General features: G+C 47.3%; 2 protein-coding genes across 14 annotated transcripts; both read right to left on the minus strand.

Annotated features, from left to right (window-relative positions):
- Positions 1–10,837: 10,837 nt before the first annotated feature.
- CACNG2 (calcium voltage-gated channel auxiliary subunit gamma 2) lies at positions 10,838–70,851 on the minus strand. 3 transcript variants are annotated; one of them, XM_073325175.1, is made up of 5 exons: positions 69,133–70,848; positions 68,462–68,607; positions 17,580–17,663; positions 13,171–13,311; positions 10,838–12,264 (listed from the first exon to the last, which is right to left on the minus strand). In XM_073325175.1, exons 2-5 carry the CDS (start codon positions 68,601–68,603, stop codon positions 11,729–11,731), a joined length of 903 nt encoding a protein of 300 aa, XP_073181276.1. In that variant the 5' UTR covers positions 68,604–68,607; positions 69,133–70,848; the 3' UTR covers positions 10,838–11,728. The 3 variants fall into 3 exon arrangements, with proteins under 3 accessions (XP_073181276.1, XP_073181267.1, XP_073181286.1); XM_073325166.1 differs by having other exon boundaries at positions 68,462–70,850; XM_073325185.1 differs by lacking the exon at positions 13,171–13,311 and having other exon boundaries at positions 68,462–70,851.
- A 48-nt stretch (positions 70,852–70,899) lies between these two features.
- IFT27 (intraflagellar transport 27) lies at positions 70,900–100,983 on the minus strand. 11 transcript variants are annotated; one of them, XM_073325244.1, is made up of 9 exons: positions 100,314–100,657; positions 99,572–99,690; positions 96,605–96,632; positions 94,651–94,730; positions 93,293–93,352; positions 91,893–91,952; positions 91,125–91,242; positions 90,694–90,803; positions 70,900–72,366 (listed from the first exon to the last, which is right to left on the minus strand). In XM_073325244.1, exons 3-9 carry the CDS (start codon positions 96,624–96,626, stop codon positions 72,199–72,201), a joined length of 618 nt encoding a protein of 205 aa, XP_073181345.1. In that variant the 5' UTR covers positions 96,627–96,632; positions 99,572–99,690; positions 100,314–100,657; the 3' UTR covers positions 70,900–72,198. The 11 variants fall into 11 exon arrangements, with proteins under 11 accessions (XP_073181345.1, XP_073181381.1, XP_073181318.1 ...); XM_073325261.1 differs by lacking the exon at positions 96,605–96,632 and adding an exon at positions 89,552–89,664 and having other exon boundaries at positions 72,351–72,366; XM_073325235.1 differs by lacking the exons at positions 70,900–72,366; positions 96,605–96,632 and adding exons at positions 83,153–83,423; positions 89,552–89,664.
- Between the last annotated feature and the right edge of the window lie 4,738 nt (positions 100,984–105,721).

The raw sequence follows: 105,721 nt of genomic DNA on the forward strand, positions 1-105,721 counted from the left end.
ACTCAGGCACCACCCAGGGGCAGGTCTACAGCCGCTCACACTAACTTGCCTTAGTCGTGCATGCTCATATTGAAAGTGACCCTCAATTCTCAGCTGCAGCTGCCTGGCTATTCAGGGAAGGCGATTGCTGCTGCTTCTTCCATTTGCACCCCCGCCCCTACTAGAACTTGCCCTATATAACGTGGAACATTGGAGTGGCTGCCTTTATGTGAGTCCTTCAGCTGGAAGAGCCGTCCTGTTCCATGGCCAGCTAGGAATGGTGCACAGCACTGGGCCAAGGGCACATTCGTATTACATGGATTTTGTTCTCTCATGGTTTTGAGAGGGGCAGTGCCCCAGTGACATAGTTCCAGCTCCTCTTCCCTCCCCCATCCTAATTCAGGAGCCCTTCCCACTTCCTCAAATTCCTCTGCCCACCTGACTGTACTGGGAAAGTGCGGCCTGGAGGCACTCAGGTGGTTCCCAGAGTTCCTCCTGTTAAAGCGCCCTGTATGGCCCATGGCACTTAAACTGAGGAAAAGAAATCCCCCCGTGACAGACCTTTCATAATGCAGTGCTGTGGGCATGGAGCTCCTCATGACTATGTTCGTCCTATTGGGGTCAGAGGTAGCATATCACAGCTCCACTCCTCCTGAGTTATGAATGGTCTGCTAGCTGACCCAGTCCTCTTGACTCCCTGTAGGGGTGGGCCTTGAGACCTGCTGGGCTTGCCAGCTGATACTACAGTACATTGATTGATCTCAGAGTAAGGAGCCAGGCAGATTTATCCCTGCCCTGCCCGGCCAGGCATGTATCCTCAGAAGGGACTGCACCAAGCCTGCAGTTGGAAGCTATCACGGGAAGAGGTGAGGAAAGCAGGGTAGATGAGGCCAATGCTTAGACAGAAAATAAAGAGGAAGAGGAAAGCTGAGGACTCCCAGACCCATGTGAGCAGCCACAAGTCATCTCCCACAGGGCAGTGCTGTCCCCTCAGCCTGGGCACCATTAACCCTCCGGGAGAGGCTGCAGGATTAGGACCCTGCAGTGGCAGGATACCTGACACAGAAGTGAGTCAGTGAGCAGTAGACAGGGTAAAGCACAGCTGATTGCTGCCAGCTGGCCATCTGCTGCCCGCACAAGACCTAGAGAGGACATGCATCCTAAATCCATGGTGCCCTCCTTCACCCCAGTACCCCACAGATCACATCCCAACATGACCTGAGGGACAGTGGGGGCAGGCAGGCAGCATCTGGGAAGTATGACTCTGATTAGGGTGGCAAGGGTAGCACACAGTGCCAGTGACCCAAGGATTTGGTGGTGGTGGTGGTGGTGGGAGCTTGGGGAGGATGGTTTTGAGGGATCAAGCCCAATATAGTCTTAATACACCCCTGGAGACAGGGGAAATGTGATCACACCCACCCAAGAGCCATTTGCTTTCAGCTCTAGTTAGTGATCAATGGCTCCATGTCTAGTTAGTGATCAATGGCTCCATGTCTAGTTGGCAGCCGGTGTCAAGTGGAGTGCCCCAGGAGTCGGTCCTGGGGCCGGTTTTGTTCAATATCTTCATAAATGATCTGGAGGATGGTGTGGATTGCACTCTCAGCAAATTTGCGGATGATACTAAACTGGGAGGAGTGGTAGATACTCTGGAGGGCAGGGATAGGATACAGAGGGACCTAGACAAATTGGAGGATTGGGCCAAAAGAAATCTGATGAGGTTCAATAAGGATAAGTGCAGGGTCCTGCACTTAGGACGGAAGAACCCAATGCACAGCTACAGACTAGGGACCGAATGGCTAGGCAGCAGTTCTGCAGAAAAGGACCTAGGGGTGACAGTGGACGAGAAGCTGGATATGAGTCAGCAGTGTGCCCTTGTTGCCAAGAAGGCCAATGGTATTTTGGGATGTATAAGTAGGGGCATAGCGAGCAGATCGAGGGACGTGATCATCCCCCTCTATTCGACATTGGTGAGGCCTCATCTGGAGTACTGTGTCCAGTTTTGGGCCCCACACTACAAGAAGGATGTGGATAAATTGGAGAGAGTCCAGCGAAGGGCAACAAAAATTATTAGGGGTCTGGAACACATGACTTATGAGGAGAGGCTGAGGGAACTGGGATTGTTTAGTCTGCAGAAGAGAAGAATGAGGGGGGATTTGATAGCTGCTTTCAACTACCTGAGAGGTGGTTCCAGAGAGGATGGTTCTAGACTATTCTCAGTGGTAGAAGAGGACAGGACAAGGAGTAATGGTCTCAAGTTGCAGTGGGGGAGGTTTAGGTTGGATATTAGGAAAAACTTTTTCACTAGGAGGGTGGTGAAACACTGGAATGTGTTGCCTAGGGAGGTGGTGGAATATCCTTCCTTAGAAGTTTTTAAGGTCAGGCTTGACAAAGCCCTGGCTGGGATGATTTAATTGGGGATTGGTCCTGCTTTTGAGCAGGGGGTTGGACTAGATGACCTCCTGAGGTCCCTTCCAACCCTGATATTCTATGATTCTATGATTCTGCCCCTTTAAAACATTCCTTACTACGACAGATTCATTAGTTAATGTTTGTAAAGTGCTTTGAACAAACAGTACAGTGTAAGTGCTTGGTTATTTATTGTTATTTCGCGCCTGCCCCTGTCTGCACCCCTTGAGGCCTGAACTAAATTCACAATGTTTGGCCCTGGAACCTTATCCCTTTCCTGTCTCTCACTCTCAGTCCCCTATACCTTAAAAGCACCTCTGGGTAGAATAAGCACCCCACTCCATAGTCCTAGGAGGGAACCACTGATCCACGGACCCCAGGCAGGGAGATCTCTCCCTGGCAGAGAATCACGTATCCCTGCTGGACAGGCCACATCCCAAGGAGGAATCCACAGCTCAGAAATGATGTGGTCCCCCACCACCATAGCATGAGTGCATCACACTTTGGAATGGATTTTAGCCTCCCAACACCTTGGGAGCTAGGAAAGGATTATCTCCATTTTATAGATGGCGACTTGAGGCAGAGGATAGATTGGCCTGCCCAAGACCACACAAAGAGTCTGTGGCTGAGCCAGGAACTGAACGCAGGTCTCATGGGTCCCCATTCAGAGCCCTATTTGCTGATCCATCCTTTCTTGCCATGATTGTCCCTTCTGGGAGCTGGTCCAGGGCTATTTCACTCCTGACTCTACTTTCATATGACACTATTATTAATACCTAGCTCCAACCTGCTAGTGCTTTGCATAATTGCCTTCTTCTGTTCTCTGGCTCCAGGAGTGTTGCAAGGTGCTATGCTACTCTGGTGAGGGGGACCTTATAAGCCCCTAGCTCAGAGGATGGCTTTTCCAACCAGGGAGAATTCACTCCATCCTTCTCCCAGTCTGTCTCAGGCCTGGCCATGCACAGCCACCAAGGAGAGGCCAGCAACTTCCGAGAGCCACCAAGGGAGTGGGCAACAATTCAGTGGGGATGGAGAAGCCACTGGCTCCTTCGGCACTTCCCAGTCCCATTCTTCAGGACTGGGCAGCTCAGGCCTCTCTGTCCTGGTGAGGCTGGCAGGAACCAGGACGGGGAGGGGGACAATGTCTCACCCTAGAGGAGAAGCAGATGGAGGAAAGAGTAGAATGGGAGGATGATCATGCCCCGGAAGAGCATGCCCATGTGCAGACCTGCCTTGCTCCTGGTACGTGTGTGTGTGTGATGCCCATCAGGGCCCTCAGCTCTGAGACTGTTCTCTGCTGAATGGGCTCCTGGCCTGCTCTGGAGCTCCATCCCTGCCTCGTGCCCTCGTTCTCCATGCAGGCCCCTTTGCTGCTGCTTGTGGAAGGGATCCCTGGAGGATGAGTGGAAATGGAACACCAGGCGTCTGTAATTATCTCTGTGATGAGACATCCCACTGGCTTGTTCTGGCAGCTTGAAACACGCAGATCAAAGGGCCAGTGCAGGCTTCCTCTGAGCTTTGATACCAGCCTGCAGGAGGCAGCAGTGCCTGCTGTGCACCATGCCAGCGTGGAGCAAAAAAGGGAGAAGAGCAGGGGCTGAGAGGGAAAGGAAGAAAAAAGGGAAAGAGGAAGGATGAGGTCCTGGTGCCCTGCAATCAGCTCACTGCGCTGCCAGGCCATTTCGGATCCCTGGCCCCATCGCGCTGCCAGGGTCCAACACGAGCTGAATGAGCTTGAGATGAATGCTCCTACCTTGCCAAGTAGGACTCGGGAGATCTAGGTTTAGATCTCCAGACCCAGCCTCTTGTTCTCTGGGCTGGTGGGGGCCGGGAGTGCTATGAGGACAGCAGAGGGCACAGAAGGAAATGAGCACCTATCTCCCATTGCTGACTCAGGAGTAGACAGCCTTGACTCCCCTAGCCAGCTGCATCTGCTGGCTCTGTCCCCCATACTGAGAACCAATGGGTAATCTCTCTGCTATTCCAGCAGTGTCCTCTGCTCAGGGCATGGGGTGAGGAGCAGCACTCGGTCATACTCCCAGGTTCCAGGAACCTGCTTCTTCATGCCATGGGCTGCCATTTCCACCTGTCGCTAGGTGAATCCCATTCAGACTTGGAAGCGCCTTACACAGAAATGCCTGCTTAAGATGCAGGGCAATGGAGAGGCAGACCCTGGAAATCTGGAGGATAGTTAATTAGCAGAAGGATTCTTGCTGGGATGAAAGGACAGGGCAAGTGGAAGGAGCTAGGTGGGCAGTGTTGGTGGACTGCTGGGTGTCCGCTGAGAAGCAGAAGTGAGGAGGTGGAAAGGTGGGAAGAGGAACAGGACAGGCATGGATTGAGTGAGGTCCAGAGGGGGAGGGAAAGCGAAAAGAGCTACAGGGAAAAGAGTAAGGGAGAGAGGATAGCTCTCACTGCCCTGGGAGTGAATCCAGAGAGGGTAAACTAGAGAAAGGGCAGCAGAAGCTCAGCAACCCTAGGAGCTCCAGCTTGATACAACATCTGTGACTCAGTGTTGAACGAAGGGCCGTATTCTACAGCCTGGTCAGGTTCAGTCTCCCAGCACCCCAATGCGGCACTAGGGGGAAAGAAGGGGGTTGTGGTGCTGTGTCCTTCCTAACACAACCATGCTGCATCACCCCATGGCTTTGTGTGTGCGGTGCTCCCTGGGGACTTACAAGCCATGCCCTTTGTACTTCAGGGGAGTGAGTGATATGCAGCAGGTTGGGGGAGAGCTTGGCCCCAGGAATGGGAAGTAGATGCTAATTCAGAAGACTGTGGAGGAGGGAAGAAAAGGAGTGTAAGAGAATTGGGGGAGGGAGACAGCTAGCTAGCGAAAGGGAGGAGAGAAGAGCACACTGGGGCAGAGAGGGTGTTTACAAGTGACCAGAGGAGATAGCTGTGGAATTTTAATGCCAGGCCCCAGTATTGATCAGTGCAAGATGCAGCAGGCGGGTGCGAGAGTCAGAGGAGAGAACTGCAGTGCTATTAATACAGAGGACATACTGTAATCCATCAGTGTCAGCCCGGGGAGAGCCAACCTGCTGCTTCAACCCCTTCATTCCCAGAGCGCCGTTCTGCCTTTGGCCCAGTCGCACAGCAGAATTAACCCTGCTGCTCCCACACATCAGTTCAAAGCATCTCCGTCGGCAGAGGAGGGGTGGGATTCTAGCCTATCTGGAGTGGCAGGTTCCAAGCCGGCCTTCTGGCGAACACTGCTACACAAGCCAGCCAGGTTTTCCTGTCCAGACTGCTGTCCTGTGGGAGCAGGTGGGTTAGGGGCGCCAGTGGTTAGTGCCCTGCGCTGCCAATGCAGGAGACCCGGGAGGCGTCACAACCTGTCTCCTCCGTGCTGGGTTAGCTGCTGAGGCTGTTCACTCAGGCTGAGGAGGAGCAATGGCTTTTGCCATGACCTTTCCAACAGATTCAGAGACAGCTGGTTACCAGCTCCCCCTTCAATCCAGAATGGGGCAGCTACAAAATAGAAGTACTGCGGCTGCAAGTCTGTCTTTTTTTGGGGCGGGGGGCTGGGACAAGGAAATTGGGCCTGGGGGGAAGTGTAACAGTCCCTGCAGAAGCCAGGAATTAGTCACTCTGGTGGCACCTGCACTGTCAGGCACAGGGCACCGGCGACCCCAGCACGCTAACTCTTGTGTCGCCAGGTTGTGGGCACCGAAGCTCTGCAGTGTCATGGTCATCCAGCCCCAAATCCATGAGCCTCCAGGAACGAGCCATGATAAGTCCCCTCCGCCCCGCCCCAGCATCTAGGCTAGGACTAGGAGCAAATCTAATATCCCCCTCCCCTATGAGATCGTCTCTGGGTTTTTCTTACTGCCACTTTCTCTGCCATTTCCCCTACCTGCCTTGCCCCCTTTTCCTCCACAGCCCACCCATGCCGCTGTCAGGATCTGTGCCTTCCAGAGTACTGTTCCTCACCACTCCCTCCACAGGCATCTGCAGCCCCCTTCCCCCCCCCCCAGCCCCAGCCCTCACTTGCTTTGGCTCCTCCTCACAAGCACATTTCCTCTGACCCTCCCTGTGGGATTCTGAACCCCCTGCAAAGGCTTTGTTCATATGCTGGCCGTCCTGTTTCTGTGAGCCAGGGGTTCAGTTCCACTCCTTCTGGTTTGGCTCTTTCACACAATATAGCCTAGTGGTTAGAACAGGGGACAGGGAGTCAGGAGAGCTGGACTCTATTTCAGGGTCTGCCACTGCCTCACTGTGTGACCTTGAGCAAGTCTCTTTCCTCACGTGCCTCTGGTTCCTTCTCTGGTAAGGAGGCCTACAGAGACTATGGCACAGGGAGACTGGGAGCCCACAGGTATTACTGTTTGCAAAGTGTTTTCATGTCTTCAGATGGGAGGGGCCAGAGAAATGCAAAGTGTTCGTAACCAGCATCATCAGTTTAATATTAGCAGGGCTCTGGACGCACACTTCCTCCCCTCCCCATTGGTGCTATTCACGTACCTGCGGGGTTTTCACTTTTCACCAGCACCATCCTTTCCCCTTGAACAGCAAACAGCAGGGATGCGGGCTTGCCCACGCCTGCATGGCCTCCGAAGCCTGCCCTAACCCAGCATCTCCTTCACACAACAGCCCCTTTTTCTTGCCGATGGACGTGCTGGATCTGCCCTCTGCTGACTTTGCTTTACCCACTCTGCCCTTTGTGTTGGAAGGGACAGGAACCCTGTGTCTCCTCCTCACACTTCTCATCACTGTCTGTTTAATTTCTCTGGCTGGATTCTGCCCTTTACTGGATTTTCTTCCCAGCTCTGGTATAATCAGGAGCTATCTTCCCACTACCTTTTGCTGCCATCCAGCTGCTCTCTATTTGCTTAATGCAGAGATTCTTCCTTCCTGTTTAGCTGTGTGTCACCTTGTTCCCCGGCAGCCCCTACTCAGCATCAGGCAAAGCTCCGGAAGGCTTGGTGGTAGTTAAGTCACTCAAAGCACCTCCTACTTTCCTGGCTGTGTCACGTCCAGAGCCCTCTTGTCAGGCCATTTCCCCTCTCCACTACCTCCTGGTTCCAGCCAGGCCCGCGGTCCATAGACAGCAACCTTTCCTTGCAGGGTTTTAGCACTGTTGCTTTTAGCTGGAACCAGGAAGCAAAGAGCCTGCAAAAGTGAAATTGAAAACAAAATGACAATTAACTAGCCCCATCAAAGTTGTGTGTGTGTGGCAGGGGGAGGGAGATGTTGATGATATTGGGGGTTCCTTTGAGTTTAGGACAAAAGTTTGAGGATCCGGTTTGAGTTCTGGCTGCACATCGGGGAGCGGGGATGGGGTGAGTTTGAGTTTTGGGCACAGACTTGGTAACTCAGTTAAATTTCTGGTGAGCCAGTCCACCCCATCCTTGTTCCTCTGCCTCATTCCCCTCCAGCGTGGAGTTTCTTTTCTTTAGACACTGACTGCCAAGGGCAGCTGATTCCACTCACACAGGCATCCTCCCTCCTCCCAAATTGCCCACAAATATCTATCCCCATCTCTGCCCCAAATTTTCCAGTCATGCTTTGGACATCTGAAGGTGCCAGGATGTAACAGGCCCAGACAATTAATACAAAGGGTGTATATCTGAGGAGGCTCCCCTTGGGGTCTGGTCCCAGCCCCATTTCCTAATTCCTTGAGCCTGCTTGCAGAAGCTTTAACCCTACTGCCTCTCTGCCAGTCTAGTATTGCCAGCTTCAAGCATTCAAAGATTATGAGTCAAGCACCCCAAAAATAATGAATGGTTTAAAATACATGAGATTTTTTTTTAAAGTTTTTTGTTTTTAATTTGCCTTCTGGTTTTGGGGCTGCATTAGCTCCATATTTGCAGACTTTTCTCCATAGCTACAAGGGCTAGAAACTTTTTATTTTGAAATGAAAGCTGAGATCCTCATATAATCCCTGGACTCCAGGAGCTGGGGCTTTAAAATACATTACTAACATTGCAAGAGTTGGCAACACTGCCAGATAACTGGCCTGTCATCAGGATGCTTCAGAAGAAGGCAGGAAAAGTCCACAATTCACCTGGCCTCATGTCTGCTATTCCAGAAAACAAACACACAAACAACTCCAGTTTAATTGCATTTAGTTCAAACATAAGGATGGCAAAACCTATTCCCCCTCAGGCCCCCATGTTGTCCTTTCTTCCTGGGTCACAAACATGTGGGAAGACCAGACAAAGTGGCAACATCAGCCAGAACTCCTAACTGGACCAACGCTTCCCTTCAAACTACTCTGTGTCACTGTTCCCCCGAGGGACTCCTCTGGCAGGCCAAGAATTCTTTTCTTCAAGACTTCGCAATAAAGCCACATAAACAAGGACCAAGTTATAAAAAAAAAAAATCTTTATTTCATGTACCAGGATTTTTTTTTTGTAATTTTCTGTTTTTAAAATTTTTTTCTTTTTAACAGTCTGAAAAAAACCCACAAAATAAAGAAAATGGAGGTTGGTTTCTTGAACTGGTTTGAGCTGGACATGAGCAATATCCTTAGAAAAAGCTTCCCCTCCAATCCTAGTCCTCCCCCTTTTCTCTCCCTCTCTCACACCCAGGTGCTCACTCATCTTCTCATTTCACTCTGCGAATGCTCAAGAACTCTGTGGGCATCAAGTTCTCAAAAGCAGCTTCGGATTTAAACCAAAACACTGTACTCTGTCTATGCCGGAGTTTGGGAAACCAATTTTAACTCAGTGCTTGGAGGTGGAGGGTTTTTTTTTAATTTTTCATCTATTCTTTTACATTTTAAAAGGCCTGGGGACCAGGTGGGGATGGCAGGCTGGGAAGTAACTGGAATTCAGCAGGAATCCCAGACACCCAGTACAGACTGAGGCATGCCACCTAGATGATCAGTTTCATCTAAGCTTTCTCTATGCTTCTCCGTCAGCGTCAGACCTTCCCCTTGAGACCTAGAGAGGATTCGTTTCACCTTGGATTTAAATTTCCCACATGCGGCTCCCCAGCCCTGCCCTGGAAGGACCCCACTTTCCTGTGCTGAGAGGGAAAGTAGGATAAAGCAGCAATATCTGGGGCCAGGAATCCTTTAGGAACAGTGTCTACACTCCAGTGGGAGCTGAACCATTGGACTTAAAGACCTTTAAAACTGGAGCAGCAGGAATTGGAACAGAGTCAAGGGTGGGGCTGAGCAGCTGAAAGGGTCAACTGACCCACTCAATGAACCCGCAGCCCTGGACCTGCCCCTGGATGCAACAGAAGGGATTCTGTTGTCCGAACGTCCATGGAGAATTCTCTCAATCTGTGCTGGTCCTGGGCTGGTCTGCAGCTGACTGAGTGACACACAGAGGCATATTGATAACTCTCTCCTTCTGTTTGCTTTGCCCACTCTCCCTACCATCCCTCTCTGTGTCCTGGTAGCAGCATTATAAAGGGAGCTGAATTACAAGTGGTTTCTAGGACCTCCTGGGCACATTTGATTCTCCTCAGCACAAAGATTTGGTGCTAAATGTCAGGCCAAGTTCCCAGTGCGTGTGTTAATTCCCGGGATGGATGGGTGCTATAGGCGCCGGTGAGGAGGTTTGCAGGATTTACATATTCGAAGGAAGCAGGGAGGGGTGGGCAGATGGCTGCAATGGTGTGGTGGGACGAGTGTGTGTATGAGTGGGAGACTGTAGGCCTGATTCTCCTCTCATGCTCCCAGTGTAAACCAGGAGTAACGGAGTTATCTGGAATCAAACCAGCAGGAGAGGAGAATCAGGCTCAGTGTGTGTATGAGCAGGAAGAGGAGAGCATGTATATAGGAGTTCAAGGGCCTCACTGCCTTGCACCTGTTTTAGTCACTGCCCTGGGGCAGAATGAGTGTAAAACACTACCACAGGGGCAAGCGAATGGGGACCTCTGATCTGGTAACACTTTGCACTCGCCCTGCTGGGTGTAAACGACTACGCAGGGGCAAGGCAGTGGGAAATCAGGCCTTGTACCTGACGAGATCTGTCCAAGACTTGGGGCCCAATCCGATGCCCATTGAGGTCAATGGACAGACTCTTGCTGGTTTCAGCGGGGGTGGGGTCAGGCTCTTGGTGATGAGGCAAAAGTGACATTTGAAGGTATATACAGCAGTAGGCATCCCATGTCTGTCTACCCCAGGGAGCATCCACTGCATGAATGATGGGAGTGTGTGTGTGAGTGCTCGTCTCCTTATTAGCATATAGTCCTTATGCTGTCTGCCACCCATCCCCCCAGTAGCAGCATCTTCCTCTCTTCAGGGAGAGATGTGTGTCTAGCACAAAGCCCTGTGGCCAGCGGGGAGCCTCTCCCCTCCTGCCAGCTGGGTGAGCTCGGCCTCTCAGTGATTTTCATTTTGTTAAAAGGATTCAATTTCCGTTTTCTCTTTACAAGGCCCCCCACCCCGCTAATTTGCATTTCCCTCCCTCCCTCCCCCCAACTCCCACGTTTTCACAGTTTAAAGCTGGAGAAAACAAAAATGAAAAGAAAAATACTATCTGGTTTTCTTCCAAGTAAATCCACTTACTGTATTTACATTTATTTATAGTTGGTTTTGTTTTATTAAAAAATTGCCACTTATTTTTTAGAAACTTTTTTTTTTTTTTTGCAATGTTGCTGTTAACCACAGGATCACCAGGGACTAGTGGGTCCAGGTTGGTCACCATTAACTCCCTGGGAGTCCTGGGGACCAGGGAATCAGCATTAACCCCTGGGATTCCCAAGGACAGGAAAGTCAATGTTAACCCTTCAAGGGCCCACGAGAGACACATGAATCACCTTTGATCCCAAGGGTCTTGGCAAGTCTGAGCAGGTCACAAGTAACCCCAAGATCTCCAGGGTCGTCACGAGCCTCTAGAACTCCCACAGATACACTCATCACTGCTAGTCCACCCCCCTCACCCGCCACCCCCGGAGCCTGTGAGTCCACATCGGGTTAAAACTGAACAGAACACAAACCAAAAAATGAAAGAATGAAACCTGAAAAAATCCAAAGAGCTGCCTCCTCCTCCCACTTAATTTTTTGTTGTTTTTTTTGTTGTTGTTTCTTGGTTCCCTTTTTTAAATTTGTTTTTATTAAATGTTAAAATAATGGTACATGGGAAATCATGCATTTTCTTTTAAATTTATTTTCTATTTTTTTTTAAATCTCTCTTGGTTTTTAAAGTTTTTTCTTTTTTTTCTTTTTTCTTATTTTTTTATACTTTTTTGTCATTGTTGTTTCTTTTCTTTTGTTTCTTTTCTTGTTGATGTTGTTTTGTTTTTTGCTTTTGGAAGGTTTCCCCCATGGTTGCTTTCTCTTCTCCCTCCCCTGCCCTCCCTGTTGCCCCTGCTCCTCCTCTTCCGTTTTCTCCCCACCTCCCGCCTGCTCCTTCCCCATTTTCAGCTCCTGGTTTCGGCTTCATACCGGGGTGGTCCGGCGGTTGGCTGTGTTAGTGTGGATAGAGTCCTTGTTCTCTTTCTGGATACAGTTGTGAACCTGGAGGAAACTGTTATCCCTGTCGGAATTGTAGGTGGCGGTGGGGGTGGTAGCAGCCTTCAGGGGGTCCCTGGTCAGGGTATACATCGAGATCTCCGTTGATGGGAGGGTATTGAACCCTTTGATCCCGACGGGCGAGGCATCCCTGGAGTGTGAAGGCTCAGTGGAACGGGAGCTGGAGCGACTGCGTCTCTGATAGCGGTAGCGGTAGCTGGGGATGCGGGTGATGGCGGAGGACTGGAGGTAGTCCGTGGCACGAGCGTTGGCACGCAGCTGTTTGTGCCGGTCAATAAACATGTGGACGGCCAGCACTCCCACCATCTCAGCTATAATGAAGGACAGGGCCCCAAAGTAGAAGGACCAACCATAGGAGTAACTGTTCTTCTTGGAGTCACTCTTTGAGGGGTCTCCAGCGTTGGCTGATATGTACACAATGATGCCAATTATATTACTCAGACCTGCGGGCGAGAATAAGAGAGAGAGAGGAAAACATTAGAGTATCCTAGAGGGAAAGGACGGTAGGAGGTGCAAGGTTAAAGCCTAGGGTCCCACCTGTCTTCCCAAGAGTAGTCCAGTGCTGGTGAGGGCCCGGTTGCCTGTCTGCTCACAGCTCCCAAAACGAGCCTCCAAACCTGCCCTGCTTGGAGCCCTCTCTAGGGATTCTCAGGTGAGAGAACAATTCATTCCACATGTTCACTGAACCCTAAACTTCACCCCACTACTGGCACCCCAGTCAGTCCTGCCAGTCTCTGTGAGACCCGCTCCCCCAGCAGATGTAGAGAGGAGCTCAGTTTCCATGTACATCCAATTCTGAGATCCTGCCTTCCCAGCCCTGCACCCCAACAGCGCTCTAACCCCAGGCTGGAGAAATTTATTTCCTATATTTCTTTCACCCAAGGTGGTTGCACCCTATTGAGAAGTCATCAGGGACTCCATGGCTCCATCTGTCTGATGTCAGAGTCTGTCCAGTGGTGGAGGTAGCCACGTAACTGAAGGGAGCTGGGGCCAGTGTGTTTTTGTTTACTGCGTTTGTACATGTAGAGGAATCTCTCCGCAGGGAGCAACTGCCATTTTGTGTGTCAGTTCAGATACAGAATGTCAGAGTGAGTCACTGTGTGCTCTCTCTCACACACACAGAGAGACTTTATATTTACTCTTCCTGGTTGAATGTTTTCATTCATCTGAAATAAAGCTCATCTAGACTGAAAAATACATGTTGCCCTTTTTGCTTGTGCAAACATACCACCTCCTTTCCCTTCTGCCCTGGCTGCTCCATCACCTGGACAGCCTGTCACTGAGGTATCTTCCTCGCTATTGCTCTTAGTCTTCCATCCCCCCAGCCCATTTGTCCCTCGTCCCTTTACCTGCAGACACGAAGAAGATGCCAGCACTAAGGATGATGTTGTGTCGGGTTTTGTAGAACTCGCTGGCTGCAATGCAGAGTCCACCCATGAAAAGCAGAATCACACTCAGGATCGGGAAAATACTAGAGGCCCTTACAGCCCCTGTGAAAAAGAGAGGGAGAGGGGGAGAAAGAACAGCACAGGTAGGAGACAGAGAAAAGGGAGAAGAGAAAACAATACAGGAGACAAAGAGATGGGGCAGGGAGGGAACAGATACAGAGGGAAAACAATAGCATGTATTGTGTGGGGGAGAAGGAGAGGAAACAGAGAAGGGAGAGAAACATGGAGAGGGCAGAGTGATTCAGGAAGGAATACAGAGAAAGAAGGGGAGGGCGAGAGGAGACAGAAGGAGAGAGTGGTCACAAATGGATCACCCATGTGTTGGATTGTCATTGAGACGATCAGAAGCCAGTAGCATACTCAGGGGGCCTGGTGGCAGAAGTTTACCTGGGAGTCGGGACTCTTTCATAACCTGAACCCCCTGAAAGCTTCTTACTCCCGCTTTTGTTCACACCGTGTGCCTGAGTAGGGCCCTTCAGCTATTATTCCCACCTATAATGCAATGCAGTGCCAGCGTCCCAAACGTTTCACCCAAAAAGTCAGTCAATTGCACATCATTTGGAAAGTGAACTCGCCTCCTAAGGAGAGGTTTGTAGAGAGGGAAAGCAGCTACCGAGGCAGGGTGACAGTCTGTGGCTATAAGCAGAGGCTGCACAACCTAATCCTCCAGAAGCACAGGACTCCCAATGGCAAGCTAAAGGTGCATCTCCACAACCTCATGCATATTCCATCCAGTAGAGAACAGTGCACACACGTGTGCAAACACTCCCCCTCCCCCCCCGGGAGGAGCTTTCATTTATTTCAGCCAACAGACGGTGGTGGTGTGCGTTTGTGCACCCCTTGCCCCTCCCCACCATATTCTGTCCAGCAGAGAGCAGTGCGGTGGACTGGCACATGCTGCACGATACATCACAGCAGATACAGTCAGTATTTTTATGAGAGGTCGCTCCTCTCTTCCCAGCAGAAAGAAGAGGCTACAGTGTGAAACAAACACATGGCTGAGAAAGAACATGCCTCAATGCAAGAACAGCCCAATGCAAATCTTCTTTCAGCGCAAAGGTGGGAGAATCAACCTGAATAAAGCAAACAAAGACAGCAGGGACAGTCAGTTCACAGGCCCTGGGGGAGAATCTACCCCTCATATCAGGCACAGGCACTGAATTCTTGCTGGTGCCGACTCCAGCACAATCCCTCCATGCTATAAACCCAAAGGGGTGTGAGGAACCTCTTGGCTGTTCTCCAGTCCTACCTAGCTCTACTTCAGGGAATGGGATGGGAATAATCGTGCTAATGGTTTGGGGAAAGTAGGGGAAGATTGAACAGTGGGGAACCAGGCGACAGCAAGCAAATGCCAAGTGGATGCCTGCTGTATGGAGGGGCCTTGTGGAGATTCTTAGCATCACATGCTGGGGAGAACACAAGGTCACAGTGTGAAATTGGGAGCAGAGGACATGGCAAGGGGTGAAACCAGGATTCTCTGTCCTTAATCTCAGCTCAGTTGCCTTATTCATTTCAGAAGTTCCACAGAGTCAAATGACCATGGAAGAGAGGGGCTGTCACTGAACCCACCATACCGACCGTTCCAGAGTCCAGTGCAGATCCCGCTGTCTGAAGGGGAGAAGAGCTGGTAATGTGTTAGGAATGGCTTCTACCCAGTCTCAGAGTCTTGTGGCAAAGAAACACACTGACATTCCCCCCGTTTCTCCTGACATCGGCTGTTTGATTGCAAGGAACCCGAGCCATCTTATCTGAACGGTCAGCAAAACCAAACTGAGTCCTAATCAGGCTCCCTGCCATCCCAATCTCCTGCCCACTCTGACCCAGGCGACAACCTAATCTAAAGATCAGAAACAACATCCTAGACAGTCATGCCAACACTACCAGGCCCAGCTCAGGTGAAGCCTCAACAAGCTCCAATTTGGAAAAAGTCCTGGGAAGAACCTGTCCAAGTCAGGCCATCTCCAGTCAGGCCAAGCTCAGCATGAGGCTCCTTCTACCAGACATGACCCAGCAAGTACCTCATTAAGTCTGACCAAACCCCAATATCCTGCTTCAGGTCATTGAACACTGCTCTTTTCTAAGGGATTCCACCTTGGGGATTTGTTTTGAAGGGGACATTGTCAAGGCTTTGACCTACACTTGTCTCCTCTTGGAGGAGACAGTGATCTGGAGCCCTGTGTGGGCTCTTTCCCCAAAACAAATGCTCCAAAGCTCTGTTTGCTAAAAAGAGACCAATGCCAGCAAACAATTCTTCACTAGCAAACCTGTGCTCAGAGGTAACTCTACAGCAACAAACCAGCGTGCCCATCCCTCTGCTGATGAGCGTCACCTGCATTTGCAGCCCTGGCACTCAAGCTGTCTGGCAAGCAATGCAACAGAAATACATTTTAAGGAAACCTTCTCCATGGGATTATTTAAAACCACAGCAGGTGGGCAAATATTTTAGAATTGATGATTAAGTCCTATCACAGTCTCCCTGTTTCATCCACATAAATGATCTTGAAAGAATCCCAAATCTTCCTAACTCCATTGTGCTACTGGGCCTCTAGCATGCTCCAAACACACATGAGTCATAGCTGGTGACTCCTGGAGATCCCCAGCCCCAGCAGATCCCTGGTGCTTAGCCCACACAATTAAAAGCCGCTTCTTTTGGACTCCTTTAGAGCAAAGATCTCCTCTCTTGATGTCAACAGGAACTGTGCTCAGGGAGGGACAGCAGGACATAGAGGTGGAGCTTAGCTGCGGGGACCTGTGCATCTGTTGTAAAGGAAGACCGAGCCTCTGCTTTGCACTGAACAAAAGTGGTCTCTTTTCATCAGTGAAAGTTTTACGGACCACAGAGAACTGCACAGCTTTCCAGGCCGGCTCCATCTACCCGTACATGGGAGTTGTGAACTCTGCCCTCATGCCCCAAGTTGGGCTCTGATCTCTGCTGTCTCTGCTTTCCACTTGTGTGCTCCTTCCAGAGACACACCATGCTCTAAGTGCAGCAAGTGGCCTTGGTACATGCTCTTCAGTCTTTTCTGTGCTCCAGAGAGAAGTGTTAGCTCCGGCAGGCTCTGTTCTTACCATGCAGCTCCCTGTGCCATCCGCTCTCCAGCTGTTATTCACAGCCCACTGAAGTGAATGTTCTGTCAGCAAAAGGTGTGTCTGATCAACAGCTCTGTTGACAGAAGCAGGAGCTCCTCAGAGCTTGCCCATCTAAGCACTGACCAGCACAAACCTACTCAGGTTTTGAAATTGGATATGATCACAGTATAAGAATTCAATATATGAACCCCTACCAAGGGGGACAGCAGAAGCAGAAGTGGTGTAAGCTTTCGTGCCCCTCTCCCCCAAGCGCACACACACACATACACACATGCGCGTGCGCACTATCCCAGCCTCCCCACTAGTGTGCCTTCCACCCCTCATGGAGGGGCTACTACATCTAAAAGAGGTCAATCTTTATGGCCCATTCAATCCTCTGTTGCTCTGCTGAGACTGCGACCAAGGCTGCTAATTAGTGTCTCTCCTGGTGATGGTTTCTGTGAGGTGACTACTTGCTCCAGAAATAGACTAAGACCACTAACTCATTTTATGTGGATTGACAATTATCAGAGGGTAATGACTCCTGGTCACAAATGACCTGGCATGCATTAGATTCAGTGACTCAGAAGTGAAAGGCTTGCGACCCCATACCCAAACCCTCTAATCTCCTTGCCTAGGGACCAGATGGAACAAGTGACTTGCAGTTTATGTACAAGTCTCTAATACCTACCCTCAATCCACAGGGTTACTCAGTCCCTCCCACCTGAGAGATGGTTGCAACTGGTGACACAGTTAGTGCTTCTGTCGTTTCCCCTTCTCCTTAGAGTCATTTTCATTGGAAGCCTATTCTCTGTTTTGCTTTCCAAGCTAACGGGACGCTCTCTTTGCATCTTGGAAATGCTTCCTTCTCCTTGTCAATATCTTTCTAATGTATTTAGAGTTGGGGGTGAGGCTGAGGGGCTACAGAATTTTATCATAATTAAATACCTTTAATTAAAAAAACCTTTCATTGCCAGTGCAAGTTTGACTCTAGCAGGATCCGGTAGATTTGGTCTTGTGGAGGTGGGAGTGGATTCGTTAGTGGAAGGCAGGGGACCCACTGAGACAGATATTCAGAAGCTCTTAGGGATGCCCCCCAGTCAATTCTTCCAGATTTTGCCTCATCTGGCATGTTAATCCTCAAGGGAACCAGACTTTGAACAGTGTCATCTACAGGAAGCAAAGGGCACCCAGCGCTTGCACCCACAATCAGTTCCAAGGAAAAGAGCCTGCAGACTTACGGAGGAAATATTCTGCTGTGTCAGCTTCATAATCTGTATCCTCAGGGAAGTGATCGATTTGCTTACACAGACCTTTAAAATTCCCTGCAAAACAAGAGAAGAAAGAACAAATGAGAACATCAGAAACCAGCCACGGCAAACAACTCCCCACGGGGTCATTTTTTCTGCCCTCTCTGCCTCCTTCGCAGGCAACACACACACTCACACCTACCCTCATATTAAGCTCTAGAGCACTGTCTCCTATCCTACACAGAACCCTGCCCCCTTCACATCCCCATAGGAATATGGGAACATAGGAATTGCTGTGTCAGACCTAAGAGCCATCTAGCTCAGTAGCCAGTCTCAGGCAGTGGCCAGCACCAGATGCTTCAGAGGAAAGGGTCAGAACTACAAAGTAGGTAAGTGTGGGATAATTCCCCCCATGTTAGGTCTCATCCTGGTCCCTTACAGAGACTGGCTGAAATCTTGAAGCATGCGGTTTTAGACCCCTTCCATTTTTTTTATTAGTAGTAACTTTGCTAACTCTGGATATATTTAGAATCATATAAAATGTCCACACCCTTTCTGAATCTTGCTAAATTCTGGCCTCAATGACTTCCTGTGGCAGTGAGTTCCACAGTCTATGTACACATTGTGTGAAAAAGTATTTCCTGTTATCAGTTTTGAGTTTGCCATTTCATGTCCCCTTGTTCTTGTGTTACAAGACAGGGAGAACAGACGCTCCAGATCCACCTTCTCTAGATCATACATTATTTAATGTATTTCTATCATGTCTGCTCCCATTTGTCCCCTTTCTAAGGTGAACGATTCCAGTCTTTTCAATCTCTTCTTATAGGAGAGTTTTTCCAGGCCTTTAGTCATTCTTGTCAACCTTCTCCGACCCCCCTCTAATTCTTCAATAGCACCTCAATTCCACATAAATGGTAAGGAATCCGGGAGCTACATCCAAATCTAATGGGCACTGGTTAAACTGCACACATGCAGTTTTGGGGTGTACAACATGTGACCTTCAGCTTCAAAAACCTCAGGATTTTAGCATTTGAGCTGAAGGAGAACCACCCTTAACTGTCAATAATAGTAGGGCTCTTACCCTTGCTAGGCCAGCCAGGAAGCAGCCGTGGTACAAGTAAGCCCTGGCCAATACATTACAACATGCACATGCACACACAGCTATCAACATGTCCCCATACTTCCGACCCCACACTCTACATTTCGGTGGGTGGTGGTGGCAATCCAGCTCCCTGATCCCTGCTGACACGTTGGAACAGAGTGGAAGCTGGGACAGACTAGAAGAACCGTGGTTACACAGCACTGGGATCACTCAGCCCCTGCCTCCTGGCATCAAGACATTCACCCTATTGCAAAACAAGACCATGCAGAAGACCATCTCATTAATCCCCAGGGGTTCCCTGCTCTCCCAGTGCAGTGCCCTCTCTTTTCCCGGGATTTACCCGTACAGTGGTGTCATCCATGTAAAACGAATGGCCCTTGACTAGCCGAGAAGGGAAGTTGCTGTGTCTGCACAGTGCCTGAGGCAATTGGGCTTGGGGGACACCTGTCCCTTGGGCTCCAGAGCAGGAGTTCAGCCAGTGCAGAGGCATTTGTGCAGGAGACCTGGGCCCAGATTCTTTGACTTTATGGATTAGCTGCTCTAGGGGGTTACGCTCCTGGCATTGGCACCCCCAAATTGGGATGGGCTGAAGGGAGGAGAGCTTTCACAGCGATTATGGAGAGTGAGGAATCCTGGGAGAAGCTGGGGAACTACATTGCCTTACAAGGAACCATCCTAACAGTGCCCAGAACACTGACTGGAAGCTTCAGGAATGGAGGATGCGGGGCCCCTACAGCCACCGCAGTCCTAGCTGTTGCACAGAGCGAATGGTGTTGGTTGTGAGGCGCACCCAGCATACGCCAGCCCCAGACTTTTCCAGCAGGACGCCATGCAAGGAACAATGCAGGTGTCCTGGTTAGAAGAATGTCCTGGGAAGATTCTCTCATATTCCTGGACAGGACTTTGGGACATTTGAAGAAGAGACCAAGCACAAAGAATCCATCCCAGGTTTTACTCGGAGCCCAGACTCTGCAGGAGCAGAACTTGGGGCCTTTAATGCAAGTCCTTACCATGTAACTGTCCATGCAGTACTGATAGTTATACTCCTCACTATCACATCTCCCTGCTTTGACCCTATCTATCTGATCTGCTGATCTTCGGTATTTTTTAAGGCACCATAGTATCTAACAACCAATAAAAGGAGCTCCCATTAAGGAGCTGGGACACAGCAGCGGTTAGTCTAAGACCTGAGTATATTAGGAGGTAGGAACACAATATCTTTGGGTGCTGCCGAAGTTTTCGATCCTCACTAATTCATACTCAGAGCAGTTGATTCCCTTCTGCCCCACCTCTTCCTGTGGCTGCAGGGGGGAGCCACTAAGCCCCTCTCACCACACTGAGCCCCACATTCAGGAAGTACCTGCTCTGCAGCCATGGTTCTCCTAGAAAGAATGCCTCACAGCCATGCAAATCAGCTGCACCTCCCTCTCCACTGCACACACCTGCATGGAAGGCAGGTAAAGCTTGAGGCACTTGAGATGCCTTTGCCCAGGTGTGTCACAAACCCTTCCCTCTGGTTTTTATGGATGCCTGGACATAGTCCGTGAATGGCCAGGTTCCGCTGACTCACCCTTTACTTCTCTCCATGTGACGTGCTCCCCTTTGCCATGGGAAGGCCGTCCTTTCCTCTCCTTGCTCCTGACTGCTTGTGATGGCCAGCCGTCTGTGAAAGAGGAGCACCTCTGGCCTAGCACCTGTCTGCTGGGTCCCTGGCTGGGGCTGACTGGTCGACAACCCCAATCTCCTCTGTTTTCCCAGACTCCAGAAAAGCAACTCTCACCCACCACAAGTGGCATAATTTTGCCCACAGAATTGCAGGGGACCAAGACTATGTTGTCCCCACTATAGTTATGTCTCTACCCCTTTCCCTTTTCCTTGGTCTTAAATTGCCCACCTTCCACCTCTCGTTAGCTTGCAGCTCTAAACCCTTTAACATGGCCACGCTCAGTGACACCTCAGCTGGCCGTCCCCTTTCACTTGGCGGCACCAGAAAAGCCTCCAGCCGTAGCTTTCACATTTCCCACCTGGGATGGAACCGCCTCCTCGACAGGGAATGCCCCCTCCCACCACATGCAGAGTCAGTGCCCCAGCAAATGAAGAATAACAGATGGCCAGGAATGAGCCCGAGACACTGTGTGTGTGTGTGTGTGTGTGTGTGTGTGTGTGTGTGTGTGTGTGTGTGTGTGTGTGTGTGTGTGTGTGTGTGTGTGTGTGTGTGTGTGTGTGTGTGTGTGTGTGTGTGTGTGTGTGTGTGTGTGTGTGTGTGCGTGCAGAGAGAACCCTGTGCTTCCTGGCACACTTAGGCAGCTATGATTCCCTGCCCCTCCTTCCCACCCAGTAACTCCTTGCTATCTTTCAGCTTGGTTAATCCCTGTGTGAAAATTAGGCTGCTTATGAATGATGCTGCATCTTGTGCATGACAGTTTTCATACGGCTCCTTTGGGTACCCTACAGAGATTCTGGGCACTCAGAGTCTGTCTACACACTACAATTAGACACCTGCGGCTGGCCCACGCCAGCTGGCTCGGGCTTGAGGGGCTCAGGCTAAGGGGCTGTTTAATTGCGGTGTAGATGTTCGGGCTCCAGCTGCAGCCTGAGCTCTGGGACCCTCCCACCCCGCAGGGTCCTAGAGGCTGGGCTCCAGCCCGAGCCCAAACATCTACATCTCAATTAAACAGCCCCTTAGCCTGAGCCCCCGAGCCAGAGTCAGCCATAGGTTTTTAATTGCAGTGTAGACATACCCTCAGACAACAAGGGCAAACTTCAATGTACCGTATGGGGCAGTGCTTATTCTTTGAAAATCCACTTCCAGTAATGGGTGCCCAAGGGGTCTGGGTGCTCAGGGTCAGCAAGTGCCCAGCCACTGGGATGTTCAAACCCTCCCTGCTGGATGACACTCTGCCCCCTCCAGGCATTGCTGTTCCCACTGTGTCTGTACCAAGCTTTAGTCTGAAAAATGCCTACGACTGCTGCCATTGGTTTAGCTCCACCAGCGGCAGGAAAGCTGGGTGTGCTCATGCACACAGGGCTCCAGGTGTCTGCTGTCATTTTAACCACTGTGCTGTCTAAACCTGCTCAGAGCATATCGACATGCTAAGGAGGTAAGGACGCTGCTGGCCGTCAGAGCTTTGTCTCCACCAGCACCCCAGCTGCTAACACATATGGAGCCCAGCCAGATGAGAGGAAGGATATTGCAGCGTTCAGGGCACAAACCTGGAGTCAAAAGACCCAGGTTCTATTTCCTGCTCTGCTACAGACTTCCTGTGTGACCAAGTCACTTAGAGGTTGTCTACACTGCAATAAAGCCCCTGCGGCTGTCCTGGGTCAGCTGGCTTGGGCTGTGGGGCTATAAAATTTAAGTGTAGACATTCAGGCTTGGGCTGGAGCCTGGGCTGTGGGACCCTCACCCCTTGCGGAGGGCCACACCCCTAGGGTATGTCTATAATGCAATGTAAACCCAGGATTTGAACTCAGACTCAAGCCTAATCCCCCTTCTATCTACAAACAAATTGTGCTAACCTAGAGCTTGAACTCAGGGTCTCAGAACTCCACAAGGGTGGAGGGGACACACCTGAGTCGAACTGGAATCCAGGGTTCCTGCCATATTGCTTTGCAGTGTAGATGCAACCTCACTGGACTCATGCTCCAGGAGTCCACCAAAAATATTCCAGCAATCCCACAGGCCAACTTTCTTAGTTCTCTGGACTGTCAAGTTTGGTGGACAGTCAAGTTTTTCTACACTGCACTGCAAAGAGCTAAAGCAGCTACATTTTGGGAGGGTGCTAGGAAGTGTGGGCTATGGGTGGTTGGATTCAGGCCTGCATAATGCAGTGTAGATACTGGAGCCCCAGGTTGGGACCCGGGGTTCAATAATGCCTAACATGAGGTTGCAAATGTGTGTAGATGCTCAAGCCCTAGGTAACAAACCCAGGGTTTGCTAACTCGAGTTCTGCTAACTCTATAAACTGCTTATATTGCAGTTTACACTGCAGTTTACACTGTCCACTAAGCCCAACTCTGACTCAGGTTTGAGTCCAAGCTCCCCTTCTGTCCACACACAAATCAGTCTGACTTGGGTCAGCAAGCGCTCAGGTCCCGAGTCCTAGGACCCTGCTAGGGGGTTGATCAGAGCCCAGTCCTGCTGTGACTCGAGTCCAAGCCCTGTCATTCTGCAGTGTGGATACACACAGCTCAAGCCACAGACCCGAGTCAGAAGGTCTGCGTAGCGCAGTATGGACGTGTTAGCACGGCTGTGAGACTTGGATTCAGCAATTGTAAGCCCAGGTTTACAATCCAGTGTGGATGCTCAAGCATGGGCTTGGAAACAGCCATGACACAAGCCAGGTCCCACAGACATCGCTTTACAACGCAGTACAGACATACCCTTGGGGTGAGATTCACAAAGACACGTAAGTGCCTAACTCCCATTGGTTTCACTAAGAGCGAGGTGCCGACATATCTGCGCAAATCCCACCCTTAGTCCCTCTGTGCCTCAGGTCCCATTGGTAAAATGGGGACCAGAGCTCTGCCCTCTCTGATAGGGGCATTGCAAGGATCAGCACATTACAGACTGTGAGGTGCTCAGGACGATTCGAATGGGGACTGGATCGGTGCCTGAGATGGACTAGCAATGGTGTGAAATCTTTCAGAAAAAGCCTGGTGTCGAGAAGGCCTATATGTCCCCTCCATTGCTCCAAGGTCACTCAGTGATTCTCTACTGGGGCACCTGTAGCCTACTGAGACTGGAGAACGACCTCCCCTGCACCTGCATTGATAGCAAAGCCTCCAGGACACATGGGATGGGGGAGGGAATTGGTCACCTGTCTTCCCGAGTGCTGTTCAAACAGCCTTCCCCAGTCTGCACTCAGGAGCTGCAGGAGTGGGATGCGAAGCAGTGAAGGGGCCATTTCTATACCCTGTGGCCAACACTTTCAGAAGGTGCTAATAGCCATTTGGGTGCCCATCTATGGGCCCACGACCTGGTTAGAAGGACAAGGGCAACTTCTCCTCTGAGCCTGGTATTCCCTTGCCTATCACCTCCCTTCCCTGAGTTGTTTAATGAGAAGCAACCCTAAAGTGGGCCGGTTCTGTGCTGTCTCCCTGTTCCCCAACCTCGCAGTGACCTGCCCCTTCTGAAGCCCTGCTGTGTGAGCCACACTTTCCATGCCTCCCCGACACATTTCCTATTGGTCCTGTCCCAATCCTGCCTCTGCTCTTCCTTTCTAATGTGAATTCTATTCACCATGTATGTTTAAAAGTCCTCCGTGTCTGCGGGAGGAGATCCGTTGAATAACAGTGAGTTCCTGCGAAAGAGACACCCCTTTCCTGCAGGGTAGGAGGAATTTTGAGTGGCCAGGACTGTACATCTGGTGAGAGAGAGCCTGAGGTAGAGGGAAAGACATCCGAGAGCAACAAGCAGACAGAGGTGGAGCCAGGGACGAAAAGCCTCCTTTCCCAGAATGCTTTTGGATATTTCTTTCTTAGCACAGGTTTTGGGGAAGAGGGCTTCTGGGGAGATGTACAAAGGGAGCTGGATGAGATTGCTTTCTTCACCAGAGGGGAAGGATGGATGCAGTAGTTAGAGTGCCAATCATGGTTCACTTCCCTGCTTTGCAACAGATGCTCTGTGTGACGTTGGGCAAGTCATTTACTCTGTGTGTCTCAGTTCCTTATCTGTAAAATGGAGATAATAGTCCTGTCCTACCTCACAGGGGTGTTGTGAAGATAAATACATTGTGAGAATCTCAGATACTATGGTAGCAGAGGACATAGAAGCTAAATAAATAAAACTAACCAGGTTTAGACTTCCTGTTTTATTAGTAATCCCGATCTCTGATGAAACTGGTATTTAATATTTACCCACGAGAAAGCTGCCAGAAACAAAGTGTGAAAGGGGTAGGTAAATCATGTTGTGAAAGAGAGAGACATACACATTTCTGTCTGTTCCAAGTCCCCATTTCAGAGCTGAGTCTGTTTGGGACCAGCTGGCGAAGCAAGGCTCGGAGCCAAAGTCTGTGCACAGATGAAAAATAGCAGAGAGCACCATGGGAAACTAAGTGTGGAGTTCACATTTATACATATCGGTAGAGACCTTCAAAAATTGGAGACGTCCATTACCCATCACTGTCGACAGGGACTCGTGAGTTTGGGTGTCCCCTTTTTGACTGCCTAGCCCGAGACCCCTGATTGTCAGGAAGTCCTGAGCCCCTGCTTTCTGAAAATCCGGCCCCTTTAAGGCATCTCAAATTGGGCAGCCCAGAATGAGGCACTCAAAGCTGCTAGTCACTTTTGAAAATCTTGGCTTCAGTTCCTAAATTAATATTCAGTCACCTAAATGCGTGGCTGGATTTTCAAGTGCTGACTGTCCATTAGCTCTGATTGACCTTTATGGGAGCTGTTGGGTGCTCTGCACTTTTGAAAATTAGGCCACTTATTTAGCTGTTTTGATATGGATTAAAAAGCCGAACTTTAGGGTCCTATTTTGGAAAGTCTTGGCCATGGTGCTAGAGGGGACTGGGCTGCAAGAAGTAACGCTGGGGATTCAGCAGTTGCGGCTTGAACACTGAGTGAGAAACAGTGTCCCAGCACGGTGCAAAGGGTTGGCTGCTATACTAGAGGAGGTACCACCGTGTAGGTGAAAGGTAGGTGAAGTGCTACCCGTGTACTCCACAGCGCTGCTCCTCAGGCACAATGGAACTTTCTATCATAAGGGAAAGCTCGGCTGGACAGGAGACAAAGCTTGGGCGGGGGGCGGGGGGCGGGGGGAGGGAGGGCGCTGAACCAAGACTGAGAAAGAAGCTCTGACAGGAACCAAGGCCTGCGACAAATTTCACCGCCTTCCACTTCCAGTGCAAGGTGCACTTCTTCCAGCTGGCCTTCTCTTACATAAACACATAGCAGTGTGTACATTCAAAACTAAACCCTACCAAACCAGGCAATACAACCAGGCACAAAACAATTCTCCCTCCAGGGATAGGATGAAAGAATGAATGAACCAAACGTGACAGCTGTTAGTCACATCACTAAATGCCATCCTGGAAGGGGCTCACATACAACAGTGGTTAGTGCGATATAAAAGGCTATATAGGATAGAAATAGAACTTGTGATTATTAAGTGCCCCCCATCCCCGATAGGACCATTAGCCTGATTCTCCTTGCCACATTACAGTTGGACTGATAACATTCTGCCAGCCTAAAATTCAGTCATTCATTGGATATGGTATTCTTCTTTACTTCCTATCCTAAACTGTAGAGTAATGTTGCTGTGAGTTGTTAAATAGGTGATGCATTCTACCTCAGAACTGACTACTGTTATTTCTGTATGTACGAGTATAGTATCCCTGGTAGCAAAACCTATCATTAACATATAGATGGAAATTTTCATATAAAAACACCCTCTTTCACAGGGTCATAACTTTCTAAAACAAAAATGCCTTTGCTTGAAATTTCCCATCATTTGTCTCAGCCAACAGATGGATTTGTCTAGAAAAGTTGAACAAAATCTGTACACCCATTTCTGAGATTTTAACTATAAAAATAATTTAACTCAGAAATGTTTGAACTTTACAATTGCTAGTCTTCAGTCTGATTTAAAATGTTAACAAGTAGCACGATCATAGAAGCAAGAGAAAAATCCATGTTACACATGCACAGGACAAACTTTCGGCTCTGTGTAGGGTTGTGACACTTTTCTGAACTACAGCATAATGCATCAAGCCTGGAGATGAATCTCATTTGAAAAAGCAGTGTGGAACCAAAAGGAGGAGTACGTTCACCAAAAGAAATGTGGGACTGTTGCCCTTCATTCTGTACTTGGTGCATTGACACAACGGTGCTGGGCATACTGGAATTAGAGCTAGATTTCAAAGGAGAGAAGAGATATTAGTTAGGTAGGTCTGGTTTTCTGCTGCTATTTCATTATGGAATTCCAAAGTTGTAACTATGCAAATTGTGGAGGTACTCAGAAAAAAAATCAGCAGAGAGCTTAGTTATTATTTCTACAGCATTATAATGTTCTCGGCTTTTTACAGACATAAAAGGGAAGGTCCTGGAGTGGTTTGTGAGAAGGCGAAAGAAACAGACATCAAGGTGTGTTTTGAAAAGATAGGGTACACAGGAGAAAACACAGGCAACTAGAGAGGAGATATAAGCAAGGGCAAAGCTATGCAAGGTGAGACTGGGAACCAGGTCAAGTATTCAAGAAGTGGGATGGCATAGCTAGATGGAGTGTAAGGAGGATAATTTTAGCAGCAGCATGTTGAATAGACTCCAGGGAAACAACATGAGAGTTGGGGAGGCCAGGGAGCAGCTTGCAGTAGTTAAGGCAAAAGATGACCAGGGCATGAGGAAAAGTTTCAGCAGTATAGATAGAGTAAATGAAGAATTTCAGAGCTATTACAGAGGAGGTACATGCAAGAGTTAGCAACAGCCTTCATATGTGTGGGAGGGGAATCAAATGTGACACCAAAACTGTGAGGCTAGTAACTGGAAGGGTGGTGTAATTATCTGTAGTGAGAGAAATGAAGTGGGTAGGGTGTGGGGAGGAGATAAGCAGTGCTATTTCCACCATGTGTAGTTTGAGTTGGTGGCTGGACTTTCCAGGAGCAGATATCCGGGAGGGGCAGAGGGGAGATGCAAATGGCAAACTGGAGGGCAAGAGTTAGTATTGAAATGCTTTTCTTTTTCTTTTTTTTTAATTAAAAATAATAATACAATTAAGGAAACCATATTCATGTCACCATGTTAAGGTTACAATATTCAACCCTCAAAAGTTAGGAAATGCAAAAATTCTTATATGGTTATTATTAAGGCTCTGTGACTGTTGCAGCAGCTGGTGCTGGCTCAGGGGCTGCCCGAGCCAGGCATTCCCTGGGCCAACAGCAGCCGCTGCAGTTTGGGTGTGTGAGAGGGGGCTCAGGGCTAAGGGCAGGGGGTTGGGGTGCAGGGCGGCACTTACCTCAGGATGGGCGGTTTCCTGGCTCCCACCGGCATATCGCTGCAGCTCCTAGGCGGAGGGGCTAGGTGGCTCTGCCCGCTGCCTATGCCATAGGCCCCACCACTGTAGTTCCTTTTGGCTGTGGTTCCTGGCCAATGGGAGCTGTGGAACCGGCGCTTGCGGTAGGAGCAGCACACGGAGAGCCCCATGGTGCCCCTCCCCCAGGAGCTGCAGGGACACGCGGAGCCGGGTAGGGAGCTTGCCAGGCCCGCCAACCCTTCCTCCCCAGGAGCAGTGGGGATCCCGGGCCGCACACCACCACCCGCCCCCCCTCCCAGCACCAGCAGGGGTCCCGGGCTGCACGCCACCCACCTCTCCTCCAGCAGCAGCAGGGTCTCTGGCCACACCCCAGCACCTGCGGCGCCCCCACACTGGCCCCCCCAGAGTGCCATAGCCCCCCGCCCAAATTTTAGTTATGGGTATATAGTAAAAGTCATGGATAGGTCACGGGCGGTGAATTTTTGTTTACTGCCCATGACCTGTCCATGACTTTTACTAAAAATACCTATGACTAAAACGCAGTCTTAGTTATTCTTCATCCATACTGTGATAGTTCTCAAAAGCCCCAATGAACAGAGCTTTGCTAGGCTCTGGAAAAATGCAAGTTAGAGACCCCAAAGAGTTTATACCTTAACTCAACATATTGGACTAAATTTTCTCCTCAGATCTATCTGTGCAATTCATCTGGGGGTGTAGATATATATTTGAGGGCAGAATTGGACCCACTCTATATAACAGGGAGTATTTGGAGGACTTCATGTCACTATGGGTGACTGAAGGTTGTTGTGAGAACTTTAGCTTTTCTGTTTCCCAACTTTTGAGGGTTTAAATTTCCAACCCTAACATTATGGTCTTGTCACTTTTCATATGAAATCTCCTTGATTGTTTTTTAAATTAGACAGGGAAAAGTAGATTCAAATGCTCATCTCCTCCATCCAGTCCACATCTGCATCTCTCTCTCTCTCTCTTTCTCTCTGACATATCCTTTTGGGTCTAGAGAGAGAGATTCTGGCCTCAGTTATACTGGCATCATTCTGGTGTAACTTCAGTGACGTCTGTGGAGTTTCTTTACATTTATATCGGGGTAACCCAGAGCAGAATTGGGCCCATAGTAATTAGTTTATAAATTATGTAAAGTGCTTTGGGGTCCTTCAGAATGGAAGGTGCTATATTAAAGTTATTTGTTATCAATAATTAAAAAAACCCTTAAAGCCCATGGGAAATAATCCAGAGAGTGTAGCAAGCCAATTATACAAGCATCGTTCAATCCAGTCCTCCCGTCCTCTTCTGAGCCACTTTAATGCTCCTCCCTCTATCCAGCCATAGTAGGAAGAGATCCTGCTCAGTGGTGTCTACTGATCTTGGGTGCACAATCTAGGATTACGCAGGACCGTCAGCATGATGGTGGGGTCGACACAGGGAACATCAGGCCATTTGAATTCCTAATCCCCCGCCCCACAAGATGACCCTTCTCACATCAGATACTGGCCCCTTTCATCTCATTGCCCTTGCGTCCTGGGGAAGAGGACAAAGCAGCTAGGGACTGCCTGGCTGCTCTAACGTTTTCTGGGTGGGTGTCATGGGAGTGGATGCAGGTAAGGAGCAGAGTGAGATGAGGTGGCTCTCTTCACAGAGACTCCAAAGCTGGTCTTGCTATTCCATACAGCACGTCTGTGTCTGGATTTTATTTGGGGAAGAATCAGAGTTGGGATTCCTTGAGCACTTTTCATACCCCAGGGAACTCAAAGCCCTTCATGCTACGCTAAGAAAGGTCCCCTGGTGCAGCAACTCCACAGATGAACATGGCAGCCATCATGTGTTCAGTGATCACGCACGCACCCCCCCTCTAAGAACAGACCCAGTTTTACAGGGACAGGGAATACTGATTATCCCTTACTCTGTTCAAAAAGCGCTCTGGGACCTTTGACATCCCCCTTGGCAGCCCACTAGAGATGGTCGAAGGGAACTTGGTTTAGTATTTCTTTGACAGGATGCTCTGCCAACAGTGCAGCATTGCAGATGAGCACAACTCCTCGGGTGGAATATTAATCCACAGCGCACTGGCCCAGAGACAAGAGTGTGGCTTGCTCAACCGCTCTCTCTTAGTGCCCACTGCATACCCGAGCTGGGCCACATGGAGTGGAATATGCCCAATACCATTATTTAAAATGCAATGGTGTGGATTTATTTCTTTAATTTCGCAGTTACATCTAGCAACTCCTGACAAGTCTCATTCCGTGCCATGGCCAGTACTCAGCAAGAACACTACACGAAACCAGCACTCCAGAGCTAGATTATATTAACACACCAAACAAGCTCAGGACTCCTGAAAGTCCCGACACAAATGTCAGCATGCAACACTGGTCCTCAGGAGAGACCCTAGAATAACAAACTGCAGGTACAGACCCACTGTTCAGCACTTCAGGGTGTCCAGCCCCAGCAACTGGACTGCAGTAAGCTTTTGCCAACAGCCCAGGACCAAAGGATAATAACCAGTGTACTCCCTGAATGGAACTGTATTGCTAAGGTAACAGCTGTTCCAGATGGGAGCCTTTGGATTTGTGGATGGTGCCTACAAGAAAAGCCAGGTCGAGGTCAGTGATGGAAGGCTGGCCAAAAGGAATGAGATTTGGAGGACAGAGTTGAAGGTGAAGTCTGAGGTTTCCTGGTGCACAGGAGGAGGAAGGATATTACTTGGAATAGAGGGGAGGCTGATTACTGCAGTTGGATAATAATAACCCCTTGGAAGTTTGATTCTAAATATTTTAACTTTCCAGTATTTTTTCCATCCATTGAGCACATTGGTTTGATACTATAGAGTTGATCCAGAGGCTCACACTGTGTGGAAAAGCTAATCACAACAGCATTGTTTGCTGCTCTATGCACTGGTTTGTTACTGTAGGGTCACTCATGGAGATGAGGCTGCACATACTGAGGTGGAGTTTACATGAGACACTAGACTAGGGCATAGTTTTCCTCACGTGGCTTGACCCATCGTCTTCTAGGCCTGCCAGCACAGCTGTGGCTGCTAAGCACACAGCTGGCCAGCTGCTCCTCAGGGACTTCTTCACTCAGCTCTCTCAGCTGTTGTTGCTCCTCTGTCTGTTTTTTCAGAATGGAACTTATAGAATCACTGCACCCTTAAGTCCGGACCTCAGGGGCCTCTTGGTTAACATCCTTGACCATTGCTGGGTCTGATTTTGGAAAGCCAAAACTAGACACAGTCTCCAACCAAACCTCCAGATTCAATCAGCCCTATCTTTGGGGAGGTTGGAATCCAGTACCAAACTTTACATCTTGGGTCAATCTCTAGTAAAAAAACCCTGTGAAGTTTGGCCAAACTAGAACCAAAACTACCCTTGGCTTTGTTCACCTCTCCTCCCACCTGCCATAACAGATACATGGTGCAAATTAATCCTCAGGGCTGGCTCGTGCCCCTAATGAAGTGCTCCCGTTTCAGTGAAATGCCATAACAGTCTCCAGCAGCACAGAGGCAAACACCTCAGCTGAACAATGAGAGACTTTGCTTAAGCCAGAGGGATTCTGTAACAAACCCAGCACTGGAAGATCTCCTGCAGGGGGCAGAGGAGAGAGCATTGGTTGCTTCGCTGGGAGTGCTGTGTAGAATACCTGCCAAGACAGGCAGAGAGAGACAGAGAGCAGAGACTGGATACAGTCCAAAGTGCCAAAGCAAAACTGAGCCGCACTGTGGAGGATGCTAAATTTTAACAATGGGAGAGAGGCAGATACACAAAGGGAGAGTAGGAGGGGAGAGTGGGAGAGACTTTCCCTGCTAATGCTGTATTCTCAGAAAGTTAAGCATTATTATGCATTTCTACAATGACAGGTGTGTGCATGGATCTTTAAAGGCAGTTACAAAGACAGGAGCTTGCCATAGGGCTCTTACAATATTAGGACCCCAAATTGTGAGGTGCTGAGTACTTGAAACTTAGTAGGAATTGAGGGTGTTTTGCATTTCGCGTGAGGCACTCAGCCTCTTGCAGAATCAGGGCCTTAGTTAGTCACAGAACTGAAAATGATGAGATACAGAAGTTTGGATCCTGCTGCTATTAAAGTCAGTGGGAAAACACCAATTAACTTTAAGAGGAGCAGGATTGGGACCAAGAGGTTGGGGGCTAGGGTAAGGAACGGATAGAGGTTGTGACGGAAAAGCATCTTGAGATGAGCTATTGTATGTTCACATCTTGTTTGTTCCTGGTTTGAATTGTGTATATTTTCTGGCATTTTCCTCCCTTGGTATTCTACTGTTAATTTAATTGTCTCATTAGCACTGACCCCCCCACTTGGTAAGGCAACTCCCATCTTTTCATGTGCTATAATATATATTCTGCTTACCATATTTTTCACTCCATGCATCTGATGAAGTGAGTTTTAGCCCACGAAAGCTTATGCCCAAATAAATTGGTTAGTCACTAAGGTGCCACAAGGGTTCCTTGCTGTTTTTGCTGATACAGACTACCACTCTGAAACTTTTCTGGCATGGTTTCTCATTCTAAAAATACAAGATATTAAATTCACTGAAGGAGCAAAGTCTGTCAAGAGCAGAGGCGTGGCGGAAGAACACTAGGGTAGGAAAGCCAGCTGAAATATGTGAGTCCTGAAGGGGGGTCTGAAAGAAGAGAACGAGGTTGCATGGTGCACCAGGAGGCCGTTCCAGAGAGAGGGTGGCAGGGGAGATGGTGCAGAGTCATGGCTGGAGGGAGAAGGAGCTCAGGGAAGTGCTGAGGCACGCTAAGTTAGCACAGTAAAGGAGGAGCTGTAGGGACTAGCAGAGCAGTGCAGGGCCTTGAAGATGAAAATGAGGAGTTGGACATTGGTGTGGAAAGAGATCGGAAGCCAGTGCAGGGATTCAAGGAGAGATGATGACACAAGTGGAACAGCAGGCACGGAAGATAATTTAGCTGCAGCATGTCAGATATATTCATGCAAGCATTCAGCATACTCCAGAGTCCCAATGGGGTTCTCTATTGCTGAGCATTGCTTGTGTGATCTAGTCTATACTGCAATAAATCAATAACATATGAGGAGACCTAATTCTATACAACTGGGCCCTGCCCCAGGGAGCGGCCCACCTTACCAGGTTCCATTGTCACAGGTACAGGAACTCCACACTGAGGGAGTGACGGCTTCTCACTGTCCCCGACACAGGGGCTCTGCCACAGATCCTCCCTGTACGAGCGGCAAATGGTGGTGGAGCTCCTGCTGTCCCAGCGCCTCCCCACAAAGGCGGTAAGGAAGGGTTCCCATTGTCACAGACACAGGCTGCCCTCCACCCTCTGCAGATTCTTGAGCAGATTATGCTACTAGCTGTAGGGCTACTGGGCCTACATCCTTCCAAAGGAACCCTCCGTCAGCCTGGGGCTAGTGCTGGCTGCCACGCTGAGGAAGAAACCCAGCTAGCTTGGTGATCTATTCCCCACAAGGACTCCCTTCATCCTTCCTCACCCTCTGCCACTGGGAGAAAGCTCTAGACCTGCTGCATGGATAAGCAGCACTCACAGCTCTTTTTAGATATGGAAAGAGACGAAATTACAGCTCTAATTCCTGAACCAACAGAGAGCCTCTCCCTGGTGCAGAGAAGGTGACAGCCAGCTGCAGGAGTGGCTCCAGGGAAGGCAGGAATGGAGGTTATAGTCACATGAGATCAGTGCAGGGGAAGAGCCTGACTCGGACATATATGTTTGCAATTTAGTTCTATGCACAATTATCTCATTGTGTAAGGGAGGTCATTTTCTCAAGATGGCATTAGAACCCTTAGGCTTTGAAACAAGATGGACCCAGATACTGGAATTGTGACTGGATCCTTCTTTTAAATTCTCTTCTCTTTCCTTGGAGTACATCTGAATCTCTCCTCCTTCACCTTCCCTACTCTGTCAGTCTTTTGCAGTCTGTGGTATTTTGCTACTTCAAGTATGACTCTCCCCTGATTAATCTCTTCTCCTTTGACTTCACTGTGCACCTTGATGTCCTCCTTAACTTTGTCTCCTTTAACTTCCTTGACTCCTCTAATGCTGTCTAATGTTCCCCCTTTCTCATCCTTACCCACGGCTACACCACTTGATTTTAGAATCCCCATTTCCTGTTTCCCATTCTGCTCATGATCTCACCTCCACTGACCATTCTTTGGTTGTATTAACATTCTCTCCATTGCCCCATCTATGATACTCGTAATGCTGTCTTACTCTCCACTCGTAGCCAACTTCCTATATTCTCCCATATGAAAATCTACCCTATTTCCATCATTTCAAGATTTTCTTATATACAGTGCAGCTATAGATCCTCAGTCACACAGGTCAGCATTTCATCAGCACTTCAGAAAGCAGTGGTGCATGTCCCATCTCCATGTCCACTATGAGATCTAGGAAGCTATTCAGATACTCTTACCGAGGTACTCTTATTTCTACTCCTCCCTCATTTCGAAAGGTCCTAGTAATCTTTGCTCCCTCTTTCCATACCATTAATTCTCTTCCAGCTCACCCAGATTGTCTTTGCCTGCTGGTCTTTCTCCAGACAAGCATGAGAAACTTGCTTCCTTTTTTCAATGTAAAATGGACCCAATATGTGATAATAGTTTGTGTAGGCTCAACACCTGCCTCCACTGATCCTTTCTTATATCTCTCTTCCCACTCACTTTAAGACCCTTGAAAGCTTCTGACATAAGTCTCCTCTCAAGACTTCTCTCTCACACACCGGGTGGATTGATTTAAATTGAAGCAATATAAAAAAATGATTTTAATCATGATTTAAATAATCAAACACAGAAACCCTTGATTTAAATAATCAATTTTGATCAAGTTTTGCATTTGTACCTTTTAGATATTTATCTAAAAATAAGTTGATTCTCATTGGTTGGTAATCATTAAAACATATTGATTTGCAACTAAATACAGCCTTTACACTAAATTTAATGCTTCTTTGTGCTAACCAAGAGGATACAGTGTATCTATACACATATATTTAAGCAATTATATAGCTTAACTTAAATTGGTTCAGATTCTTAATTTTTACATTTTTAAAATGTTTTAGAAAATGGTGATGGATGCATTTATTTACTAAATGATTAATGTTTTACTTGTGATTTCTGTCAAATTCCATTTGGATAGAAATTCAAATTCAATTTAAAATGCACAAACCAAGCATTTTTAAAATTAAGTAAAACTACCTTGAATGTGTTGGAAAGTATAAGGAAAAAAAGTGTATCAAAACAGGTTTTGCACTTGAAACTGATTTATTGAACAAAGGAAGTATTATCTGTAGTTAGTGAAGTGAACTGATTATTTCTGGTGACCATATCCTTCAAGATTAAACTAGTAGATCTCATCCTCTAGTTTTTATTCAGAGATTGGAAGAGGAAAACAAGCTATCCTGCTTTTACAGTTTCCAGCTGGTTTTTTAACTTTGAATGAAGTATTGATTGAACTGTACTAGTAGAATAAACTGAATTGAAAAAAAAATAGTTTCTCTCCATCTGTAGAAGAGGCTACTGCTATCAAAAACTAGTTTAGCACATCAACCAACTTTGGTTCCAGGTGCTTAACCAGTGACTTCCACCAGTTCAGTTGTCTGACTTTCTTTAAAATTTTGGTAGCAAATATGTACTACTTAATATTTTTTTTGTATTTAAGTGAAATGACTTTGATAACTTATAATAAGTTTAGGCCTTGACATAGGTTGTCAATTTCAAATGGGTTTATTTTTTTTAAATAAACGTGTATTTAATGAACATAAAAAACTACAATTTCAAAAAAACCCAATTTTAAAGTCATCCATTTTTATCCAGCCTGCTCACAAATGTTATCTTTGCCCCTTTTGAGTCTTTACCCTGACCATAGCACTGAAATCTCATAATCTCCTTCTATGAAGCCTCCCTACATTCTCCTGGGCTTCATGATGGAAGCCTTTGACACAGTGGATGTGGCCCATTCCATCCTTCTGGGGCATATCAATAGTTATGAAGGTATCTCTGGTTTCTTAACAACCTTTCACCTGTCTAACAGTTCTCATGGTGGAGACTCCTCCTCTGTACCAAGAGCCCATTTCCATGGAGTAAAGGTCTTTTTGACTTTTTCCAATAAAAATCATAATGACACATAGCACTTATATGGTACTTTTCATCCACAGAGCTCAGATCATCTTACAGGAGTGGGTAAGTATTATTATCCCCATTGTATGGATGGGAAAACTGAGTCACAGGGAGATTAAGGTCAGCATTTTCAGAATGTTCACTAATTTTGTGTGCCTCCATTTTTGGGTGCCGAACCTGAGGGGCTTGATTTTCAGTGTGCCTTCAGTTGGGTCTTCAGCACCCTTGCAAGTCAGATGCAAAGTGTCTCAAGTTGGGCACCTAACAATGAAGCCACACAAAGCTAGTGAGCACTTCTGAAAATTTGGCTGTATGTGACTTGCCCAAGGCTGGTACCATAGTGAGTTGGTACCATAACTGGGAACAGAATCAAGGCCTGCTCATGCTTAGTCCACTAAACCACACGTGTCCCCTAGTCTACATCTTCTTCCTACCTTAAATCTTAGCTACCACCTTTATGTTGATAAGCCTCAAGTGTAAATGTTTTTAACACCTTTATTGGCTCTTCTCTGCTCATCTTCTGTCTCTCTTGCCCATGTAAATTTGTGGCTTTGTCTCAACTTTATTCAGTTGGATGCTTCAAAGGCATTCTTAATCAAATATATCTCTATCCCTTCTGTGTCCCTCTCCGACAAAGATCTCTTTTGCCTCCTCTATCAGTAACCTGAACATCATCCTTGACTGTACATTTTCCTTCTCCTCCATCATCTCCTGTGACTCCAAATCTGCCTATCACCGCTTCTGCACAATTGCCTATGAATGTAACTGTTTTGACGTTCCCCCTGCTGAACTCCTCCTCCCTCCCTTTCTTTCCTCTTACCTTGACCTTTGCCACTTCCTTTTATAGCCTCCCAAATCCCAGATCGCCAGGCTCACATGATGTCCATTTTCTCACACATACAACAAAACATGACAATATCACCCACTCCACTTCCATTCTCAGACACCTCTCCTGGCTTCCCAAGGTCAAGTTTCAAATTCCCCTCTTTCATTTTTTAAACCTTACATGAACTTGTTCCAGCCTGAATTACAGACCTTACTTCAGCTCATAGCTCAGATAGTCCAACTTGCACCAGTCTCCTTACTCCCCCTTCTCATAACATTGCTACAGGTGGCAGGAGATCCTTCTCCACTGCAGCTTCCCAGGCTCAGAATAATTTTCCTGTAACTCTCTGCTTCTTTGACTCCCCATATCTGTTCAAATCTTATCTGAAAACATCCGCTTTGCCAATCAATGCCCCTTAATTTATCTCAACTGCTATCTTTTTATTTAAAATTGTGACTTTGTTCCTGCACTGTTTTCTCTGTTGCGTTTTGAGCTACACGTTGCATTAGAACTTCGATACTAAATACAGTTGTATTGTATTTTCTGTCAGTCCAACCTGGGTTCTCCAAATAGAGATGCATCAAATACCCCAGACAAGAGATTACAGGAATTAAAATGACAGGTTTCAGAGAAGCAGCCGTGTTAGTCTGTATTCACAAAAAGAAAAGGAGGACTTGTGGCACCTGAGAGACTAACACATTGATTTGAGCATAAGCTTTCGTGAGCTACAGAAACACACTTTTGAGTAAGATCAACAGAAAATAAAACTTTCTGGATACTTTCAGCTAGGGATGAGGGAATTGTTCACCATAAGGAATTTATTTGCCATATTTAACCCTGATTGCCTTCTGTTTTCAAACTGTCTACAAAGAAAAATTGCAATCTCTGCACATTGGTTGAAATTGTTCTAAGAATGTTTTATGCAAACACACTTGAGCATATGAATTCTTTTCAAACCTTCTGCTGCCAGTATTGCTTTAAGTGTTTGAGACTTGACCGTCAGTTCCGATTTGATTGGACACGTGGGTCAGACGGTATTGGAACTGGAGCTGGTCAGAAAAATGTTTATTTTTACATGGAAAATGTTTCCATTTTGTTGAAAAAAATTCTGAAAACCATGTTTTTCTATTTTCAGCAGCTGAAAATTGAAAATATTCAGTTTCCTGGAACACTTTGATCTTCCGATGAAATTCTGAAAATATTTGAGGAAACCTTTCCACAGACATTTTCAATATTTTAAAAAACTAATTTTTCATCGAGAAAACAAGTTTTGAAAATTTTCAGTCCACTCTAATCATAACTGTTCGTATCAGATTTCCCAAGGAAATATCTTGTGATTATTAATTCATCCTCAGCTCTCTGCAAATATAGACACTGTAAATCTTCTGTTTCAGTGAAAATTCCAGCCAGGAGATTTGTTTGTTAGAATATTCACAAAAAGCAAACAGAAACATGGTGTGAATACAACTGAAGTAAATTTGTTGAAAAGTTAGACTGAATGCTCATGAATATTTGATGTCATATTTTCTGGAGTTTTCCCCCTTGCACATTCGATAACAACAGCTCACTTTTCCCACACAGCCTGATACCGCATCCTGACATCCCACCCATCTCGGTGGAACCCCACTCTTCAAATGGGAAGGATGGGGTTTAACATGTCAAGTGTGCAGGGTGACTGGCCTAGTGGATGGGGGGAAGCAGTAGATGTGATATATCTTGATTTTAATAAGGCTTTTGACCAGAGGTGAAAGTAAGCCGGTACGCCCCGGTACGGCATACTGGCAAGAGCCGGTGTGCCGTACCAGGGTGGATCGGCTTCCCCAGGTGCAATTTAAAGGGCCTGTGGCTCCCAGCAGCGGCTGGAGCCCCCGGCCCTTTAAATTGCTGCCAGAGCCCTGCTGCCAGAGCCCTGGGGTAGCAGCGGTGGGGCTGGGGTGGCGACTTAAAGGGCCCGGGGCAGTAGTGGTGGCCAGAGCCGCGTCCCCAGAGCCCTGCTGCCGGAGCCCTAGGGAAGCGGAGGCGGGGCTCCGGGGACGATTTAAAGGGCCCAGGGCTCTGGCTGCTGCTACCGCCCAGGGTCCTTTAAACTGCTGCCAGAGCTCCCGGCTGCTGCTGTTACCCCGGGGAGGGGGAAGGAGGCACTTGCCGGTACAGGGTGGGCCGGGGCCGGCTCTGACCTCCCTCAGGCCTGCCCCTTCTGCCAGAGGCCCCGCCCCTTCCAGGGGCCAGAGCCGGCCCCAGCCCAGCCCCGTACCAGTAAGTCCCTAGACTTACTTTCACCCTTGCTTTTGACACAGTCCCACATGATTTTCTCATCAGCAAACTGGGTAAATGTGGTCTAAATTAAATTATTATGAAGTGGTGTACAAATGGTTGAAAAACCAAACTCAAAGAGTAGTGATCAATGATTTGCTGTCAAACTGGAAGGATGTTTCTAGTGGGGTCCTGCAGGGGTTATTCCTGGATCTGGTACTATTCTATATTTTCATTAATGACTTGGATAATGAGGTGGTGATTAGACATAAAATTTGCTGGTGACACCAAGCTGGGAGGGGTTGCAAATACTTTGGAGGGCAGGATTAGAATTCAAAGGGACCATGATTAACTGGAGAACTGGTCTGAAATCCACAAAATGAAATTAAATTAAGACAAGTGCAAAGTACTTCACTTAGGAAGGAAAAAAAAATCAAATGCACAGATACAAAGTGGAGAATAACTGGCTAGGCGGTATTACTGCTGAAAAGAAGCTGACGTTATAGGGGGGCACAAATTGAATATGAGTCAACAATATGATGCAGTTGCTAAAAAGGCAAATGTTATTCTGGGGTGTATTGACAGGAGTGTTGTATGTAAGACATTGGAGGTAATTGTCCCACTCTACTCCACACTGGTGAGGCCTCAGCTGGGGTACTGTGTCCAGTTTCATGCACCACACTTTGAGAAAGACGTGGACAAGTTGTAGAGAATCCAGAGGAGAGCAACAAAAATGATAAAAAGTTTAAAAAACTCAACCTATGAAGAATAAACATCTCTGCATCTAGAACCTGGGGTGGGGTGTGTCCTGGGCGACCAATGCCTCTACATCACCACTGGGGAATGAGCCCTCAACAACTACTAAAGTGTTAGGCATCATAGGAAGTACCACTTGAAGAGGCCAGAGTGGCAGAACCATATGCCAACCATTTGTACTGATAGTTGATCATAGAGTATCAGGGTTGGAAGGGACCTCAGGAGGTCATCTAGTTCAACACCCTGCTCAAAGCAGGACCAATCCCCAATTTTTGCCCCAGATCCCTAAATGACCCCCTTGAGGATTGAACTCATAACTCTGGGTTTAGCAGGCCAATGCACAAACCACTGAGCTATCACTCTCCCCCACCAGGAAGCTACCCCAGGAGCCTCTGAGCAACAATGCTGACTCTGGCTTGTGCCCTGCCTTGCTCCAGATTCTTGCCTTTGACCCTGGCCTGGCTTGACCTTGGTACCCGTTTTCTGACTCAGCTTGCTAACTAGTCTCAACTACTGCCTTTGATCCCCGGCACAGCAGACACTACTGGTTTGGCTGCTTATACCCTGGCCAATACAGGAGGAAAGATTTTACAAAATGGGCATGTTTAGTTTTGAGAAAAAAAGACTGAGGGGGACCTGATAGTCTTCAAATATCATAGAATCATAGGACTGGAAGGGACCTCGAGAGGTCATCTGCTCCAGTCCCCTGCTCAGGGCTGTATTAAAGAGGAGGGCGATCAATTGTTCTCCATAGCCATTAAAGGTAGGACAAGAAATAATCAGCTTAATCTTCAGCAAGGAAGATTTAGGTTAGATATCAGAAAAAAACTTTAACTATAAGGGAGGTTGTGAAATCCTCATCATGGGAGGTGTTTAAGAACAGGCTGGACAAACACCTATCGGGGTGGTCTAGGTTTAGTTGGTCCTGCCACACTGCAGGGGCTGAACAATATGACCTCTTGAGGTCCCTTCCAGCCCTACATTTCTATGATGCTATGATTAAAGAAGTTGTCTTCGGAACTACTTCAAAATTCAACCCTGACACATTTCACTCCAAAAAAGGTGCAGAAATTCTGCCCTAGTTTGATCACAACCACAGAATGTTCCCCTGATGAAGCAACCCTTTCAAACTAGAAAATAAGTGTCTAGAGAATCATTACGTCAGGATAACAGGGTACAGGGTGTGAATTGCTGCCCTCTCTTGAAGGGAATATATCAGCTCTGGCTCACTTCTCAGTTTGTGTGTCTGACTTTCCTCTCCCGGCTGATCGAGGCATGTTAGACTTTTAGGTGTGGGATGGTCTTGTGCGTGTGGTGTATCTGAGCATGTGCACCACTATCCTCTACAGGATAACATGGACCAGATTCAGATGGGAGTTTAAGTGCACCTTTGATGTGAATTGCATGCTGACAGAATAGAGAAAGGTGCAAATGACACCTGCTCAGATTGCCTTTGGTTCACTTAGACTCACCTCCTAATTCAGCCTGATATGTAAGACCTATTGGTATTAACATCAAATATAAAGTTCTCTCTTTCCTGTCAGAGCCAGTGAAGCTGCTCTTTTATCTCCTCAGCTAAAGGCCTGGGTTTCAAGAGGAGAAGATGCTGAAGTATGATTCCCTGATGACATGCGTGTGATGAACATGACTACTGTGCAGAGACATGACCGGGGCTTATTGCAATGATAACGAAGCCTGTCTTGCTTCTGGGAGAAGCCTTTAACAGAAAGAGAAGATACTGTCATCACAACTAGCTACAGATCAATCAAACTACCCTATGCAATGAAATAATTAGTACATAGATTGGAAACCAGCCATGAAACGGGGAAAACCCTGAGAACCAATAACGGACCCCTAGGATCCTACACACACTTAAAATCATATTTAATCCATAAATGTTACATACTCTGCCATATGTAATAAAGCAACTATGTTCTACCTGAGGGCATAATAGAGACTATGAGAGTACTGCTTAGCTTGCCCAGTGTGCATTGCATTGGGTATGGTTCAGGCAACTTTGGGGCCATCTGCAAAGCCATTTGATTGGGCTCCCGGCTGCAAAGCTCAAGCTTGGGAGTACAGTATTACCCTCCTTCTGCATGCCAGAAATTCCTATGCCATGCCAGCTGGAACAGGTACTCAGCTCCATCAGAGCAGAACAAGTTAACAGAGAACTGGTGTATGTTTTTGAAGGGAGTATAGGGAACAGTGATGTGCCCAGGCAGGGCTGCAATAAAGGGGGAGAAATCTTGAGCCTACAGGAAGCCCTAGCTACCACCAAAGAGCTAGGTTAGCATGAAGCCATTTGCACTCCACAACACATGGCTCTGGAGCATCAGCTCTGAAGCTCACACCAGAAGTTCAGCCTGTCCCTAGAGAAGGGGGGAACCAATGACCCAGAGGCATCCTGCAGCGGCAGGTTTTGGCAGCGCTGTCTGAACTGGCCGTAAGAGGCTGGCCTGAGCCGTTTTTATCTAACACAAGCCCCTATGGGAGATAGTACTTTATGAAATATTTATTGTATATAATTACACCCTTAGATTACCCAACACAATCCAATTGGTTGATATAGGGTCATGGGACCTCAAATCCTTTAGTACTATTGCTATCGCCCCCATAGCTGGCCAGCAGACTATTGACCTGCTTTGGCTGAGACAGTCACATGTCCCTGTGACTTCCAGCAACAGACCCTCAGCACCTGGTAACTTTGATGCCATAGCACAGTTAGGGCAAAAAGACCTTTTTAACGGAGATATCTAAGCATGTTGCTCTCCAGTGACACAGAGCGTTCATTTCTACTTCTGAAGGGACAGATTCCTCACTAGCACAGCCTTCTGTTGTTCCTCTTGTTTCTTTCCCAACGTCAACTTCTCTGTTTCAGTTTGAGCACAGCTGGAGCTAGAAGGCAATACTCTGCCCTCGGAAAGCATAGAAAGCAAACTTGAAAAGTATATACCATGAGGATGGGCAGACCAGAAATACCACCAGCAATAGTTATAAAACAAGCAACTTTACAAATTCAGGAGACATCAGCTGCCAAATTCATGTTGCAGCTAAAACGAAAAAAGGAAAGATAGTAATCAGAATGAGATAAATCTAAGGGCAAATATCTCGTGACTGTCCACAGCTAGAGATTGGTTGCTGGAGCATTACAAATGCTTTCCTTACCAATAAAGAAAATCATCCAGATTAGCCCAAATGCTCATGTAATAGGGTGGCATAACTTTGGTATTGATCCACCCCAGAGGCAGAGGATAGAACCTTGCATAAAGCTCGGAGCTTTTGCTGCCATGCTATGGCAGCAGTAGCTCATTATAATGGAGGAGAGGTGGTTTTCTGGGGAGAGAGGACGGGGGAGCCAAGACGGAAGCTCTTGGAGGGAAACCCCAGGGACAGCCAATCTTGGACGGAAGTTTCTGAACTCTTACTGTTTTTGAGTTACCAACAGAGCCATATGACAGGAAGGGGGTGAGTTTGAGCACTAACTCAGGGTCCGTGTGCTTTTTGAAGACGCGGGGCGGGGGGGGGGGACTCTGGCTGGTTCCAGAAGCCAGATTTTTCAGTAACCCTCTGACAAAGGAGGAAAATGGAATTCCTGACAAGGCTGGTGGAACAATATTTACAGCACAGCAGACTGCCATTCTCCAGCAGCAGCAAGCAGGCAAGGCTTTAACCCACTAGACCTTGCAGCGATTTATAAAGAAGAAGCAAGCCCTACTTGCAGTTCAACAGGCTTGGCAGCAACCATTCAAAAACCAGCTGATTCAGAAACTTACTAAACTGGTGGCACTTCCTAGGCTGCCAGTAAGTCCAAGCCCTTCCCTGTCCATACTGTGATCAGAAACTGTCCCACAAGCAGGGAGCTCCTGCAGATCAGTGGGTCTGGCTTATCGGTTTGGTACCTTTTCTGATAGCAGAGGCACAAACTGCGTTCCAGTCCCTCCGTGAGGATGTTGCTACAGGCCGTGAAAGTAGCTATCTTGGACCAGCTGAGGGTGTTGGGGGAAGTAGTCCAGCGATGGTTTGGAGGTCAGCCCTTGGCACCCAGGAATGTGGCTGCACACCTTCACCCTTGATTTGCTAGATAACTTGTCTCAAATGCAAGACTGTCACAGGAGGGGAACTAATGGCCTTCATAATATTGGAGCTGTACACAGAACGTCTCCCTGGGAGGGTGCAGACTGGGGTGCACTGCCACTGTCCTGCCACACTGGTGGAGGCTGTACAGCAAAGGGAGGAATATCTGGTGACGGAGCCACTGACGATGTCATCCTGGCCATAGCTGCATTCTAAATCGGAGGGACACTCCATTAGACAGGCAGAGGAGTGATTAAAAAATATTAATGGACAAGAGAAGAAGCCAAAAATAGACCCTGGTCCCAAATTCATGGGGAACTCACCAGTTAGGTGATTTTGTGTCTTTCTTGTGTGGGGACACTGAGGTGCAACAAGAAATTTTGCTCTAATAATAATTGTGACTAAGGAGAGACATGGGTCTGGTTGAAGACTCAGAGACCAAGAAGTGTACTGTGCCCAGGCAGCTAGAAAGTGGAGACTGTGTCCAGCTTAGTAGACTTGGGACACACCCACATTAGTATGGGAATGTTAAGTTAGAGATGAGCTGCTACAGATGCCAAAACTTATTCTGGTAACCTATGTCTGTGAGGCTTCCTGGACTTATCCCCAGGCTGCAATCTTCCAGTGAGCAAGGGGAAATGTATGTCAACTCCAGATGGGGGGTGGGGGGTCAGGCTCATTACCTGTTGAGGGACGAGACTTAGAGCACTTCCCACCATCGTAGATTCCAAAGTTTGGTCATGGACCTAACCCTGTGCTGTAGCCTTGGAAAATCTGTAGGCAGCAAGGAGACCAGGTCTCCTAGGAGCTATATGATACTTTAGGAGCTGAGGCCCAGACCCACTGAATCCCAAATGGGTTGCACAGGGCACAAAACAGGTAGGTGTTGGTTGGTGGGGAGGAAAAGGGATGTACCAGGATCTCCAGCTGACACCCCCTCCTGCCACTGCCAGTAGGTGTTAGAATCCTGCATACAGCTGCGGAAGCACTGCTGACTCGTGGCAGGGGCACCTTGTTAACTTGACCCTGGATATAAGGGAGGTAGGAATGCTCCCCCCCGGGTAAGGGAAACTAGAGAAGAGACATACAGAAGGTCTTGGAGGGACACTCAAGGAATAGCCAAGATCAGGGAGGGGGCTTAGGCTGAGATTTACACTGTGTCATAGTTTTGAGCTGCCAATAAAGCCAAACCCAGGAAGGGCCTGGGTTTGAGCATTAGCCAAAAGTCTGTGTGCTCTGGGGAGGATGCAGTAGGGACCCAGCTTATTTATATAACTGAAAAGGTTAAATTAAATAAAATGGATTCACTTGGTTCCCCCCAACCCCGCGTAAGGTCTCTAAATCAACCACCTCTGAAGCCAGCCTCCCTCATCCATGCGATCTGTGATGAGGAGACACTGTGCCCTACATAATCATTAGGAAATATCACAAATGGAGCTGGCGGGGAGAGCACAAAGGAGCTGTGGCGGCCTTTCATCCAAACCAGAGCAGCGAAGAAAGCTAATCCCCGTTCAGGACACAGCAACAGCTTCAGAATTAGACAGACAGAAGAAGATGGGATGGACTGAGTGATTGCTCATTTGCTCACTGCAACTGAATGGGACTTTGATCCTGGGGAATATACCCTCCTGAACCACAATGACAGTCCCTGCTCTGTGCTTGACGGGAAAGTAAAAAACCCCAAGGTCCTTGTCCATATGTTTCAGGGTGAACAGATTCTTTCCCAAACTTAAACCCGTGGGTCAGTTCCACCCCATGCCTGTGAGCAAGCATCAAAGTGGTGAAGTAAAGCTGTCATCAGAAGGAGTGAGAAAAGGCTCAGGGATTGACCTTCTCATCAGATCTCTCAGGGAGAAGATCTCGGGGAAAACCAACTGTATTAATAAAAACCAACTGGAGCCTGATAGGAAAGTAACTCTTCTCTCTTCATCATGGTTTGGAACGCAGGGACTTATGGAAATACTCCATCTGTGTAAGCACGTCTAGGGGCATTGGGCTCTCTCCTATGAGCTGTGACATGCACACACCTTTTGAGGGTTCAGGCATCTCTCAGGGCCCAGAGTGCACTTGCCTTCTCAGATTGCTGAAGGCTGTTACTGGAAGACCAGCAAGCTCTGGAATCTGCTGTGTACTGGACAAGAACAAAAGAACACTGACACAGATCTTGTCCTCAGGCAGCAAGGGAGCCAGAGAAGTGGAAGGGAAATTCAGGTCACTAGCACTAATCACATGCACCTATTCTAACCAAGTCACCAGCGTGCTACAGAGCATGGGGGAGGATGGACATGGAAATTCTCACAATGGGATAAACTGCCTATTCCAGAGGATGGCATCAAGACAATCCTGGGGAAAGTCTTTCCCAAATCATTAAAACAGGCCGCACTAAATAAACAGCACCCTAGAGTATAATAATCTCCATTACACAGGGCCTACTCCTCTACCCTGGGGCACAGCAGTCTAACCCTCTTTTTAAATTATACACTGCATGCCCCCTGTTCCCCTGCAGGGCAGAAAAATGGCGCACTGTCAGAGCTGGGTAGGTGCTCTGGAACTGGGAGAGAAGGGAGCTCTATGCCGACCCTACATTTTTTTCAGCTGAAACTTTTTTTCTTGCCAAAAAATGCAGATGTGGGTTGACCTGAAACATTTTGTGGATTGGTGATGATTTGGGCAAATGTGTTTCAGTGTAAAAAAAAAAAGAAAGTGGAAAAATGCAAACAACCCTTTTTGATATTTCCAGAATGTCTTCTTTTGCTTTTTTTGGGATAAATTCACACCCCAAAACAGGGAGGAGGTGGCTGTGCCCCCCCTCATAACATTTAACTGCTTGGTTAGTGCACTCACACGGGATGTGGGAAACCACGTTTGAATCCCTGCCCAAGGACTATTCAAGTATTTCACACAAAGCGGAACCGCTTCAATGGAAGAGATTGAGGGGGCCCATCCTGGAATACCTAATAGCCTTGGGGTTAGGGCATTTGCCTTGAAAGGGGGCGGGGGGAGAGACCTGCATGCAAGTGCCTGCTCTAGAGCAGCGATATGAACTGGTAGGTCTCCCACATCACAGGGGAGTGCCCAACCACTGGGCCACAGGGCAAACTGGCAGCTTCTCTTTCTCCTCCGTTTTGTCACTCTAGCCCTTCACTCCATTTGCTTTTATTAAAAAATAGCTGAAACAAAATGTTTTCAACTTTTCCAACATAATGAAAATTCTGAACAAGGTGGGTTTCGGTATTTAAAAGCAAAAAGAGGGCAAAGCTCAGCAGTAGGGGAGGATACAAGTATCAGAAACTAAGCAAATGAGGAAAGAGCTGAGGAAAGAGCAGCTATAGCATGTGGGTGTCCATCTGTTCCTCATTAGCCAGATGTCTTCCACCCACCCCAGAAAGTTCCATTGACTGGGCACTGTCCTGACAAGAAAAGGGGGGGAGGGAAATGCCACTATGCAGCAGACATCCATCTAGCAACAGAAGTCCTGCCACACAGCTTTCCCTCCATTTTCCTTCCAAACTGAACCACGCTCCCTTCTCCTAAGCAGATTTTAAATAGTTACATCTTCACAGAGTTTCTTGCTTTCTAATCACCATGTGCTTGACTCAGCTCTGTAAATGACATATCATTACAGCCTTATAGACCACAGTGCAGTGTTTACTTCCTGTTAGTGAGCCATCACTTCCTTCAACAACCCAATGTTTAACCAGGGGAGCTTGAATTTTTGGTTCAGAGTTATTTTTCACTTGCTAAACGTCACCATATTAAGAGCCAGAGCGTTCTTGGATTCATACCACCACCCCAAGAGCCGAGGGGAGGACTTTACAGAGGATTCAACCCATGCAAGGTTATTCAGAAGGGCAGGAAAAGTGACACATTTTTTGCTCGCCATTGAGAGCCAAAGATTGTTTATAATAAAACCACACCCAAACTGTCCACCTGCCAAGAATGTATTTCATGTAAGGTGACCAGATGTCCCGATTTTATAGGGACAGTCCCAATATATGGGCCTTTTTCTTATATAGGCTCCTATTACCCCCCACCCCCTGTCCTGATTTTTCACACTTGCTGTCTGGTCACCCTAATTTCATGTGCATGTTTGTGAGGTGGAGTTTTGTCTGGTAGCTTAAACTTGACACCAGAAACCTCCCCCTGCCTCCTATGTCTCTGATAGACCCCCAGCCCTCTATTCTCCAGCATATACGTCAAGCTTTCACAGTGCCTCAGAAACTGGAATAAGTGAATGGAACATTAACTAAGCCACAACATCTGCTGATAGTATAGTCTTCATATTTCCTTTCTTTAAATGTGCGTGTTACACGGTCCTCCAGGATCCTATACCCCCCTTGTTTCTTTGCCTGTTTGCCAGAGTAGAATCCAGTCTATGTCTCCTCCCCACTCCTCACGCCACTCCGAAAGAGTTGGAGCTGGTAGAAGAATTTCAGGCAGACAAGTGCTGGCCTCTAAAAGTAGCATAAGTTCCAGTGGGCAATGCTCGCCAAGTAGCCAACAACTACTAGTGTAGTAACGGGGCTACAGATCACTTCCCTGGGCACTGTAGCATTTAGACCTACACTGTGACTAGAAGTGTTTGGACTGGCATGGTGCCATAGGCTAGTCCTATATGGCTCTTATCCAGGTGTGGAGCTTTTGATCACTTGGTCCTGACCCTGCTCAGTCATATTCTGTTCAGTCATATTCAGTAGGTGCCTTTTTAGCTCTACAGCTGACAATAGAAATGATCTGGGATATGCTTGGGAACTAAAGGCACCCACAGTGCATGAATTAGTAGAAAGAGAAGACATGCAGACGGAGAGAGAAATTACATAGACAAGGGACCCGGTGGGTTGTTGGTTCAGTGTGTGGGAGAGAGAGAGCGGTGATCGGAGATGCCAAATCCCATTTTCTCCTAAGCAGTGCAATCCACCTAGAGCCAGACCTTTGTGGCAGGATAATCTTGATGCACTTTTGTGTCTTGCTGGTGCAGCGGAAGATCACACGTGGCAGCCTCTTCATAAAGTTCACTACTCCTGTGGAAAATTGGGCCTAGCATTTCATGCAAAGGAACACCTCTGGTAACTGTTCTTACCAGACACAGCAGAAATGAGTCAAGCTGAGTCACCGAAGAGTGGTGTAGTTTTGTGTTGTCAGTCAAGCCAACCCCCGCAATTCACCCTGGCACTGTCACCCATCTATCCTGGCAATACCTGCAAGCCAAATCCTGCTCACATCACAAAGGCCAAACAAGAGCTACTGGATCAGACCCTCAACTGGTGTAAACAGGAGTAGCTCCAGTAAAGTCCACAGCGTTACACACATTTATGCTAGCTGAGGATCTGACCCATTCTGTCAATTGCAGGCTTAACTTCTCTGCTCGTGCTAGAAACCCCAACTACCCTAGACTTCAAGAGGAAGGATTCTCTCTCTTTCTTTTCTTTTTGGCTTCTTCTAATGTGAAGTGTTTGGTGTTTTTATTACAAGACATAAAATCTTTTTCCAGTCCCAAATATGTCTGAATTTGCAGGAAGAACAATACCCCAGTGTCCTCTCTTCCCCCTTTGGTTCTAGCAACCTCTGAGTATCAAACCGTCTTTGCTTTGGAGAGTAAAAAGATAATGAATGACTTAAAATAGCTCTGCTGAAGAAAATGTGGGTTTGATTTGAATTGCAGAGGGAATAACTTCTTTCTGGCTGTTTCCTAGAGAAGGCCAGCAGTATCTGCTGCGGCTCCTACAGAGTCCTTCTATGTTCGGACAATCTAGGCACTTGCAAGAAGTACTGTAAAACCCAAATGAGATCTAATATGCAAATGATTGTGATCCATGACATTCCTGTAGCACATTATAGATTATCTATATACATCTCATATATCGTACGGATAGGCAGGCAGTACACTGATAAACTGCAGAACCAGGAGACATAATGCAGTGTAGCATGTTAGGAAGGCTGGTGCACTGGTCAGGGTGTTAGCTTGAGACTTGGCAACCTGGGCTCAAGTCTTTGTTCTATCACCAACTTCCGGTGCGGCCCCCGTGCAAGCCCCTTAGTCCCTCTGTGACACGCCTATAAGATGGCGATGATAAAACTTCCCTACTTCAGAGAAGTAAATAACTAAAAGTGGTGAGGTGTGCAGATACCCTGGTAAGGAGGGCCATATAAGAAAATTGCTTTATGGGCCTGAGTGGCAGACGGCTGCAGTATTCACAGAGATAATTAGCTAAAGCATTTTCAATGAAATTTGTGATGCCAAATGGGCCATTTATTCAGTCTTTGTTTTCCCTTGTTCTGACCAGGTGCATTAGAGGGATCAGCCTGATTGGTGCCAGTGAAACCTTTATATCCCCCCTTGTCATTCGCTAGTCTGTAGATGCCACATGCGTTTTGCAGAAAAAAACCCGGTTTTATCAGCGTTTTAAGAATGTTATTGGAACTCTTTTTTATCCCTCCAACAGTAAAACTAGGTAGCTTAGTTCCTCTGAATCCAACCATACAGGCTTCAGAGGAAGCCATAAATACCTCTAAAAGTGACGTCACCTCGCTTTCATATACATATAAATGTCACAGTTTTAAATTCTATCATCTTACGTGGGTGCTGGGTCCTATGAGGAAGCTGGGAACCTTCAGCCTCTCAATGCTATAAAGCACCTGGCCCTAATTGTCAGGTCTGGCTGAGCTGTACTTGGAACAGGACAGATGGTGTGGTGGTTTAAAGGTAGCTTTATGCTGCCTTTGTGTTTTTCTGATCATTGGGAAAGCAGAGGCTGGTTTGGTCTGTGGTGCAACTTAGAGTGACCATAGGGCTGCTCTAAATTCTGCCAGACTACTCATGACCCGAACAAGCTGTTGCAGCAGCTAGGAATTGTTGTAGAACCATGACAGTCTGGCAACACTCTTCCCTTGCTCATGTCTCGTAAACTAGGGGAAGCCAGGTGGGTGTGGTTATGCAGTTCTATGCCACCCAGGAATTCTCCTACACCAGGGCAATCTCCAGGTAGCCAGCTGAACCATCAATGTACAGCAGCCTTATCAGGGGACAGATTCTGGGCCTCTGTTTTTAACTCTGTGGAGTTACATGGCAATATAATGAACTTTAAACTCATACCCTTTTTAGTTATAAGAAAGTCACTGGCCCAGGAATGTATTTTACCCATCCTGGGTCTTGGGCAAGTTTAATTTGCAGGGGTTGGGGAGGGACAAATTTACTCTTTGAAGAGGAAGGAGCAAATATCTCTTTGGCTGGATGATGCTTTTTTAAAAAATGGTGGCTATTTGACGTTGCCCAGGGATTTAGAGTGTTCGAATGAGAGACGTAGTGAGTGAGCAGGCAGAGGCCAGATGAGACAGTCAAAGGTGCATGATAACTTCATTTATCACATTGCTGTTCCGTCAGCATACAGCTACATAATTTTTCACATGGATATCATCTTCATGTGTGTAATGCACATACAGCGGATGCCCTTAGGACCATGCTGTTTCCTACATTTACCGTTATTTAGAGTACCGATAGGATTCACTATATGTAGAATGGAGAATTACCACAAAAACTGCAGCAGCTATTTAAACAACTAAATGAGGTAAATGCACATTTTTAAGGGTACGCAACATACAGAGATCCACAGATCCCTGAAAAGCTACCGCATGCGGGGTAGGAAGCAGCAACCGGTTTGCGCTAGACATGCTACACAACATACCATTATCATTATCCCCTTGAGATAGTCCAACAAAATTCCTGACATTTTCAGTTCAGCCCTGAAGAAGTAGTATCTCAGGGGAAAATGCATAGACCATCTAGATAACATAGCATGACCAAATGACCCAGCAAAAACCAAGACATCACACAACAGTACCTGATATAATCAGGGCAAAATTACCAGTAAAACCCAGCATGACCCATTAGAATGACCCTGTGACAACGATTATTGCCTATGATACAGAGTTAATCATTCTCACCAAAGGATGCCGAATGACGCAGCAGAGTGTTGCTCACTATAGCTTTATTGAACTGCCCCTCTGTGATTGGCTTCTAGAAGACACCCATTAAGTGATTCAGCCAATTAGAGAGCAGCTAATCCACCAAAGTGTAATTAAATAATCTCTATTTTATTGTAGCATTTTCTGTCAATCCATTTACATTTTTCCGCTGCACTTATCACCCTGGTGTATGAGCACATCATTCTCGGTAGATTGGCTGCTCTTTGGTGGGCTGCAGCTTTTTCCTAGTTTCCTTGATTTTTTTTATCAGGATATAAATGTTCTATCCTCCAGTAACTGGACTGGCTGAGTACAGGTTGGGTGTTCTCAGTTATAATTTAAGTTGACACTTTTAAGAGAGCTGTCTGATAACACAACGATTGTAACAGTATAGTGTGAGGTTATAGGGATCATCTTTGTAATGTTCTGCAGAACATAGGACAGACAAGCCCCACCCAAAAAATTGTCATGAGACAATTTGGCAACCCCTCCCCCCCATTAGAATCCCACAGATATTAACACAAACCAGCTGATACTCAAATTTAGTGCCAAATCCTCTGGTTCACTCCAGTTGCTCTAGGCCACTTGGTGGCACAAAGCAGCCATAAAACTGGTTTAACTGGCCACCCGAGGATTCCTCCAGTATGAGGGAATCCCTAAATGGCATAAGCCAGCCTAGCAGCTCCCTGTGGCACCCCCCACTGCAGAGGAGGTGGTCAAGGAAAAGGTAAAAACAATGATCCCCTGGTGACCAGAATGGTCCCTTGGTGCCCACAGGCAGCTAGGTTACTCCCCAGCCAACTTCAGGATCAGAGGAATGTAAAGATAGCTTAAAACTATTTCTGCTCCACCTTTTTGGTCTGGATCAAGTGCAACTCTGCTAGACCAGAGTCCATACGGTGAAGGGAATCAGAAAATTAACGGGATCTGTTGTGAACAAACCTATCTCAATACCACAATTCTAACCCATACACCTGATCTACTTACTCCTCCTCCAGCCACTCCCGACACTCCCTTTCCAAATTCCTCTACCTTCCCTTCCATGCCCCAATACTCTGCTCTTCCATCCTCTCACATATAACCTAAATCTCCCTTTATCCCCATGGCCTTGCCCATTTTCTCCCCTTGTGCTTTCTTTAACCCAATCCTAATCCCCCATCATTCCTGCTTCGATGTGCTCTAATCCTAGTTTCCCCATCATCCTCTCCCTGCCACACACCTGAACTAACTCCCACTCTCCTTCTCATACACCCCCACACAGATCTGAACTAACTCCTCTGATCTCACCCTCTTCTCCTATATACCCAACCCAGTTCTTAAGACCGAGTTTAGTGTGGCCTCAGCCAGTAAGTAGCTCATGAAAAGTTGGGGAGTGACCCAGTCACTGCAAATCAGTAGTTGGGAAAAGGAGTTATTACAATATTCTTAAATTAGGTCCTGAAAAGAACAGGAGGTCCCATCCTGCTAACAAGTGGAAGATCAAGGGTCGCTCCAGGGAGTGCAGGCAGATAGCAAAAGTCACAACATTGAAAGCAAAGTTCCCTGTTGATCACCTATCAAGTGTTTATCACTATCCCGATGATTACCGACCGCGACATTGTCACTTTATAAAACACAAAGCATAGTTCATAAAACACAAGCAGTGCCTTGCGCTGTTCCTTCCATATGGCTGACCTGATGCTCCATTGTGGCCTATTCTTAGTATTTCTGATGAGTACGTTATTTGGGAAAAGCTACTGCCGTGAAGGCCCAGTTCCTCACGCCAAGTCCAGCGGAAGAGCAGGGCTGGAACCCACGGCCCATTCTCTGGATGAGTGCAGCACCCTCCCTGATGGAACGATGTGGTGGCAACTCCGTGAGGGGTTCGCCCTGGGGATTTCCTCTCCTTGAGCCCCTTCCGATGGATTTCTCACTGGAGAGGGGCCAACTGGCTCATGAGTCTAGTTCCACCCTTTCTTCAAGGAAACAATTATGTCAATGCCGGTATCAAGAGCCACAGAAGATCCAGCATGCTCAGTGAGAATGAGCAAGGAGACCCAGAATAACCAACGCTGTGAACAGCTGAATAGGCGGCTATGTCCAGCTCAGCTTTTTGTTTTTTTCACAGAAAAGCATTGCTTTGCCAGGAACTCCTGCACTATTTAGTTTTCATAAATGGAGTGAGTTGACACTGGTCAGTCGTGCTGTATGGACAGCCCTGGAGACTGCAGCTCTCTGCTTATCCCCAGAGCAGCAACAGCCTGGGCAGCAGCACTTGCCTCTCCAGTAAGCCTCAGCCCTGGCCTGGAGGGACAATGTCTAGAGGCGATATGGGAGCCTGGGCTCTAAGGCTCATTCAGTGCTTGGCCTCTCTCTGCTGAGACGACAAAGGAGAGATCCAGTTGTGATGGTGGATTCACATCCCATGGGGCCCAATTTTCCAAGTGCTCAGCACTCAGAAGTGGGGACAGATTTTGAAAAGCGCTCGGCTCCCTTTTAGGCTCCTAACTAAGAGACCTGTCTCACTTGGCACTAAAGTGAGATCAGTCAATTCATTTCACACAGGGCGCCAAACAACTGTCAAATGGGAACAACTTTCAACACAATCAATCTTGGGAAAGGGATCAGAGGCTAACTAGTGACCTATTATTATTTGTTCAGATTTAAGGTAGGAAAAGACTCTGCATCCCATTCTCCACTACCCCACAGGAGGAGGAGTAGTCAGTTGTAGTTGAAATACTCTTTTTATTGATGTAGAAAACAATGTATATAAATATGTATATAGTGTCTATCAGAGTGGTACATATGTTGGTTGTATCCTGCTTTGACACCCGAGGTATGGTGCTTGTCATCTTAGATTGTAACTTCTTTGGGGTAGGGTCCATGCCTCCCTGTATGTTTGTACAACACCTAGTACAAAGGTGTGCCGACCGCGTCTGGGGCATGATGGCACTGCTGCAATAGAGATAAAAGTAGCAATAATAATGATACTATAATCATAATAATGAGCCCTCTGGTCCTTAACGAGCAGCACATGAAGGGGAGCATCAAGCTTTGCTTCCCCTGTTTAATTGACACTGCATGATCAAAGTCCTAAGTAGCTGTTACTGAAGTTACATCCCAGTCTCCCAGCATAAAATTCTACTGAATTATACCAGAACGAATCAGGGGAGAGTGCAGGCAAGAGGTGGCTATGTTCATATGAAGTTTGCTTACATGGACATGTATGTAAAAGGAATGATTTGGGGGCAGTTCTATGGCCTGTGTTATACAGGAAGTCAGACTAACTGATCTAAGGGGTTCCTTCTGGCCTTGGAATCTCTGAATCCTGCAAATGTCCCTGTCCCCCATTTCCCTGTCTGCTCCACTCTGATCTCCTCTCTTTCCTCTCCCTTCACACTCTCCCTCCCCACTTAGATATTTCTCCTTTACAAAAGGGAAGGGATGAGAAATAAAGAGTTTGCTGCTTTATACTCCAGGTTCTGAGGCTGGGGATGTGTCTGGTAAATGTCTTCTAGGAAAAAGATAGGACCTAAATATTTTAATTTTAACTCCTGTGATTTACTTTTCCTTCCCCCCTGCCCCCCTAGTCCTTCCTGTTCTTGTAATAGGCACTTAGGGGCAATGACAGCCCCACCCACTAGAGCACGGTCTCCAAAATCCCCTTGCCCATGGCAGACTCCAGGAAGGAGGTAGATCCTGCTGCCTTGGGCATATTTTATGTGTCTAAATGAGGTGCCTCTCCTCTCCCCCACAGTGAACTGGACCTGAGGCACAGCCCCCTTCCCATCGTTTCTCTCTGATCATGGTGTCTTCCAGTCCCATCATGCCACCTGCCTCCTAAAGGGAACATCACTCTGCCAAGGTTTCCCTCCTGCTGTTTCAGCCAATCCAGTTCTAGAAAAGTCTGATCTACTCAGTGTGCGGGGGCGGGGGGAAACTCTCTCCACCTCTGGGCTTGCTTCTCCATACACACAGTGTTCTCTGAAGTTTTGGTTCTCTTGTAACTTTCTCCCCTTGCTGTCCTTGTCATGTGCGCCCACTTATAATCACTCTGCACAAAGAAACACACCTGTCCTGTGATCTCACTCCAGCCCCTGAGATTAACTCCTAGGAAACCATTTCTGTCCTTCCACAATCACATATTCCTGTTGCTACAGGAACAAAGTGGCAGTTCATACAGTAGAACGGAGAGGGTGCAATGGTCAGGGCACGAGGCTATGACTTAGAAGCCCTGAGTTTACGCCCCTGCTCCACCACAGACTTCCTGGGTGACCTTGGACAAGTCATTCAGTCTCCCTGTGCCTCAGTTCCCCATCTGTAAAATGGGGCTAATAGCATGGCACTACCTCACAGGGCTGTTGTGAGGAGAAATCCATTAAAGACTGTGAGGTGGTCAGATACTACAGAAATGGAGGCCATAGCAAAGCCCCAGGCAGATAGAACAAATGGCCCTTCTTTCAGCTTCTCTAATCTTCAAATCCCACGCAGGTCTATTACATGACCCCGAGCCCTTGCTCTCCCAGACACACACCCTTGCTGTCTTTGCCTTCCTTCAGTTTAATCACAGTCTCTATTCTGAACGCTCACTGGTCCGGCCTGTGAAATTCCTCTTCATTTAAAGGGATAAATGCCTCCTCCTCCGGAAGACACTGGCGGAGCGAGAGGGGGACTCGGGGCACAGGGATGCTGTTAAACCCCGTCGTGTCTGGCAGACATGCAGGTGACTGGCTCTAGTAGGTTCCTGGGGGAAGAGGTACATCTCTCCCTCTCTGACAGTCTAGGGGCCAACTTCACAAGTGCCCGAAGCCTGGCTCCCTTGGGCTAATTGTGTGGATACAGCAGGGCCACTAGACCAACACAGCACTGGTGCAGGGGGCTTCTATGCCAAGCTGTGCTATCTTCCCAGAAGCACTAGGGTCTTCTGCGACTGGCTGGAATAGGCTAGGGTGCGACAAAGACAGGAGGAGACATGGCTGGACGGTCCTGTGACCAGAGCCCCTTAGTCTCTCCTGAATTTCCCCCTTTCTCAGGCTGTGTTTCCAGGGCAGGGTTTTTTTGGGGGGGGGAATGTCTTTCCCTCATTCAGCTGCCTCCTGTCCACACCCTGTGGGCTGAGCCTCAGGTACAATCCTTGCCCCACACCCCTCACTTAGCTGTTTCTGCTGAGAGCCAAAGTCACTTCCCAAAGGCAAGGGAACTTTCCAGTCCCACCATTGCGTCTGCCTCTTAAGAGGGCCGTCACCTAATGAGGCTTTGCCAGGCTGTTTTAGCCACTTCCTATTACAATATATCCTCTCTCTAAACCATTCCTCCCGTCCCCAGCTTCTTCCAGTTCTGCCGCCCCTTCTTCTTTCCCCCTTTTCTCTCTCTCTTTGCCCCGGGGGACGGTTATTTATGCATTCTTTTTGCCTTGGTCCCCTGACCTCCAGCATCCCCATTCCAACACCTGTCTTTGTGCTGGTGTTGGTGACCCCTTAAGGGACAGAGGCAGCTGCTCGTAGAAGACGTCTGCCTCTCTTTTCTCTGCCACCTTCCCACGCATCTCTGGCGATGTACGGAACCCGGCTGGACATTTATCACCATTCATTCACTCTCCCACTCAGAAATAAGCATGGAGAAAAAATGTTTCCCACCCTCTCTCTGCCATTGACCTTCAAAAAGCCATGACAATACTAATTATACTAATAATACTAATGCCCAAATTGTTTCCCCTTGGGCTAAGGGAAAAGGTAATGCTCAGGATCTAAATGAAGCAGCGGTAATTATTTCTGGCAGACTACTTAGAACCCACCCAAGCTGGGTGAAGTTCTAGGGGGGAGTGTGCCCTTGGAAATGAGGGCAACCCTCAGCCCCCTAACCCTCCACCTTAATAGCAGGGCTGTCAACTCATTTGTATTTTGGAAGAGGACACCCCCCAAATTTGTGGCATCACCCACTCATTCAGCTGCATTTGGAGGGTGAACAGGACCCTAGCTCTGACCCCCCCCCAGAGGACCAAAGAAATGTTGGGTCAAGAGAACCAAAGTTGTGTGTGTGTATGTGGGGGGGGGAAGGGGGAGGAGGGTATGTATCAGAGAAGGTGGAGGCGGGGATAGTGGCACAGAGAGAACAAACAGTTAAATTTAAATTAGATGTGGATTGGTGGTTGTGGTGGTGGGAGTAGAGAAAAGTTGATTCAGAAAAGAAAAAGTTTTAGGCACTTTCTTCCGTCAGAAATAGCACTGTTTCAACGGCTGGTTCTCAGCAGTTGGTTTAGCTGCACCAGGACTAGCCGCAATTTATCTGTGAGTGTAGACAATCCATGATCAACAGTGGCTCAGCTAGCTGTGTTTTACCCCTGGTTTAGCTGAACTGGTGCTGCCCAGGATGCGTCCTTCTCTACACTCACAGCTAAACTGTGATCAATCCCAGGGCGACTAAAGGCATAGCGTAAACAAAGCCTTAGAAAGAGAGACGGTAAAATGTGGAGACAAATTGGTAGGAAGGAAACACAGACACTGAAAAAAGGCACCGGGGTATGGAGAGGAGAAAGTGGGGAATGGGAAGAGAAGAATGAAAGGGCAAAACCCACCCAGGGGAGACAGCTGGCGAGTGTTATTTTTTTATTTGACAGAGTGTTCGCTTTACACGACATTTTGAATCTTTGATTTATTGGTGTTTTTGCTGCTTCTAGCCAAAACAAACAAATCCCTAGCTTTGGACAGGAAAGACGTGACATTATGGGCCCAAATCTGATCCCTTTTAGATATCACACTCCACAGATCATCCTCATTTTGTGTTTTGAAAAGCTGGTGGAGCGTTCATGGTCAGAGACTCAAAGCCAGACTGTTCCATCTGCCATTTTGCATATTCTCAAAATCAAACTGCTGATCTAGTAAAGGAATCTGCACCTGGAAGAAGCCAGTTTGTTCTAGGCTCCTTCCGAATTCTCTAGACAGGGTGATTGGCACGAAAATAGAAGTAGCTCCCCAAAAGTGGTAGTGGGAGTCCAATTTACTGCTGATATAAGGGGCTGTGCAACTCCATTGACTTTATTGGCGTTGCATCCACTTACACCTGCACTGAATTTAGCTCTGGGTCCCTAAGGTGTGCTGGAAAGGGAAGGGAACAGAAAGACAGCGGTGGAGATCCCTGTTTCACTCACTAAACACAAGTACTGCATTGTATGGGCCTGATTCTCCTGTCACTTGCATCTGGTGTAAAAAGCAATACAACTCCACTAAGTTCAGTAGAGTTACTCCAGCGTTACATCAGGGTAAGTGAGAGGAGAATCGAGCCCTTCGCTCTTGGGTATGAAAACAGTACGGCATTATACGGCATTGACCGCCAGTTCAGTGATCATTCCCACAGAGGCAAGAGAAAGGAGAGCACCTCATTTCTAGTTCAGTCATTATGGCATCAAAGCCTATTGCTTTCTCTTGCAGCCAGGAGTCTGATAGGAATAGTTCTTTGCACATATCTAGTATCTTCATTGCTGACTACTCATTTTATTCAGTAGGGTACAAAGGAAAAGACTCTCCTTAATTCCATATACCCTCAACTACCCTCGATCCCTGGATCCTTCCCAGGGAAATATGATAAAAATGACCTAGTCTCACTGTCAGTTTGTGAAATTAGGGCAACCATTGACACTAGCAGAAACACAGGCTACTTCAAAGCCTATGGGTGCAATTGAGCAGGGCTAGCATTTAGAAACGTAGGAATTTCCATACTGGAATAGACCTGTGGCCCACCTAGTCTAGTATCCTGTCTCTGACAGTGAGCAGCACCCATTCTTCAGAGGAAGGTGTAAAAATACCATGGCAGGAAATTGTGGCATAATCTCTCTCCATAAAGGTCTCATTCTAGTTTCTAACAGTGAGAGATTGGCTTAAGACTTTCTGAAGCAAGAGGTTTTAGATCCTGTGCAAAATGGTTATCATAATTAATTATCACAATTCTGGATAGTCCTGTTAGCCACATAAACGTCCATTCACTCACTGAATCTTACTAGGTTCTTGGCCACAACAACTTCCTGTGGCAGCGAATTCCACAGTCTAATTACAAACTGAGTGAAAAAGTATTTCCTGTTATCTGTTTTCATTTTGCTACCTTCAATTTCATTGCATGGCCCCTCCATGTGTCACAACAGGGATTACAGACGCTCCCGACCTACCTTACCTAGACAAATCATTATTTCATGTAATTTAATCATGTCTCCTCTCATCCATCTCCTTTCTAAGGTGAACAATCCCAATCTTTTCAATCTCTCTTCACATGGGAGGTTTTTTTCATGCCCCTAGTAATTTTTGTCACCCTTCTCTAAATCCCGTCTAGTTCCGCAATAACCTTAATGAGATGAGGTGACCAGCACTGCACAGTATTCCAGAGAAGGCCGCACCATTGATTTATTTAAAAGCATTATCATTTCCATATTATTCTGCATCCTGTACTTTATGCATCCTAACATCTTGTTTGCTTTTTTTGTCTGCAACTGTGCACTGAGCAGACGTTTTCACTGAGCTATCTGCCATGACTACCCAGTCCCTTTCCTGAGCGGATGCTGTTAATTTAGAACCCTGTAAAGGTGTACGAGTGGTCCCATTTCTTTCCCTCCAAAAGGTGCATTACTTTGCATTTATCCACACTGAACTTCATTTGTCATCATGTTGTCCTTTCATCAAGCTATTCATTTGGGGCTCAAGCAGCAGCCTGCAGGCATTGCCCCCGCCCCCAAATCCTTTAAATGTCAGTGCTCATCTCAGCTTTCATTTCCTTTCTTGCAAAGAAAAACCTCCCCAATATAAACAAATGGCTGGGAATGAATGTTTGCCCTGGCATGTCTCCCTGACAGTCACAGATTAGTCACAGCACAACAGTCGCCCAGGGCTGTGGCCACGGCACCCCTTATTTTTTGGTAGGCCCCTGGACTAACTCTTGTCTGAAGGCTGCCGTGAGCTGAGCCCGATCCTCTGCCGAGCTGCCAAGGAGGCCTCCAGTCACCAAGAGCTGGAGGCAACGAAGTGGAGGAACGGGCTCAACTGCAGGCAACTAGCAGAAGGGAGCGGCAGAAATGGGGGCCCAGGTCTCAGACTGCCCCAGTGGCGGCAGCATTCCCTCTGAGGGAAGAAGAGGAGGCAATGGGGGAAGGAGGGCAGGGAAGTGTGGACTCTGGCTTCCCCTTCACAACAGCAACAGCTGTCAAATTCCTTGGTGGAGGAAGGGAGGATAGCAACAGCTCATGAGGGTGAAAGGAAGAGGGAGGGGAGAGGGGAAAAAGAGACATTTTATAAAGCTGGGGGGAGCTGGGACAATTCAGAAGTGGAAAAGGAGGACCAGATTTCCAAAGGGTTGGGATCCTTCAGTGAGGGGAGATAGAGAAGAGACAGAGATGGGAGAGGACCCAGAATAAATAATGGAATAGAGGAGAGGAGAGAGGACAGAAAAAGGAGAATGCAGGAGCAAAGGCTACGAAGAACAGAGCAAGGAAAGCAAGAGGACAAGATCATGTAACCAGAGAGGGGGCCAGGGGGATGGACAACAGAGAACTGGGAGTGAAGATGAGAGAAGCAACGAAGGGAAAGGAGAGCTGCTTTTTAAAGAAAGAACAGAAGGAAGAGGAAGATGAAAAAGAAAATAAAAAGGGAAAACAATGGGGAGAAATGAGAACAAAATAAAATGGAGATGGCTAGAATGAATCAAAGATGGAGGGAGAGGAAAAAGCTGGGAACAGAGATGTAGAGGTAAGGTCACATATGCAAGGAAAAACCCCTAACTTTGAGGTGAATTTTCTTTAACGTCAGTTCTACGATCCCCCTGACACACCCTAACTCGCTGAACATTTGGGGGAAGGAAAGGGGTGGGGAGCAGCTGAATTCTCTAGCGAAACACACTTTCTTCTGTGAGCCCTTTGGAATGGCAGGACCTCACGTGTGATGTGCGGGAGCACAGTTCCTGTCAACTAGCGCAATCTGGAGGGCAGAAACGGCACAGAATGGAGGAGTGATGGCTTCCCCCGGGGATGGAAAGGGCATGTTCAGTTGGGAACCTGTTCTTAAAACAGGGGCAGTGATCAGAGATTCTGAAGCCTGCTCCCAGGCTTACCATTGCTTTTGGGTTCTGTTTTTAATGGTGCTGATGTAAAACCTCACCAACACCCCTGCCTATTGCTCCCCACCCCACTGAAGAACTCTGGATTAGACTATTCCAAACTGGAATGGGTAAAGCAGTGCACAGAGAAATGCATGGGTTAAAATGGAAACATCAAACAGGAATAGCTCTCTGTATCCCTGGAAAAGAGAACATTTATCTTATCCCCCATGTAATTTCTTTATGCGTTACTGCTGCCACACTACATCTTTGTGTCCCTCCCACTACATTTCCCACCCACTCCCTTCAACAAGGCAATTCCTGGTGTATTTCAGGACAATATTAACTCACTGCTACCTCTCTCTCAGTAGGAGGATTCATATTTGCTCTTTTAGAGCTATTTAGAAGTCAGGGCCCAGCCATTCACCATTGCAGATGAGCACTAACCTGTCATAGCTCACAAATGAAATGTGTTTGCTGGTCTCAGCCTGTTGGATATTCACCCACATCATAAAAGCTCTGCACAACTTGCCATGATTTACAGTCAGCTATGAATTAAGTCTATAGGAGGACTAAAACCACCAAAGCTTCAGGGCTCCATGGGCAAACTTCCTGTCTGCTGTCCCTCACCCTAATGAAATGTGATCTTTCCCCCACTTTTGAGTCCTTGATCTTTTTCACAATGAAGATGCAGCCAGCCAGCCCAGACCCTCCCTCCCCGTAGCCGGTGAAAAGCCAGCAGCAATCAACTATGTGCTGGGCCATCGCCTGCTGCCCTGGCTCAGGCTCAGCACTGCATCTAGGCCTCCTGTGATTCTGGACCTTGAAGGTACAAGGACCTTGAGTTAATTTGTTGCTGTTTACAGCATGTGCTCAGAGGAGGTCCAGGAGTAGAACAGCAAGGGGTACTACTAGTCAGGACTGGGGGGCACTGGCAAAGCTGTGTGAGCCAAGGATTAGAGTAACAGGCAGTTCTGCAGGGCTGAACTGAGGGGCATTGGCAGAGCTGTGTGGGGGTACTGGGACCAGGACCAAGACAGGAGATTGAGGAGCAGATCATGATCAAGGTACAATGACAAAGCTGCGAGGTGGCCCAGTACTGAAACAACAGGGAGTCTACACAGGTCGAGGATGAGGTACGTTGCCAGAACTGTGTGGAGAAAGCTTACCCAATGTCTGCCTGCACCCTGCTTTATTTTGCTGTCAACCCTTCCTTTTCACAAAGGCTGAAATTGCACTACACTCCTATGCACTGTTCAGGTATAACAAGCTGGAAAGAGAAACAGATCAGCTCATTAATTTTCCTCAGGAAGGGTCTCTAGGCAGGAATTATTTTCTGCACCAACATCCATTCAATTACTTGTCTTCACACCAGTGAGATCTACAGGGATGTCTAACCCTGTGCACATCACTCATGCCTTCTCTCACTGGACTGTTTTCTCCCTCTTCTCCAGTATAAAAAGCCTTCAAGAGCTGTTCCTTTTCTAATAATAATGACATGACAGAGCCAATAACAATACAGAAATACAAAATACAGTTCATTTCTATTTAAGAACATAAGAGCTGTCAGACTGGGTCAGACCAGGGTCCATCTTACCCAGTATCTGTACCAGAGCTTCAGGGGAACTGCATAGAACAGGGCAATTATGATCCATCCGTCTTCCACTTCTGGCTTCTGATAGTCAGAGGCTTAGGGTCGGTCCGAGCATGGGATTCCATTGCTGACCATCTTGGCAAATGTATTTATCCAGTTCTTTTGTGAACCCAGTTATACTTTTAGCTATCACAACATCCCATGGCAATGAGTTCCACAGGTGAGTTGTGCGTTGTGTGAAAAAGTACTTCCTCTTGTTTGTATTAAACCTGCTGCCTGTTAATTTCATCAGGTGACCCCTGGTTTTTGTATAGTGGGAAAGGGTAAATAACGCTGCTCAATTCACTTTTTCCACGCGACTCAGGATTTTGTGGGCCTCTATCATATCCCCCCATACCCCAGTTCTCTCTTTTCTAAGCTGAACAACCCTAATTTTTTTAAGTCTCTCCTGATATGGAAGCCATTCCACAGCCCTTAGCTGAAACTTTTCCAGTGCCACTATATCCCTTTTGAGATGGGGCGACCAGACCTGCGCACAGTATTCAAGGTGTGGTTACAGTCTGGATTTATACAGTGGCAGTGTGATATTTCTGTCTTATTTTCTAGCTCTTTCCTAATAGATCTTAACATACTGCTAGCCTTGATAAGGCCCCAATAAACTACTGTTTTTCCGGTTTTAAGATTCTATAAGAGGAGGATCAAATTAGTCCCTAGGAATAGAAATCTACAGTTAGACCAGAAGTATCATTCATAATAATAAATATACAGAAGGTTCCATGCAAAGAGGGAAATGGTTTGGAGAATCAGCAACTTTCTTAAAGGCAGAAAAGATGCAGAGTAGCAGATCTATGGGTGCAGTGAGTTTGCAGATCTCAGCTGTTTGATGGGTGGGTGAGCAATTAAAAAAGAGTGAGGTTTTTATATTAAAGGAGACAGTCTCTGCCCTTTTAAGAAAAACAGCACAAAGATTCTTGAGTGACATGAGAAATTGCTTAGACAGTGCAGCTCTATGAGAGAGAGGTACCTGGAGGCAGATCAGAAAACATTGCTAGTTTGGTACTTAACTTGAGCAGAGACTACATTTCTCCTCTTACCCTAGTGTAGGACTGGAGCTCATTGGTGGTCTGGAGAAAGAGGGGAAAGGACCCTCTGCAATGAAAGAACATTGAGATTTGAATCCTTATTCACTCCAGCACAGAAGGTCCTCCAGTATAAGGTTGGAAGTCCACTGTGGGGAGCCAAGCTACTGTCTGAAAGAAGTGGAACCCTCACACAGAAGGAACAAGGGGCCCAGATTTCCAAAAGGGACTAGTGACTTTGAGTGCTTGAAGATTTTGGTGCCTAACTTGAGACACCAAATAGGTGTTTGAAAGGATCTGATTTTCTGAAAGTGCCCCTGAAAAACACGCTCCCTCTTCCCCCAAATAACTAATCACTTTTGGAAATCTTGGCCGAGATACTAAGTTTCCCTCTTACCGTAGGATGAGGACTGGAGAGGTGGATCGCTGCAGGGAGCAGAATGGGTGGAGAGAGCCAAAAGCAAAATGAACATGGAGGCTGACAGGATGGTAACTGGGGCCAGATAAGTACCTGAGAGATAGATGGGGCCAGAGAAGGAGAGAGCTCGAGGTGATAACTGAGACTGATTGGTGAAGCAGAAAGACCCTTGAATAGTGGCATCCATGAGGATGCCCAGCCACACCGGGCCTATATAAAGGTAAATAACTACAAGAATATTTCTAAAAGAAAAACCCACTTTCAAATGATTACTACAGTACTTATCCACCACTTTCCAGCACCAGCCCAGATTTCACAGAGTCCTTGGAGGACTAAGGCAACCCCACATGCTAGTGGCATGTACAGTGTCCTTCTGCCAGTAGGCCAAGAACAAACATTGCCTACTTCCTCAGTTCTTTTCCAGCAGTATAGCTTCTCACACACCAATGGCCCCACCTCACCTTACAGGCCTGACCCAAAGCCCACTGAAGTTGATGGGAAAACTCCGACCTAACGGTGAGTGTGTCTCACTACAGTACACCACCACCCTGTAGATGTGGGGGATTCCAGCTGGAGGGTCCTCTTTGTCATTTCTACTCATTGTACACTTCATAGTATCATGAGGTTAGAAGGGACTGCAAGGGTCATCTAGCTGAACCCCCAGGTGAGATCTCAGCCTTCCGTCCTCCCAGGTGCCAGGCCACTGGTGAACTCTGTGGGGAAGGGAGGAACAGGTCCTGGCCCCCAAGCAGCCAGCTTTCAAATATGGTGACTGAGAGAAGTGTTTCTGATTCTCTCTCCAGAAAGGGCAGGGAAGCCAACTGCACTAATAAAAACCCCAGAGAGATGAGAGGCAAACACAAAGTTGCTTTTCATTTGCAACCCTTAGACAGCAGCTTGAAAAGGAGATTTGAAATATGGTCAGCTAGGGAGGGGGAATGAGAAGAAATCCAACCCCGCAGAAATCCCTGCGGGGAAGACCCCTCCTAGGGAAGCATGAGGCACTGCTGACTTGTCCCAGCAGCAAAGGCCAATTCCGCTTAGAGTTAGTGCCCTAAAATCCCTCCCTTTGCACACACCCTTGGCCAGCAAACTGTGCTGCTTCACTAGCCCCCTGTCAAAGTTTTAGTGCAAACTCTACCTGGCCTTGCCGCTCGGGAAAGGCCGATTTTAGCAGCTGGGCTAGTTAATTAGCAACAGAGCAGTAGCTGTGCGCGCCACCCTCCCTCTTTGCCTCCGCAGTCCCCCGGAGTGGGGTGGGAAGCCTCATCTCCCGCTGAAGGTTCACACAGCTTGGCGGCAGAGCAATTAAACAAAGCGGGGATGGGGAGGCGGGAGCTGATTATTGCCAGGGAGCGGGGCGCTGAGCCCCCCCCCCCAGCGCAGGCTGAGGGGGAGAGGGTCCTGCAGGGCCAAGCCAGCTGTCTGTCTGTCTGCATCTCGCACCCCCCTGTTGCAGGGCTGCAATTCCCAACCCTTGGAGCTCATTCACAGAGCGAGGGAGAGAGCCCCAGAGCGTGCTAGCGAGGGAGTGCACGGGGCTGATGGCTCCTTGGGGGACCGGATGGCAAGTGTGAAAAATCGGGACACTTTTCGGGGGGGGGGGGAGAGAGATAGTTGCCTATAAGACAAAGCCCCTAATAACCGCAGGTCTGGTCACCCTACAGGGGGGCAATTATGACATTTTAATGTAAATAGTCCAGCTCTTGTAATCTAGGGGTGGTCCTAGCTCAGGACATGTCAGTCCCTGTGCCTTTCGGGGCCGGTCCAATGTGGGGGAGAAGGAATGCAACCTCTCCGATTTGTCCTGTGTGTGTCGTCCCCCCCGTTGTAGCCATAGCTACGTGCCTGTGGGTGTACACACAATCGGAATGCACAATATTCCCTACATCAATGCCCTCCCCCCCCCTTATCTCTCGCCTTCATCTCCCAGCTAGATCTCCCAGCCTAGGGACACAGATCACCGAGAGGCTGTTTGCCCCCAAAGCTCCCCCTCTCATTTCGCTTTTCTTTCCTTTTCCTTTGAAGGGCTCTTATATCAATGTTTAATGAAGTAGCTGTCTCTCTCCCCGCTTCGGATGAAAGCTCCCTGAGCGGCTCTTAAGGATGGGGTGGTGGGGGTTTGGGTTTTTGTTTTTGGGAAGGTGTGTGTGTTTAAAACCTCCCCGCTGAATTTACTGCTATTGATTTTCTGGCTTGGAGTTAGCACCGAGTATTCAGCAGAGAGCTCCTCTGCAGAATGTGTGAAAGGCGGCGGTTTGGATAGAGAAAGGGCACCAAATGCAGTATGCGTCAAACAGACCATCGCTCAATGAAGTCACTTAGCTATTCAAAACATGTCCAGCCATCACTCAACCGTTTGCACCAAGAACTGGGGGGGGGGGGGGGGGGGGCATTCGCGCTTCTTCCCGGACCACAACCGTTTCCAAACAGCCTGGTTTGGTGAGAGACGTTAGGACACAACACAGGCTATTCCCTCCCCGCCTCCACCCCACCCCCAAAGCTCCAGGGCTGCTTTTAGAAAACCAATTCTGCGGTATCCACTTCCCGCTCCTCATCAGAGCGATCAAGGCTAATTCGATTAAGGTGGACCCATGGAGACATGGACATACGTGCACATTATCTGTGGATGTCCTCACCCCACCCCCAATCGACCCTCCTGCTTAGAGTCTCGTCTGGAACACCGATTTTACGATGCACGGAAATGCTGTGTGTGTGTGTGTCCATAAACCACACATTTGCATCCGTGCCCCTCTCCTTCCAGGACGTGATTTGAAGACCCCCCCCCCCATGCACACATACTCCAATAGCAATACAAAACAACACAGATTTAAAAGCAAAGTGCTGGCCTCCTCTCCCCACTCCCCCCCAACGTCTGAGTCCAGAGGCTGGCTGCATTGCTGGTTCTCCAGTGGCCATCAGACATGTCACTGTATGTGGGAGCTGAGTTGCTGCTCAGTTTCACCACATTATACTTAGGCTGGTTTTCTGTTCAAAGACTTATTTATTTTTAGACTTTGCAGTAACCCTTTAAAGAGAACAAACAAACAGGAGGGGGGACCCCGCAAAAACAAAACCCACCCCAGCAGCGTGTGGCTGCTCAGAGACATTACGAAATGCTCTTGAACTCTGCTTGAGCTGACTGGAATCATTCGGATTTTCCAAATAAGGCTGCTTAGACAGAACAAGATTGGGGGTTAGGTGTGTTTATCCCCCCATACAGGGAACTTGATATTTACATATGAGGTGTTTTGCCGTTTTTCCCCAGTTCCCAGACTTATGATCATCAAAGCAATTTGCAACGGAGAGCAATTATTTCACTCTGTTATTATAGCCAACAGTGCACCAGTTATGTAGCATTTCGCTTGCTTTCCCAGGCAATAATAATCCGGAAAAAGGCGGATCACACAATTGCTTTTAACAGGGTCTCTGGATGTTTACACAGTGCATAGATTACTCCAATTAGGAGGGGGTTTTTTGGAAGGGGGAAGAGGAAAGGATAAAGGAACAGAGTAGAGAGCATATTTTACCCCTCTTATTGCCTTTTCTTTCCTCAGCAACTAACCCAACCACCCGTGTTCCACGGTGGAAGTGAGAAAATGGTGGAATGTGGAGAGATTTATTTGGGGAGGGGGGAGGAGATCCGGAATCAAATACCTTCCAGGCAGCAGGTTCTCCATAATCCAGAATGGGTCATGACTTCCTCGTTCTTTTTGCTGGTTTCGTTCTCACTGACACTTTTAGTCTTGCAAACCCCTCTGGAGTAAAGCCAGTAGTCGGTCCCCACAGCTATGGTCATCAGGCTGAAGGCAGCGAAAGCACCAACGGTGGTTAAAAGCATCTGAACACCTCTGTCAAAGAGCCCCATAATTCTTCATTATACAAATACCCAACCGCCTTCTGATTCTTGGGGTGTGTGTGTTAATAAAATAATAATTCCACTACTAATATAATGGGTATATATATATATATAGAGAGAGAGAGATATCAAAAAGGGAGGTAAGAAAGCCCACGGAAAACAGTGTAAATTATAAAGACCACACGGGAAGAGGCTTGCCTTTTAAATCAGAAACGTTCCGGTTGTAATATAAAAAAGAAAGAAAAAGAAAAGAAAAAGAAAAGAACAAAAAAGACTAAAGCGAGAACCCCCCCAAACTGAGATGCCTTAATCCCTTTTCCTAAAATTCTGGTCTCCAGTTTCCATATGTAATGGCTAATTTGGAGATGGCTTCCACAGTGAACAGGGGAGTAGCAGCAGCAGCATCCTCAACACAATCTCTCATTATCTGGACCTAGACAGTTAGAGACTGTAAGAGCAGAGATGCAACCTTCAGGCGTCTTGCTTAGCTCTGCAGCCTGCGCCATGAAAATCCTTTTTCTTCTCAGTTATCTTCCTAGGATTTTTGTGGTTGGCTTTTTGGGGGGTTCAAATTCTTCCTTCCTTTTCGTCCTTTCTTTTTTCCTACCACCAAACCAGACTTCCCAGTATACTGTGAGCCCTTGATTTCATCGGTACAGGTGCTGAGCTCTTGCCTTCCATGGCTTTCCCCACAGCAGCAGCGGCAGTTGTTGTTGTTGGTAAAGTGGGCAAGAGAGGGGGGGTTTCTCCCAGAGAAGCGAGACGGATTTCCCTCCTCCTCTTGGCAAAGCTTCTGAAAAGAAGGGAACCGGTGCCTTGCTGCAGGATTCGCTGCCTCTGTCTCTCTTCCCTTGTTAGTTCCTCTCCCACCTACTGCATTACCGTGGTGGTGCTGAAGTGGACAGCTCCCCTGCACCGATTTCCCCGCGGTGCTGAAGAACAGCTCCTGTGCCTCTTGCCCGGGATGCTAATGGGAAACTGGGGGGCAAGCGCTTCCTCTTCCTATATCCTCTTTTCCCCAGCGTCTGCAAATGCGAGTGACCCTGCTCTGCTCGGAGGAGCAGGGAGGGATGGGGAAGGGGTTGATTCGCCTTCCCACTTGTCCTTTCCTGTTTTTACCCCTCTTCTTCCAAACCCTGAAATGATAACTCCCCTAGGATCCAGGAGCTGAGAGAAAGGCGTAGCTGGATCTCGCTCGCTCGCTCTCAGCCCAGCCTCCTTCGCATTCCAGCGATACGTGCCCAGAGCTCCAAATACAACCCTCACATCACAATTAGACCAGCACAGAACTTCAATCAGCCGTTTCTCTTCCCAGGAGACGGGGGAAATGTAACGTGGAAGGGTAATTCAAAATTAAATAAAATGTTTTTTTTTGTAAAAGCACTTTTAAAAGCACTCCATTATTCTAGGGCTGGCTATAAGTTACATAGTGGGGTTTTCCCCCTCTCTCCTCTCGTTTCTTTGTCTCTTCCTAACTAATCGTGCATGAATCTCTGGGTGGCTTTCTCTCTCTTTGTAGCTTTCCTTGAAATCCCAAATGCTGCTCCAACAAGCAGACATTTTGAAAAGATTAGTAATGAAAAGGGTTGCTGCAAATTGAAGTGTCTCCTCTCAAAAAATAATGCTCCTTTCCTGCCTCCATTTGAAACCGAGAGGTGCGTTGATTGAGTCCATTCGAATCAAAGTCGGAATAGTTCATTGTATTTTTAGTTTCCTGTGTCAGACATAACTCGTTAGTACCGAATCCGAAAACATGTCTATAACATTGTACAGTGCTGACATCAAAGCATGTCATAATCCTTTCCCCCTTCATTACACTAAGTTAATTACATTATTCACCTCGCTCCTCATTCTATATGTGTAGCTGTTCTTTACTCTAACACCAGTAAAGAGAAAAATGACTTCATCTAATTCCTGATGCTACAGATTTAATTTCTCTCGGATCAGCTTCATAGTTCAGAGAACAAGAGACCAGAAGGGCTGCTTTAGGTTCACTGTTTTTCTGCCAGAGGGGGGATGCAGGGAAGTTGAATCAGTTGGAGCGTTTGAGACACGTTGCAATTTCATAACTCTCTCTCTCTCTCTCCTCTCCCGCCCCCCTCCGCTGAGCTCATGCTTATAAGACAATCTCTCAGAGGTCTGCTGAACGCTAAAGAGTTTGTTAAAAAAAAAGTGAATTACAAACCAGTTTGCACCGGGTAGAAATTGATCTCTAAGCGTCGCCTTCTGCTATCGAATACTGACTGACCTACAATAAAACACCCGCTTCTCAGCTTTGCAAGTAAATAACCAGACTACCTGGGTTTTAGCCCAATTTTCTAGACGAACCGTTTCTGCCCACACAGGCAACGACAGCTTTGCTGTAGTGTGAAGATCATACACTCTCTCTTCCTTTGTCTTCTGCTTTCCCCCCTTTTTCCTTTGCTTTCCCTCTTCACCGTGTGGCTCCGTTGCCGACGACTTCTGGTTGTCTTCTTTGGCCCAGTAAACACATTTAAACCCAGGACAGTCTACAAACGACGTTCAGCGCATAAAACAGCCCGGCCAAGCAAGGGAAAACAAAGTTTATTGACGGGGCAGCCACGTGGCTACATTGGGGTATGGGTGGGACAAGGAGACTCCCCCTTTCCCTACCAAAAAGCTAGCGTCTCGCAGCCCCGCAAAACCGGTGCAGGGCAAGCTCCTTCGGGCGGGGCAGGAGATCGCCCAAACCCCAGCTGTGCCCAGCCCTGCTCCACGAGCCTTTAGGATCCCACCCTGCCCCAATCCTATTTATTCCTGTAAATTGCTAACCCGGCCACAGCAGAGCAGCCTCGCCCCCGAATTCCCCCCTGGCCCTGCCCCTCCTCAGAGCACAGAACTGTAACCCACGACGGAGTAAAATGGCCAACACCCTCAGGAGGTTTTGTTTGTCAACCAATGACTGCTGATGTGGAGCACCATCCGTAACAGGAGCTCTGTTCCGCAGCTGCCGTTCCTCCTGGTGGGGACGAGGGGAAGGATCGGAGGACCGAGCGTGGTTTCATGACGACGTTTAGGCCTGTCTGGGGAGATCTCGCCCCCCGCCCCAGCCTGCCCGGTTCAGTCCAGTCCTACAGTGGGGAGCGGAATTGCGGGTTTCTTGATGCACAAAAGGGAGTTCCCCTGAGCAAAGGGCGTGTTTTGCTGGCGACAGGTGGTACCACCCCCCGGCTGCTTTTTCTGCACTGTCTTCAGCAGGGGATGGATGGGGCTGTTTCCCTCCCCCATTGGTGTTCTCTTGTTCTGGTCCTAAATAGATACTGGGAAGGCCAATAGCCTCAGAGATCCCTTCCTCCAACCTCCAGTCCAGGAGAGTGACTAGAACCATACAGGACAGGGACCCCTCCAGAAAGGTTGCGTCTACCAGAAAGGGATCTTTGGAGAGGGGCTATAATTGTGAGGAAAGTCTTGGGGGGCTTGAAGGTCGGAGACTAAGACTACTTAGGAGCTAGTGGGATTATCAAAGACGTTTTTCCCCTCCCCCAGGGTTCCATAACTGTGACAGGGGGCGGGTCTAGGAGGGGGTGTCTCTGTCCCTACATTCATTTTTCATTCCTTTCTCCTCCGGGGATCTCGACCCATCATGGAATGTTCCGTTACACCCAGAATCCACAATCGCTCTGTACAGGAGGTAGGAGAGAACAGAGCAGCCAGCTGTACCAAGGGCTCTGAGGCGTGAGCTCTGGTGAAGAAAGATTACTAAAGTTAAAGGTGTAGTTTAACATATAATCCCTGGGGCACTCAGATACCACAGAACATGCTCACAGGAGAAAGTCCTACACACTTAACACAGTTAAATCTGCCTTCACCAAACAAGGACACCTTCTTTGTCCTATAATTGCAGAGGTGTTAATTGTCTACTTCATTTTAAGTGGTTTCTTGCAACCCCTTATGCTTAACAATCTGTCCCACCTTGTACTTAGCTGTGACAATCTGGCTACCTTTTTCAGATCTGAAGAAGGGCTCAGTGAAGCTTGAAAGCTTGTCTCTTCCACCAAGAGCAGCTGGTCCAATAAGAGACATTACTTCACCTATCTTGTCTCTCTCATATCCTGGGACCAACTTGATTACAACACTGAAAATCAGTGGGAATATGATTCTGGAATATTAGGGAAATTAGGCAAAATTTCAAAAGCACCTAAAATGACTTTGTATTCTATGTCATATTTTCAAAAATGATAGTCAGGAGCTTTAAATGCCATTGACTTTCAATGAGACTTAAGTGCCTATGTCACTTGGTGCTTTTGAAAATTTTACTTCTGCTCTTTAGAAATGCTGAGCACTTGTAGCTCCAGATGAAGCCAATAGGAGCTGCAGCTGTCAGCACCTCTGCAAATTAGGCCCTGATTACAGAAAAGGGTGGTTTAATGAAGAACAGGAAAGATCGTTTGGTGCTATGATTGTTTTCCTAGGGCCCAGTTGTACAACCCTTATTCTTTGAATGACTAGCCCTAGCAGCCCTACTCATGAACTAGGATCCCATCATGCTAGGTGCTGTACACACAGAACAAAAAGACAGGCCCACCCCAAGGAGCTTAGGCCCAGCTCCTCAAAAGGTATTTAGGTACCTAACTTCTACTGATTTCAATGGGATCTGAACCCTGTTCATACAAGTGAGCATTTGACTCGAATGGAACTACTTGCGTAAGTGTTAATCATTGTAAGTGTTGCACAACTGGGACCACAGTACATAACTAGAGGACCAGAAAAAACAAAAAAACAAACAAAAACAAAATCAGACACCCCCACAACCAACCAAACTCAAAGCATAGATTTAAACTGAAACAGAACAATGCAGTTGAAACAGATTTATGTTTCTAATTATATTGATATTAGAAGAATCATAGAAGTCAGAGACAGAAGAGACCTACTGGGTCATCTAGACGATTCCCTACATCAGCAAAGGATCGTTCCCTTCATTGCATTTTCTAGTGCTTTGACCAATATAGTTTCAAATTACACAAGCAATAGGAGATCCTTCCCTTGGGAGACTATTCCACAATGTACTAGAGTGCAATCCTGCAGGATGACAAGCACCTTAAGTTTCCATGGACTGCAATGGGAATTAAGGGGGCTCAGGATCTAATATAGCTTCTCACCAAGTTTTTCCTTTCCCACTATCCTAGTTATATGCCTTTGGACCATTCTGAATAATTTCTCTACCATCCGCAATGACATGATAGAGAAATAGAACCAATTACAGCAAAGAGGCAAAGGAAACAAAATCACATAATCACTCAAAATCTTCAATGTTGCATACAGCTGCTGCTGCTCATACTTTGGCGAGATACAGTGTAGAGTTCATCTTTTATACAGAGAATCATTTTAATACAAAAATGCATTACAGAATAACAACAGTCGCAGATTTTTATAACAGAGCTACAATAAGATACTACTATATGCTTTAAACAGAACTATGCAATACAACTACAGATCAATGGGAGAGACAGTAATAGGCTATGGGAGAAAAAGGAGATCTGAATGCTATTTGAAATGAAATGGAGTGATAAAACAGAAAGATATAGGAAATCTGTCTAAGGTGGCAAAAGCAGAAGACAAGAAGGTTCTTGCACCAGAAGTGATGTGATTTGGGGAGGAGAGAGAAAGAGACCGTACTAGGTCAGTGAAGGATGTGGGGAAGGTGTAAAGAAAGAGACCAAGTGCATGAAGTGGGCTGAAGCAAGTTCACAGGAGAACATTAAAAGCAGACAGGGCAACTCTGAATTAGATTATGAAAGGGATGAGGAGGTGTTTGAGGACTGGGTGATCCAGTGGAGCTTTTTGGTAGGTGTGAGAAGGCAGACAGTGATATTCTGCATATGCTGGAATCGAAGGATCCAGGGAAGTCATAGAGGGAGGAGTTGCCAGAGCCAAAGTTGAGAGGAGATGTAAACATGGAGTAGTGATGGAGCTGAGGCAGTTGTATTCATAGGCAATGTGGAGATGGTAGTAGGCAGCAGCACAGATATAGGAGATGTGGGAAAAGGAGAATTCAGAGTCATGCATGATGCCAAGTGGACAGCGGAGACAAGAGGGAGATCTGAGTTGTGGAAGGGGATGAGTCCTTAAGAGGGCTCCTTTTATCCAAAAGATGCACTTCAGTCTGAGATATTTAGCTGGAGGTCAGGAAAAAAGCCATAAAAGGATATGGGTGAGACAAGCAGAGAGGCTAAACAGAGCAGTCATTAATGGTATCAAAAGCTATCTACAATCCATAAGTAACAACACTTCATTAATGTCTTTCATCTGAAGATCCCACAGTATTTTACAACCATCAGTCTCACAACATCTAAATGAGGTTGGGATTGTTATACACATTTTACAAATGAGTGAGCTGAGGAAAGAAAAGTTAAGTGTGCTTTTGCCAAGACCACACTGTGAATCACTGATACAGCTGGGAGAACCCAAGAGTCCTGACTCCCAGCCTCCTTGTCTAACCATAAAAGTGACTGAAGTGATTTAAGATTAAACATACGTATAAAAGGCCAAATTTGTCTGTAGTGTAACTCCATGGGCCAATATGACTTGGAGGAAGAAGGTGGATAGGAAAGAGGTCAAGAATTAAAACTTGTAGGACTCCATAGAGGAGTGATATTGGTGCAGAAGAAGAGCTATCTCCAGAGGCAGAGGAAAAGGTAATTTGTTCGGAAGGAGTGGAACCATGACAGAGGCAACTAGGTATCTGAGCAAAGGAAGGTGGAGTTGATAACACACTCTCTCACTAGGTTTCCATATGGCATCCATCACCATAGTATCTAAGTACCCCACACACGTTAATGCATTTATGCTCGTCCCACTCTCATAAAGTATTATTATCCACATTTTGCAGATAGGGGACTGAGGTATAGAGAGATCAGGAGCCTGATGCAAAGCCCATTGAAGTCTATGGGAGTCTTTCCATTGATTTCAGTGGGATTTGGATGAGGTTCTAAGTGACTAGCTCAAGGTCACACAGGAAGTCTGTGGCAGAGCTGGAATTGAAACTAGGAGCATGTCTACACTAGAAATGCTACAGTGGCACAGCTGCAGTGCTGTAGCTGCTCTGTAGTATAGACAGTGACAGAAAGGGTTCTTCTGTTGCTGTTGTAAATTCATTGGAATTCTTCTGTCAACCTCACAGTGTCTACCCCGGGGCTTAGGTTGACTTAATTACATTGCAGGGCATGAAATTTTTCACAGCTCTGAGCAATGTAGGTAAGACGTGCTAACTTTGTTGTGCAGACCAGCCGTCAATTTTCTGAATCCCAACTTCCATGCTTCAACTCCAAGACCATCCTTGCTCTCCAAAGTTTAAGTGGGGTCTCACTGATCTGTGATTTTAGGATTCTATTCTCTGTTTGTTCTACCAGATCAAAGAACAAAATAAATCTCCAAGGAAAGGATGAGTACTATGGTGCACAAACAGCACCTAGGGCTTCTGGATGGGATAAGGGCCGTATTGTCTTCCTCCCTTTATCTAATCACCTCCTCCCTCTCATCTTTGCCCTCATTTCACCTCCCTTGTCCTCTCCTAGTCATTGTCCCTTTTCTCCATGACCGTTACAGCTTGAATTTTTTGCCTCCACCTGATTCTTTCCAGTCAACCCTGCCCTGTCCTGTCCTGTCTTTTCCCAGAGTAAGAGGGGAATTCAGTCTCCAAGTTAAATTAATACTGGCATCCCCCCCCAACACACACACACAAATACATGCAAACACACACATTCCTTTCTTTGGTGGATTCTCCACTTTTCTTGGGATGAGATTTAAAAAAAACCAGGCGGTCTAAATGGTTCCTCGGTCCAGGAATTTCCCGAAGTGCACACACACTGCTCCCCAAATAGACCTTTCTGTGTTGTATTCATTCTAACCCCTTTTTAATCACACGCTGCTAAATGTCACCTCTTGGGCCTTGTGGGTGGATTTCTTCCACCAGAGAAATACTATCCCTCCTTTGGGTGAGACAGGCAGCAGAGATGGACAGGGTTTCTATAGCAAATTCTCCACAGAGCTGGCTTTCTGGGATGTGAACTGTTTTACCTCTGTCCCTCTTTCCATGCTGTGGTGGGTTTTGTATGTTCAGCAACTGCCTGATCAATAGGAATAGGAAAGAAATCAATGCATGTAACCCATTAGCTCTAACAGAGGGCAGGCTGCTGCTAAGTCACTCCAGCCAGAATTACTAAAGTATCCTTACCGAGGCTAACACAGATTTATTGGATGGGACTCGCAAAGAAAATCGGGGAGAACATTTTCCTCACTCCCACCAGCACATTTAACCCTTCACACACTGTTGCACAAACAGAGCACATGCCATGAACCCCATACATATCTAATCCTCCTTATGCTTCCCCTTAGTACCCAGCTTTGCACACCTCCCTGCACAACCCCCATCTGCCTACTCTTTCACACCGATACATGTACCTAATCCCTCCACCCACATACAGACCAATACCCCACAGAAATCCACCTGTCATAGCCACTCCTGGCCCCTACCCTTCTGACCAAATCCTCCATAAACACCTGCCCTTCCCCACACATCCACCCACAAGCACACAGACACATGCAACCATGGCATCAAATTCCAGAACCAGGTGTCATGCCGAACGGCTTGGGGAGGCCGCACACAAGGATGAGCTAATGTCTGAATTGCAAAGCTAGAAACAGCAAAGAAGGAAAAGCCATTTGCCCATTGTCGGCAGAGGGTTTGTGAATGGGATGTAGAATTATTCTGTGGTCAGGAACTGCTTTGAGTAGAAGGCACAAGGATGGGACCTCACTGGGGGAGCAGTGTATATGCACGTAAGGCTAGAACTGAACAACATTCAGAGACAGAAGGCTTAACCTCATTCCCACTGAAGCCATTGCCAAAACTCCCATTAATTACAATGAGAACATTCTCTAGCCCTGGATTCTTTTCACACTTCAGGAGGAGGGCTGGTCCCTGGTCCCTTCAGGTCAGATTTAGGGTCCACTGGTGAGCTAATGATTTCACAGGAAAAAAATATGTGAAACTCCAGTAGGGAAATACATTGCAGGAGTGGACTGGCTGATAAGGAAACATGGTCCCTGTTTTCATGCAAATATACCAGTAATCAAGAGGAAGAGAGAAAAACAGAGAATACGAGTGAGGAGAGAGGGAGAGAAATCTAATTGTACCTAAATGGAAGGATTTTGAAAGGCTTCCTGGCAGCATAAGCAGGAAAATGAATGGCAAGGGAAAGTGAGGCCTACAATGGGGATTATTCACTCTGACATTGATCAATATTTATTGGTAGCAGACCTTCTCCCTGTGTACATGGCAGAGAAGAACAGGTTAAAGAATATTTAGATAAGTTAGAGTTATCTAAGTCAGCAGGGCAAGATGAAATTCATACTAGGGTACTTAAGGAACAAGTCATGTCCATTGAAGGTTGGACAAGGAGTAATGGGTTTAATCTGCAGCAAGGGAGATTTAGGCTAGATATTATGAAAAACTTTCTAACTATAAGGGTTGCTAAGCTCTGGAACAGGCTTCCAAAGGAGGTTGTGGACTCCCCACCATTGGAAACTTTTAAAAACAAGCTGGACAAACACCTGTCAGCAATGGTCTAGGTTTACTTGGTCCTGCCACAGTGCAGGGGGCAGGACCAGATGACTTTTCAAGGTCCTTTCCAGCCCTACACTTCTATGATTATATTATAGTAGTGCAGAAAAAGCCCCTGTGCGGCCTCACCCTTTTCACTTTCATCTGCCAAAGCCACAGTCCACTGTTAACACAAGCACCCTCCATTTGATCCTCTACAGAAGCATCATAGAAACTTCATCAGCTGAATCTCATAAGGAACAGATTTACTTTCCCAGTGCAGCCACTGGAAATGATGCAGGCCTCTCTGCCACAGGCCACCCACATGTTCCTCTCTCCCCTTTAGGCCATCCTCAGCCCTCTTGCCACAAAAGACTGGCTAGTTTAGGGGATCGGCAATGACATACAGATCCTCTCACTTCTCTAACATCCAGCTGTGCGAGTCAGAGCTAATGATGAAGACAGGAAATTTTCTAAGAAATGTTATGGGCAAATCAAAAGTTCTGTCACAGTGCAAGATCCAAAGGGGAAAGCAGCTGACCCTTTGGAATTCATTAGTAAGCGCACGTCTGACATTGCAGAGGAACAAATCTAGAGAAATATACGACCTAAAGACTATTTAGGAACTTTGTGAGTACAGGAGCTCAGAGGGGTCAAACATATAGAAGCTCAAATCATAATGGGTGAAGCCCTGGCTCCTTTGAAATCAATGGGAGTTTTGCTATCTGTAGATACACAGCTGCTGTAGGCAACCCTGAAAATATTTCATATGACACAATCCTGTATTACAAATTTTAGGAACCATAAAGTGAACCCATATAGAAGAACTTTGCTAAACATGTCAGACTAAGCATGTCAGACACCACAGAGGCACTCAGACACCATGGTGATGGGCATAGTATAAGAACCTGTCATAGACAGAAGTCATAGATAGGCTAGGACTATTATTCTGTTCTTCAGGAATGAAGACCAAGATATTTTTTTTAAAAAAACCTGCTTAATCTCTTAACTTCATATTTAGGCACCTAATAAGTGGACTGATTTTCAAATGCACTGAGCAGACAGCGGCTCCAACTGTCTTTACAGAAAACTACAGAAACTCAGCACCTCTGGAAATCTGGCTACTTATTTAGGTGCCTAAATATTGATTTATAAGCTTAACTTTAAGATCCTATTTTTAAAAAATCTTAGTAGAAATTAAGCTAGGATTTCAGAGGCTATGATTTGGGTGTATAATCAAGGGCTATTATTATCTATCATCTACTGTACACTATGATGATGTGTGTTAATGTGGCCCTGTGTAGTATCTGGGAGCTGTCTGGAGGGAGAGAGGCATCTGTTCACACATATTGTGGCAAATCTGTGGCCAGCTAGGTCACTTCACAGTTGTCACTATGCTACACACCATGGCAGCTCAGGATTTCATGGTATCACCAGGGACAGAATTTGGTCCTTCTGCTCCAAAATTCCAGGCTCTTGCCACTTGACCTAAAGGAGAATCTCCACTAGCTGTTTTGGTCTTTGACACACAGTTGGACAGTTCTGATTCCAGCTAGCAAAAGGCAGCTTGAACACACATCCTAGCCATTTCATTGCAATATCAAATATGGGGGGAGGGGCTGTCTTTCTCCTCTGAGTGTCATTAACTAGTTTACTCTGCTTGTGGATTATTTGCTGCCATTTCTTTTGAGACAACCATCAGGCAGCACGGCTGAGGACATTAGGGAGGGGTCTGCCAGCAATGCCTCTGACCTCCATACTCAGAGCACAGGACAAGGAGCTGAACAGAAGAAGCAGGATTAGAACCAGCTGCCTGGAATTTCAGGAAATTCCCATAAACTCTCTGAGCTGGGGAGATACCTGGGAGAGGAGTAGCCAATTGCGCAGGGTCAGAGTCTCATCCTACTCACTATTAGTTGCATTCTTGGATGATATGGCTCTTGCCTGCTCATGTGCACTTGTGTGTCTGATCCATCCACCATTTGGGTAAAACTCTTCAGTTGCCATCTTTCCAGTATCTAGCCCAAAGTTACAAGCCACTCCTCTTTTACACAGACCACTGGGACACTTGTCTGCAACTGACCTATATTAGTCTAAAGCTCCATTTGCTCTGGCCTGAACTCCCCTCTCTTCCCCCACCCAGCACACATGCTGCCCCTCCCCCCAAACACCTTTATACATCCAAGGACATTGCTAAAATAAAATGATCACAACCTGGCCCTCCGGGAACTTCAGTTTTACAGTTTGCCCTGCTCTGATGCTGATAGAATTCACAACCTAGTTCAAGAGAGACAGCCAGAGAGTGAGAGAAAGGAGGCAGACAGCCAGGGACAGAAAGGGATAAAGGGGCTAAGGAGAGAAAACAAGACTTGAAACAGTCAATTAGAAGAAGTAAGCTGAAGCAAAAAGAGAAAGACCTATAATCTGGGAGAGAGAGAGTCTGGAACACAGAGAAGAAGGGACAGGGAAGATGAGAGGCTGACAGAAATCTAGAAGATAAGAAAGTCATAGAGAAAGAAAGAGACTGAAAAAAGAGAGGAAAAAAGAACAGAAAAGAGGTGATGTAGCCAAAAGAACAATGGGACAGTTGGAGTCAGATGGAGAAAGAGGGGAAAGATGGTGGCTAAAAGACCAGGAAAAAAAGAAAATGAAGATGGTGGCCATGGGCTCAGACTGGGTTGGGAGAAGAGAGGGTGCATGTCCCACCTGAGAACCCACACTGGAAGAACAGGGTGAGAAAAAACCAACACAACCATACTTGTTCTGTCATTTAAAACTCATTCAAACAACCCACCAGAAACTAGTCAACAGCTTGCAGTGTAATGCTCTAGGGCATCCTGAACCCTAATAAAGGGAAAGGGTTCTGTGCTAATGCCCAAGGAATGTTTACTTTTCTCTGCATCCTCAGGACTGGGAACACCTTTCTCTGTCTTGTCAGTTCACCCTAACCTAGCCTGAGTGCTCCTTGCTAGTACCAGGGGGACATTGCCAGTCTCCGAACTCTGCCCTGCAGTCTCCTCTCCCAGTGTGTGGTAAGGGAACCTCAAACCCCCACACATGGAAGAGCTCACACACTATTAGTCTCTCTTGTTCTTATATACGCCTAGGACCAGTAACCCCTCCCCACCACACATCCCCCCACCCCCACTTTCGCCCACAGAGCCTGTTGAAGATATCATCCGCCATTCAGATGGATGTCTCCTCCTCTCTTGCCACCTCTCTCTCCTCGCTCACTTGCTCCTTCTCACAGCCCCTCTCCCTTCCACTCACACAATATCTTTGTCACACTGTGTATCCATCTCCATCCATCCAGTCATCTATGGCCTTTCTAATGCACTCATTACTGTAGTCTCTCTCCCCACATTCTCTCCTTCATGCAGTCCATCTCTCTCCCTGCTCACAACTGCCAAATTTGCCTCTCTCTCTCCTTCACAGCTCTCTCTCTCTCCCTCCTCCAGCCAGTCCTTCTCTCTTTCCCACACACAGTGCATCTGTCTGTCTCTCCCTCCATCAGTTAATTTCTCTTCCTTGCTCCCACACACTGCCCATCTGTCTGTCCCTCCTTCACATGGTTCATCTCTCTCACCCTCACACACTGGCCCATCTCTGTCTCTCTCTCCCACCTCCACACAGTCCATCTCTCTGTGTCTCCTACACACCCAGGCCCATGCTCTCTCTCTCCCCTACTGAGAGGAGGCAGCGGCAAAGAATTTGCTGCTGACCGTTGCATTGCTAGGAGGCAAACACATGGCCGGCCTTGTGCAGGCCAGTTTCCGCCTGAGTGCCCCAAGTCACATATCCCCAGCATCATCTCCAGCACTGAGAAAACAGATGGTATAATAAACGAGTGCAGTCTGATGGGGGGGCAAAGGGGTGCCTGCCTGGAACCCCCCCCAGACAGATACACACCAAGCTCAGGCACTGTCCTGATACCAGCCCAGTTTCCTGCCAGACCATAGAGCCAACCAATGCTTGAACTCTGTGCTGGGCCCCAGGTGGACAGCGGCAGGCATGCATGCCAAGGGATAGGATGTGAAGTGCTTCTTCCGGGCTGTGGCTTTAGACTCCAGAAAGATGGGTGTTAGGTAGGTGCAGGAGGTGCAGCACGGGGGTGCAGGGCACAGGCAGCATGCCAGAGGTATGTTGGGACAGCCTCAGCGGCACAAAGGTGAGTGGGAATTGTGGGCAATGCTATGGGAGATGTTGGGAGGCAGCTAGATACTGAAGCGTATATAACTGCCTGATGTCCGGCAGCTTCCTCTTCAGCCACGTGCTCTGCCCCGTCTCTCCTGCAAGCTCCTGTCACTTCTGCTTAGCAGTGTCTCCTATCTTGGTAAATAGTAAAAACAACACCACTAGGCAGACTCGGGTGACAGGGTCGTCAGCAGTAGCCGTGACTCAATCCTTGCCCAAGAGAAACATCCTGAGGGTTTCAGTGGGTGGGCAGATCACAATGGATGAAAGGGCTTATTTATTCCTCTGAGTTTAGGGCTCTTCTGTGAGTCATAGCACCACGCATAGCACAGTTCTCCACCCCAAGTACCTCCACACAGATCTGAGTCCCACCCATGATGCTGGCCACAGTCCCCTGAATTCCACAGGTACCCAGCCCCAAGATCCCCATGCCGACCCATGGCCAACCTTGTTTCAGTCCACACTCCTTCTGTCCCAACAACCCATACATTTTCCTCAAGCCCAGCATAGTCACACTGACCTCAGCCTGAGTATCTTCATGTGAACATCAGCTATGAAACCCACCATCCCAACACCTCAAGGCTATCTCCTCCAGACCCCATGTTCTGACATCCCCATCAGCTGGCTTTGAGCGTGATGCCCTCCAAACGGCCCCTGAGCCCCATTACTCCCAGCTACAAAATGCTTAGGTTGAAACCCCCCCACCCCCACAAAAACAAGTCCTAGTAACATTGCACCAAGTCCACATGAAACTGATTAAATACAAAAAAGAGGAGTCAGTGATGCTTCGCTTAGACTTAAAAGACCAAACAACTGAAGCACACACAATAAAATACGTCTTTCACATGAAGAGCTGGGTGAATTATTTATGGCAAGTAATTTGCTCATTTAATTTAGCCATTTTTTCTGTTTGCAGAATGTCTATGTGGAGATTGCAATTTTCTTGAATTTGTCAATAGTTGTTGAGTTCTTTTGCTGCATGACTTGATTGTGAACAGTCTTTGCTGAGTATGCAACACAAAATTCAGGATGTTTGGGTTAGTTGTGATTGGTGACGAGTCATGTGGTTTTGTTTCTGCTCTCTGAATGGATGAATGTAACTTCTATATTCAGGTTGCTGGGGCAAATAATTCACACATGAATTTACAATTTACTTTCTGCAAGTGTTTGCACGACTGGATCACTGAAATCTTTGGGGAAAGAAAAATACAGTAGGGCTGCAGATGTGGCCAGAGATAACCGATGTTTTAATTCACACAAATATTTGCGGAAAATATTTTTAGGTATCTGTCCAGCTTTATCCAGGGACCTTGTATACTACGACAATGATTTCAATCCACCTCTCCAACAAAGCTACACTGACTCTCACCAGAGTGTCCTCAGCCCCTACCGGTGTACACTTTCCAGCTCCAGGTTCCCAGCATCCTATCCTCCATGCTTTGCTCCCTCGATCCTGCTACCACTGCCTGTAGCTCCAACTTCCCCATGTTGACCCTACTCTTGTTATCCCAGACCCACATTATTGTTCTTGATATGACTCAGGCCTACACCCTTGAGACTACATGCATCGGCTCAGCCCCACATCACCACCATAGTTCCAACACCGTCACGCTGACCCTTCATGGCCACCCCTTGCTCTGACCCTGGCACTGACATCTTGAGCCCAACCTGTCACTGCCATATCCTTTGCAGCTATGACATCCCCAAACAGACCCTGTTCCAGACATCTCAATCTTGAGCGTACCCTTGTTGAGCCTGACTCCAACATCAAAACCCCAAACCTCTGTCCTGTTTCCTGAAGCTCTCCCTCTTGCCAGGATGGAGGTTGGTCATTCCTTCTTCCATTCTGTTCTCCACAGTAAACTCCATGAACTGGGCAAATATTGGTATTTCCCCATGTCTCCTTCCACTCAATTCCTCTGGTGCCCTCAATGAGGTGGGACAGAGATTCACTCCTTCTTGCATATTCTCCTTCCCCTTTGCTCTTGCAATTCCCCTGGTTGTCTGAGACACAGAAGTTGATCTCTCCTCTGCATATTCTCCTCTGCCCACTCCTTCAGTGCCCCTTGCTGGCTGGGACAGGCATTGGGTATTTTTCCAGTACTCATGCAGAGAGATTACAGGCTCCACATTTCTCCAGTTGATGCATGTCTGGCTGGAGGGAACCTCATCAAATTGACCCCATCCCCGACCCCAGCCTGACACGCAAGGTCTGTCACATTTCCCCTATAAACATTGTCAGATTTGGATTTTATCTCAGAGACTAGGGAAAAGAGCAAATCCAGGCTTCACTGACAAATCGCTCCAGGGGAGGAGTTATGTGAGGCTGTGACAGAACAAGAGAAACTCCCCCAAGGGGAAAAAAAAACAACTCCAAGTCAGAATGAGAAGAGCAAGTGTCTGTGAACGTTACATTGCAGCAACTCCAGCAGAGCCAGGACTAGGCTGCCAGCACTTAGCCAGGGGCCATCCCGCCAGGGGAATACACCTTGGACGGAGCTACACCCTTGGGCTTTCAGGGCAGCCTGGCTGGGAATCAGGACTCGATGACCCCCTGAAGAGCATTTATTGGAAAGGACCGGGAAACCTTAACTGCGATGGAGCAGCTTCCCCCCACCCTCTTGTTGTTCTGGGTCAAGAACCATGAGCCAGTGGCCAAGAGGACAGGACTCTCAAGACAAGATGACAACAGTAGGAGGAAACAACATTCTGACTGTGGAGGGAAGATGGGCCCTCAGTGTAAAGGGGAGGATGGGCCTGTGAACACAGCCCTTTAACAGCTCCTCCTCAGTTCTGAAACTTCTGGCACTCCCTAAGTACATAACAGCACAGCCCAGGACCCTGTGCCTGGTTAGCCTGGAGTGCAGTCCACCAGATGGAAAAACTACTTGATCAGAACCGGCATAGTTGGCAGCTATCCATTAAGAGAGACAGGCAAGGAATCGGATATCTGCTCAGGTTGTGGGAGAGGTGACTGACAGTGCAGGGGGAGCGGAGTCCCCAGGACTGACAGTGGGAAGAATGGAAATGTCTCTCTGCTATCAGTAAGGGACTCATCACAATGGAGGTCCAAGCACAGAGGGACAGGAAGGCAGAATGGCAACTGGAAGCAATTCTCACCTGAATGTTTTAGGTGTGGTGCCGAAAGCAGAGCCCTCAGCCTTGAGCAAAAGACAGAAAGCCAAAGCTGCACAGAGACTAGAAATGCAGTGTTTCTCCCTGTTGTCAGCATCTGCATCAGGCTCGGGGTTTCTCTTGAGAGACAGTTCCTAATTGGGATGGATTATACATTTCTTGCTGGAGCCTGCCCAGCGCCCAGTTTAATTCCTATTTTACAGCTTAGCCCTTTTTGTACTCCCCGAACACAGTAACCTCTCCCTTTCCCTATTCCTTTCAACCTCAACAACATTGTGCCTTCTGCCATTCTTGTCTCCAGGGTCGATCCTGCCCAAGATATGAATTGTACAAAGGAACCTTACCCAAAGGAGTCAATGGACATAAAAGACCAAATCTATCCCTTGATGTCAGTGAAGTTATACTAGGATGAATTTGGGCCAAATAGTATATTAATGTGATATAATTTATCTACAAGATGTCCTTTCTGAATGCTTGAGACTCCCAGATTAATGTCTTGAAGAATCTGCTCTGACCTCCCTGTTTCAGGGTGTTCAACCATTTATTACAGAGCAGCAGGGACTGTTCCATTGTTGAGCTTGAATGCAAACTTCTCATTGTAAGCTCAGTTTTTACATTCCCACTAGCTTCTGCAAGAGAAGCTGATCTTCCTGAAATTTTACATGCTGCAGCTTATTCCAGAGTAGAATGTTTCTGGGAAGTTTGGTGAAAAATCAGGAGTTTTAACATTTTTCAATTTTACTGGAAGTTCACGTTTGAAAATGTGTGCAACCATTTTCGGCTCATCTCTCCAAAATGGTTTGGTCTAAAAACTCCAGATTTTTCTTTCATTAACCTTGCTGAGAAGCAATACCACTTGGTTTTCTGGGGAAATGACAAAGACAGATGACAAACAACCTGTGATATTTCATACTAAGGTGAGCAGCGAAAGAGCTAACGAGGGGCTCAGTGAAACAGGGTTATGAAAATGAGCCACTGGGAAGCTGAGAGGGGAGATTGAAGAAAAAGAAGTGCTTGCTCAGCCATGCAAGCAGATAGGAAAAAGGAGACTGAAGGATTATGTACTGTTGAAGGGAACTTGGTACATTCAGGACTATTTGATTTTTACCCTGAAGAATTTCTAGCTGTCCTGGTTTGGCTGGGACTGTCCTGGGCTTTCACAATCCACTCTGGGAACGGAGTCCTGCACAGTTGGAGGAAGCGGTAGAGTTGCAGGGAGACAGCAAGGTTTCTTGCTCAGCAGGCATTTCTCTGTTGCTCTGCTCACTGCTCTCCCCTCTGAACGCAAGCCATGGAACTGCGACAGGAGCACAAAACCCAAAGGAAGAGGTGACGGCAGGTCAATCCTCCAAAGGGAGGAATGTAGGTTTGACCATGATCACAGAAAGCGTGAGGAAACCAATATGGGCCCCAGACTCTTTCCTCACACATCCCATGCACCCAGCTGCTCCAGGCTCCCCCCATAGCTCACCTAGCTACCCCAAGCGCCCTTATGCACAGACATACTGAGCATCCACAGCCTCCCTGCCACAACAAACCCTCAAACCACCTAGCTCTCAGGCACCCCTTCTCCACGCCAATACCAACCTCCCCAACTGGGCCATGTTTACACTAGGGAAACAAGCTGACATGTTTTAAAATACTAGAGCAGACAGGATATAATGCCTTTGAAACGCATTAGCTGAATATAGTCAAACCAAAGTTCCTCCCTTTGGAGGACCATGACCAGCAAACATTTTAAAAGACATTAAATCATGTCTACACGAGTGCTCAAAATGTGTGTTGAAGCAGGTTAGGCACCATGTTTTAAACACAACCCGTTTTCTTCCTCTAGACAGGGCCTGTGGGAAGAGGAAAAGGAGCAGCAGATAAATCCCTACAGCTAGCTAGTTAGACTACACATTTGCACTCTCAGGCAATACATCTTTCCCTGAATGGGATACATTTTTCTTCACTAACCTATAAGAAGCAGCTACCTTATAAATCACCAATCAGCACCGTAAGCATTCTTCTAATTAGATTCTCCGGCTTTTGCTTTCATTCAGTGAAAAACATTCACCCATCTCCATTTTACAGACTGTTTATTAAGAGCTATTTGCAGTGGTGTTGTAGCTGTGTTGGTCCCAGGATATTAGAGAGACAAGGTAAGTGAGGTAATATCTTTTCTTGGACCAACTTGTGTTGGTCAGAGAGACAAACTTTTGAGCTTACACAGAGCTCTTCTTCAGTCATTAAGAGCTATGGCAGGTTTTTCTGGGGCAGACAGAAAGTCGTTCCCAGATAAAAATCACATGGGTTTCCCCTTATCTCCCATCCCCAAGGTATTAATCCTCCACAGATCATGCCACAGGTGGCAAAGACACACTTGGCAAAATATTTTAAATATGAAAAGATCCATCATGTAACAGAAGCATGTTACTAGTAAAACTGTAGGAGGAGCCATGAAATCAAAGTGAGCTTTTAGTTCTAAAGTTCTTTGACTAACTCAGCACAGTACTAAAAATAATTATATCTTATTCACAGCAGCTGGAGGTGGCTGGCTCCTGCCTCCACAACTCCTACTTAGATGCATTACATCCAACCCACCAAGAGCAGAGATTCCTGGAAAGCTTGTCTCAGAGAAATGACTCAGTGCACACCCCAGAAAAATCAGCACCCCTTAGCCAAGGGAAGATGTTGTGACCTTGGAAGCAGACAAGAATCTCTGCAATTGACCCTCTTCTGGAAGAAAAGAGCTACATCCTACCTTGAATTACACAGATGTTTTGCCTGACTGCAGTGCATTTCCTTGCACTGGAGACCTGAAAGGGTTCTCACACATGCTGTATCAGTATTATATCAGAGACAAGAATTCTACCTAGAGATGTTGCGCCTCCCCACACCAAAGTTAAGGAAAAGTTAGCATATGTGACTCCATTTTGGTTTGGGGCCCACCATTGTCTAAAAGCAAGCACATCATGCACCAAGAGGAGTGTTCCTTAGATACTGCATTCCTGTGAAAACCCTCCCCCTTGTTTCCAGCCTGTCTCGACTCCTGGTTTCTGTTCTTTGTCTGTTCCTAACTCCCTGCCTCCTGGCCTTGATGTGAGCCTCCCATCCTGATAAGAAAGGCTACTGATGCATTGCTTTAGGACCATGTAATGTAATTGAAGTAATGGTCTAGCACAGGGAATGTATCTAGCAGCGATAGGTGGTAGATAAGGCAAGGGTTTGTCTATTGGCTAAGGTTTCTGATGCACAAGGGCAACATGCTTTGCTAAAAGGTATATAATCTTTGTATAACCTGCATGCGGGGTCCCCTCCTGATTAGCGGGGGCACCACACTCGAGCGTAATAAACTTAGTATCTTTGGGAACTCTGCAGTTGTGGACTTTGTTCATGTGCCTCAGCCTAGACTCGAACTGTGCGTGACCTATCTGGTATAATTCGCAGCAGTTCCTGTGCGTGACCTATCGGGTATAATTCGTAACACCAAACCTCAACCTGGACAAGTCGCTCTGCTGACTCTCAATAGTTTAGAGCCAGGCGGCCTCTTTCTCCTCCTGTGTCCTGTTTGCACTAGTGATACCAGAACCAAGTGATCAGCTAGGAAATGCGAGAATGGATGGTGAAAATTGAACAACAAAATGAGGTTCTCATTTGACCAAGAGACTGGAAAACTGGACCTAGTAAGGAGGTAACGCTACTGAATTTACTTAGCAACACCCTCCACATCCCAAACACACAAAACAAAGGCAAGCCTGGGGGGAGCGGGAGAGAGAGCAGGAGAAATTATCTATTTGAAATCCTGGGTACTCCTCCTCGGGATAAAGGGCCATCCCTAGGGGGGGTGCGGGGTCCAGGGTGGAAGTGACGGATTCATCTCTTCTGGGAGTGACCGTGCCAGCCAATCACACCAAGTGCAGGGCCTGGAGTGGTTGCCCTGATTTGCCCTACCCAAGGGATGGCTCTGATCTGGGAGGTTGGAAAGGAAGATAGGAGCACAATTCTTGCTCACTACAACACAGTGGCATCTTCTTTGGCACGTCTGTGACCTGGGACCAGCAGAGGGCACTGCATTACCAAGTTATGAGAGGTACAGAGGAAAAGCTCCTGGCAGCCAGACAGCTTCTAAGAGGGAGAGAAAATGAGCCAAGTCAGAGTAAGAACTAGGCTCTGAGAAGTCAGAAACATAGATTAGGGTCACAAACTACATCAGCAGGGCAGTGGGCTCCAAACTGATGAACCTGGGAACGTAAGCCAAGCCCCAATCTGTAGGCACATCTCAGAACCATTCCTGAGTCAAGAAGAATCCCTGCAGATGTCACACTTCATGCCACAATTGCTGGACACATCTCAACAGACTCTGAGCCCAAGTCTATTCCAGCCCTGCTAGTGAATGTGCTTTCCAGGTGCAAGGCCCTCCTCAGTCCTACCCCCTTCAGATATATGTCAGTGCTGGGCTGTCCAATGTGAGACATGTCCCATTAGCCTCCCTACTCCTTCCCCATCTCAAAACCCCACCCAATCATCTGATCCGTGTTTCTAGCAGGAAACAGACGGGGCAATCTCAAAGCAGAAGGATGGCAATTTCCATTCTGTAGCTCCCAACTGTCCAACAGATTTTCATGGAGAAGAAAACCACGTCAGGAGACATGAAAGAAACACCAGGTCTCAACCTCAGAAATGCTGCCTTTCCCCATATTTATTTCTGGTTTAATTTGAATGGTCAGGAAATGGTCACAAGGGGAAAAAACAACAACCCATCTCTCACTTTCTCTCCATCTTCCAGTCTGTGGGATTCTAGGCATCAGGGTGTTTCCGGACTAAAAGAAACCCCACGGGGGCTAAGCAAGTTGCTATACCCAAGGCCCTCACACTAGTGAGTGAAAGGTTTCCACCTTCTCTCTGTAGAGACGGTGGAATGAGTTTGCCAATATGTGGAAAGGGGCTTCGATGTTCTCCATCTCCTTCTGTAAAGAGAGAAGCGACGTTGTGAAAAACGGACGGAGGAAGCATTGAACTATTTCTACTCTTAACTGCTTGATAAAAAAATCCCACATTGATACTGGGAGTGGATTAAATGATAAAGGATTGTAACAGAGCCCTCAAAAGAGAAGACACCCACTTCCACAGATGGAGAAGAGAGAAGACACTCACCACTGATGTCTCACAGTATTGCAGGCCATGGATCTCAGCCCACTCCTGTGCCCGTTTCTGCTCCACAACTCGTCGACCAATCAGGTCTGTTTTATTCCCCACTAAGACACCTACAAAAAGTGTGAAACAAAGGAAAAGAAAACAGAAATGCTGAATTGTTAGCAATAAATACCAGAAAACCTGGTGGGTGAGTTAGAAAACAGGGGAGGAAAAAAATTGGATTGCTTGACTTAAAGAAGGTGCTAGAGAGGACGGCAAGGAAATCACCTGGAATATGCTCTTCCCTGGTCTGTTCTACTCATAGACCGGGTGAGTTGGAGGAAGCCATGCCTGGCTTGGATTTAAGATAATGCTTTATGCCACATCTCAATGGGGAAAAGACGCTGCTACAAAACATGAGAATGGGTGCAAAGAATCTCACCATCTCCTACCTGGAAGGTGCATTCCAAGTGTCCGTGCCCTCAGCTTCTCCAGCCACTTGGCACAGCTGTTGAAAGACTGTTCATTGGTGACATCATACACAATACACAGGGCATTGGGCTGCTCCCACTGTACATCAAGAGAGAGATATTGTCAGCTCTAATTAAACTGATGTGGCCAATTGCCAATACATCCCCAGAGAAGACGTGTCTGTATGGGAAACACATTCCAGGACAGAAATAAAAGGAGTCTGATATAATGGAACCTCATGCTCAATTAGCTGACCCTATGCATCAAAATTAGATGATACAACTGAAAGGTCCCTAATGTAGGTGGGGACAGGGACACACTTGCTGGAATGTGAGAAGTCAAGGGAAGTTCTATGTCCCAACAGAAGGCAGAGTCTCTGTGGAACAGAAAGATCAGGCTGAAGGCAAAAATCTGATACACTAGAATTGGCAAAATGGAAGTTCCTCTAAAAACGCCCATAAAAAACCAAAAACATCCACACAGTTATCTCAGTTTAGTATTCCCATTTCTTTTTAAGAGCCAAAGGAGCTTCCTCTGGGATCCCACCTCCTTTCCTTTGGAACCGATTCCCTACAGTATTGTTCCAAGTTTCAAGATGTAAAGGAACAGGGGTCATAGGTAACCGAGAGGAATTTCTCCCACTTCCACTCAGGCCAAGGCTTGCTACATCTCCCAGACTGGGTAGCTCAGATCCTTTTCACAGCAAAAGCCCCTCTTTAGGAACAAGAGGACTACTACATGATACTTGCCAGTTTCTCTATCATCTCAGAAAACAGTTCTTTGCCCGCTGAGTCAAAAAGGAAGAGTTCCTGAAAGCAGAAAGAAGGTTTTTGCATGGAAGATCATGAAAAGGATTTGGGGGTTATAGTGGATCAGAAACAAAATATGAGCCAGCAGTGTGATGCAGTTGCAAAAAAGGCTAATATCACTCCGGGGCGTATTAACAGGAGTGCTGTTCGTAAGACATAGGAGGTAGCTGTCCCATTCTACTAGGTATGGTGAGGCCTCAGCTGGAGTACTGTGTTCAGAGAAGAGCAACAAAGATAACAGGTTTAGAAAACCTGACTATGAGGAAAGGTTAAAGAAACTGGGCATGTTTAGTCTTCAAAAAAGAAGACTGAGCGGGGACCTGATAACAGGCTTCAAATATGTTAAGGATTGTTATAAAGCAGACGGTGATCAATTGTTCTCCATGTCCACTGAAGGTAGGACAAGAAACAATGGGCTTAATCTGCAGCAAGGGAGATTTAGGTTAGATATTAGGAAAAACTTGCTTAACTACCCTTGTAGTTAGAAATAGAACAAGTTTCCAAGGGAGGATGTGGAATCCTCATCATTGGAGGTTTTTAAGAACAGGCTGGACAAATGCCTGTCAGGGATGGTCTAGATTAACATGGTCCTGCCACAGCACAGGGGACTGAACTTGATGACCTCTTGAGGTCCCACCCAGTCCTACATTTCTATGATTCTATTTGGGGAAGGGTTTGGGAGGTGTACACTAGAAGCTGTCACACTTGCTTCTTGTTCAACCACAGCAAAGTAGCCTGATGCCCCAGTGGCTAAGCTCACAACCTCCACAGTGCACCTACCCCAGAGAGCAAGTGCAAAGCAGTAGTTGGATTTCCTGCATAAACAGTGAAAAGGTCTTCCCTGCAGTGCACCAGGCCCGGTCTCCATTCCGACCTCCAACTAGATCTGTGGAACAAGAGACTGGGATGCTAACCTGAATATACCTATATCTTAATGGTAGTGCAGAGCATTAACACACAGCAGTCTGGATAGGGCCCAGTCTCCACTGTTTTGGGGAATTGGAATTATACCTGGGTATCCTACATGGCAGTGCAGGGCCCTAAGTGGATTGGTGAGAGCTTCAATTTAAGAAGTCATGTTGCTGCTGAATATGTAAACATGTATGTTTTAAAAATAAGTTATCACTGAAAAAAAATCAGCTAGTGTGCTTAATTATTTTAATTTATTATTTGTATTATCTTAGCGCATGATCAGTGTATCAGGTTTCCAACTTAATATCCAAGTAAAGCTCTGGTGAGTCCATCCAAGAGAATAAGACATGTCAGACATCCACGTAATAGATGGACTTTGTGCTCTGAAGATCTCCTTCTGTCCCTATTTGTGACACAGCAGGGCTCACCACACTATTACTTGTCTCTGGAACAGATACAGTCTTCACCAACAGTTCCACGCCTGTCGTCTGTCAAGCAGAACCAGGAAAACATTGATCAGCAGGGATTGTAGAGGACTGTCCACTTACACACTATGCTCTAGGGTGCAGCAATCACCTTAGATCACCAGAATACCATCAAACTAAGACCGTGGAGAACCAACTTCACAATAACACTTCCTAAAGTCCTAATGACAAACTTTCTTACATGTTGCAGGCAGTATTTTTCTAGCTATGTTCGTGCTAGGATATTAGACAGACAGGGTGGGTGAGGTAATATCTTCTATTTTGGTGAGACAAACAAGCTTTTGAGCTTATACAGAGCTCTTCTTCAGGACTTCTCTCTAAACTTTCTTACAATCTTACTGTCAACCCCTAGAGACTTGCTCACATGGGGAAACGCGATGGAAAAGAACCAGCCTCTGGAGATTTACTCATATATCAGGATATTGGTTGACAACTTCAGATCTAGAGCTGGGTCAAGACTCACTGGTTCCTCTCTGCTTGGTTGCTCCAAAACATCCCTCTGAATCCTCTGCACTGACCATGTGATCCTTCACAGGTGCTTTGCTGTACCTGGCACATAGGATTAGGGGGTCCTCTTTTTATGCCTGTTCCACTTTCTCTGCCCCTCCCCCAGCCTCTTTTCCTTTTTGCCTCTTCTATTTCTATTATCCAGTTTTCCTTTTGGTCTTTATTTCAATGTATAATACATAGGACAGGACTTATTTTTCATCCTGCTTCTATACACCTATCACCATTAATGTTTTGTATATAGAAGGGCTGAAAACTGCACCCTCTTCCTCTCGGAATGATTTCTTTAGATTTCAATAGCTTGGGGCCATGGCGCATATTTTCGTGTTTGTATAGTGAAGAGCATACATTCCACACTCAGATATTCTACTTGGAGTAAGCAGCTTCTTCCTGCAGCAAACCATTTTCCCTTGGAGCTCCCTGAAAATGGGAAATTGTCTAAGACCACACTAGCTTGTGAAGATTCTGATACAGAAGGAAACTACTGCAATTAGTTTACTGTGTGTTAAACTTTGAAGCCAACTCCCTAGGTATATGGAAATCTACTATGATGTTAGTCAGCTTCTCTTTACAGCCTGGTGTCTAAGTATTTTGAAAGAAAACTCTACTAGACACCCCCTTTAATGCATCAGTGTAAAGGCCTGTCAATAGCTAAAACCAGCCCTCAATAATTCATTCTGCCTGGAGTTTCCCATTCTTCACTCATGGAGCTTTAGAGAAGTCACCCGATGGCAGATTGAGCCCGGTGTCCTCCCTCAATCCCTGTCCTGTGTGTATCATCCCACAAAGCTTACCAGTGTGTAGTTTTTCTGGAAATGAGCTCCATCATTGCAGAACATCTGGGACAAAGCACTCTTCCCTACTGCTGAGTCACCTGCATGGCCAAAGCAACTTTGTTTAGTCTTGGATGGACAATCTCATTTCCCCTCCCCTCAATCCCATTCCCACCAAATCTTCAAAAGAGCTTTTTGTTACCTGCATTTGCAATTTTACCCATTCCAGTCACAACAGGCAAGAAAGCCAGAAAAATCAATAGGACAATTGTCTAAGTTGTGAAACGAGAGTTGCTATTGCATGTGCAGAGCTGGCTTTAGGTGTCTGCAATATCCATGGCTGAGAGGCCCATAAACATAAAGGCAGACTTGCCATTTGTTCTGAAATTCACGGGTCAGCCCTGTATCCTTTCTAGCCTGGGACAATTAAAGATTCCCAAAACTACTCAGGCATATCTCAATGTGAAGACAAAAACTGTGGAATAGGAGAGGAGAAAGGTCTGGATAGACCTTCCTCTCTTAACATTACAAATCTCCCAAAATCCAAATGTGTTTGTGGGACGATCAGGTCATTCATGCTACTGGAGAATTGCAAGAGGGTGGTAGCGTTGTCCTATGAACCCTCCCCCACTTAGCAGGTGTTGCCCCTGCTGGGAGATGCTAAGCAACTCCTGCTGCAGGTGGCTTGTTAGCTCCATCCTGGACATAAGTGAAGTGAGTGTCACTCTCTCGAGTGAAATCCTGATTCATACCCATAAAAGCCGGGTGCAGGGACAGTAGGGAGATGGCTTGTGCTGCCCCTATTTTGGGAATACCAGGTGCTGGTTTGGCCCCCGAGTGTAGGTTATCCCCCTGGGCTGCCCTAATTTAGGCTCCTGCTGCAACAGTCCCTATGGGCCATAGCAGTGGCACTGAATTGCTGGATCTTAAGACTGCACAGTATACTCGCTGGAATACACTCTACAACAGGATCTCCTGTGAAGCTGGCAAAGAGCTATCCTGGTGTTCCCACAGGATATACTCATACTTTCTACCTCCTTTGTGCTGGCCTACCCAGCGCAAAGGGTCTAGAGGTCTAGGCTGAACAGCTCATAAGGAGGGATTCTAGGAAGCAACCAAGCCTGGAATTAATATTGTGTGTTGAGTTACTTTGTTAATAAAGCTGAACCCAGGAAGGGGGTAAATTTTGACCTTACCATAGTATGTACACACTGTGTTTTGAGGCAGAGTGGGAAAGCTACACATATGTCTGGAGCACGAAGAGTATTCTGGGTAGTGACTCTTGCTCAGACTCATAGGCCAAATTTAGGCCTACAGTAAATATATTTCATACTAGTAGCTGAAAGCCTATGCTATTGCATGGGTATACTTCGTAGTCATGTGTGTAAAAAAGCTGAAAATGGAGCTCTTGTTTCATGAGCTGTGTTGCAATGAGCAAGGGTGCTATTTGTACATGTTCCCAAAGTTTGCGCTCACACCTGCTCCACCTCCTTGTTACCCCAAGTAGTTGTTATTCCCACCTTCTCTGATTAGCTGTCACATTCGGCTGCCACAGAACCTTTGGACTCCAACTTTCCACCTGGTTCTCACAGGGACCAGTACTGACTGAACCTGGTGAGATCCTGAACAAGAGCTCTCAGCCATGCTTGTAGCTGTTTCCTTTGCTTCACACTGACTCAGCAGACATTCTAGGCTTCAGAGTCACAATCTTGAAATCCTATTATATAGATAGCGGTATCTGCTTATAATAGGGCTGAATTGGGCCCACAAATTAAGATGGAAATGCCCTGTTAGCTCATGGAGTTCACTTCACAACTTCTTAAGAAGGCAGTACATGAAACAATAAAGTTTGGGAACCGCTGATCTAGCTCATCCTTGACCAGTTCAGGATTGTTCCCTACAGTATGTTCTCTAGTGCTTTGACCAGCCTATTGTTTCCCTGGGGAGGCTAATGCATAGTTTAATAGACCATTACCTTCTTTCAGAGTGATAGCCATGTTAGTCTGTATCAGAAAAAAAAAAAAAGAAGAAAAAAAAAGAAGAGGAGTACTTGTGGCACCCCAGAGACTAACAAATGTATTTGGGCATAAGTTTTCGTGGGCTGAAACCCACTTCATCAGATGTATGCAGTGGAAAATACAGTAGGAAGATATATATATACAGAGAGAACATGAAAAAATGGGTGTTGCCATTTTTACCTCCTTGTTTCATGACATGATGCTTCTTTACACCCTGTCCCAAACTGCAGAAAATTATTTTGTTTCCACCTCTCAGTGCAAATTCTTATCTAATTTGGTGTCTTCTTTCAGCTTGATTGCCCCATTAGTGAGACAAGGTAGGTGAGATAATAGCTTTTATTGCACCAGCTTCTGATGGTGAGAGACAAGTTTTCAAGCTTGCACAGAAGTCTTCTTCAGGACCTGAAGAAAAGCTCTGTATATGCTCCAAAGCTTGTCTCTCTCACCCTGGGCTCAGCTGACACAGTTCTTAGGAAAAAATTAAGCCTGAATTTAATGCAACTGGAAAAGTAAACTATGTACATTGATTTGTTGCTCTGCCCTTTGAGTACTAATTCTATTTCATGTATTGAAACAGGATTATTGGATAGTTTAGCAGCAGGGTTGGGAAAATAAATTGTTTTGAGAGGGTACAAAAGGAACAGAAGCTGGACCAATAAGATATTACCTCACCCATCTTGTCTCGCTAATATCCTGAGACCAACAACAACACTGCATGCCCCATTAGTGACATTCTTCTCTTCCCTTGCTCCATTCTTTCGCTGCACTCCAATCCATCATTATACTTTATTACAGTAATTTAACATTGCCTGCCTTTTTCCTTTAGTTTGGTCCTATCTTTCCACCATTGCTCCCTATGCTATTCCTAATGTTACTAATTCCTTTGGCCTCCAATACCTTCCCCATTCTTCTAAAAAAAAAAAAAAAAATCAAAATACTGTTTACCACCTTCTTTAAATACACTCCCTTCACCCTGTCTAACTACTGCCCTAGCCTTAACCTTCCCCTTTTCTCTGCAATTAGCTTACACAACAATATTCTTGACCGTAAATCTTCCCTGGAAATAACAAAGGAATAACTATATGATGTCCATCATATAGTTAACCATCTCTTTCTTTCTGCTAATGAACACTCTTTTTCTCTTCTCATTCTCCTTGACCTCAGTGCAACTCTCAGCCATGTGAGCCACTCTCTCCTCCAGATGAGTAGGTACATGTGAGTTTTTTGTTCCCTCCTCTGATGTTTATGCTCCTACCTAATTGTGTTCTCTTTCCCCCTTTAATCTGTAGTGGCTCCTCTTCTGTGTTAAGATCTGCCCGCTTTGGAGGTTCCTGAAGCCAGAGGGAAGTGAGAATCTTTCCTTTTACCTAGCCCCTTTCATCATGGGCATAAATTGGGGAAACATGGGGGGTGTTGCCCCCCCTCAACCTGCAAGCCCCAGCAGGCATGGAATTTGCCCCCTCTGCACAGCCTTGTTGGCCTGGCTGGAGCTGCCCCCCCATAAAATAGAAGTGAAACTACACCTATGCCTTTCTTATCTCTACATAAGATGTCTTGCTTCTATTATGCTTGATAGCATTCAACTGTACATACTTCTCAACAGTCTGTCATGGTCAAACAAACTTGCAGCTTTACCTCAGCTTCTTTCAGATCAACTTGTGCTTCTCTTGAGCAAGAGCAACCTCCTTGGACACATCTGCCTTTCTTTTATTTGCAACTAGACTAACACCATAATTTTTTTTTCTTGTTTGTAATCATCCTTATTCCTGACATATTTTTTTCCTTCAGCACTAATAGAAATGCTCCAGCTTATTTCATGAAGCTGGTCTTGGCTCCCCGCTCTGCTTCTCTTGACCTTCCTGTCACATCATCTTTCCATTGTTGTGAAGAGAACTTTCTCTTTCATCCTGCATCTTTCTTTTTCAGTGGCTCTCCATCATATTAAATATCTCATCTGAAAACATCCTTTTCCTCATCTGTACCTCTTAGTTTGTTACTTTCTGCTTTTTATGCAATTGTATTTAACAACAGTCTAACTGAAGTACAATTGATATGAAGGCTGCTGTACAAAATGAAGCAGTGTTGTTGAGGCACTCTGATCTAGTGGACAGGGCACTGCATAGGGAGTCAGGAAATCTGGGCTCTGTTCACTGCTCTACTAGTGACCTGCCATGTGACCTTGGGCAAATCACTTCCCCTCTCTGTGCCCCATTCCACCTTATGTCTTGTCTATTGCCTTGTCTATTTAGACAGCAAGTTGTTTGGGGCACGGACTGTCTCTATTTGCATGCACAACACCTAGTGCAATGCAGTCCTTATCTCGCCTAATGGACATTTGGGCTGCTACCATAACACAAATAAAAGCTAACAATAACAACATGGCGAGAGATCGGTGTAGGCTTGGCAAGCTGGTCAATTGACTGGTCAAATAACATCAATTCACTGGTTAGCTGATTGCCTAGTATTTGGCCACTGTCAACTATTTGAGCAAGAATGCCCTGCTGCAGGTGGTGGTCTAGCTTTTTCATTTGACTACTGGGGCAATTATTTATTGCATAGTTTGGAGTCAAGATAATTCAGCTGAGTAACTTGTTTTTTTCAAGTAGGTCTAAGTATCTAGGGCTCCTGGAGATCGCAGAGTCTTGCTGTCTTTCATTATCATTCTCATAAATCAGTGTTTTAAAACATTGGACCATTTTGGCCATTATTCAACCCCTCAGCTGACGCATTATTTTGGGTCAGGTGGAACAGCAAACCCCAGATGGACTCCAGCAATGCTTAATTTGTAATGAAAGAGGTGCTGGGGGTCAAGCAATTATTTTACATTTATAACTGATGTACAATTGGTATGAAGGCTGACCCCAGAGGTGCCGGGGCTCAGTCCTGGCACAAATTAAGCACTGGACTCCAGATGACAAGCTCACCTGTCAGGATGCACTTTGCAGCTAGTTTCACCATGCTCCGTGCTGCCACGAGGGGGACCGGGGACCGTTCCCGGGGGGGTTATGGTGATGATGGCTGCCTCAGGGGAGGGTGCTGGAGCCTGTGGGGAAAAGAGCCTTAAACAATCACTGAAGGGCTGAGCAGGGGCGAATCAGCAGGCGGGACCACGGCAGCGGGTCCCAATGGGGCAAGGGGGGGGTGCAGAGAGGAAGGGCAGGTCTTGGTGTGTGTGTGCCGAAGGAGGGGGTGGAGTGGGGGAAGGCAGGTCCCTGGGGGGTGCAGAGAAGGAGGGTGGGCTCCGAGGAGAGTGGGGTGCAGAAGGGGAGGCAGGTACCTGGGGGGTGCTGAGAGGGGGAGGGCGGCAGGTCCCTAGGGGATGCAGGGAGGGGAGGGCGGGCTCCCAGGGGAGTGGGGTGCAGAGAAGGAGGCCGGGGGTTGAGATGTGGGAGGCAGGTCCCTGGGGGGGTGCAGAAGGGGGAGGAGGGCGGGCTCCGAGGGGAGTGGGGTGCAGAAGGGGAGGCAGGTACCTGGGGGGTGCTGAGAGGGGGAGGGCGGCAGGTCCCTAGGGGATGCAGGGAGGGGAGGGCGGGCTCCCAGGGGAGTGGGGTGCAGAGAAGGAGGCCGGGGGTTGAGATGTGGGAGGCAGGTCCCTGGGGGGGTGCAGAAGGGGGAGGAGGGCGGGCTCCGAGGGGAGTGGGGTGCAGGGGGAAGCGCGGGCCCCACCAGCTATACGAACTCGGCCAGCGTCGCAGGCCCCGCCGCCCTGGCCCTCCCCCTCCCCACCAGCGCTTCCCTAGCAACGCTCCGCCCTCGCCCAGCCACCGCCTTCCGGGGGGGGGCCGCCCCCTTCTGTGACACGCGATTGGCTGGCGGCGCTGTCCATCCACCGGCCTCTCGGGCCGCTATTGACTCCCTTTCATTGGGCTCCAGCTTTTGGGAACGTGGAGACGCCGGCACTCTGAGGCCACTGGTGCAGGAATATACTTGTCTTTGGGTACGAGTCTGCCAATCAAAAGAAATGCCCCGCTCATTGCGAGGGAAAAGCGGCCTGAGGCAGGCGATGAAGTCATTACCGCTGCAGTTCTTGGTGTGTGCGCGTGCGCGCAAGCTGTTTCTACCTAGCAACTAATAACATTTACACGGCCCTCTTTTTGATTGGACAGATCACGACGGCCTGTACTATCTCGGCGGAATTATTCTATAGCGAGGGTTAGGGAAAAACGCGACGGCCAGAAAGATGCGGACTAGCAGTACTTACCAAAATGAGGCGCAACTTCCTGGCAGAGTCCTGGGGGAAAGAGCGGGGAAAAAACTACTTTAACGGCGTACACCCTTCAATACATAATGGGCTCTTCCACGCAGCTCGTTCACTCAACGCCGAGTTAACCGCGCATGCGCACGATTCTCTTCCCTCTAAGTCGGCCCCCTCCGCCCCTTGTTCTCCGTTCCTGGGGTTGCGCGTGCTCTCCCTGGGTTCTGCAGCCGGCCCTGGCCTTGCGTGTGGGAGTGCAGCCCCCATGGGGGCGGGGACAGCCAGCCACAAGCCAGTGCTGGGGCAGCGGGTGCCTCACGCTGTAGGTAACCCCCAGTGAGAAAGAGGAGAAGGGGGTGATTATATTGCTCAGTTTGGTCTTAGGCCTGGGTATAGTACAGAGACTGAACTGGTGGTCTTGGTTAAGGATCTCTTCTTGGTGATGGAGGAAGATCAAGTATCCCTGTTGTTTCTTTTAGAGCTGTAGCTACCTTTGATACCATTGACTGTGGAGTATTTACTGATTCACCTGTAGGCATTTGAAGTGGTGTACAGGGACTGACACAGGTTTTATTGATGCAGCTACATGCATAAATGGGCCCACTTTAGAGTGGTGCTTTCCCTTTCTTTTTGTTTGATCTCAGAGGTTGCATTAGACAGCTGCTCAGAGGGTTGTCTTGTGGACTTCTGTGAGATTCCATTTTGTCACCACTTTGCACAAACTGCAGACGTGGCCATTAGTAAGGAAGTACGAGTTATGATGCCTCAATATACTGATGATGCCTAGCTCCATATTTCTCTCTCTTCAAGTTCTAATCCTGCTTGTGCAGTAGGATTGCTTACTCAGTATCTAACAGAGATTGAGGCATGGGTGAAAGCTAGCTGGCTGAGAACCAGTGGAAAGAGAGATGATTATAGGGTGGGAGAAGCAGCCAGAGAAATTAGTGACTGTGATATCCACGCTTTTGATTGTCTTGACATGTATGCCATGTGTTTCTATGGTATAAAAGTCGGACGGGTGGGTGGGATCCACACAGGGAGTTAGGTGTCACAATGCTGAGTGTCGTGGCACCTAGTTTTGAGGCGCTTAGAAAATCCCAGGAACAAAACTGCAATCCACAAAGCGTGAGTTAGGCCCTTGGGCTCCCTCTGCAATGAATGGAGAGAGGCAGGTGCCTAGAATGTGATCCACAAAAGCCAGCATGCTAGGTGGGGAGCAAGCCAATAGGAGATGCTGATGAGAGGGGTGTGTCCTAAGTCCTGCCCCTCTCTCAAGGATAGATGCCTAAATCTGGGCTGCAGGGGTTGTGCCTGTCCCTGCTTAGTGATCCACGAACAAGAAGAACCCGCTGCCTGGAGTCAGGTGTCTTAGGCACCCAAGCTGTTTCTTGCAGAAATGAGTTAGGTGCCTACCTTGCACCCTGCAAAATGGCTGGAGGAGGAGCTGAGCTTATAACTTTTAGCCAACTCAGTCACCTGGAATGTGGGAAAACCAGGTTCAATTCCCTCTTCTGCTAGAGGGAGAGAGGATTTGAACAGGGGTCTCCCATGAGTGTGGTCCAAGTGCTGAGCTATGGCCTAGTCATAGGTGGTGGGTGAAGCTTCCCCTCGGGGAGGCTAACTCCCTGCCCTGCTTCTTCTGGCAGAGGCCCTGCCCCAGCTCACGGCTCTCATCTCCCCGTGGTGAGGGGCTGGGACTGCAGTGGTGCTCTTGGCCCTGGTCAGAGCTTCAAGTATGGAGCCCCTCCCCCATTCCTCCCCTTTCACTTGTGACCCTGCCCCCATTCTGCCCCTACTCCGCCTCTTCCCCCCAGGCCCTCCCCCTTCACTCCCCCCCCTCCACACACCTCCCACTTCTGCCCCAAGACTGGAAAAACTGCCATCAGAAGCTCTCTTCTCCACACCATATCTGTTAATCAACAGGTGTTTGAAAATGCAGAATCTTTACCACAAGTATATGCAATGATTTATGGCCTAAGCTATTAAAAGTAAATTCAGAAGACCCACTGAAGGCAACCAAACTGCCAGGTTTGTTAACATCCCAATCCATTGAAGGAGCAACAGGCAAGAAAATAGAAACATTAGGAATAGTTCGCTCAAGGAGGCAACTGTCCAGACTGGCAATACTGCCCCGTGGAAGGGCTGATTCCACCTCTGATATAAACCAAGAAACCCAGCAGCGAATGGAATGAAAACCAAGCTTGACAGCCAGGATATGCACTGAGGCCCATGTCAAAGGAGTAAAATCAATTAAACGAACCCGTTTTGTTACACCTGCTGCAATAGGGGAGGAGACAAGACTCCTAGAAACAAGACTAGGAATCCTCATGGCAGGGTTATAAACAAGGGAGCCCGGGGAACTCCAGCTGCCTATCCTGTGACCTCAGCTTAAAAAAAAAAAATCTCCAACTGGGTAACATCTCAAAATTGAGGCAGCCACGGGCCATCAAAAAACGTTCCTGATCAAAACCCAACCCCTATCTGCTGAAGTAAAGCAAAGGCCTTTTGTTTCCAAGGAAAAGGCTCATCTCCAAATAATGGCTGCAGAGACTGTAACCAAAAAGTAGCAACTCTGCTCAAAAGATCAAGGAGACCTTCTACAACAGAAATAAAATACCCTGCCTCAATGATGCTTTCCCAGAAAAAGCCCAAAAGAAACTTCTGAACTTTTTCTAAAAAGAGGCAATTAAATTATTAATGCTCTCTAGCACCTGCTCTCAAAAGGAGAGTCAAGGCAAACACCATTTCCACCTTTGTAACCTCCTCTAACTTTTTCATGACTCCTTCCCAATTCCAACCCCAAATATCGGTCCTAGCATAATTCCTAGTGCTTCAAGCCTCAGCTCCACCTCTCTGGCAAAGTCGGTGGGGGAGGCGGAAGATCACCCAAGCCCCCAGCTAGAGTGTGTCACTCTTCCCCCAGTTTATGCAAGCTGAAGAAGTGTTCCTAAGAGAGTGCTGACATTCAGTCAAAACCTGGACATCACAATCATGAGTAATAAACACACAGTCACATAGTCAGCATAAAGACTTTCACTGGAATACAAGATGACCTAGGGAGGTGGTAGAATCTCCTTCCTTAGAGGTTTTTAAGGTCAGGCTTGACAAAGCCCTGGCTGGGATGATTTAACTGGGAATTGGTCCTGCTTTGAGCAGGGGGTTGGACTAGATGACCTTCTGGGGTCCCTTCCAACCCTGATATTCTATGATTCTATGAAAAAAGGAGAGAAAGGCCGGAAAGGTGCTTTTGCAATATGCATAACAGAGACTGGATAGCGCATACCCAGTAATATATATATATCTCGCAATAAGAAAAGCTTATAAAGCTTATAAAAAATGGACCTGTTGGGGATGCAGTTGATCTGATCAGGGTGCATGAGTAAACCATTCACAGTTTTCAGTCTTTGCCGAGACCTTTGAAAAAGTTTATAGTCGGAGTAAAGCAGGGACACAAGTCTCCAATTCTTCACCTTCCCAAGGTCCCCCTTCTTAGGCAACAGGGTAAGAACTGCTCGATGACAACTGACTGGCAATATCTTCACTCTGATGCTCTCCTGGAACAACTCAGGTCCAAGAAGGGTCTGAAAGCTCTTATAAAACTCCATAGGCAACCCATCAATAGCAGGTGCCTGCTCTGGAGCAAAGCCAAAACGGCAGAAGTCAATTCTGAGAGCATCAGGTACTGTTCAAGTCTGTCCACATTCAACATTGAGATCCTAGGAAGATCCTCAAGGATTCACCAAGTCTCGGATGGACACACAGACTCTGTGTATCACAGGGTTTACGCACCGCTGGTGGCCATTCTGGGGAATAGCTCCAGCCAGGTGTTGCATCCTCCCCTGGCAGTGTCTCCTGTCATCCTCTTGCCCTGTGGACCCCACTCACTGCAGGAACTGCAGTCTTCTCTTCGTGACTTGGCCCTCTGGCTGGGTCACCATCCGTGTTCCCCCCTTGTGGGGTAACAAAGTCCCTCTTGACAAATAGGTTCAGGCAGTTTTCCTGCTCACCATTCTGCTGGTGTCACTTCATCAGTGGCTGGTAGAGGCCCACCCTCTACTCCAGGCCATGACTCAGGGGCCTCTCATCAGCAACCAAGGTCAACCTACCCCCACACCTTGCTGCTGTCCCCCTGAGCCTAACCTACCTCTCTGGCTCTCCCCCAAGCCACACTCCCTCCTCACATGGAGTAACTGTAGGCTACTTGCCTCTAGCCCCAGGCACCTCTCCCTTCTTCCAGGAAGTGACTGAAGACTCCTTCCTTCCAGCACCTTCTTTTGCCAGCTTCCTGGCTTATAGAGGCCCCACCTGTTCTTGCCCAGCTGAGCCTGTTCTACTTAAATCCCTGTTTCCTGTCTTCTCTGGGTGCAGCCTGGGCAGTTCATTGGCCCCTTTAACCATCTTTACCCTTCTAGGCCTTGCATGGGGTGAACACCCTGCCACACTGAGGCATACAAGTAAGGTTGCCAGGTGTTCGGTTTTTGACTGGAATGCCCAGTCGAAAAGGGACCCTTGCGGCTCCAGTCAGCACTGCTGACTGGGCTGTTAAAAGTCTGGTTGGCAGTGCAGTGCGGCTAAGGCAAGCATGGCATTGTGCGGCTCCTGGAAGCAGCAGAATGTCCCCCCTACGGCTCCTAGGCATTAGGGTAGCCAGGGGGTCCACACACTGGCACTGCTGAAGCGCCAGCTCTGCAGCTCCCATTGGCCCAGAACCGTGGGCAATGGGAGCTGTGGGGGCGGTGCTTGCAGACGGGACAGTGCTCAGAGCCATTTGGCTGCACCTCTGTGTAGGAGCTGGAGGGAGGACATGCTGCTGCTTCCAGGAGCTGCATGAGGTAAGCACTGCCCAGAGCCTGCACCCTGACCCCCATCTGTGCCCCAA

This window comes from Lepidochelys kempii, chromosome 1, assembly GCF_965140265.1.
Source record: "Lepidochelys kempii isolate rLepKem1 chromosome 1, rLepKem1.hap2, whole genome shotgun sequence".
Classification (NCBI taxonomy): domain Eukaryota; kingdom Metazoa; phylum Chordata; order Testudines; family Cheloniidae; genus Lepidochelys; species Lepidochelys kempii.

Excerpts from the sequence above, each read along its gene's own strand:
- CACNG2 (XM_073325166.1), bottom strand. The coding sequence starts at position 68,672 with ATGGGGCTCTTTGACAGAGGTGTTCAGATGCTTTTAACCACCGTTGGT. Across the intron at positions 13,312-17,579 it reads CACAGCAGAATATTTCCTCC|GGGCTGTAAGGGCCTCTAGT; the intron begins GTAAGTCTGCAG and ends TCTTTTTCACAG. Across the intron at positions 12,265-13,170 it reads CATCTTCTTCGTGTCTGCAG|GTCTGAGTAATATAATTGGC; the intron begins GTAAAGGGACGA and ends TCTCGCCCGCAG.
- IFT27 (XM_073325217.1), bottom strand. The coding sequence starts at position 99,605 with ATGGTGAAACTAGCTGCAAAGTGCATCCTGACAG. Across the intron at positions 90,804-91,124 it reads ACTTGGAATGCACCTTCCAG|GTGTCTTAGTGGGGAATAAA; the intron begins GTAGGAGATGGT and ends CACTTTTTGTAG. Across the intron at positions 72,367-90,693 it reads AATACTGTGAGACATCAGTG|AGCTCACGCCTCAGAGCCCT; the intron begins GTGAGTGTCTTC and ends TTTCTTCACCAG.